Here is a 144,179-nt window from a genome sequence, read left to right on the forward strand (position 1 = left end):
GAAGCAAAGAGAAAGGGGGCTGGGATTCTGATATCCCTAATGCCCAGCTTCTTTAAGTAGACCTCATAGTACAAAGGTCCTACCATCTTCCAACAGCACCACCAACTGATAACTATACTGAATGGGCATTTTGTGGGCATTTCAAATCCCAATCATAAAAATATCCACGTTTTAAATGCTGGTTCTAGATTACAACCTAACAGGTTCTACTTTACTATTTATTATTTACTGGTTCTTGTACTTAAAACATCAAAATACAATTGTTTAAAAACTAAAGATGATTGCCTATGTTCGTTGACATGTGTCTCCTCAAACCTTAAGTTTCAATCTTAAGCTTTATGTACATTTTAGATTTATAACTCTCAATAACCATTTTTATTTCTGTAATCTGTATTTTTCATCACTTTTGTATAGATACTTGCTTTCAGCATTCGCCTTTTTTTAAAAAAAAACCAAAGCTCTTAAGATACAATCCACATGGCATATAATTTCACATTTAAAGTGCATATTTTTTAGTATGTTCAGCCTTGTATAAGCATTCTATAGACATTTTTTTCTGTTTCACCAATATTACAATGTATTCAGTACTGTCCCTTTTTGTTGCTAATAACAAAATGTTCCCTTTTGTAAATATAACATTGTGTGCAAACATCAATTCATAAGACATCTGAGGTTTTTCTTCTTTATGGGTTATTATGAAAAAAGCTATTTACATCACATACAAGTTTTTGTTTCCATTTCTCTTCAGTATCATAATACTCAGTTTGAGCTGTTAGAAGACATGAAATACTAAAGATAAATCATACTTGTATTCTCAATATTTTCTGTAACCAAGAACTACTTAATGTCAACACCAGGCTTTTACCTGTATCCTACATAGAAATCTATCTCATTGATACACAATAATTTGTAGAGATTCTCAGATACTTGATTTTCTTCTTTCCTGTGTATCATGCTCCCTGAAGATAACCAAAGACGTCCAATATCAGTGTATAGTCTATCTCAAAGAGCTCCTCGGAAGCTGGACGCCAGAGGCTCATGCCTGTAATCCTATCTACTCAGGAGGCTGAGATCTTAAGATTGTCTCCCGAGCAGGAAAGACCATAAGACTCTTACTGCCAATTGGCCACCAAAAAGCCAGAAATAGAGCTGTGTGTGGCTCAAGTGGCAGAGCACTAGCTTTGAAGACAAAACCTCAGGGTCAGCTCCCAGGCCAAATTCAAGGATTAGCGCACACACACACACACACACACAAGCAGCTCCAAGAAGTAAAAATTGTGTATTCATGCCATGCAAAATGCTATCCCAAGAACAAGAATAAAATGGCCAAAAAAGGTCATCCAAAATGTGATTCTCACTATCTGTTCTAGAAGCCTAATGAATACTTTAAATTTACAGCCAAGTATTGTCATGGATAATTATATGGTCTTTTATTTCCATTTGGCATGTCAAGAAACCAATGTGTTAAGGACTTCCTGCTGTACCTCTATAAAAATCACTGGACAGGCAGAATATATTTTTACTAGGTTAAGGGAAGGGGCTAATCTGATTTTTGACATAAGAACCAAAAACAACACTGCAAACAAGACAACCTCTTCAAGAAATGGTGCTGGGTAAACTGAATACCCACATACAGAAGACTGAAACTAGACCCATATCTCTCACAATATACAAAAACCAACTCAAAATGGATCAAAGATCTTAAGACCTGAAACTTGGAAATGACTACAGAAAAACGAAGCAAAAACACTGAGAATGCAGGCCTAGGCAGTGATTTTCTAAATTAGATTCCAACTGCTCAGAAATAAGAATAATTAACAAGCAAGACTGTATCAAATTAAAGTTTGTACACAACAGACTACCATCAGGGACAGACAACCCGTGGAATGAGAAAAAATTTGCAAGCTATTTATCAAAGGATTAATATCCAAAATTAACTACCAATAGAATCTAATTAATTACATGGGCAAATAAATTGAACAAAGAGTTCTCAAATGAAGCGTAAATGGCAAACAAACACATAAAGAAATGTTCAACCTCTTTAGCAATGAAGGAAAAACCAAGATGATATTGTAGTATTCTTTCTCCCCAATTAGAAAGGCTTAATATGATCAAGAAAAGAACAAATGCTAATAAGGATGGAAGTGAAGAGGAGCAACTTTTTTTTGTTGGTCGTGGGGCTTGAACTCTGGGCCTTGGCGCTATCCCTCAGCTCTTCAGCTCAAGGCTAGTGTTCTCCCCTTGAGCCACAGCACCATTTCCAGATTTTTCTGTTTATGTGTGTTAAGGAATCAAACCCAGGGCCTCATGCATGAGGCAAGCACTGAGCCACCTTCCTAGCCCCAAGGAAAAACTTTTATGGACAACTGGTGGGAGTACAAATTAGTTCAGCCACTATGGAAAAAAACTAAAATCACCAAAAAACTAAAACTTGAACTACTTTATACAATCTTGCTATATCACCTTTGGGCATATTCCTAAAGGAATGAAAGCCAGCATACATTAGAGACACCTGCACATCTATGCTTATCACAACACAATTCACGATAGCCAAGCTCTGGAATCAGCCAAGGGTGCCTAACAATTGATGAATGGCTAAAAAAAAAAAAAAAATGTGGTATATATACATAACAGTACACTTTTCAGCCAACATGAAGAATGAAATTATATCATTTGCAAGGGAAATTAGTAGAACTGGAGATCACCATGAGCAGGATACCAAGTTAAAGACTACAAATATCATGTGTAGTCATTATCAAAATCTAGACAATAACAATAATGAGAAGGTAAAGTGGGTTCTGTTGGGAGAAGTAATGGGAGAAGGAAGGGAGAGGGTAATGGGGATGAATATGATCAAAGAATAGCTTAATGAAACCCAGAAAAACTGTAAAATAAAAGGGAAGATTTGAGATGGGTAGTAAGTAACAGATGAATTTGATCAAGGTACACTATAATTATGAATGCAAATGATCACAAAGCCCTTTAGTTCAATTAATATATATTAAAATTCAAAATACAGCAGGACTTTATAATGAATAAAATAAAAAAATAAATAAAAGGAGGGAAAGAAGCTGACTGTAAAACTTTGGGACATGATTCTGCAGCATGGATTTGGGAAGAAAGAAAAAAAAGAGGGGGAGGTAAAGGGGTTACCTGACTGTAGAAACTTGGGGCATGTTTTTGTAGCTTGGATTTAGTGACCTAGGTTCATGAGTATATATACTAACACAAAAATAATCATTTGGCTTCTGTTAACTGTATTGCAATAGCTGATGCTTTCTGTCCAGAGTATTAAATGCTGTCAAGTCAATGACTCAACTATAATCACTTGTTAACAAGAAGATGTAAGGGTACTCACTGCCACTGAAAACCTGACACACATCAAAACTGATCTGATCATAACTCCACAAGATAAAATGGTGGTCTTCAATTCTGGCAGAAGACCAGGGAAATAATAAAAAGAACTTAAAAAAAACTACAGAACCTGCAAAACTGCTAAGTCTACCACACTTGAACAATGCAAGAAATACCTAACCTTACTTTTTTTTTTTTTGGTTGTGGGGCTTGAACTCTGGGCCTGGGCACTGTCCCTCACCTCTTCAGCTCAAGGCAAGCACTCTATCACTTGAGCCACAGCACCATTTCTCGTTTTCAGGTGGTTAATTGGAGATAAGAGTCTCATGGACTTTCCTGCCTGGGCCAGCTTTGAACTGTGATCCTCAGATCTCAGCCCCCTGAGTAGCTAGGATTATAGGCATGAACCACTGGCGCCCGGCCATGAGGGGTTTGAACTCAGGACTTCGCACTTGCTGGACAGATGCTCTACCACTTAAGTTATGCCTCCAGCCCTTTATAGGTCTTGCTCTGCCAGGGTCAGCTTGGACTGTGATCTTATTTGTCCTTCCTGCAAAGCTAGGATGACAGTTACGTATTACCTGGTCAATCTTCTCTGGTGAGATGGAATTTTGCAAACTTTTTTACCTGTTCTTTTCAAATTGCAATTTTCCCTCTCTGCTACCAGAGCTGCTAGGATTATAGGCATGAGCTACTGGCACACAGTAGTAACTCTTAATACCAGTTCAACCAGATCCATGTTTACACCAGGATCTAACAACTCACTTAACAAATAACTGCACAATTCCATCTATTCTAACCTAGTTTTGATTACAAATAAATCCAAGTGGTCTGCGGCCAAAGTCTTCACCAGTATAAAAGACTCAAGAGTTCCTTTTAAAATTAGACACAGAGGGGGCTGGGAAGTTGGCTCAGTGGTAGAGCGCTTGCCTTGTATGCCTGAGGCCCTGGGTTCAATTCCTCAGCACCACATAAGCAAAAAAGAAAAAAGCCGGAAGTGGCGTTGTGGCTTAAGTGGTAGGGCATTAGCCTTGAGCTGAAGAGCTGAGGGACAGTGCTCAGGCCCAGAGTTCAGGCCCCACAACCAGACCAAAAAAATAAAATAAAATAAAATAAGACACAGAGGCTCTATCTTTATATGCAAATATAATGGATCCAATATTCTAAACACAGCTGTCTAGCAATAAGTAAATAACATTCATCAGTAATAATCATCTCAATTTTAAATAAATATGCATGAATCTTTAAATATAAAAACTGACAACCAACCTGTCTTAATTGAAATTTGCTAATCTTAAACACTCCTTGAAAATAATTTTCTCATATCTAAAAAATGCATGCCATACTTCTCAAAAGTTCCCAGTTCTGAGACTGTCAGTTTCAAGTTCATTAGTCTAGCAACCTGCTATGAAAATAAATGGCAGATTAAACATGCACTAGCATTTGGCATAGTACTATTACTGTGAATAGACTTATTTTTAAGTAAAATGAATGGTAGCTAGAACAGTAAGTTTGCCTCTGATAGTAGCTAACGTGTATAAGGGAAAAAAATCAATAATAAACATATTTTCAGTTTTCAATGTTTGTAATTTTTTATAAAGATTTTCAGTCACTATGTAGTTTCAATACTTAGACATCATGATTCTTTAGACTTCAGGTTATTAAACAGGGTCATTTATCTTCAAACAATGACAAATTTCAAAATCCATTAAAAATCACTTTATTCAAATTATGTTTTCCAAAAGAGAGGATTCTGTGCTAGTCGTCTTTGAAAGTTTTCATACCTAGAAGAGAAAAACCATGTTTATAAGAAAATTAAAATCACCTTTCAGCTTACCAACTAACTTGTCAAAAATAATTTCACATACCATTTCTAAAAAGCAAAACTAAAAATTTACTAATATCAAAGAGAGAGCAAGCAGTCATTTAAGAGAGCTGTTTTGATTAGATTTTATCAGATGGCATAATCATAAATTTTAGTAACTTTATCTTTGGTAAATTTGAGTGCTAGAAAAGAGTGTAGGCAAAAATAAATAAAACTCTCATTTCATATATGAGTAGATGAGAGTAATTTGCCCAAAGTCACATAACTATAGCGTGACAAAACTCAAGCCTATTACACTCTATGCTCTTGCTATATCAGGGTATCACTTCCCAACAAAACCTCCTTAAAGACCTCCCCACCACTGGAGTATTCAAAGGGAAAGGAAATGCCTTTAAGGGCTGGGAATGTGGTTTAGTGGTAGAGTGAGTGCTTGCCTAGCATGCATGAAGCCCTGGATTAATTTCTCAGTACCAGATAAACAGAAAAAGCCAGAGCTATGGCTCAAGTGGTAGAGTGTTAGCCTTGAGCAAAAGAAGCTCTGGACAGTGCCTAGGCCCTGAGTTCAAGCTCCAGGATTGGCAAAAAATTAAAAAATAAACAAAATTGTGATATCCATGTGTTTAAAAAAAAAGAAAGAAAAGGAGTTTTGAAATTTCAAGACTCACATATAGTGCTGCTAATTCTAATTCAAAATATACAAAAATGTATAATCCTTAATGTTTTCTAAAATAGAGGTAATTATATCTTCTTATTGTTTTACAAATTCATATGGCCATTAAATAACTGAATTAGGGTGCAGATCATGAATGACCTGAACTGTTCAGTACACATCACCAATGCCTTGTAAAATATTAATATACCAAAAAAACAAAAACAAACAAAAATTAACATATATTGATGTCCATAATAAACATAATAAATGTCAAAAAAGGAATACCTTCACAGGCAAAAATCATAGAGAGTTTCTATACTAGTAAGAGAAAACATGTCTTACCATTTCAAAACCACATTTGCTGGAATGAACATTTCAGATGGACTTGGTGTCATCTGGGCCTGGGACACAGCAAATGATGAAGCAAAGTTGTAGAAGTTGTCTAACATCTTCTGTGTGAACTAAAAAGTTGATAATTAATAGGTTAGTGGGTTATACTAAATTCTCAATCCCTATGTTAAATTAATTTAAAGAACTGTTGTTATATTCTTAAGTTAAATATTAAAAGCGATGGGTGGTCATAAAATGACACTTTGAGGGTAGAAATATTTTTCCTTCAATTTTTTTCTTTCATCTTAAAGCTGTATAGACTTCTTCCAGCATAGCTCTCCCCAACCAACATACTTTCTTATAGAAAATACTATTTCTTAAAACAAACAAACAAAAAAGCAGAAAGGCTTAAGTATTAGTATAGAAGATACTGATAACTTCTACTATAAAAAAGAGAAAGTACTATTCTATTAGCTGTTACCTGCCTCTTCTCACTGACCCTACAATTGCCTTTTTTTTTTTTTTAACTAGGATCCTCCAAGTTTCCTTAGTTACAGCCAGAAATAAGCTCTCCCATTTTCCTTCAGAACTAAATGGGTTTCAGCACTACACCCAGGAGTAAGTGAACAACTAAAAGTAGAACTACCTTTTACTCACTCAAAAATAATCTTCCTAGCATCACTTTCTCAAATCTATTCCCCAGCCATGAAGGCTGTTCTATACAAGAGGGACTCTCTTATTAGGGTCTAAAAACTATTTATTTAAGGTATGTGTAATAAATATATATATGTGTGTGTGCATACACATATAAAATGTTTTTGTATATAAATGTGTATGTACATGTAAATATACACACATACATTCTAAAAGATTCTACTATGAAAGGTAGTTGAATTAACTCAGGGCTCCTTAATGGCCAAAAGATTGTTATTAATCAATAGCAACCCTCTACACCAGTTAAAAAACTTGAAAAACATAAACTTCAAACCAGTGCTTAGGGATTTCAGCTGAGCCAAGAGGACTGTAAGTTTGAGCTCAGCATGGGCTACAGAACAAAACCTTACCTAACACACAATAAAAAGGGAGTGGAGGGCTGGGAAGGTGGCTCAGTGGTAGAGCACTTGCCTTGCATGCATGAGGCCCTGGGTTCGATTCCTCAGCACCACATAAGCAAAAAGAAAAAGCTGGAAGTGGCGCTGTGGCTCAAGTGGTAGAGTGCTAGCCTTGAGCTGAAGAGCTGAGGGACTGTGCCCATGCCCAGAGTTCAGGCCCCACAACCAGACCCCCCCCCCCAAAAAAAAGGGAGTGGAGGTTATTAAAGGAAAGGTGATATATATATACACAATAAAAAATAAAGAAGAATGAAATTATGTCATAGGCTAGAAAAATGGATAGAACTACGGATCATGCCGAAATGAAAAAAGCTAAACACAGAAAGACAGTCAGGCACCAATGGCTCATGCCTATAAATCCTAATTACTCAGGAGGCTGAGATCTGAGGATCATGGTTCCAAGCCAGCCCAGGCAGGAAAGTCTATGCAACTCTTAATTCCAATTAAGTACCAGAAAACCAGAAGTGGTGCTATGGCTCAAAGTGGTAGAGCACTAGCCTTGAACAAAAAGAACTTAGGGACAGTGTCCAGGGCACGAGTTTAAGCCCCAGGACCAAAAAAAAAAGGAAAAATAGCACATTTTCTCTAACATAGGTGTGACACAAATACATACATATAAATAACATATATACATACATATGAAAGTCGACAAACGGCAAATTTTCTCTAATATAGGTGTGATACACACATATACAATACATACACATATACATACATATGAAAGTAGAAAGGGAAACTTTTTTTTTTCCTTTTTTGGTTGGTCATGGGGCTTGAACTCTGGGCTTAAGCGCTGTCTTTGCGCTCTTCAGCTCAAGGTGAGCGCTCTACCACTTGAGCCTCAGCACTACTTCTGGTTTTCTAGTGGTTTATTGGAGATAAGAATGGCATGGACTTTCCTGCCCAGGCTGGCTTTGAACCACGATCCTCAGATCTCAGCCTCCTGAGTAGCTAGGATTACAAGTGTGAGCCACAGACACCCAGCAGGGAAACTATTTTTGAAAGTGAAAGGCAGAGGAAAGGGGACCAGAGAAGAGTATTTATGTGTATATTATAAGAATGTAAAAATGTGATAATAAAAACAATATACAATTAAATGCATACACCAAAAAGAAAACTAAAATAAATAAAAGAACATCTTCACATATCATATCCTTTTTTCCACAAATTATGAAAATATGTCCAAACCAGGTTTGGTTACAAACTCATGCCTGTAATCCCAACTACTCAGAAGGTGAAGATTAGGAGGACTATGGATCAAGGCCTGCCTGGGAAGTAAAATGAAGGAAGATGTGCAGGTAGGCATCAATGGGACTAAATTGTTAATGACTTTTTTCTGTTGAAAAAAAATTAGTAATGGCTCAGTGGTAAACCATATGTATAGCAAGCAGAATGGCCTAAATTCAACCACAGCACAAAAAGAAAAAGAAATTAATAGCAAATACGATTTTTTTTTAAAGTCAGTTTCAAGTAGAAAGACATTTTAGACTATCCTCTGCTATAAAGAAAATCTATAAAAAACAGATGTTACTTTAGGGGCTGGAAAGATGGCTCAGTGGTAGAGTGCTTGCCTTGCATGCATGAGGCCCTGGGTTTGATTCCTCATCACCACATAAGCAAACAGAAAAAAGCCAGAAGTGGTGCTATGGCTCAAGTGGTAGAGCACTAGCCTTGAGCTGAAGAGCTGAAGGACAGCACCCAGGCCGAGGTCAGGCCCCATGACCAGACCCCCCAAAAAAACCCCAAAAAACAGATGTTACTTTATTTCTTCTACCTGTTTTTATCTAGTCATGCTTAAAACATGCCTGGCACAGATTAGGTATACAATAAACATCTGCAGAATATGGAGGTTACTTTCTGTACTTCTTGTATTTAAAGTATCTCATAGTAAGTTGTTTAATAAACATATGCATTCTTCATAAAATAGCTCAAAAACTTAAGAAACAGACTTCCCTTTCTGAAAGGATAACACCAGTTTGGGGTATATTGCCCAGGTACTTTTCTAGTGCCATCTGCACGAGATGAGTTCAGGCCCCAGGACTGGCCAAAAAAAGGGAGGGAGCACGATATGCATTGTATTACCTGAGTGAATGAATCAACTGAGGATACAGCAGCATTGCCTACAGGTGTCTGCTGAGCCAGACTGTCCAATAATTCCACTGAAATTCCAATCTGAGCCACAGATGGAGTTCGAACAATATTCATGGCTCCAAAAGGATGTTGGCTTCCTTCTCCTGAAAGAAATTAATATATGCCACATATCTCAAATTTAGCCTGTTTTCATACAAATTTCTCTGTAAATATGTGAAGAATCATCGATCCACACTAAAAACTAGCAAATTTGGGCTGGGAAGGTGGCTCAGTGGTAGAGCGCTTGCCTTGCATGCACGAGGCCCTGGGTTCGATTCCTCAGCACCAAATAAGCAAAAAGAAAAAAGCCAGAAGTGGCGCTGTGGCTCAAGTGGTAGAGCGCTAGCCTTGAGCTGAAGAGCTGAGGGATAGCATCCAGGGCCAGAGTTCAAGCCCCACAACTGGACCCAAAAATAAATAAATAAAAATAAAAACTAGCAAATTTGTCTTTTCAGACAGATGCAAAAAGTTAATTATTTTTTAACATATTAACAAAAAGAGCTAAAAGTTGTCTACCTAGTTAAAAGTGCTAATGGCTCACACCTGTAATTCTAGCTACTCAAGAGGCTGAGATTTGAGGATGGCAGTTCAAAGCCAGCCAGAGCGGGAAAGTCTATGATAATAGTCTTATCTCCAATTAATCAGCAAAAAAGCCAGAAGTGGAAATGTGACTCAAGTAATAGGGACCATCCTTGAGTGATAAACCTAAGGAACAGTGTTCAGGCCCTGAGTTAAATTCCTACTGTCTAAAACAAAAAAAAACACTGTATCAAGAAATAACCGAAAAAATATAGAAGAAAATAATGCTTAGGGGAAAAACAAAAACAAAAGAGGAGGTAACAATGCTCAATAGGAAATGCACTCATTACTCATGTAACTGTAACCCTCTGTACATTTTACAATAAAAACATATATAAAAATAACTCTGGAAGATTTTTTTTTTTTTTGGGTCCAGTCGTGGGCCTGAACTCTGGGCCTGGGCGCTGTCCCTCAGCTCTTCAGCTCAAGCCTAGCGCTCTACCACTTGAGCCACAGTGCCACTTCCAGTTTTTTTCTTTTTGCTTATGTGGTGCTGAGGAATCGAACCCAGGGCCTCATCATGCAAGGCAAGAGCTCTACCACTGAGCCACCTTCCCAGCCCCTGGAAGAGGTGTATTCTTAAAGAATTTTTAGAATTAATATTAACAAGCTCTGATTATCCCCTTATAGGAGGATCTTCAGATTGCCCTTTCCACCAAAAAAAAAAAATTGCATTTCACAAAATGCTGTGGATTTCCCCATTCAATACTTTATGTTCTACATATTCTGTGATCAAACTGACAGTAAGTAAATATCTTAAAACTTAAATAAGTATCTTCAAACTTTTTCCCTTTATACAAAACTGTATCAAGTATACACCTTAGTTGCAAACTCTAGGGCCAGTAAAACCTCTCCTGTGGTTCTGAATTCTTCTTTAGTCCTCTCATTTCAGCCTAAAGGAATTTCTCATGTGTCATAGGGAAAGTCTGCCAGCAACTACTCAGTTTTTGTTTATTTATGTGGGAATGTCTCCATTTCTTCCACATTTTTGCTGAAACAGTTTTGTTGGATATACAAGTTTTGCTTGACAAATTTTAGTCTGACATAACTTTATGTCATCTGATTGCCTCTCAGACTTCATAGACTCCAGTGTGAAATTAGCTATAATGATCCTATAGGTGATGCTTTCAAAAGTCTCTTTTTACCCTTGAACAGTTTAATTATAAATGAGATTAAATTAAAACATTTTTTAATTAAAACATTTAAGATTAAAAATTAAATAACATTTAGGACTTAGCCTAAATGTTATTCTAAGAGTAAATGTAGTAGCAAAGTTTTAAAGACTATTTTTCCAAATAGCTTTCCTCCTTGTAAATCAATAATCTAACAAAATATTAACTCTAGAAATAAATCCTAGGAAGCTTGTTCTTTAATATCAGTATACAAGATAAAGCAGCCATAATTTGCATTTTGTGTCTAATAGGAGCTTTTATAAAGAATGTTCACAAGGGGGACTAAAGTATATGTAGCTCTGTGCTGGAGGGGTTTCCAGCACATCTCTTCTCAAAAAAAGAATGTTCAAAAAATACTTTTTTTTTTTTTGGGGTCCCGTTGTGGGGCTTGAACTCTGGGCCTGGGCACTGTCCCTCAGCTCTTCAGCTGAATGCTAGTGCTCTACCACTTGAACCACAGCACCACTTCTGCTTATTTTTCTATTTGCTTATGTGGTACTGAGGAATCGAACCCAGGGCCTCATGCATGTAAGGCAAGTGCTCTACCACTAAGCCACCTTCCCAGCCTGTTCAGAAAATACTTAACTAGGGCTGGGAGTGGTAGAGTGCTTGCCTTGCATGCATGAGGCCCTAGGTTCCATTCCTAAGCACCACATAAACAGAAAAAGCCTGAAGTGGCACTGTGGCTCAAACGGTAGAGTGCTAGCCTTGAGCTGAAGAGCTGAGGGACAGCGCCCAGGCCGAGAGTTCAGGCCCCACAACCAACACACACACACACAAACATGCACACGTGGGCACACTCTCACACACACACACACACACACACACACACACACACGAAAATACTTAGCTAGAATTTTATTAAGTATATAATACAGTAAACCCAGATAATCTGTATTTTCCTTGTCTTCAAGTTATATAACTGAAATGAGTTATGTCCTCTGAATATAACACTTCATTAACCATCAGGGAATGAATATGTTATACAGCTGACAGATCACATATAAATCAGATCTTCATTAGGTTCTAGCCTACAGTTATGTCTTTTTTTTGGCATATGCGTTGTAATGATGGCTATTTATCTAATACATAATTTTTTAATTAGTCTCAATTTCATATCTTCAAAGATTATTTTAGAATAACTAATCCAGTTAATTTTTTCCACTTCTATATTTATTTCCTTTCAATCACCTTGGTAATTTACACTTATTTTCAGGATCTATCTACTTACAAACCACATCTACTCTAGTTTGGACACAAATATAAGAGATGAAAAAAATACCAGCACCTGTCTCATCTCTTCACTGTATGTCTAAGATGTGGCTACAAAACACCAGGTGAGGAAGTAGCACTGTAGCTCAAGTGGTAGAGTGCTGGCCTTGAGCTGAAGAGCTGAGGGACAGCGCCCAGGCCCAGAGTTCAAGCCCAGACCAACAAAAAGAAAGAAAGAAAGGAAGAAGGAAAGAAAGAAAAAAAGACTGAAAGACAGACAGACAGAAAGAAAGAAAGAAAGAAAGAAAGAAAGAAAGAAAGAAAGAAAGAAAGAAAGAAAGAAAGAAAGAAAGAAAGAAAGAAAGAAAAAGAAAGAAGCCTGGCATCGGTGGCTCAAGCCTGTAATCCTAGCTACCCAGGATGCTGAGATCTGAAGATTGCGGTTCAAAGCCAGCCCAGGCAGGAACGTCCATGAGACTCTTATCTCTAATAAACCACTTGAGCACTATGGCTCAAGTGGTAGAGCACTAGCCTTAAGCTGAAGAGGTAAGGGACAGCACCCAGGCCCAGAGTTCAAGCCCCACAACCAACCAAAAAAATAAATAAATAAAAACCCAAAACACCAGGTGATAATTCCTTCTTAAATTTTTTCTTTTTTTTTGGCCATTCCTGGGACTTGAACACAGGCCTGGGCACTGTCTCTAAGCTTCTTCTGCTCAAGGTTAACACTCTACTACTTGAGTCACAGTGCCACTTCTTTCTGGCTCAAGTGGTAGAGCGCTAGCATTGAGCTGAAGAGCTGAGGGACAGTGCCCAGGCCCAGAGTTCAGACCCCACGACCGGACCCAAAAAAAAAAAAAAAAAAACAAAAAAGATGTATAAAGAGTATAAGCATGTGGGCTGGGAGGATGGCTCAGTGGTAGAGCGCTTGCCTTGCATACCTGAGGCCCTGGGTTCGATTCCTCAGCACCACATAAGCAAAAAGAAAAAAGCCGGAAGTGGCGCTGTGGCTCAAGTGGTAGAGCGCTGGCCTTGAGCTGAAGAGCTGAGGGACAGCACCCAGGCCCAGAGTTCATGCACCACGACCGGACCCAAAAAAAAAAAAAGAGTATAAGCATGATAAAAGAATTAACTAAAGTCTACCACCATCACTACAGAAAGCAAAATTAAAAACACAAATAGCTAGGCATGGTGGCTAACACATATAATTCTAGGCAAAAAATAAGAGGATAGCCAGTTGAGGCCAGCTGAACACAATATTCAGACTAATCTCAACCAATAAAAGGTGATTGCTTGTCATCTAAGGTATGTGGGAAGCATTTAATAGGACTGTAGGGCAAAAGTGAAGACCAAAATGAACCTTAATGAAAGCTGTTGATCAATAGGAGGCTGGAGGGACAGAGAAGAAAAATTGGGTTATTCTGAGCAAAACACAATATATGTACATCTGAAATACCATGTTGGAACCCTTTGGTGCAATTAATACACTCTAGAAAAAAAGATGAATAGAGCTGGGTGCCAGTGGCTCACACTTGTAATCCTAGCTACTCAGGAGACTGAGATCTAAGGACCATAGTTCAAAGCCAGCCCTGGCAGGAAAGTCCAGGAGACTCTTATCTCCACTTAAGCACCAGAAAAACTGAAAATGGAGCTGTGTCTTAAGTGGTAGAGTGCAAGAAGCCTTGAGCAAAAAAGTACAGAGAAAGTGCCAAGGCCCCGAGTTCAAGCTTTAGGACCGGCACACACAAAGATGAATGGGATAAAAAAGTAAAACAGACTTTTGCTGGAGGAGAGGGGATAGGTACCAGCAAGACGTGACTAGACTGAAAAAGGAGCTGAATGAGTAAGAATATAGTCAACATAGTTTATTTTCATACCATAATGAAACCCCCTCTTGAACAACTAATATATGCTAATAAAAGGGGGAAAAGGAAACAAAGGGCTGCGGTTCTGGCTCAACTGCTAAAGCACCTGACCAGCTCAAAGCCCTACATTCAAACTCTAGTCTCACCCTCCCCTGAAAAAGTTCCTATTCTCAAGGACACTATACTCTAACCTGTGCGGTGAAACACACTTAAATGTTCTGACATGCTTTCACTATCTGGATGATTTCCCCTTATAGCACTGCCATAGTATGATTTTATAAAAATGCAGCCATTAATTGTATACCAACTGCATACCTGGCACTATTAGACATTTGGCATATATTATCTCAAACACTTGCAAAAACATTTGTACTATGGGTATTATTCTTAATTTTATCTCAATTCTACTTTGCTCTAAGGCTAACCATCCTGACCAGGAGTATACACAGCCAGATGTGATGGCACATGATTGCAGTACTAGCAAATTCAGAGGCTAAGGCTGGATGATTACTTGAAGCCAGAAGAGTTTTGAGACCAGTCTAGGAAACCTAACAAGACTCAATAGCCAAAACAAAACAAAGCAAAACAGAACAGTACACACTAACAACTGTCACTAAGGGTCAAAACAAGTCTTCTTAAAAAAGTCAAAATTGATTCCAGCTCATATTTAATATATACTGTTTCAATTCTATGGCATTAATGCTTAGCTAATTTTTTTGGGGGGGGGGGGTCTGGTCATGGGGCCTGAACTCTGGGCCTGGGCGCTGTCCCTCAGCTCTTCAGCTCAAGGCCAGCGCTCTACCACTTGAGCCACAGCGCCACTTCCGGCTTTTTTCTTTTTGTTTATGTGGTGCTGAGGAATCGAACCCAGGGCCTCAGGCATGCAAGGGAAGCGCTCTACCACTGAGCCACCTTCCCAGCCCACGCTTAACTAATTTTTATTCATTACTTAGTTCACAGTGAAGCCATTTAAGAAAGCAAGTCAAGAAATGTCAGAACATGGGCACCAGTTGCTCATGCCTGTCATTCTACTCAGGAGGCTGAGATCCAGAGGACTGCAGTTCAAGATCAGCTTGGACAGAAAAGTCTGAAAGTTTCCATGTCCAAAATAACCATTAAAAAGCTAGTGTGACCTGGGCATCGGTGGCTCATGCCTGTAATCCTAGCTACTCAGGAAGCTGAGATCTCAGGATCGCGGTTCAAAGCAAGCTGGGGCTTGCTCCAATTAACCACCAGAAACCCGGAAGTGGTGTCGTGGCTCAAGTGGTAGCGCGCTTGCCTTGAGCTGAAGAGCTCAGGGACAGTACGCAGGCCCAGAGTTAAAGCCCTACGACCCACAAAAAAAAAAGCTGGTGTGGCTCAAATGATAAAGCACCAACCAAGCGATTGAGTGATTGCAAAACCTTGTCAAACTTGTAGTTCTAGCAGGAAAGAAGGAAGGAAGGAAGGAAGGAAGGAAGGAAGGAAGGAAGGAAGGAAGGAAGGAAGGAAGGAAGGAAGGAAGGAAGGAAGGAAGGAAGGAAGGAAGGGGAAATGAAAAAAAAGTAAGAGGTTTTCATTTTAGCTCACTAGCTCTACTTCATGTGAATGGTCCAATAGTTCCTTGAGCTTTGTTCATTTTATCTACTCTCTAATACTATTTTAAAACAAGAACTAGAATTTTGGCAACTGAGCTGGATGAAATGAGATACCGTAAATGTTATATATAAAGCAAAAAGCAATGACATTAAAATATGACAGAACGCTCAAAAAGAAAAGAGCAGAACTATAAAGAATTATGAAGAAGAAACTCAAATGGTAATTTTAACATTTTCTAAAAATAATTCTTTGGTGCTAAGCCTTTTTTTTTTTAATGGTTTTTGTTTTGTTTTGTTTTGTTTTGCAGGTCCTGGGGTTTGAACTCAGGGCCTGGGCACTGTTCCTGAGCCTCTCTGTGCTCAAAGCTAGCACTCTACCACTTGAGCCACAGTGCCACTTCCAGCCACTTTCATGAACTTTTCTGCCCGGGCTGGCTTCAAACCACAATCCTTAAATCTCAGCCTCCTGAGTAGCTAGGATTACAGGCATGAGCCACCAGCATCCAGCTTCAGGGTTATTTTTAATGTCACTACTATCACAGACAAAGAAAAGCTTCAGATTAAGGACTGAAGATATAACAGTTAAAAGCAATGCACGAAATGGAGAGAGTAAGGAAAGGGGTGACATTGTCCAAAAGAAATGTACTCTTTTTCTGGCTTATGTAAGTATAACCCCTCACCTTTATAATAACAACTAAAAATTTTTTAACTAAAAAAAAAAAGCAATGCATGATCCTAATTGGATCCTAGATGGAGAGCAACAGAATGATTACAAAAGGTACTTTGGAGACACCAGGCAAAACAATGCAGACTGTATAGTAAATGCATTTTTTTCCTTTTTCTTGGTCATGGGGGCTTGAACTCGGGGCCTGGGTGCATCCCTGAGCTCTTTTGCTCAAGGTTAGCACTTTACCACACTTCAAGCCACAGATACTCTCCCAATTTTTGAGTAGTTAACTGGAGATAAAAGTCTCACAGGGGGGCTGGGAAGGTGGCTCAGTGGTAGAGTGTTTGCCTTGCATGCATGAGGCCCTGGGTTTGATTCCTCAGCACCACATAAGCAGAAAAAGCTGGAAGTGGCGCTGTGGCTCAAGTGGTAGAGTGCTAGCCTTGAGCTGAAGAGCTCAAGAGTCCAGGCCCAGAGTTCAGGCCCCAGGACTGGCAAAAACAAAACAAAAACAAAAAAACCAACAACCCCCCCCCTAAAAAAAAAAAGTCTCACAGGGGCTTTTCTGCCTGGGCTGACTTCAAACCACAATCCTCAGATTACCTCCTGAGTAGCTAGGATTAAAGGTACGAGCCACCAGTGCCTGGATAGTAAAGGTGGTATTCTATTCAAGCCAGGTTCCAATGGTTCACTCTTACAATCCTATCTACTCAGAAGCTCTGAGAATCTTAATTTGGAGGCAGCCCATGGGCAAACAATTCCATGAGATTCATCTCTAAAAATCATAAATTGGGGTGTGGCTCAAGTGGTAAAGCACCAGCTGTGAGCAAGCTCCAGGCCTTGGGTTCTAAGTTCTAGTGAGAGAGGGAAAACAAAAACAAAAAAAACAAACTAACTCCCACAGCTTTGTATTCTCACTAAAATTTGCTGAATTTGGCCACTATACTGTAGTTATAAAAGAAAGAGATACTGTTGATCCAGAAAACATATGCCTATCTATTTAGGAACCTACAACTTATTGTGAAAAGTTTCACAAGAAATGCAAGTGTAAAAGGGTACAGATCCAGAGAAAGATCCAGCAAAAATTGATAAATGCAGGGAATAAAATGTAAATAATTCCTTGTACTATTCCTATCATTTTCTTGTAATTTAATGTTTCTCAAAGTAAAGCTGTCTTACATTTCTAATATAAAATACCAAAATGAAATCTATTAGAATTGATATTTAATTTCTGTGTATGTGTGTGCCAATCCTGCTTGGGGCTTGAATGCAGAACCTAGACACTGTCCCTGAGCTTTTTTGCTCAAGGCTAGCACTCTACCACAAGAGCTACATTTCTACTTCTGAGGTTTTTATGGTTAACTGGAGACAAGTCTCACAAACTTTCCTGCCAGAGCTGGCTTTGAACTTTGACCCTTGGATCTCAACTTCCAGAGTAGCTAGGATTACCAGCATGAGTAGTTTGTTGTTGGGTTTTTTGTTTTGTTTTTGGTAGTTAATTGGAGATCAGAGTCTCACAGACCTTTCCATTCAGTCTGGCTTTGAACTGCAATCCTCAGATCTCAGCAACATTTAAATATGGCCAAGTGCCTGGTGCCTGGTAATATTTAAAAATTTAAAAATTTGTTCCCATACTAACAGTACCTCACAGTAGAGCCCTGGCCAAAATAATGTAAGTAAAAAGCTCAACTATAAGTACCTAATTTACTGTGAAAGCCTTTTGTCATAAAGTATTCTACAAAACCACTACAATATTCATTCACAGAGACTGCCCTCTTATGCCACATGTTATTTAGGCAACAATTGCTTATTCTTTAAGTATAACCACATATTAAAGTGCTATAACAGTATAAATATTTGTAAAGCTCTATATGTTTTTGTATCTGACCTAATGTCCTTTTCCCAGACCTGCTCTTCCAATCTTGGTCTCTTCTGTTTCCCATTCTCCATATAATTCTCCACTGTAGATGTCACTCGAATTCTCCCTGACTGAGGCATTGAGCCATGTCCTCCTTGTCTGTTGAAACACTTTACAAATAGTTAACCTATAGAGAAAAGGAAGGTTTTGAGTTGAACTTCATGTGTATGGAAGGAAGTGTATGTGCTTGTGGCTTACAAACTCTTCAAATAGTAAATATTCTATACTATCTTTAACAAATGCATATAAATATGCAAATACAGACATAATATAAATATTGTTACTTATTTTGGTAAAAAAACAAAACAAAACTGCTTTCTCCTCCCAAATTCAGAATCATTTAAACTGTAAGAGGTATTATACTCATATTCCTCATAAACCATGAACCAAAACTTCTTAAAATTAACACTACATGTCATTTCATTATCCATAATTACAGATTTTAACAGATGTGTATTACAATTGGAAACCAGTATTCAGTTGGCAGTTTAGCTGGACATTGAAACAATGTTGTTTGTCTTCCTTCCTTTACCTTTCCTTTTCTCCATCACCTTCCTTTCCTTTTTTTTTTTTTTTTGGCACTGCCATAGTTTGAACTCAAGGTCTAGCACTTGCCTATTATATACATACACATACATATGTGTATATACATACATATGTATGTATATGTGTGTATTATATATATATATATTTCCCCCAGTACTAGGATATGCTGTTTTTATTTTTTGCTGGTACTGGGTCCTCTAGCTTTCAAATGGCTTTTTTACTCATAGCTTGCCCTCTCCTACTTGAGCCATACCTACACTTCTGCCATATTGCTGGTTATTTAAAGAATAAGACACTCCGATTGTCTGCCTGGCCTGGTTTTAAACATGACTCTCAGATCTCAGCATTGTGACTAACTAGGATGATAGTGATAAGCCACTGGTAACTGACTCACCAATACCAAGCTTTGAACTCATCCTTGTGTTCTTGTTCAGCTGCCACTTTACCTTTTTGCTAATATTTAGGAAATGGAATTTCTCAAACTTTTCTACCCTTGCAGGCCTTTAACCTTAATCGTTTGGATCTCAGATTGAATAGGTAGGATTACAGGCATGAGATCCTGGCATCCAGAATGATTCTTAAATTTTAACTCTACTAAGGCTGGATACCACTTTTAGATGTCAGGTAAAATGTTTTAAGAACTTTGAAAAATATTGTGGCAATATAAATACAAATAAGTATACTCAAACATATGTGGGAGATATTTATTATTCTAAATAAAATTACCTTTTTTTAAATGAAATGGACAAATATTAGAAAACTAAGATGATGGCTCTAGTCACAGGACTTTATTGGAAAAGATGTAGTCCACTGAGAAAATGCTCAGGACAACCTGAACATGAAATGCTGCTTTGTACTAAGTCAAAACAAAAAATAAATAAATAATCCTCTTGTGCTTGCTATTCAACTCTGAAAGATGTGCAGATTCCAAACTTAGGGGAAAATATGCAGAGTTATCTAAAAGAGAGTTTTTGGCTTCCCGCTATCTGTCTCTTTTGAATGCCTAATAAGAATAGAAATGTTAAAGTTTAGTACAAAAATGGTGAGTATTTGGGGCCTAAAATTGTTGTAATTATGTTCACAATTTCATTAAGTAGACTATGAAGAAAATTTACCAAATTCAGTTTCACAGTTGTCTAATACATGTTTATTTCTATAATATTAATTCATGGAACACTAAAAAGTTAACAATGCATGTTATAATTTCTACAGAACTCAGTACAAAACTAATGCAAAGAGGCGCATAGCTAAAAAACAAAAAGATGAAACAGAAGACAAATAAACTTTGAAAATACTCAATCCAAAAGAATGTGGGGAGGGAAGGGAGATCCCAAGCAAGATTTGTAATAATAGGTTCACTCACAATTGCCTGACATTACTTCAGCTAGTCTCTCTCTCTCTCTGATGTAATAGTTAGCTAGTTTTGTTCAAAACAAACTTAAACCACTTGAAAGATACAGCAAAGAATATATATATATGTATTTTTATAATTAATAATGTTTTCTACTACGAATAGATCTAATATGTATAAATTAAGAATTCTAATACTTGGGGGTTTTTCAGTGCCAGTCCTGAGGCTTGAATTCAGGGCCACGGCATTGTCCCTCAGCTTTCTTGCTCAAGGCTACCACTCTACCACCTGAGCCACAGCTCCATATCCAGGTTAATTGGACGTATGTGTCCCATGGACTTTCGTGGCTTTGCTACCTTCAAACCGTGATCCTCAATCTCAGACTTGGGTAGCTAGTATTACAGGCATGAGCCATTAGTGCCTGGCTAAGAATTACAATACTTTAATCATTCAAAAGGTACCTTTTCCAACAACTTGCCAGCAAAAAAGATCAACTACAACATTTTAACATTGTATCTTCCATGTTGGTATGTCCTAGATACCTAAATATTTTAACTTTCTGTAATAAAGCACTGTGCTTTTACCATCACAAATACTGTTTTTTGCGAAAAAAAAAAAAAAACTTACCTATCCATGCTATAATGAAAATAATGAGAAACTTTTTTTTAAAAGGCAGGAAAAAAGAAAAAGAACTTCTCTTATAAGGGAATAAATCCATTTTCCATACTGGGCTAAGTACTCTTGTATTGAAAACATAACTCACTATGGTGCTATTCCTAAAATTAAAATTTCTGAGTACTGAATGTTCCCAGATTAAGCAGGAAATATCTGAGAGGCTCTTGTTTGGTGATGGAGGTGTGGGGGGGTGAGGGGAAGGAGCATGTTGGCCCAGCCTGCCATATGCCTCTTCAGAGTCAGTCTGCTGCGGACACTGACCTGTTGCTTTCCTAGGTGCCACTTGCTCAGCCCATGGGGTGGGTAGCGTGGCACAGATTCTTCTCTGAATCTTGGGCACTGCTCTGAGCAATGTCACCCTTTACACCAGAAAGCTCGCAGACACTATGAGGAAAAAAATAAAACAAGAAGAAAGTGGAGGAAATACTAGGAGGGAGAGGAAAATGTGGCAGAAAAAGTTCTCCACCATCAAGTTGTAAAAGGCAAAGTAGAATACCTCCTAAGCAGAAGGGTTTGTCAAATGAGGACAATACATGGGAGCCAGAAGGCAACCTGCATTGCCCCTACCTCACTGTTTAGTCTCAGAAAATAGCACAAGAACAGAGAAGTCAGAGGGAGGTAAGTGTAAAGCTGATTATGATTCTGAAGATATATGGAGAGGAAAGCAAATCAAAGAAGACATAAGTCACAAGGCTTTTCTTCGGTTTGGAGCCGGAGCCAATTACAGGAGCTACAGACTCCAGTGGAGAGCTCATGTTCCTGATGAAATGGATGAACTCTGATGACGCTGATCTATCTAGTTCCTGACTAGGAAGCCAATGTCAAGTGCCCACAGGCTGTCAGATCCTTCAGTGAAGAAAGGTTGACGTGGCATTCCTACCCCTCAGAGGATGACAAGAATTAACACTCCGGAGTAGCAGCCTGTCACCTCTGACTGTGGGTTTCAAATGGGGAGGAATGAGTTCTATGTGTCTTGACACAGTAAGGTGGCTTGAGAAGATGTCCTTTGAAGAGCCAGTATTGTTTCTATGTATGACAGCAGCCCAAGTGCTTTAAAGCCGCCCAGCTGTTCACCTGAGGGAAAGTGGGATGAGGGCACAGAATCAGTGGAAAACCAGTAAAAAGTGCAGCAGTCCAGCCCACTGGCTGCATTGAACATTGATGAAAGTGAACAAGGCGAGATAGGGCAGAGACAGGAGGGAGGAAATGGGAGAGAATGAGAGAACAGATGATACATGCAAAAGGAAGGAAATGTACTTATTACCTGAATTATGTAAAGGTAACCACGCTGTATATCATCTCTAAAACAACAAGAAAGTAATTTTAAAAATGAACAAATAAAGCCATCCAGCCCAGTAGAGGGGGAAGGGTTAAGTGTCTGAAGGCAACCCAGTCCTCATTTTGCTAAGAAAGCCAAAGAGCCTCTACAAAGGACAGAACTTACAGAAATGGGTATGTAGGAGAGCAAAAAGATACTGTTGATCTTCAAAAAGCATCTCCGTAACCCACAGCCTTCTTCCCAATAGTGTTAACTGCATTCTTACAGTGTACCATATGTGTAGTTTTTGGCTCTTACTGGTGTATTGAGCTGAAGAGCTGAGGGACAGTGCCCAGGCTCAGAGTTCAGGCCCCACGACTGGACCCAAAAAATAAAAAATAAAATGAATAATAAAAAAATAAAAACTCCCTGACTCAGCTTAATGTTGCCCAGGAAGTTAGGCTAGTTCCTAAATTACCAAAGCTGCCATTCTGGAGATGGCAACACATTGAGGAGTGGGGAGTCTTAATTGGAGAGTACAGGCAGGCAGACCATTCTGTTGCCTTAGAGGTGCTAAATCTTTAAACTGGACAAGAAACTCCTCTTCCCCAGCCCCTCAATTATTTTTTCAATTTGTCCACTTAAGCCACTGGCTTGAATTATGTTGGGAGTGCTGAGGAGTGTAGGAGATAGAAGAGCTTAATGCTCTTGCAATCTGTTTTTTGATCTTTGAACTCTGAGACCATTAGTGTTAGGGTTGAGTCACAACACAAATTTAATTGAATCTCTCCAACAGTTTAATTTTCCCCAAACCTCTGGTCTCAGGAGATTAACCTTTCATACTAGGACAGTGCTTTCCTTAAAAAGTACCAAGAAAAAGAGAGTACAAAATAATAAGCATTAACAGATACTCAAAAATGTCCTTTTTCTTTCTTGTGCTGACCTTGAAATCTCAATCCTCCTACCTCAGCCTTCCAAATGTTGGGATTATAGGCATATACCACCAAATCCGGCTAAAATTGCTCCATGGATTCTTGACATCAAAGATCTACATCTAGATCTACATTGTAAAATCTTTTAGGCATGTGTTAGACATCTGTGAAAATTTTAACTGTGAAATTAATACCACACTGTCAGTTAAGTAAAACTATAGACTTAAAAAAAGGAAATAACTGAGTTCATATCTGTAAGATCTGCCCCAGGCCATGCAGGCCCTGGGCAGACACCTCCTTACCTCTTGGCTAAGTTTCCACCCAGAATCTGTTACCTAGGTAACTGGCACACGTGGAAGCAGTCACCTCCCCCTCTTGCTAGATTACCTCTTGGGCCACCTCTGGTCACACCTCCCATATGACTATAGAAGGGTCCCAGGCCAAGGGTCACATCCAGATCCAATGTGGCCACACCTTTCCCTGAGCAGGTCACACCACTTCTTGACCCCGGCCTAGATAAGTCCTGGCCTAAAGGTGGGTCTCCTTTGGTAAATAAACTTTTTTTCCTGCCTGAACAGCACAATGATTTTCTCTTCATAAGCTGCCTAATGAAACCTACTTAATATACCTTACAATATCATCTTCCCAATCTCCTAGGTATCATAAGAGAACAGGGGACACAGCCAAAGGGAATGCAAAAATAACAAGAAAAAAACTTCAATGTTCCCAAAGCATTGGGGAATATATATCCAAAGCATCCATGAGGGAATCTTCTGTTGGTCTTAAAAGTAAAGGGGATTCCAATATTGGCAAAGCTGTGGCAAAGAGAAGAGGAGATATAGTATGGAATTTAATTGTGTTATCTCTAGAAACAGCCAATGTCTTCTTGTTGACAGGTTGGTGACGGAGATTCCACCATTCACCTTAACCAATGCCTGAGTCTTGAAAACTGGCAAACTTCTACACTTTTAAATAATTGCTTTACAAACAAAACCCTTTTACTGCTGTTAGATAGTCCCATAAGCTTCTCAAGCCCCAAATGAATGGACAGTATCTATTCAAGTCTTTCATCATTTTCCAACTAGTGTTCTGTTGTTGAAGAATTACAAAATATTTCTCTTCACTTATTTTCTTTTTAAGTTCTCATATACTTTAATATCTTTCTTTTGCAAAAGCAGTTTAAGAGTTCCCAAGTGAGTATCTAACACACTGTTTGATGAGTTTTGCAGAAAAATGTATCTATGTATCTATGCCTTCCTTTAACAAACTGTGCTGAGGGGAAAAGGGGCTGGGAAGGTGGCTCAGTGGTAGAGCGCTTGCCTTGCATGCATGAGCTCCTGGGTTCGATTCCTCAGCACCACATAAGCAAAAAAAAAAAAAAGCCGGAAGTGGCGCTGTGGCTCAAGTGGTAGAGCGCCAGCCTTGAGCTGAAGAGCTAAGGGACAAGGCCCAGGCCCAGAGTTCAAGGCCCACGACCAACCAAAAAAAAAAAGAATTTCAATAGATTCCTTACACTAAATATAAACTTTAATCCATGTTGGATTCTAAATATAACTGTAAAATCTACAACTATAAAACTTCTAGTAGAAAAATCTTTGTGACCCTTGAGTTAGGTGAAGACTTCCTAAACAGAACACCAAAAACAGAAACCAGAAAATAAAAACTGAACATTTGGACTTTATCCAAATTAAAAATTTCTTACTGTAAGCATTATGCCCACTTTTGGTCCTCAGCTCCACTCAGACCTGAGCCCCTCCTGCCCTGAAGTTCCCGCCATACAGCTGGTTCCTCCCTTTTTCCACCCAGACCCACTCCAACTCCCATCTACCTCACTTCCTACCCCCAGACCCTGCAGCTACCTAGATAGTGGAGGCTGCCACGTGCTTTCTCTCTGGGGAAAATATGGCTCCTCTAATAAACCTTGTAATAATCTTTCTCCTGTGCCTGCCTGCCTCCATTTGGTCCCCTAGGATGATGTGACAGACCTTTCACTTACCTACACACAATAGAATTTTAGACAGCCATTAGAAAGAATAATATTATCATTTGCAGGAAAATGGATGGACCTAGAATAAATCATGTTAAGTGAGATAAGCCAAGCTCAGAGAGACAAACAGCACGTTTTTCTTCCATATGCAGACGCCAGATCTAAAATAAACCAGGACATGGTAAATTTTACAGGACTCTCAAGCACACACACAGTATGCCTCACATACAGTATGAAAAAGAGGATGATATTCCTAGGGTAGGAACACAAATGCACAATGCCTATGTGCCTCTGATCATATTAATAATATTTATTGAAATGAACTCCAGGAAATGGAAAAAAAGTTTTTCTTTGTTGTTCTTTTTGTTTTCTTTCTTTTTGTCTTGTTTGTTCATTTATCTATTTTTGGAAAGGGTAAGGGGGGCACAGAAATGGAGGGGCAATGGGTGAACAAATGCAGCAGTGGTACTCACTAAATACTACGTTGAAAATTAACTATACAACTTATGGGTGGGAACAGGATGGAAAAACTGGTTGATAGTGAGGGAAGGAGTGTCCAAAAAGAAATGTACACTTTACCTGACTCATTTAACTGTAACTCCTCTGTACCTTTATGATAATAAAAAATTAAAAACTTCTGCCATATAAAATATGCCAAAAGGAGAAAAAAAAGAACCAAAGATAGGAAATAAAGTATTTTCAAATCATTTATTGACTAGAGTCAATATATAGAGAATATATATAGAAGAATATATAGAGAACTCTCAAAATTTAAAAATTATTGTCAAGTGGGTGGCTGCATACTTGTAATCCCAGCACTTTGTAGGCTTAGGCAGGAAGATTTTGAAATCCAGGCTGCCTGAATTGCACTAGCAAGTTCAAGGCCAGTCTAGGCTAAAGTGAAACCCTGTCTGAAAAACTAAATAAATAAATAAATAAATGAGGAAAGGAGGGAGTGAGGGAGGAGAACAAGAAGGGGAAAAGGGAGGGATGGAGAAAGGAAATAACCCATTAAAAAGGAAAAATATTTGAACAAACCAAGAAGACATTCAGAAAGCAAAAAAGTACATTAAAAATGTTCAGGGGCTGGGAAGGTGGCTCAGTGGTAGAGCGCTTGCCTTGCATGAGGCCCTGTGTTCAATTCCTTAGCACCATATAAGCAAAAAGAAAAAAGCCAGAAGTGGCGCTGTGGCTCAAGTGGTAGAGCGCTAGCCTTGAGCTGAAAAGCTGAGGGACAGTGCCCAGGCCCAGAGTTCAGGCCCCATGACCGGACCTCCCCCCCCCCCCCAAAAAAAAAAAAATTCAGTATCATTAGTCACTAGGGAAATATAAATTAAGACCATAATGAGATACTATCACACTAAATGATACTAACATTTGTTTGGTATGCCAAGTACTAACAAGAACACATAGCAAATGAAACTTTATACACTGCTGTTTTAAGTTTAAAACAGAAAAATTATGTTGGAAAAGTTTGGTAGTTTCATAAAACGTATAAAATTACCCAGGCTCTGCTGCCCAAAGCTTACTATCCTAGCTACCTGACAGGTACAAGTTGGGAGATTTTAGTTCAAGGACAACCGAGGGATAAAAATAGGGACTCTATCTTAACTAGTGGCTGGGCACAGTGATGTACATTTGTTGTCCTAAGCTACAGGAGAAGCATAATTGCTGGGTGTAGTGGCATATGCCTGTAGTATGCCAGTGACAAAGGATAGCATAAATAGCATAGCCCAGGTCTACCAAGGCATAAATTGAGACTTTATCTTGAAAATATCCAATCTATGGTGGAATGGCTCAAGTAGTAGAATGCTTGCTTAGCAAACTCAATACCCTGAGTTCAAACTCCAATATCACCAAAAATAAATAAATAAAGTATTCAGCCACCATATAGGAATTTTTATAGAGGCTTTATTTTTAAAGCTAAAATTAGAACTATCCAACTGTTCATTAATAGGTGAATGAACAAACTGTAGTAAATTCATACAATAGAATACTAGCTAACAATATAAGGGAATTGAATTACTGATGCAATCTAAAACAGGGACTATTCTAAAAGTAATTATGATGAATGAAAGCCAGGCAAAAAAGTTAAATACTGTATGATTTTATTTATATAGAACTCTAGAAAATATAAAGTATTTTATGACACAAAATAGGTTAATGTGGCTTAAACTATGGGAGGATCTACAAGACAAGAAACAAGGAGAACTAGGAAACTTTTAGCAGAAGTAGATACATTCCTTGTTGTGAGGAGCCCTGAGATCTGAGATCTCTTGGCTGAGAGATTGGAAGGACAATCTCTTAATAAAACTCCCAGAACACTGGGGGCTGGCTGGGGTCCTGGACAAACCACATGGTCCTGGCATAACACAAAACTCTGGGTCCCTGGGGAGAGACAAAAGCTTTATGCAAGTTGCTGAATTGTTTACTGTTTGCCTCTTCTTCCTAAGATATGGAAGTCACTTATCACTTGTACACAAGAACATGTCACATGTTGGTGCTGTAACTTCAAACTTCAACAATTCTTAACTTTCCCCACAAACTCAATAAAAACACTTGTTAGGACCACGAGCATCTGAAGCTGGCGGATCGGTTCAGATTCCTTGGTGCCCAAACTACAGTTCCACAGCCTGGTCTCCTGTTACTGTGCCTCTCTGGTCCCAGGGGACTGCCACACCTTGTCGATAATAATGATAAAACTTAGCAAGTACTAAGATATATCAAGAGTTATTAAATTGTATGTTAAAAATGTGCAGCGTATTACATGTCAATTATACCCCAGCTCTTAATAACAAATGTTCATTTTTTAGCAGACTTCTAAAAAAGGATAAAAATCTATGAGATACTAGTATCTGTTTAAAATACACACGTGCTCATGCATGTGTGCACAAACTTCACCAGTTTTTCTAAAAAGACTTAATTATCTTTGAAGGATGCTGGAGAATCTTATGTCCAGAGAATTCACTCCTCTTTGAATACTCATTTTTGAAGAGAAATAACTAAGCATTTATTCTGCATTTCCTATCATGCGTACACCTCTGAAGTGGATTAGATACATTGCAGATATTTTTTACAGCTAGTAAATGACAAAATTTTGAACTCCTACTGAATTAATACATTTAATCATTATATATAAATGGCTGCTAATTTCATACACACAAAAGCTAATCTTACATTTGTTTTCTGGTAGAAAAACACAACCAGCTATTCTAGCCCAATCAAAAAACTTTAAAAATCAGTTCAAACAAAATCTGAGCAAACATCTAAATCCTAATTACTGGAAACAGAGAAAAGTAAATACATTAGACCTTTGATTTTTCTAAAATGTATCTGAGAGACTTATTAATCAATTAAATCATGAAGACCTAACATGGATCTGAATTGAAAAGTAAAAATTTACATAAACCTAAAATGTCTGAGCCCATTATAAATCTGAACACTAGTCAATTAAAAATAAAAGAATTATTTGGCTTTACATGTGATAACAGCATCATAGTTATATTTGTTTGGGGGGGGTTTCTGTTGTTGTTTGGTTGGTATTGGGGCTTGAACTCTGGGCCTACGCGCTATCCTTCTGATCTTCAACTCAAGGCTAACGCTCTACCACTTGAGCCACAGAGCCACTTCTGGTTTCTGGTGGTTTATTGGAGATTGGAAATAAGAGTTTCACAGACTTTTAAGCCAGGGCTAGCTTTGAATCTCCATCCTCAGATCTCAGCCTCCTAAATCGCTAGGATTACAGGCATGAGCCACCGACCCCAGCTTGTATTTGTTTTTAAGACTGTCTCTTAAAGACATATACTAATGTATTTACTGATTACATGCTATGATTCAGGAATCTGCTTCCATGGAGAAGTCAGAGAACCTAAATTAAATAACATTATCCATAAGCTGATCAGTTTTGAAACTTGATACTTTAAGCCTTATGCCCACCTTCAGTCCTTAGCTCCACACAGACCTGAGCTCCTCCCTGCCCTTAAGTTCCTCACATACAGCTGGTCCCTCCATCTCTCCACCCAGACCCACCTGAACTACCATCTACCTCACTTCTTTCTCCTGTGTCTGCCTGCCTCTGCGTGGTCCCCTGGTATGGATATGACAGCTCCTTTCAGATACAATATTTCCTTTGGTCTAATTTTAAATAACTTTAATTTTTTATAATAAAAATGATTAATTATCCGTTCAATTTGCTTTGAATTTTCTATACAGATAAAAACTCATAAATTTTTATCAATAGTATGTCTACTCAAGACATACTTTATTCTTTTTTAAATAAGACTACCAAACAGGTATATAACCTCAGTACATTAAAAATTAAACTTCTTAGGGTTGAAGGCCTAGCTCAAGTGGTAGAGGATCAGCCAAGCAAGTATGAGGCTGAGATCAAACCCTAGTTCCTCCAAAAAAATAAAATTAGACCTGTTAAATTCTAGATGAGTCATTCCACATTTTCTCATATACACTCTACCTTGTACCATTCTCAGCACAAGGTAGATAACTATTTTAAACAGTAGTACATCTAGAAAACAATATCCAATAGGTCTCAGATAGGCCTAACTAGTGGTCGTCTCAAAAGCCCCAATTTCCTCCAGGAAATACTTCCCCAAACAACTTAAGAATTAATTGCTTCACAGTATGGAGGTTCCTCAAAAGACTTCACAAAGAACTCCCCTATGACCCAGCAATCCCACTTTTGGGCATTTACCCTAATGTTTACAAAAAAGACCACACTAAAGCTACCAGCACAACTATGTTTATTGCAGCATTATTTACCATAGCTAAGATATGGAACCAACCCAGATGCCCCTCAGTAGATGAATGGATCAAGAAAATGTGGTATATATACACAATGGAATTCTATGCCTCCATCAGAAAGAATGACATTTCCCCATTTGTTAGGAAATGGAAAGGCTTGGAAAAAATTATATTAAGTGAAGTAAGCCAGGCCCAAAGAAACATAGGTCCCATGGTTTCCCTTATTTGCAATATCTAGTACAGGTATGAGTCAAGCGGAAAAAGTCAGATAATGTGATGTTAGGAAAACGAACCCTCAAATATGTATTTTAATGTTTTTTTTTCTTTCATGCATGTGTTTCTAACACATTTATAAGATTATTTCTTTGTTGCTTTGTATATCCCTCCCCCACAGTGTAACCCCCGCTTTCACTATATTTGATGTCAGTATAACATGTGGAGGAGATGGAGACAAACAAGTCGTTTAAGGATTCAGGTGGACCTGTTGCAACAATGAGAAGTACAAAATGTCATGTCAAAACCAGCTTTACAATGTCGGTGTGGGGGGTATGATTGGGTGGGGGGGAGGGGGGAGGCTGGGAAGGGAGGTGAAGGGTAAACAAAGGAGGAGGCTGCAATGCTTGGTAAGAAATGTATGCATTATCCTGCCCATGTAATTGTAACCCCTCTGTACAGTATGTTCTCAAATAAAATAAAATTAAATTAAAAAAAAAAAAGAATTAATTGCTTCACTTTCTATTCTTCCTCAAAAACAATATTCTTCTAATTAGGTATCTATATACTGTCTGATCATTTGGTACCTGTTATTTGGTATGTGACAGGACAGTCATGAAACAACCACAAATGCTTCTTGTTGCTGTCAATGGCCCATGTGCCTGACTAATTTTATATGGCTCAAGAATGATGTTAGGGGGCTGGGAAGGTGGCTCAGTGGTAAAGTGCTTGCCTTGCATGCATGAGGCCCTGGGTTCGATTCCTCAGCACCACATAAGCAAAAAGAAAAAAGCCGGAAGTGGCGCTGTGGCTCAAGTGGTAGAGTGCTAGCCTTGAGCTGAAGAGCTGAGGGACAAGGCCCAGGCCCAGAGTTCAGGCCCCATGACTGGACCACCCTCCCCACCCCCAAAAAAAAGAATGATGTTAGAAACATCCACATAACCTTTGGCAGAAAAAAAGATTTCTCAACCCTGCTTATCTCAGAAGAGAATTTAAATCTTTATCTTTAAATTCCCATAGTTGATTGTTCACACGTTGCCTAAATGCAGTTTCTCCTTTGACTTGATAAATTTCTAAAAGAATATACAATATAGGGCTGGGAATGTGGCTTGGTGGTAGAGTGCTTGCCTAGCATTCTTGAAGTCTTGGGTTCCATTCCTCAGCATCCCATACAGAAAAAGCCAGAAGTGGCACTGTGGCACAAGTGGTATAGTACCAACCTTGAGCAAAAGAAGCTAAGGGACAGTGCCCAGGCCCCAGACCCTAAGTTCAAGCTCAGGACTGGCAATAAATAAATCAATCCTTGGTACCATGGATATTGGATATCTAGTTGTTGAGGATAGAGTTCAGTAACTACATGTCTATATTTATAACACATTGACAGTAGAGCTAAGCAGCCATAACTTGAAATAGCACAAAGTAAACTACACTGCTGTCACAAAATTATCATTGTATACATTAATACTGCCCACCAAAACCTAAATTTTATTTCATGCTATTTATCTAATTCTGTAGATGTTTCAGTCATTTAATGACATGCTACCTTTCAACCATCTAAACTTTTCACTTTAAATCACTCAATTAATTTACTTTTACTTTGTTTGGGGTACCATTTGTTTCTGGGAAGACAAAATTAAGGGCAGAAAACACTCAGTAGATCACAAATGATTTGAACACATCTGACTATAATATGGAAAGACTGAGATCTTCAAGCCAGGCAGTAAGTCCCTCACACCTGTAATCCTAGCTACTCAGGAAGCTGAGATCTGAGGATCGCAGTTCAATGCCAGCCCAGGCAGGAAAGTCTGTGAGACTTTTCTCTTCAACAAACTACCAAATAAACAAGAAGTGAAGCTTCTCAAGTGGTAGAGCTCTAGCCTTGAGCAAAAAGAAGCTCGGAGAGAACACCCAGGACCTGAGTTTAAGCCCCCAAGACCAGAAACAAAAAAAAAAAAAAAAAAAGAATTGAAAGCTTCATCAACGAAGCTACATAATGTAGGAATTTAAAGTTTTGGGGCCTGAAATTTGAGTTTTTCATTATTATATTACTGTGTTTGGTCAAAGCTGTGTGCAATAAATCCATAAATAAGGTAGGCTTTCTGTATTTTACTTAAGAGTTAGTTCTAAGCCCCACAAGCAACAACAAAAAATAAGAGTTTTCTAAGCCCCACAACCAACAACAAAAAAAAAGTTTTCAGATTCAGTGGGAGTGAATGGCAACTGATCTAGTTGCAGTCTCACATTTCTACAAAGTATAAAAGCAAGGAGTATGAGCCTTCAATGTCAACAGAACCAAAACAGAAACATGGGAAGAAATTAAATCTTAAGAGTTCAAGAAGAAAAATATTCTCATCCTGTTTCTTATACAAATTCATCTGGTTTATTCATCTACATTGTAGATATGCATATTTTAACTTATGAGACAATTCCTCTCATTACATAATAAAACACCCACTTACTGAGAAAAATCCAAAGAGAACAGTAAGTCCCTTCAGAGACAAGGGATCCTGCAAATGAGCCAAGGAAGCCTTTCTATATCTATTTTTCAAATGTTTCTGCATCATCATATTCCATGTTACACTACTTATGAAACTTTAATTATGAAATTAATATTATTCTTACCAGATTTAAGACCTGAAATTTTGAAGATGGCACTTGGTTTCCCATTCGTGACAAATCCTAGGAGTTGCCATACTGGCATTCCATTTGAATCAGGATAGGAAAAGTAGACAGATCCTCCCATTCCCTCAGGAAATGGAATTGTTCCCAACATAAAAACCACAACATGGTTGATACTTTCATAATCAGGCAAGTCAAAAACAAATTTATCCTCTGCCACTTGCTGTGCAGCTGTTTGCACCTAGAAAATAAGAAACTTGTCTTAGTTCAACCATTTGATGAGTTCCTATAACCCTTATATCACTCACTATAAACTATGTCACCAGCCTGGTTGATTGTGGTCATTACAGAAAAGATAATGTTAACATTATAGTCCCATTATAAAACTACCATATATGCCAGAAAAGTGTTTCCTTTATTAGAGAATCTAAAAACTCACATTTAGCCTTAAAATGATTACTTAATAAATGCAATCTTGGAGCTGGGAAGGTGGCTCAGTGGTAGAGCACTTACTTGCTTTGCATGCCTGAGGCCCTAAGCCAGAAGTGGCTCTGTGGCTCAAGTGGTAGAGCGTTAGCCTTGAGGTGAAGAGCTGAGGGACAGTACCCAGGCCCAGAGTTCAGGCCCCACGACCGGACCCAAAAATAAATAAATAAATAAACAAATAAATAAATGCGATCTTTTCAAAATGGTTACTCCTTTCAGAAGTACCACAAAAACCTTTTTCTTAAATTAACTACAGCTTAAGAATGTTTAAAAAAAAAGCCGGGCGCTGGTGGCTCACGCCTGTAATCCTAGCTACTCAGGAGGCTGAGATCTGAGGATCGAGGTTCAAAGCCAGCCCGGGCAGGAGAGACTGTGAGACTCCTATCTCCAATAAACCACCAGAAAACCGGAAGTGGCGCTGTAGCTCAAGTGGTAGAGCGCTCGCCTTGAGCTGAAGAGCTGAGGGACAGCACCCAGGCCCAGAGTTCAAGCCCCACGACCGACCAAAAAAAAAAGAATGTTAAAAAATGAAAGTTGTTAAAATTACCACATTACCAAGCTCTTATCCTCCTGTTTGAAAATACAGTATTTGAGCCAGCGCTGGTGGCTCACTGTATTCGTAGCTACTCAGGAGGTTGAGATCTGAGGATCGAGGTTCAAAGCTAGCCTGGACAGGAAAGTCCCTGAGACTCTTATCTCCAATTAAAACCCAGAAAACCGGAAGATGTACTGTGGCACAACATGGTAGAATGCTAGACTTGAGCTGAAAAGCTCAAGGACAACGTCCAGGCCTATAGTTCAAGCGCCATATCATAATGAAAATACAGCATTTGGGATAATTAAAATAGGTAAGCAGACCAGGCACATCTGTATTGCTAGATACTTGTGAGGCTGAGAACAGAGGGATGACAGTTTGAGATCAATGTAGGCAAGAAAAGTCTGTGAGAGCCCCTTCTCAACTATTTGTGTGCAGTGGCTCACAAATGTCATGAGAAGGTAAGACTGAGACTGAGAGCATGCAGGTGGTGGGCCAGCTTGGAGAGATGGAGAAAAGCTGGGTGAGATGACATATGCCTGTGAGCCCATCTAACAATAGAAGACCTAAAATCAACTAACTTTGTTACAGTAGGAAGCAAGATTCTATGCTAAACATAACCAGAAAATAAGAATGGAGGTATAGCTCATCAATATAGCACAAGGTTAGAAAATGTGATACTCTTGATTTCAAAATCCCTAATACCAGTAAAGAATAAAACAGATAAGCAATCTAGAATTAATTAGTTTGCAAGTTCTTGAAGATACCACATTAACAAGTTCAGCTACTCAAAATTTGTAACGCAAAACAATACAATAAATGACTTCTGCAATCACTTGTGGATGACAGAGCCAAAAATTCTGAGTTGGTGGACTCACATTCCCAGCTAGGATGAAAAAGGTTATGCTGTGCCTTCTGGTTTCAGTCCACATGCTTTGAATGAGTGTCTTCTTTAGTCTATTTAATGTCACATTCTACATTTTATACTTCTTTGTGGGTTTCCAATTTAAAACAGCCCAGATTTATAAAGTGTTAGCTAGAATTTCAAACTGTAAAAACACTATAAAATGCTTTATAGAGAAAATACAGTTTTGAGCCAGGCACCTATGGCTCATGCTTGTAATCCTAGCTATTCAGGAGGCTGAGTTCAAAGCCAGCCCAGGCAGGAAAGTCTGTGAGACTCTTATCTTCCAATAAACCACCAGGAAACAGGGAGTGGTGCTGTGGCTCAAGTGGTAGAGCGCTAGCTTTGAGCTAAAGAGCTGAGGGACAGCGCCCAGGCCCAGAGTTCAAGCCCCATGACCAACAAAAACAACAACAAAAACCCTAAGTGTTCCTCAGGCATGAGTTATAAAGAAGTTGAGACAGAAGTTCAATATTGATTAATCAACAATATCTATTATTAAATACATCTTTAAACAGAAAAGCTTAAAGTTATGATGTTCAAAAATTCTACCATGCTCAGACTGAGATCTGAGGATCATGGTTCAAAGCCAGGCTAGGCAGGAAAGTCTATGAGACTCTCCAATTAACTACCAAAAAAAAAGCAGGAATTGGTGCTGTGGCTCAAAGTCTTAGAGCACTAGCCTTGAGGAAAACAAACTCAGGGAAAGCAAGCACTCAGGCTCTGAGTTCAAGCCCAAGACTAGCACCAAAAAAACAAAGAAAAAAAAAAAGACAAGAGGGGAGGGGAGGGGAGGGGAGGGAAGGGGAGGGGAGGGGAGGGGAGGGGAGGGGAGGGGAGAGGAGGGAAGGGAAGGGAAGGGAAGGGAAGGGAAGGGAAGGGAAGGGAAGGGAAGGGAAGGGAAGGGAAGGGAAGGGAAGGGAAGGGAAGGGAAGGGAAGGGAAGGGGGGAGGGAGGGGAGGGAGGGAGGGAGAGAGGGATAGAAATGCAGTCAAGTTTCAAGATGTTCTTAGGTCATTTTGCCCTTCATTATACTACAGAATTTAAGTACAAAAAAAAAAAAAAAAAAGAATTTAAGTACCAAAGACCCACACTCCAACTCCCCCACAAAAAGTCTTTTCTTGGAGAAGCGACTAGATAAATAGAAATGAAATATCTATTTATCAGAAATGAAATTTGGTGTTCACGGCTGGTGAGGCTGCTCAGTTGGTAGAGCACTTGCCTACCACACGTAGGAGGATCTGGGCTCAGTGTTCAATCCCAGGAAGGATTGGGAATCCCCAGGGGAGGGAAAGGGAAGAAGGAAGAGGGAAGAGAGGAGAGAGAGAGAGGAGAAAGAGGAGAGGGGAGAGAGGAGAGAAGGGGGAGATAATCAGCTTGAGTAAATACACACATATATTCATATAGCTTTTTTCTTTAAAAACATGCATTTTTAATATCATCTACTAATTAAACTCATCTGAGTCCCATGCCAGTTCCAAATTGGTCCCTTCATTTTCTCTATCCACAACAGGAGCAATCCAAAATCTCCCTAGCGTTACCAACTACCCTCACCCCTACTGGGGCTTTCTGCCATTCAAAAGACAAACTGAGTTGAACTACAGGTGCTTGCACAGGATACATTACCAAAAGCTAACTTTAAAAAAATTAACAAAAAGGCCCTAATATTTAATAAAGTAGGGACAAAGAAGAAAAGAAAAGAACTCTAAGTGAAAGGAGTCGAGTTTAAAAACATTATCTCTGTAAGGTTTGTTTCTAAAGAAACAAGATCTTTTCCCCCACCCCCAGATTATTCCTTAACAATTTCAGGTGCCGATCTCATTTACAAAATCTATCAAGAGAGTTAACCTCTTCTGCCCAATAAGAAACATTTGGCTCACACCTAAATTTAGGGCATTACAAGCAGCAAACTTTGAAATAAGCTAAGCACGGTTTTTACTACGAACCTTCCTTCCAAAGGAACCCAACAGAGATGCACACTACCCAAGCAACCTCAATCTCGGAGAAAGTTAGCTGCACACAAAAATCCCAGGTTTACTTCTAACTTAGGTTATGAGTTTGGACGAGTACTGACACTTAAGCTCAGGTTTAAATTCCTCAGCTTCAGAATTGGAATAGTGACCATCACTGAAGTCATTTGGCTCAACTGCCAATTGGTCGCTTCACAAAAGGCAGATATAACAAGAGAGACACAGGGTGCGCGGCGCTCAGCCTTACAGGGTGACTACTATTCAAATACGAATAGGGCACCTGGCACCCCGCGTCCACCTCACACACCCGAGTGCACCCCGCGTCCACCTCACACACCCAAGCGTCCACCCCGCCACCTCACACACCCGAGCGTGCACCCCACCACCTCACACACCTGAGTACACCCCGCGTCCACCTCACACCCGAGTGCACCCCGCGTCCACCTCACACACCCAAGCGTACACCCCGCCACCTCACACACCCGAGTGCACCCCGCGTCCACCTCACACACCCAAGCGTCCACCCCGCCACCTCACACACCCGAGTGCACCCCGCGTCCACCTCACACACCCGAGCGTGCACCCCACCACCTCACACACCCAAGCGTACACCCCACCACCACACACCCGAGCGTGCACCCCGCGTCCACCTCACACACCCGAGCGTGCACCCCGCGTCCACCTCACACACCCGAGCGTGCACCCCGAGTCCACCTCACACACCCGAGCGTGCACCCCAGTCCCACTTCACACACCCGAGCGTGCACCCGCGTCCACCTCACACACCCGAGTGCGCCCCGCGTCCACCTCACACACCCAGCACCCCAGTCCCACTTCACACACCCGAGCGTGCACCCCGCGTCCACCTCACACACCCGAGTGCGCCCCGCGTCCACCTCACACACCCGAGCGTGCACCCCAGTCCCACTTCACACACCCGGCATCCCGCTCGGCCCTACAAAGGGTGACTGCTATTCAAATACCAAGAGTAGGGTGCCCGGCATCCCGCGCCCACCTCATACCCCCAAGCTTGCACAACAGACCACGCGCGAGTTCGCCCGCGCCTCGCACCGGCGCCCCGCCCCGAATCCTCCCAGGCCCGTTCCCGAGGCATCCCGCCCCGTCCTCACCAGCCTCCCCGCCACCAGGCAGCCAAACATGGCGGCAGCGGCGGCTCGGCTCAGCCGGCAGAGCCCTGAACAAGAGAATAGGAATCCAGCGGCTACAGTCGTAATGGAGCCCAAGAGCCTTCTAGAATTTGCCAGAGGACGCCGGTCCCACCATTACATAGCGACCGGGACAGAGGCAAGGAACGCCTTCTGCCCCTACGACCTCTGACCCTCCCTTCACTAGCGCGCCCCTCAGGAATGAGCACTTCCGGGCCTTACCCCCGCTTCTTCCTTCTAAGGGGAAAAAGTGAGCCAGGACCAGTAGGAGACTACAAGTCCCATAGTGCACTGCGAAGACTTTCGGGAAGGAAAAGCCCGGCCAATTTGAACGTTGTGATTGGCTAACCAATGTTCTCTGTCCTCTGACAGTCGGAGTACGAAATTTTCTAGTATGGTGCTGGAGAAAGGTGTTTCTAAAGTTCCTGTGATCAGTGGCGTGCTTTTACAATAATCGCCTCACGACATCCTTACAAAACCCCCAGGAGATAAGAATAGTAATCTCCATTTCATAGCTTAGGAAGTTGAGCTTCGGTATGGTCAGCCCCCAATCTTTCTTTACACAACAGTACTTACCGGGTCTGAGTTTCAAGTCCTACCCCAACTAATGGGTACTTTTTGTAATGTCTCACGTGCACTAATTTTTAGCAGGTTTTGGACTTGTTTACAATGCCGTTCTAGCTCTTTCCACTTACTATCCCCAGGAATTTACTGTACAACTATGTGCAACTTATATAACTACTTTGTGCCGCTGTGGACCCCTTTGTAAAGAAAAGGAGGAGGCTGCAATGCTTGATAAGAAATGTACTCATTATCTTGCCAGTGTAATTGTAACCCCTCTTCACAGTATGTTCACAAAAAATTAAAATTAAAATTAAAAAAAGATTAAATGAAAAATAAATAAAAAAATAAAAAAAATTTAAAATAAATGAATAAATAAAAATTAAAAAAAAAGAACAGCAATTGTGCCTATCTCCTACGGTTGCTGAGAGGATTAACACTGAGAATATACGTACTGCCTGGCAGTGGTTAGTTTTATTGTAAAATGTCCGTTTTGTGGGTTTTTTTTTTTTTCCCTATTGCATTTGCAGGAAAGATTAATAGGAAATACAAAACAATAGTCAAGGTAAGCGGCACCAAGTTCTTATTGCTACCAGTACTCATTCTTTCATGACTTCAATTCCCTTTCCTTTGGGGATGGGAGATAGTATGAGGTCTTTACACAACTTGAAATATCTGCACTTGGTTACTAGTCATAAACACATCTGTATTCCCAGCCCAGGTTATTATATATGAAGCATCAGTCCCGGGCCTACCTGGTAAACTGACTACCTATTTTTATCTCAGATGATACTTTGCTATAGCTGAGCCAAAATGAAATGGTACGTAAAGCTCTACCAGTACCTCCAACTCTTTACCTAAGGAGTTCCAGAATAGAAAGATCATTCATTCATAATGACACTCTTTCATAAGTGGCAGTCACATTGCCTGGACTCAGAGCTCATTTCTGCCACTTAGACTAGTTAGCCTAACATTCCTGTGCTTCCTTTGTTTCATCTTGAAAAATGGGATAATTGTATTCACCTAAATAAGGTTGAGTTTTTACATGTGAAGTACTACATAGTGGCCAAATTATAGCTTAGAAAGTGTGTTTACCATTATTTTTCCTAATCGTCCACATCTACTGCATACCCACCTTCTGCCCTGAGCATGTATTTTATTCTCACACTTTTCAAATTTATGTGTTTATGCAACTTGTTTTATCTGTCTATACTATGCTCTTGGTAGTTTCTTACACATCCTCAATTTTCCTCATGAATCTTTCTGTGACTCAACCAATAATTCTTTCCTTCTACGCTAATTTTAGTGGATTAAGCCACTAGCCACTAGCTGGCTAGTTTAAAAATTTCCTAATAAACTACATTTGCTGTTTATTAATTGTGCCAGTCTTTATTATGTGGGACTTGAGCTTTTCTCATTTTACTGGCAAACTAAGTTATAGATTGGACAAAGAATTAGAGGAAGCAGTTTTAGTGCTCCTTTTCCAAACTTGAAATCCAGTCTCCAATCCACCAAACTATATTGTTTCCAAAACTAGGAAAAAAAAAAAAAAGTTCTTTAAGAGGGGCTGGGAATATGGCTTAGTGATAGAGTGCTTGCCAAGCATGCATGAAACCTTGGGTTCAATTCCTCAGTACCACATAAACAGAAAAAGCTGGAGGTGACACTGTAGCTCAAGTGGTAAAGCACTCACCTTGAGCAAAAGAAGCTCAGGGACAGTGCCCAGGCCCTGAGTTCAAGTGCCAGGACTGGCAAAAAAAAAGTCTTTACGAAAAAATATATATCTAATGATGAGAGCTCTTTGAAATAGCAGACATGAGAGAGATTGGATCTCCCATTTGCAGTGCATGTTAACCACTACTAAAAGCCATAATTTTGGTCCTTAAGGATACTTCCAACCTCTAAAACACATGATTCAATGAAACAAGTTCATTTAACTTTGGCCAGAGAATCCAAAATTCTGAATTCGGACTTAAGCTTTCTTATTACTCTAGCAATTATATCACATATTTCATTTTTTGGAGCATTAGGTTTTGCTCTACTTAAGTAATTGAATTGATATTTGAATACAGCAGAAACATTTCACCTCTTCTAGAAATTTCTCCTTTTCCAAAACAAAGAAATAGACATGGAAATTCCATCTTCTTTGAACTAGAATAGAATTGTCACTCCAAATGACAATATATCCATGAAAATTGTTAAAATGGAAAATGATTTAGCACAGCAGAGGAAGATCAAATTTAGATACCAAAAGAGAAAGATCACAGGGCTAGGAAGGTAGCTCAGTGGTAGTGCTTGCTTTGCATGCATGAGGCTCTGGGTTCGATTCCTCAGCACCACGTAAACAGAAAAAGCTGGAAGTGGTGCTATGGCTCAAGTGGTAGTGCACTAGCCTTGAGCTGAAGAGCTGAGGGACAGTGCCCAGGCCCAGAGTTCATGCTCCACAACCGGTAAAAAAAAAAAAAAAAAAAAAAAAGATGGGCTGGGAAGGTGGCTCTGTGGTAGAGCGCTTGCCTTGCATGCATGAGGCCCTGGGTTTGATTCCTCAGCACCACATAAGCAGAAAAACACCAGAAGTGGTGCTGTGGCTCAAGTGGTAGAGCGTTAGCCTTGAGCTGAAGAGCTGAGGGACAGCACCCAAGCCCAGAGTTCAGGCCCCAGGACCAAACCAAAAAAAAAGAGTGAGCGAGAGCGAGAAAGAGAGAGAGAGAGATCACTATCAAAGAAGCTCCAGAAATGGAGACACCAGTGGCCTCAGAAGATAAGTATGAAACTGAAGACAGAAGAGATTGTTAAAATCAGTACAAGTTTTTTGTATCACTCTCATATATACTTTGCTAGGGCTAATTGTTATGAAATCTCTAGGAGAAAAAGTGGACTAGATATGCTATACACTAAGAAAATAGCTGTTATAAAACAATGGTTGTGGGACAAGGCCACCATATATACATTAGGCCTTGAATAAGAGAACCTTGACAAGAGACAAGCACATGGTTTGGTAAGTCAAACTTTACAATGTAGGGGCTGGAAAGGTGGCTCAGTGGTAGAATGCTTGCTTTCGATTTCTCAGCACCACATAAGCAGAAAAAGCTGGAAGTGGGGCTGAGGCTCAAGTGGTAGAGGGCTAGTCTACAGCTGAAGAGCTAAGGGACAGCACCCAGGCCCAGAGTTCAGGCCCCACGACCGACAAAAGAAAAAAAAAAGAAACCACAAAACTTGACAATGTAGGCCTTGTCCACCCAAAGAGTGACTTTTTTTTAACACATCTATGTGGAATATGAGGCTATGCTTTCTCTATGATCCTTTCAAACAGGGATCTCTTTTTTTAATATCAACTATAAAGGATATGGATAACTTTTTTAAACCCAACACTCACTCATAATTAAAAAAAGAATCAACAGAGTCTGGGATGTAGCTCACGGTAGAGCACTTGCATAGCAGGTACAAGGCCCCTGGGTTTCACCACTAGCATTGAAAAGAGAAAAAAAGAAAAAGATGAACTTCCTCAACCCGTTAACAGGAATATATACAAAACCACAGCTATGATCATACTTAGAAAGGCTGTATGTTTTCTTTCTTAAGATCAGGAAGGAAACAAAGATGTCTGCTTAGCCATTTCTAGTCAATGAGACTTCCAACCAAAAAAAAGAAAAACTAGTAATATCAGTGAAGTTGATAAGTGTGAAATCAGAATGCTTCTATACTTAAATAAAAAATGAAATTAAGAAGATAATTCTATGTAAAGATGGCATTGGTTCAGTTTATACTTGCACATGCTAAGCAACTGTGTGCACCTAGCTTATATTCATAGAAATTGACAACCTGCTAAAATTTACAAGTAATTGCAAAGGATTCAGAAAATCCAAAACTATTTTGGGGGAAATTTCAAAACTTCTACAACAGTAAGCAAACCAATATGGTATTGACACAGGGGTAGTAGATATATAGATGAACAGAATAAAAGTGAGAGTCAAACAATATTTTGTAATTATGTAGTTTCCTGTGTTTAAAAAATGAACTTAAAGCCTGGCACAGGTGGCTTCTGCCTGTAATATCAGTAGGATGGTATCTGAGGATTGAGGTTTAAAGTTCAGCCTGGCAGGAAAGTCCATGATACTATCTCCTATTAATTACAGAAAAAAGCCAAAAGTGGCACTGTGGCTCAAGTGGTAGAGTGCTAGCCTTGAGCAAAAGAGCTCAGGGACAGCGCTCAGGCCAAGAACAGAAGAGTTCAAGCCCCAGGAACAGGGGAAAAATTTTAAAACGAATCAAAAATCTTTGTAAAAGACTGGGAATATGGCATAGTGATAGAGTGCTTGCCTAACACACATGAAGCCCTGGGTCTGATTCCTAAGTACCACATAACCGGAAAAAAAAAAAACAGAAAAGGTGCTGTGGCTTAAGTGGTAGAATTCTAGCCTTGAGCAAAAGAAGCTCAGGGACAGTACTCAGGCCCAGGACTGGCAAAAACAAACAAAAAACAAAACTGTAAAAGTTAAAACTATAAATTTCTTTGAAGAACCATGCCCTTGGATTTGGAAAAGGTTGCTACTAGGCAACCCTGTGTTCCAGGAAAGCCCACACCCAGAGTACAAGAGTGCCTCAAACATAGTGTGAAACTAAAAGAGCCAGAGGCTTGGGCCACAGTTCTAGTAGTAGTGTTAAGCATGAGGCCCACTGTTCAATCTTAGTAGTAATGTTAAGCATGAGGCCCAGTGTTCAATCTCTAGTAACATTTATGACTTTATCCAAGCAGAAATTTACCTAATCTATCTCAGGCTAGGGATAAAGTTCATTAATAGAGCACTTGCTTGTAACATGCAAGGCTTTGGAGTCAAATATGTGCATATACACACACATAGATGCCCCCAACATATTCCTGACACTAGTATTAGAACCCAACTTAATGCTCCTAATACCACTCTTAATGGCTTTATTTATGATACTTGAGGAAATTATACTAGAAAAAAACAACCAGAATTACTCAAAGGCAATGAAGAGTCATGGATCTAGGTGGTTGTAGTCAATCACTATAAGTACACTTCAATCACTTCACCCATAGGATGTACTCATACATACTAACAATGTTCCTCCTTTCCTATCAATGAAAAAAGAGAGTCATGTTTTCCAATTATTAGATGAATTGGAACAGATAGACATGGCACTCTAGACACTAACACTGCTAACAGTATTGATTATATAAGTGAAATGTCAGCAAGTGAAACTGAGTCTTCAAATGATTACATATTAGCTCAAATACTGAATGTATTCTTAAGAACTGAGAGAAAAAGATGCTTTTGTCCAGTAGCCATGCAAAAAAGAACTCACAATGTGATATTCTGACTTAAAATTCTGTATCACTATAAAATGCCTGTGGCTCATGTCTATAATCCTACTCAGGAAGATGAGACCTGAGGATGAAGGTTCAAAGCCAGCCCACGCAGGAAGTGAGACACTTATCTCCAATTAACCACAAAAAGCTGTGGTTCTAGTGGTACAGTGCTAGCCTGAGCACAAGAGCTCAGGGAGAGTGCATAGGCCCAGAGTTTAAAGCCTCCCAGACTAACAAAACAAAACAAACACAACACAAAAAGAAACGTGAATCAACTCATTTTGCTTTAAAAAAAAAAAAAAAAGTGGCAGTATTGTCTTGTATGATGCTTGGAAATCAAAACTGACTTCCTATAAAGCTGCACTGCTTAAGCTCCTATGAAAATTTCTTTTTGTCGGTCATGGGGCTTGAACTCTGGGCCTAGGTGCTATCCCTCAGCTCTTCGGCTCAAGGTTAGTGCTCTACCACTTGAGCCACAGCGCCACTCCTGGTTTGCTGGTGGTTCGGCTCAAGGTTAGTGCTCTACCACTTGAGCCACAGCGCCACTCCTGGTTTGCTGGTGGTTTATTGGAGATAAAAGTCTCACAGACTTTCCTGCCTAGACTGGCTTTGAACCACAATCCTAAGATCTCAGCCTCCAAAGTAGCTAGGATTATAGGTGTGAGCCACCAGCGCCCAGCTAGCTGTCCTATGAAAATTTCTAATGGAGAAAGTGAAGGATCCACTGAACCGAGACAGTAAACTGTGATTATGCTTTCCTCTTCGTTAAAGCATTACATTAACAGGAAAATAAACCTTGCTTCAGAGATGCTTGAAAGTGCCTAATGTTGTTCAGGATATTATACAAAAAACATCAGTAAGGGATGACATTGTCCAAAAACGAATGTACTCTTTACCTGACTGTGGCCCTCTGTACATCACCTTTATAATAATATTAAACATACAAAAATAAATCCAAAAAATGTATATAGAAACAAAATTTTGCCGGGCATTGGTAGCTCACGCCTATAAACCTAGCTACTCAGGAGGCTGAGATCTGAAGAGCATGGTTCAAAGCCATCCTGAGCAGGAAAGTCCATGAGACTCTTATCTCCAAAAAACCAACAGAAAACTGGAAGTGGCACTGTGGCTCAAGCGGTAGAACGCTTGCCTTGAGCTGAAGAGTCCAGGGACAGTGCCCAAGCCCAGTTCAAGCCCCACAGCCAACCAAAAAAGAAACAAGAAAAAAAATTTTTTTATTAATCTTGATTCTTTGTATGTGCCAATCCTGAGGCTTGAACTCAGGACCTGGGTACTATCCCTGAGCTTTTTTGTTTTCAAGGCTATAGCTCTTACCACTTCAGCCACAGGTCCACTTCAGGCTTTTTAGTGGTTAACTGGAGACTATCCTGCTCAGACTGTCATCCTTAGCTCTTAGCCTCCTGAGTAGCTAGGATTATAGGCATGAGCCACTGGTACCTGGTAAATTTTATTAACTAAAAAAAAGAAACTGGGCAAAATCTAGTCTTTTGTATTTTCCTGGTTCACCTCATTTTATCTTCTACCTAACTTTATGACTGACTACTCAGGATTTTTTCATTCTGCTTTTTAAAAAATTTTAATTGTGAAAATACCGTACAGAGGGGTTACAATTACATGGGCAAGGTAATGAGTACGTTCATCAAGCATTGTTGCCTCCTCCTTTGTTTCCCCTTCCCTTCCCATCCCCCCCCCTCCAGCAAAGTTGTAAAGTTCGTTTTCCAACATAATGACTTATATATCTCATTGTTGCTGTGGGTCCACCTGTATCCCTATATAAGTGGTTTGCTTTTGCCCTTCCCCTCCACAAATTATACCAACATCAAATACAATGAAAGCAGGGGTTATACCGTGGGGGTTTAACAAAGAAATCATCTTATAAATCTGTTAGAAACAATCGCAATAAAGAAAAAGCATTTGATACTTACCTTGGGATTCATTTCACCTAACATCAACTTATCTGACCTTTTCTGCTGTCTCAGACATACACTAGTTATTGCAAATAAGGGAAACCATGGGACCTGTGTTTCTTTGGGCCTGGCTTACTTCGCTTAATATAATTTTTTCCAAGTCTTTCCATTTCCTAACAAATGGGGCAATGCCATTCTTTTTGATGGAGGTATAGAATTCCACTGTGTATATATACCACATCTTCTTGATCTATTCATCTACTGAGGGGCATCTGGGTTGGTTCCATATCTTAGCTATGGTAAATAGTGCTGCAATAAACATAGTTGTGCTGGTAGCTTTAGTATGGTCTTGTTTGTGACCACTTAGGTATATGCCCAAAAGTGGGATTGCTGGGTCATAGGGGAGATCTATGTGGAGTCTTTTAAGGAATCATTCTGCTTTAAGTAAATGCAATTCACCAAAGTCTAAGACCAAAAAATACTCTCAAGCTGGTAAGATCTACTTATCTAAGTCAATTCTTTTTTTTTTAAAGAAAAGAGGGCAACAACTCACTATACTCACTAGACATACTCTTATCTGATCCTATGTTTAACCTTCTAAGTACTTTCCTTTTTCTAATCACATTTCCACTGTTATGAATGGTTAATGATAAATATAGAAGCAAGACAACAGTATATGTTCTAGCTCTAAAGAATTTTAACTGGGGCTGGGAAGGTGGCTCAGTGGTAGAGCACTTGCCTTGCATGCTCAAGGCCCTGGGTTCAATTCCTCAGCACCACATAAGAAAAAAGCTGGAAGTGGCGCTGTGGCTCAAGTGGTAGAGCGCTAGCCTTGAGCTGAAGAGCTGAGGGACAGTGCCCAGGCCCAGAGTTCAGGCCCCACGACCGGACCCAAAAAAAAAAAAAAGAATTTTAACTGTAAATATGAAACTATGGCAGAAGAAAACTATTAAAGATATGAAACTATTAAGGCATACAATTTCCAATAACCATAAATAAAATTAAAATCCACTTAGAAAGCCAGGTGCTGGTGGCTCATGCCTATAATCCTAGCTACTCACAAGGCTGAGATCTGAGTATAGCAGTTTGTAGCCAACCTGGGAGCAGGAAAATCTGTTAAGACTCTTATCTCCAATTGACCACCAAAGAGCTGGAAGTGAAACTGTGGCTTAAGTGGTAAGAATACTAGCCTTGAGCAAAAAAACCAGGGACAGCAGACCTGAATTCCAGCCCCAGGAACAATGTGAGTATGCATGCAGGTACATGCACGTGTGCACGCATGCGTACACACACACACACACACACACACACACACACACACACACACACACACACACACACACACACACACACACACACACACACACACACACACACACACACACACACACACACACACACACACACACACACACACCCCAGATCTTTTTTTTTTTTTTTTTTGTCGTTCCTGGGACTTGAACTCTGGGCCTGGGCGCTGTCCCTCAGCTCTTCAGCTCAAGGCGAGCGCTCTACCACTTGAGCTACAGCGCCACTTCTGGTTTTCTGGTGGTTTATTGGAGATAGGAGTCTCACGGTCTCTCCTGCCCGGGCTGGCTTTGAACCGCGATCCTCAGATCTCAGCCTCCTGAGTAGCTAGGATTACAGGCGTGAGCCACCAGCGCCCGGCTCACACCAGATCTTATTATATGGCAAATAATATTTTAATTGACTCATATATATTAAAAACATTATTTGACCTCCCTGAGGTAGATATTATTATTACTGTTTCACACATGCAGACATGTTATTTATTTAATCTTGGCAGAGCCAAGATTTAAATTTAATTTAGTTTTAAAGACTATACTCAGTATCTCCTGATTAAATACCTTTCTCCAATTAAGGAAAAAAACAAAACAAAATAGGATGGGCACTGGTGGCTCACACCTGTAATCCTAGCTACTCAGGAGGCTGAGAGCAGAGGATCTTGGTTCAAAGCCAGCAGGGACAGGAAAGTCTGTAAGACTCTTCTCCAATTACCCACCAGAAAACTGGAAGTAGTGTTATGGCTCAAAGTGGTAGAGCATTAGCCTTGAAGAGCTCAAGACAGCACCCAGGCCCAGAGTTCAAGCCCTACAACCAACCAAAAATAAAAATAAAAAAATAGGTAGAGTACAATTTTATTACTTTCAACTTGTTCTCATTCCAATGAAAATATGTAAAATAACACACAGCTATACAAAAATAAATTTTTATTAAAAGCAGTAGAGTCTGAGCAGGAAGACAGTACAAAGAATGTAAACAATGTAAACATCACTACATTCAGCTCAGCCTGATTGAATGCTGAAAACAAGTCTAAATGCTCTATGTGCCCTTACTAACAAGATACATTAATTCTATTTTACACAGACATACTCTATTTTGCTTAGGAAAAAATATTTTATCGAAGTCGATCCCAACGCCAAATACTGGCATCATCACAAACAGCTATAAGAATGCTGCTATCCCTGCTAAAACTGGTTTGTCGAATAGCAGCACCACATTTATGATGAGTCAGTGTTGTACATCTGGGGAAAAAAAAAAAAAAACAAGACAGGAGGTTAAATATAATACATAAATTGTCAGCATTACCTTAAAAGAGAAAAAAAAAGATATTTCAAGTCTCATAAAAAGCACTTAAAATCAGAAGGTCTTCACTAAGTATTTATTCTCAAATTTGATGAAATTTGGGTAATTCATTAATTTCATTAATTTGAAGAGGCATCATAATGTGTACAAAGAAAAATATCAATAAGCAACTCAAAATGATTACATGATTTAAGGAATCAATTGTTTCCTGTATCATTAGTATAAGGTTGAATAAAAAGGGAAAATAGTTTAGAAATAGTTTAGTACTTACTTGGCTTTATGAGGATCTTCTACTTCTAAATCCCAAACATAAAGTTTGCCAACCTGATTGCCCAATGCAAGCATCTGTGTAAACATATTTTTAAAAAGATCAAATTAATAAAACCACCAAGCTCTATGGCAGTCAAGCAATCCTAAGACATCTTCCTTACTTCAGAAAAACCTCGGCTCCAGCCTCTGACTGCGCTCTGGACTATTTCTTTGGATCTTATATTCCTGATTTATAAATAGGAATAAGAGGAATTAATATTTCACAGGTATCTTGAGTAAATAAGGCACTGTGCAATTTTATGGAAGGCTTTACAATTTGTTAGCATGGTAGTCTTTTTTCTACCTTAAATAACAGTAGAAAAGCTGTTGAAGCTCTTCCAAAACTTTGTTACAGAAGTAAATACTCAGTTAATTTGTTATCACAAAATCTTAACAGATTTCTTTTCAATTTTAGGTAACCATTTTGTCTTTGTCTTTTATGCTTTTCTCTAAATTTTTCTAGGAAAAAGCTACACAAAAAGATCAGCACTCTCATCACAAAATATTAAGTCTTAGAACAGATATCATGGACTATATAACCACTGACACCCAACTGCTTGTTGGTTTTACACAAGGTATTGCAGAAGGAGTCTCAGAGCCACAAAGGTAGATTTGCAATATCAACAAGCAAAGTAAGCAATTAAAAAAAAAAAATCACAGATTCTAAGAGGAAAAGAAACATGGACAAAACAGAAAAAGAATTACAAAGGTCTTTCATTAAGTCAAATAATTTCAAAATGTAAAAATATGCTGCTACCTTTTGCCAGAAATCCATAGAAAACCTCATGTACCAAATGTCACACTGGCTGTAATCAAATCGCCCAAGAATAGTCACATTAGACTCACTAGGTTTAATTTTATCTATATCATCTTCCATTTTGCCAGGTTTCCAGCATACAATGGCATTTTCACAAGACTAAAAAGGAAGAATGAAAAAACAAGTATTAGTTGTAGAAATGGATTTAGAAGATTAAAAACTGACAATGTTATCATTTTAAAATAGCTCAAATAATTAATTTAATCCACTGATATATTCTGCATTTATATAGTCAGCATCCATACTTGAGAAGAAATCTGATTATAAACAGAATCACTCAATAAAAAAAGAATTTCACTGTCTGGATATTCATTTTGGAAGTAAGTGTCTCTTCCTACCTCAGCTCTACATAATTAGACACCTAGAAAATTGAGGTGCTCTACAGCAAAGTTAAATTACAGAAACATATTACAGTATTAGAACACACAGCTTCTCATAGCCTAGCCCTTGCTTACTTCATAGTTTTATCTTTCCAGTTTCCTGATCAGTCTCTAGACTCTAGTGCTTCTCTTTACCTTGTTAACTATTACTCCATCTACACAATGTCTACACCACATTGAAGCTCCTCACAGACACCAAAGAACAGTATATGGATCCATTAAAAGGACATAACAGGGGGCTGGGAAGGTGGCTCAGTGGTAGAGCGCTTGCCTTGCATGCCTGAGGCCCGGCATTCGATTTCCCAGCACCACATAAGCAAAAAGAAAAAAGCCAGAAGTGGCGCTATGGCTCAAGTGGTAGAGCACTAGCCTTGAGCTGAAGAGCCTGAGGGACAGCGCCCAGGTCCAGAGTTCAGGCCCCATGACTGGACCCCTCCCCCCCCCCCCCCAAAAAGGACATAACAGGTCTGAGAAGGTGGCTCAGTGGTAGAGTGCTTGTCTTGCATGCATGAGGCCCTGGGTTCGATTCCTCAGCAACACATAAGCAGAGAAAGCCAGAAGTGGAACTGAGGCTCAAGTGGTAGAGTGCTAGCCTTGAGCTGAAGAGCTGAGGGACAGCGCCCAGGCCCAGAGTTCAGGCCCCATGACCAGGGGAAAAAAAAAAAGAAAGGACATAACAAGCAAGTCATGAATAGGGAAAGAGAAAGTATTAAAAGCACTGATTTAACATCAAGAAGGTGACATGGAGATGGGATTAAAATGGCCTATGAAGTTATACTTTCTCTGTCCTCTAACATTGAATCTTTGAAAAAATACAATGAAAAGAAAATTGCAAAATTGAGGGAAATGACTGCTCATGTAACCTTCTAGGACTTTGGTAGAGACAAGGAATGCACTAAACATCTTATAATCAATGGGATACCCCTTGTCCCCAGCTATTTAACCCAACCTCAACACAAACATTAAGAAACTAATGTAGGTGAACTGTGTCCCCGAGAGCTCCAGAGGACAGCCTACAATATAATCTTAGGTGGCAGCCCTGCAGGAGTCACTGACATTAAACAGTTCAACCATTAGGCAACAAGAAGATTAAAGTGAGGACAGCATAATTTTTTCTTGTGCACATTTCTCAGACTTTGAAATTCCAATGCTATATGTTTGTTATACAAGTTCTTAACTACAAAGTAACTTGAGATTATCTAGGTGGTTGTTAGAGATTTAACTGGATCAGTAAATTTAGAGTTATCTCAAGACTCATCTCTGCCCAACATTACTAAACTGGAATTTGGAAGAGGGAGGCAGAAGCAAAAATGTAAAGTATCTCTTCAAGTGTCTCTAACTGATAAATTCTTTTTCTGGTGCTTTGTGTTTTCTAGAAAAGTGTTCTACCAATGAGCTTCAATCACAGCCAAAAGTGTTTAGTAGAGACCTCTCATGGAAACACAAAACACAGAGATATAAGAAAAATTTACTGCTGGGAGCCGGTGGCTCACACCTGTAATCCTAGCTACTGAGGAGGCTAAGATCTGAGGATCAAGGTTCAAAGTCAGCCCGGGAAACTCTTATCTCCAATAAACCACCAGAAAACCAAAGTGGCACTGTAGCTTAAGTGGTAGAGCGCCAGCCTTGAGCTTTAGAGCTGAGGGACAGCACCCAGCCCCACGACTGACAAAAAAAAAAGAAAAAAGAAAAAAAATTTACTAGCACTAATAAAAAACTGCATTTCAAAATTATCTAGACAAATTATCAAATTGTTCAAACCAAATCTGTGTGTGTGTGTGTTTGTGTTTGTGCATGCGCGAGCATGCCTGCATGTATGCTGGTCCTGAAGCTTGAACTCAGGGCCTAAGTGCTGTCCCTGAGCTTTTCTGCTGAAGACTAGTGCTCTAACCACCCACAACTCCACTTCTGGCTTGCTTTCTCTCTTTTCTTTTTCTTTCTTTTTTTTTTAGTAGTTTATTGGAGATAAGAGTTTTATGGATTTTCTTGCCCTGGCTGCTTCTTATAGTTAGAATTATAGGCGTAAGCCACTGGCACATGTCACAAATTATTTTTCTTTTTTCTTTTTGGTCAGTCGTGGGGTTTGAACTCTGGGCTTGGGCGCTGTCCCTGAGAGCGCTCTACTACTTGAGCCACAGTACCACTTCCAGTTTTCTAGTGGTTTTATTGGAGATAAGAGTCTCCCAGGGGCTGGGAAGATGGCTCAGTGGTAGAGCGCTTGCCTTGCATGCATGAGGCCCTTGGTTCGATTCCTCAGCACCACATAAGCAAAAAGAAAAAAGCCAGAAGTGGCACTGTGGCTCAAGTGGTAGAGCGCTAGCCTTGAAATAAAGAGCTGAGGGACAGTGCCCAGGCCCAGAGTTCAGGCCCCACGACTGGACCTCCCTCCCCTCAAAAAAAAGAGTCTCCCAGACTTTCCTGCCCGGGCTGGCTTTGAACCCAGATCCTCAGATCTCAGCCTCTTCAGTAGCTAGGATTACAGGTGTGAGCCACTGGCGCCCAGCATACATTATTTTTTATTTATATCGAAGTCATTAATTCCTGGGTCTCTGTGCCAGATCTAAACTCTCAGGGGATCTCTTATTGTCATGTCCTCCCAATAATTCTAACACAGAACCAGATTTGAGACTACCAGTATGTCAGTCTTGTATTTTATCTACATCCCGAAGTCCTTCCTATAGTCTATGAGCTTTTTATTGCTGCTTCCAAGATGATAGAATGGAGGTATTTTTTCCTACTTACATCACTTAGTGTAACTTAAAGGTCTGATTCTCACATCTAAAGCAAACCTAATTCTCTGAAAAGACAAAGAAGGCACACTAGATAACAATCTTGGAACATGAATCATAGAACATTGAGCAACTTGGGTTTCCCTTTCTTAAAGAATCTCAGATCTAGGGATTCTGAGTCACAAGACCAGCAGAGACCTGGATCTTTTGGGGGGGCAAAGGGGCATAGGCATAGGGGTATGAACTCAAGGACGTGCTAGACAGCATACCACTTGAGCCACACAACACCTTTTGCCTTTTCATTCACTACTATCCCACACTGGATGCTAGAAAAGACAATTCAGAAATACTTGAGTGAAGACAGAAGCTTCAACAAGTCAGGCTCATGCCTGTAATCCTAGCTACTCAAGAGGATCACGGTTCAAAGCCAAGCCAGAGCATGAAAGTGAAAGTCCATGAGACTCTTTATCTCCAATTAACCACCAGAAAACCAGAAGAGGTGCTGTGGCTCCAGTCATCAAACACTCACCTTAAGCTGAAGAGCTCAGGGACAGGGCCCGGCCCACAGTTCAAGCCCCACAACCAACAAAAACAAAACAAAAAAGCTTCAAAACAAGTTTTCTATTTTGAGCCAAAAGTAGCAAACTACTGAGATTAAATGTTCCAACAACAGAAAAAAAATCTAGACTCATCCCTGGTTGAACTTGTACAAGCTCAATAAGGAACTATTCATTAAGTCTTAACTAAGCACCTTCAATTACAAGTCCTCTGGTTTCCCTTACTCTTGTAGCAATGAGGTAACCCTCTTCCTATTTGCTGGCTGGACTCATCCAACCAAACAATAGTAAGGGCACAACCAATTTTCCAGTGTCAGTGGCAACCATTAGTGAGCATTAAAGAGGCATCCTAGCCCTCCAACTGGGATGGCAAGACTGGCCTAATGGAAAGTTTGAATGCTCACCACCATCTCATGTTCCTCTTGCTCAGCTGCAACAGTAAAGAAGCCCTCTACAGAATTAGTTCTAAAGGAAGGGAAAGGAAGACTATAGAGCCTCATAATATCAGAAGTATTCAGGTTTCAATCTAGTATTAGTCATACCAACAATCAGAAAAAAAAAATCTCAATTTTCTAAGATATACCAACACAGAGGTAACATAGATGTCAGAACTCTGAAAAAGAGTTTAAAGTAACTATTGTAAATTGCTTCAGCAATCATAATTACATATAAGCCAAAAGGAAATCTCAACAAAATACATAGAAATTTTATAAATGAAAACTAGTATTAGAACCAAAATTAAAAACTCCATTGGTGGACTCAACAGAAGAGAGAAAACTGAAAATTTTTATTTTTTATTTATTTATTTTTTGATCAGTCGTGGGGCTTGAACTCTGGGCCTGGGTGCTGTCCCCTCAGCTCTTCAGCTCAAGGCAAGCGCTCTACCACTTGAGCTACAGTGCCACTTCTGGTTTTCTGGTGGTTTATTGGAGATAGGTGTCTCATGGTCTTTCCTGCCTGGGCTGGCTTTGAAGCATGATCCTCAGATCTCAGCCTCCTGAGTAGCTAGGATTACAGGCGTGAGCCACATGGGCCCGGCCAAAACTGAAAATTTTTAAAGCAGATCAACAGAAATGATTCAATCTAAACATAAAAGAAAACTTACCTAAAAAGACAAAGTTCTTAAGGACAAAACAAAAGCTCTAATATCTTACTAGAGTCCTAAAATAAAGATAACAGAGCTAAAATGGAATCTGAATGACTGACAAAATGCCAGGTTTGGGGCAAAATATATCTCCAAGTCCTTCTGCTTTTGTCTGTCATGACGGTGCCCTTGCTTGATTCCATTTCTTACCACCCCTTCATACAAGACTTTCAGAATCAAGCTACTACTACACAAGAAACAAAATTATTCCATTCCACAGTGGGTTTGGATAAAAACAGTAACAAACTAAAGTACAAGTAAGATCTAGCAGGAGAAGCTGGAAGAAAAGCAAACTGGACCTGTTAAACTACACAATAGTGCTAGCCTTAAGCAAAAGGGCTCAGGGACAGTGCCCAGGCTCTGAGTTCAAGCTTGAAAAGAAGAAAAAAAAAAAGTACTTACTTTGGCACTGTAAGAAACTACACAAGCTGGGCCAGTGGCTCACACCTGTAATCCTAGCTACTCAGGAGGCTGAGATCTGAGGATTGCAGCTCAAAGCCAGCTGGGGCAAGGAAAATCTGTGAGACTCTTATCCCCAATTAACCACCAGAAAACCAGAAGTGGGGCTGTGGCCTAAGTGGTAGAACATTAGCCTTGAGCTTAAGAGATCAAGAATAGCACCCAGGCCAAGAGTTCAAGTCCCACAACCAACCAACCAACCAACCAACAAAAGTACAAGATGTCGGTACTTTAGCTGTATCACAGTCAATGATTGTCTTAATCTATCAAACAGAAAATGTCATATTTTAAACTGGGATTAAGCTTTTTCTTTTCCTTTGATGAAGATTACTAGATTAGGTCAGAAATAAATATGTAAAACCTTTAAGAGTAATGTTTCCTAAAACAAACCTACTACAGATTACAGGTGAGTGAATTACAAACAAATTGTTTGGAAAATGCCAATAAATTCACATGAAACTCAAATGAAGTCAAATTATACTCAGACCTCAAATTAAAAAGGTATTCATGCTAAAGCTGATGCTAGTGGCTCAGCCTGTAATCCTAGCTACTCAGGAAGATGAGTTCTCACAACTATGATTCAAAGCCAACCCATAAGGAAAGTCTATAAGACTCATTCTCTCCAATTAACCCATCAAATAGCTTGGAAATGGAGCTATGGCTCAAGTGCTGGAGTACTAGCTCAAGGACAGTGCCCTGTCCCTGAGTTCAAGCCCCAAGACACACTGGCACACTGGTGCCCGTACACACACACACACACACACACACACACACACACACACACACACACAGACACACAGAGACACACACAGACATTAATGTTGAATGTGCAAACTAAAAGAAAAAAAAAGAAGAGCGGGGTGCTGGTGGCTCACGCCTGTAATCCTAGCTACTCAGGAGGCTGAGATCTGAGGATCATGGTTCAAAGCCAGCCCGGGCAGGAAAGACCGTAAGACTCCTATCTCCAATAAACCATCAGAAAACCGGAAGTTGCGCTGTAGCTCAGGTGGTAGAGCTCTGGCCTTGAGCTGAAGAGCTGAGGAACAGCGCCCATGCCCAGAGTTCAAGCCCCATGACCAAACCCCACCCCCCTCCCCCCCCCCCCCCCCCACCCCCCGCCCCCTGCAAAAAAAAAGAAGAAAGAAGTAGATCATGCCTGTAATCCTAGCTACTCAGGAGTCTGAGATCTGAGAATCAAGGTTCAAAGCCAGCCCGGGCAGGAAACCTGTCTGTAAGACTCTTATCTCCAGTAAACCACTCGAAAACCGGAAGTGGCGCTGTGGCTCAAGCGGTAGAGCGCTTGCCTTGAGCTGAAGAGTGTAGGGACAACGCTCAAGCCCACAGTTCAAGCCCCATGACCAACCAAACAAAAACAAAAAAATTTTAACTAGAAAGCTGGGAAGGTGGCTCAGTGGTACAGTGCTTGTCTTGCATGCAGGAGGCCCTGGGTTCAATTCCTCAGCACCACATAAGCAGAAAAAGCCGGAAGTGATCCTGTGGCTCAAGTGGTAGAGTGCTTGAATTCAGGGCCTCACATTCTCACTTGGCTTTTTTTTTTTCCTTTGGGGGGGGGGGGGTGTCCATTCGTGGGGCCTGAACTCTGGGCTTGGGCGCTGTCCCTCAGCTCTTTAGCTCAAGGCTAGCGCTCTACCACTTGAGCCACAGCCCCACTTACAGCTTTTTTCTTTTTGCTTATGTGGTGCTGAGGAATCGAACCCAGGGTCTCAGGCATGCAAGGCAAGCACTCTATCACTGAGCCACCTTCCCAGCATCACTTGGCTTTTCTGAACGCAGCTGGTGCTCTACCACTTCAGCCATACCTCCATTTCTAGTTTTTTGCTAGTTAATTGCAGATAAGAGCCTCAAGGATCTGTCTGCTGAGCTGGCTTTGAACCTTGATCCTCAGATCTCAGTCTCCTGAGTAACTAGGATAACAGGCCTGAGTCACCTATGCCGGGCTTGCCATTTCATTTTAAAAAGCTAATAATTGTACCAAAAAACAAAATCTCTGATCAGTATCACACACCTCATGAATCAGTCATAAATATACTTAAAAAAAAAAATTAGCAACTTGAATCCCGAAACAAAAGAACTACAAGTCAGGTGCTGGTGGCTCATGCCCATAATCCTAGCTACTCAGGAGGCTAAGATCTGAGGATCAAGGTTCAAAGCCAGCTTGAGCACGAAAGTAAGAAAGTCCGTGACACTCTTTTTTTGGTCCGGTCGTAGGGCCTGAACTCTGGGCCTGGGCGCTGTCCCTCAGCTCTTCAGCTCAAGGCTAGCGCTCTACCACTTGAGCCACAGTGCCACTTCTGGCTTTTTTCTTTTTTCTTATGTGGTGTTGAGGAATTGAACCCAGGGCCTCAGGCATGCAAGGCAAGCGCTCTACCACTGAGCCACCTTCCCAGTCCCATGTCCGTGACACTCTTATCCCCAATAAACCACCCAGAAAACCGAAAGTGGTACTGTGGCTCAAGTGGCACAGCACTAACCTTGAGCTGAAGAGCTGCGGGACAGTGCCCAGGCCCAGAGTTCAAGCCCCATGCCCAACAACAACAAAAAGAACTACATTCAGTACAGTGAAGTTAGGTTTATTCCAAGGATAAAAGACTGGGCCAATGTTCAAAAACTGAACAATATACTCCACTATGTTAACAGGTCAAACAAGAAAAATAATGATTATATTAACCAAAGAAAAAGAAATAGTTCAAAATTTTCAGAAGAGAATACAATTTTCAACTTAAGAGAGATTATTGCTGGGTCCTTGTCACTTATACCTGTAATCCTACTACATAGGAAGCTGAGATCTGAGGATCACAGTTCAAAGCAAGTCTGGACAGGTAAGTATGTAAGGTTCTTATCTCCAATTAACAAAGTAAAGCTTGGCTTTACATAGTAGAACACTAACCTTGAGCACAAAAGCTCAGGGAATGAGTCCAGGCCCTGAGTTCAAGCTTCAGGATGGGCACAAAAAAGATCAAGAAAATGAGAGAATATCTATAAATAGCACAGCTAATATACATAATTATGAAAGACTGAATGAGTAAAAATATCTGCTTTAACACATATGCAATACAGAACGAACAATATGCCCATGCAATAATGGAAGAAAAAGAAGAAGGCACAACGATCAGGAAGTATAATGGTTTGGTGCATACTTATAATCCCAGCACTTGGATTGGCAGGAAGATTTCAAATTCAAGGCTAGCCTGGGCTAAATAGTGTGATCCAGGTTTTTTGTTTTTGTTTTGTTTTTTTTGGGGGGGGGGGAGGTTGGTCAGAGGCGTGAACTCTGGGCCTGGGCGTTATCCCTCAGCTCTTCAGCTCAAGGATAGTGCTCTACCACTTGAGCCACAGCAACACTTCCTGCCTTTTCTGCTTATATGGTGCTGAAGAATTGAACCCAGGGCCTCGTGCATGCAAGGCATGCATGAGCCACCTTCCCAGCCCCGACTTTCTAAGTACTAGGAACATGTGGAGACTAATAAGCAGACCCTTGTGGAAACAGAGGTCATAAAGAGCTGCCTGTTACAATCCAGTGAACAATGCTCTTTAATTGAGTGTAAGAATTTTAAGCAGCTCTCTTCATTGTGGTTGGAATGAATGACACTGAGAATAAAATGGCTATTTATGATTTCATCCACAAATTTGTGGAAGTTTTAGGTGAGTATTTCAGCCAAGTGAGTGAACTTGATATAATGTTTAATCTGGAAAGCACACATCATTTTGGAAGAGATGGTGCTAAATGGCTGCACTGTGGAAACCAATCAGGCAAGAATCTATGCCCCTCCACCAATCCTTGATAAGCTATCAGAAAGCTGAATGGAAGGAAGGGTCTGCCAGACAGCATTCAACTTATAGGAAATGTGACCTCCATGGAATCCACTTCAACATATGTAGCCTAAAAGAATCTGGAAGACTATACATGGCAAAATGGAGTAACCCTTCAAGTATTATACCTATTGCTTTCCACAGTTCCTAAATGGAAAACAAAAATGCATTTTAAAGTATGAGCAAAGAAATAGTCTTAACTAAGAGCCAAATTTTATTTTGTACTTGTAAGCATATTTTTCCCTCACCTAAGTTTTATTGAAAATCTAAAGAATCTTTTTGGCCACTGCTTCTTCTTGCAAATTAAATTCAGAAATAACAGGACAGTGATGGCAGTTATCAGACAATAAAAATATTTAAATTTACTGAAATATGCACGATATTTTGAGTTAAAAAAAAATCCAAACCAAGAAGTATAATGGATTGGATCTGAAATGTTCCCCATAGGCCATGCACTGAAGGCTTGGTCATCTTCTAGGGACTTCTGGGAATGAAAACAAAGGAAGTGGGGCTTAGATGGAAGAGGTGGTCATTGGAGGCCATCCTTTGAGGATATATTGGATCTGCTTCTGTTTCTCAGCTTCAGGATCACCATGAAGCAAGCAGCTCTACTCCATCCTTCCCTCCCTTCTGCTTCATTACAAGTTCCAACTGACAGGGCCAAGCAGCCATGACTGAAACTTCTGTAACTGAGCGAAATATAAATTCTTCTTTATAAGATGTTTACTTCAAGTATTTTATCACAGAGATAAAAAGCTAATTAACACAGAAGGGAAAAAAATAAAACTGTCTCTATTAGCAGATGACAAAGAAAATCCCCATTAATCGGGGCTGGGAAGGTGGCTCAGTGGTAGAGCGCTTGCCTTGCATGCCTGAGGCCCTGGGTTCGATTCCTCAGCACCACATAAGCAAAAGGAAAAAAAGCCGGAAGTGACGCTGTGGCTCAAGTGGTAGAGTGCTAGTCTTGAGCTGAAGAGCTGAGGGACAGTGCTCAGGCCTGGAGTTCAGGCCCCACCACCAGACCCACCCCCCCCAAAAAAAAAGAAAATCCCAATTAAAACACACACAAAAGGAAAACAAAAAATCCACTATGGTTTCAGGAATCAAAGATATCAACATGCAAACAGTTGTATTTCTCTATAGTAGCTGTGAGCACAAAAAAAAAAAAATGGGAATTTAAACCATAACACAAGCTTGGGCGCAAGTGGCTCATGCCTTAAATCCTAACTACTCAGGAGGTTGAGATCTGAGGATTGTGGTTCAAAGCCAGCTTGGGTAGGAAACTCTGTGAGACTCTTATCTCCAATAAACCACCACACAACCAGAAAAGTCGCTGTGGCTCAAGTGGCAGAACACTTGCCTTGAGCTGAAGAGCTCAGGGACAGCGTCCAGGCCCAGAGTTAAAGCCCCATGACTGACCAAAAAAAAAACAAAAATAAAAAAACAACACAATTTATAACAGCTGAAACAGAATTCTTAAGATGTAATTCTAACATAGCATAAGCAAGGCCTGTATCCTTATAGCTATAAAATGTTGATAAAGGGCTGGGAATGTGGCTTAGTGGTAGAGTGTTCACCTAGCATGTATGAAACCCCCGGGTTCCATTCCTCAGTACCACATACACAGAAAAACCCAGAAGTGGCGCGTGGCTCAAGCGGTAGAGTGCTATCCTTGAGCAAAAGAAACTCAGGGACAGTGCCCAGACCCTGAGTTCAAGCCCCAGGATTGGCAATAAATAAATAAATAATAGAAGATCTAAATAAATGGAGAGAGATTTCATGTTCTGGATTAGAAGGAAGACAGCATAAAGGTATTATCTACAAAATTATATATAGATGAAACATAATTCTAATCAAAATCCTCTTCCTTCAAAGAAAATCCCAGCAAGACATTATTTTTAATGTATACAATACTGTTCTAAAATCTACATGGAAAGACATAAGAACCAGAATTTCTTTGAAAAACAATTTTGATGACAATTTCTTAGATACAACAGAAGCACTATTCATAAATTCACTTTTTAAATCAGTAATTGGATTTTATAAAAACTAAAAATAACTTCTACAAAAGACTCAATTAATGGTTGCACCCTGAGCCTACTCAGTCTCCCTGCCCTTCCGACCCAGGTGTGAGGAAAAGTCACTTGCATCCTGGGTTAAAGACACACCAATGCTACAGCTACTTGAATCCCCTGGAACTCAAGTTCATACAAAAGCAAATCCTTAGGGGTACCTGATGGCATCAAAGTACTTTGCCTGTGTGTAAAGAATCTCCCATTGCCTCAATTTGAGCAGGGTAGGAAACGTGCCATATTAAGGCTTTTTTCAGACCTCACCATGGTACCCTATCTTCCTGGGGAGCACTCACAAATAAAAAGAATGTCATCACATCTGGCCTGGAGCAGCCACCACAGCAGGAGCAGGCTTGGGGGCTGCCAGTATCGCTGTCTCAAGTCTATTAGCAGCACCTCTGGACCCAGATAGATCAAGATTTCTCAAACGTCCAACAGTTAGGCCATAACCTCAGAGATCCAATAGATTCACTGGTGACATCCTCCAAAACAAGAGGGGCTTAGACTTGCTCACTGTAACCCAGGGAGGCCTCTGTGCCTTCCTGAGGGAAGAGTGATGTTTCTATGTCAGTAAGTCTAGAGTGGTAAGGGAGTCTGTGGAACAACAATGCAACAGTATGACTCCAGAAGCTTACCATAGGGAAGAATCATAATGGTGGGGTCCTTCCAGATCTGACTCTCATGGATATCTCCTTTCCTTGGACCCTTACTGGTCATAGTCCTAGCCCTAGCCTTTGGATCCTTGTTGCTAAATATGGTTACTAAGTTTATTAGCTCACAACTAGAGGCCATCAAACTGTAAATGTTTCTGACTCAATACAGGCCAATAAATCTTACACAAGACTGATGCTCATTCCTGCTAGAATAGACATCAAAAGGGGGGAATATCAAGGAGCTTGATTAAGCACAAAAACTGGAAATGAAATAGGACTTCCTGCATGCCTATTTGACTGCTGACCTGACATTAGCCTACCTAACTGCTGGGCTTCTGCATCCCCTCCCAACCTAAACCTAAATGCTACTACAGCCTAATTTAACCTCACTTATTAGCAACCAATACAGCCCTCATAGCCCAATCTCTCCATGTAACTCTATGAAGACCTTTAATCTTAAGACTAGGGGCTCAAGACTTAGGAGTAAGAGTTCCTCCGGGTCCACTGACATAATAGATTTGAGTTACTTCCACCTCAAAAAAAAAAAAAGAGGGGCTGGGAAGGTGGCTCAGTGGTAGAGTGCTTGCCTTGCATGCATGAGGCCCTGAGTTAGATACTTCAGCACCACATAAGAAAAAAGAAAAAAGCCGGAAGTGGCGCTGTGGCTCAAATGGTAGAGCGCTAGCTTTGAGCTGAAGAGCTGAGGGACAGCTCCCAGGCCCAGAGTTCAGGCCCCATGACCGGACCCAAAAAATAAATAAAAAAAAAAAGATCCAGGCTGGGATTGTGGCTCAGTGGTAGAGTGCTTGCCTAGCATGCATGAAGCCCTGGGTTTGATTCCTCAGTACCACATACACAGAAAAAGCTGGAAGTGGTGCTGTGGCTCAAGTGGTAGAGTGCTAGCTTCAAGCAAAAGAAGCTCAGGGACAATGTTCAGGCTCTGAGTTCAAGTCTCAGGACTGGCAAAAAAAAAAAAAAAAGACCCAATTAAGAAGGTAAAAGACAAACTACAGATTTTAAGAAAATACTGGCAAAATATATTTCTGATATAAGAAAAATATATCTAGAATGCCCTAAGAACTCTCAAAACCTAACAGTGAGAATAAAACAGAAAGCCAATCCAATTAGAAAATGAAAAAAAAAAAAGTGGGGCTGGGAAGGTGGCTCAGTGGTAGAGCGCTTGCCTTGCATGCATGAGGCCCTGGGTTCGATTCCTCAGCACCACATAAGCAAAAAGAAAAAAGCCGGAAGTGGCGCTGTGGCTCAAGTGGTAGAGCGCTAGCCTTGAGCTGAAGAGCTGAGGGACAGTGCCTAGGCCCAGAGTTCAGGCCCCACGACCAGACCCAAAAAAAAAAAAAAAAAAGAAAATGAAAAAAAGATGTGAAAGGGTACTACCAAAAAAAAATATGGTAAATAAGCACATAAAAATCAGGCTCCACACCACTAGCCACCAGAAAATGAAAATTAAGACCATGATGTGGTACCACTATCACCTATCAGAACAGCTAAAATAAACAATAATGACAATACCAAATGTTGGCAGATTCAGAGACAAAATATCTCTCATACATTGTTGGTGAGAATGTAAAATGGCACAACCACTCTGTAAAATGGTTTGGCAGTTTCTTTAAAACTAAATGAACTTGGGGCTGGGAAGGTGGCTCAGTAGTAGAGTGTTTACCTTGCATGCATGAGGCCCTGGGATTCCTCAGTACCACAAAAAGCTCGAAGTGGCGCTGTGGCTTCAGTGGTAGAGCGCTAGCCTTGAGCTGAAGGGCTGAGGGACAGCACCCAGGCCCAGAGTTCAAGCCCCCCGCCCAACAAAAAACAAAACAAAACAAAACAAAAAAACTAAATAAGCTTAACTATTACCTAACAATTTCTCTTTTAGGCAGATATCCCAGAGAAATGAAAAGTTAACACAGAATCCTGTCCACAACAGTTCATTAGATTTCTAATAGCCTAGAACAGAAAACAACCAAAACAAACTATAATAGATGGTGAAATTAACTGTGATGGGACATCCACATGATGGAATGTACTTAAACAATTAAAATGGAGTGCTACGGACACAGGCAACAACATGGGTAGAACTCTAGGACATTGTACTGAATAAGAAAATACAATTTCAAAAATCTCCAATTGTGACATTCTTGAATCAACAAGGTAAGCTGACAATGAACTATACACACATTGTGTCATTGTCAATTTCCTGGATTACTTATCATGTGAGAGTTATAAAAAAGATACAACCATTGGAAAAATTAAGTAGTGATCATAACAGACCTTTCTATACTATCTTTGAAACTTCCTGTGGTCTATTTCAAAACCAAAAGTTTAAGGATAAAAACCACACACCACCACCAACAGTAAAAACAATTCCCATAAGGATAAGAAGAAAAAAAATAGGCTGTGTTCAAGAGAATGTGAAATACTCTGAAATCCACATCAAGAAATGAGAGCAATTTCTCTGAAGTTGAAAAATCTTAAACTTTTCAATTATATCACCAATAATTTCTGTGAATTACCAGCTTAAAAAAATGTTCTTAGCTGGGCGCCAGTGGCTCACACCTGTAATCCTAGCTATTCAGGAGGCTGAGATCTGAGGATCGAGGTTCAAAGCCAGCCTGGGCAGGAAGTCTGTGAGATTCTTACCTCCAATTAACCACCATAAAACCGGAAATGGTGCTGTGGCTCAAGTTTTAGAGTGCTCGCCTTGAGCTGAAGAAGTCAGGGACAGCGCCCAGGCCCAGAGTTCAAGCCCCACGGTGGACAAAAAGAAAGTTCTTTTGGGGCTGGGAATGTGACTTAGTGCTAGAGTGCTCACCTAGCATGCATGAAGCCCTAAGTTTGATTCCTCAGTATCACATAAACAGAAAAAGCCAGAAATAGTGCTGTGGCTTAAGTGCTAGAGTGCTAACCTTGAGCAAAAGACAGGACCTCCACAGAGAAATCGTGGAGGTCCAAGTATCTTATTTGAATAACAGGATTTGCATGTAACCTACACATTCCCTCCTATACACCTACCTTTAATCATCTCTAGATTATTTAGATTATCTAATACAATATTAATACTATATAGTTGTCATATTGTTTATAGAGACTATAGAAAAAAAAGTCTGTACATGTTCAGTACAAATGCAATTGTTCCCCAAACTTTTTTGTTTTTGGTCACAGGGCTTGAACTCAGGGCCTGGGCTCTGTCCCTGAGCTCTTTTGCTCAAGTGCTCTACTGCTTTGAGCCACAGTGCCATTTCCAGCTTTCTGGTGGTTAATTGGAGATAAGAGTCTCACATACTTTCCTGCCCAGTTTGGCTTTGAACCTCTCAGATCTCAGCCTCCTGAGTAGCTAGTATTATAGATGTGAGCCACCTATACCCAGCCTCCCCCTGAGTGATCAGTGATTGGTTGAATACAAGGGTATGGAACCCATGGATACGGAGAGCTAAATGTGTTTTATATCCAACATGTTAAGAGTACACTGAGCAAATCTCCGAGTCTGTTAACTCCAGTCATTCACTTAGTTATCAACACACAATCAACACATATACACACACAATACAGCTTAACTGCAATTTTTCCGTACCTTGGAAAGAATCAAATCTCCTAACCATCGCACACAATCAACATAATTCCTATGTATGTCTCTGGTAGAAAAGTCAGGAAAGTGGATTTTCTGGGAAATAAATGGCCTGAAGGAAGAATGGAAATGTTAAAAATTAAAAGTATAAAAAGTATAGTAAGGTATACTTTTTTGCCTTTATTAATTTTTTTGGTGATGCTAAGAACCAAACCCAAGACCTCAAGCATGTTAGTAAACAATCTTTCACTGAACTACATCCTCTGTATTCCTAGATAACTTAATATTTTAATTTGAGAACTAAAGTGTCTTTTTTATTTTTCTTTCATTATTGTCCATTATTGGCTTCAGCTTCCTGCCTTTTAGTATCTATTGCTCAAAAACAATCACTTCAATTCTGGCTTGCTTAGCCAATTATAAAAAGAACTGATTTCAGGGGTTAAAATCCTCATTAAAATATACTTGCCTGCCTAATCAATACTCTATAAATATTTCAAGATAGAACAATGAAACATTTCAAAATCTACTATAAGAGTACTGCCTTAAGCAATAATTTCTGAAAATGATTATCACGTATATTTGACATAAAAACTTTTCCAAGTAATTTCTTCATTTAGGGAAAGAAAATGTGGCTCCATATTTTGCTGAAAGAAATTTGTGAGAAGACAAAGATAAAGCTTCTAATAAGCTGTCAGTAAATTAATAGCACACTTAACATTTCAAATGTATTGACTAATCATTTTGTTTTTGCAAGTTAGGTATTAAACCCAGGTCCTCCGATCTTGTTAGGTAAGCATAATGCCACTGAGCCACACCCTCAGCCCATGAGTTTTCTCTCTGTCCTCCCCTCCCATGGCCCACTTTTTAAAATTTAGGTACTGAAGCTTGAACTCACAACTTTGTACTCTTGCTTGGCTTTTACAGTTAGGGCTGGCACTCTACCACTTGAGCCAGAGCTCTACTTCCAGCCCAGGACTATGTATTTATTTTTAAACTAAGAGTTGAAATTAGGGAGTTTTGATTGATAGGTAGGAACCTTGCCACATGAGCCACATCCCCAGCTACATTTTGAATTGTTTGTGTTTGAAGTAGAGTCTAGTTACAACCCTACTGGCCTGTACTGGCCTGGGCAATTCTACTTGTGCTTCACTGTGTCACTGGGAATGAGAAGTGTGAATTGCTGTCCATACCTAGCCACTGCACTTCCCACAGAGCTAGGGTAACAGCACCACCATGCCCAGCCATGACATGATGTCTCATGCTCAAGCTGGGAATCGCAATCCCTTTGTTCTTTGCTTCCCAAGAAGCTAGGAGAACAGACTTGAGCTATGACTAAATTTTTATGCTGAAGTAGCTGCAAAAGTGTGATATGCCATGAATTATCTTACCCACTTCACAAGTCCTCTTTTCCTTTTTGCTTTTATTTTTAAAAGGCATGCGAGACTGCATCATCTCAAACAATTGTTCTCAAATTCCTAGATCTTTCATTTGTTAAAACATCAAAACATAATGAACAATGTGACATAGTTTTTTGTTTGTTTGCAATACTAGCAATTGACCCTAGGGCTAACACATGTTAGCAAGCAATCTACCAACTTAAGCCACATCTCCAGGCCTTTTTGTTGATATTTTTTGAGAAAGGATCTTGGTAAGTGTCCAAGCTGGCCTCCAACTCACAACCCTTCTGCCTCTGCTTCTTAGAGAGCTGGGATACAGATATATTCTACCTGGCCTAAATGATTAACTATTATAATCACTGTTTTTTAGTGAAGTACATATAACAATGTTATAGTGAAATTCTTCTCCAGAAGATTAGTATAAATCCATGTCATTTTCTGTAAAATGTGAAATTTGTATTTAATTCAGAGATCTGAAGAATGATTAACACACAAACTTGCATTCTTGTTTGTGTTTCCTAGTCCTTGGCAGCTTGAAAGTAGAAATGTGATAGTTGTACTGATTTCTAAGGCTACAGAGGTTTGTTGAGTACACAAGAATTTACTGACAATGAGTAGAAATTTGAAAATAATCTGAGTGAAAAAACAGCAAACAAACTATCTCTTTGTTTAAAAAATTATAAATTTAGCTTATGTAGATATGATGTTTACAGTTGTGCTTAGGACAGCCAGATTAAGATTCTAAAAGTACCATTACTAGAGCTAGATGCTGGTAGCTCATGCATGTGATCCTAGCTATTCAAGAGGATGAGATCTGAGGATCACAGTCAAAGCCAGCCCAGACCGAAGTCCATGAGATGCCTGTCTCTAGTTAACCATCAAAAACTGTAGGTGGAGCCATGGCTCAAGTGGCCAACTGCCAGCCTTCAGCAGAAAAAAAAAAAAAAAAAAAAGAAAGAAAGCTAAAGAAAAGAAAGCTAAGTGTCTAGGCCCTGAGTTCAAACCCCAGTTCAGGCACACAATAAATACATAAATACATAAAACAAATAAAGGGACTGTTACTATGTTAACAATTGAAGTATTTGAAAAAAGAATTGGGACATTTCAAAAACATAAGGAAACTGCAAGGTTTCCTAGTTTATTGTATCATGGAATATGAACACTTAATTTGAATTTTTCTTTATTTAATGAAGGGAATATTATTTAGACGAAAATATTGTGGTACAGAAGTCATGGTTTGCTACCTTAAGATAAAATTCATCAATTTGTCTTTTACCTTCTCTAGTCTACAGTAAGTTTGACTTAAAGATTTTTATACTTATAACTTAAAAGAGCTTCTAAAATCAATGTTAGAGAAAAAGTAAAACATATCTATTCAGTAGCAACACAAAACATATTAACTGTTACCTGTTAGTTTTATTTGGGTTATAATCATAAGATTCTTTAATGGCATTCATCATTCTCTTTGAGTTGATCCTCCAAAGTTTAAGAGAGTGATCCATACCACAGGACATTATTTTTTCTCCCAAGAGATCATAATCCTATGTGTAAAATGAAAGAAATTTTAAATTAAGTATATTACAGTCACAAATTATATTCATCCAATTTTTACCTGATATACCATACAATGAAAACAAAGTCACAGAGTTTATTAGCTCAAGGATTTAAAGTTTAATTTTCTTTTTTTTCTTTCTTTCTTTTTTTTGGGGGGTTCCGGTCATGGGGCCTGAACTCTGGGCCTGGGTGCTGTCCCTCAGCTCTTCAGCTCAAGGCTAGCACTCTATCACTTGAGCCACAGCACCACTTCTGGCTTTTTTCTTTTTTTGCTTATGTGATGCTGATGAATCGAACCCAGGGCCTCATGCATGCAAAGGCAAGTGCTCTACCACTGAGCCACCTTCCCAGCCCAAGTTTAATTTTCTTAATCATGAAACTGTGAGTTTTTATAATACAGAAGACAGTAGAGTAAATCACATGACTTTAGTTTATCTTTTCAAGTATATTTAAATATAATCAAATTTAACTTAAAACTAAATACTGAATTAAATATTGAACATATTTATCAAATGCTTTAGTAACAATTATTCTATGACAATAAAAGCTGAACAATTTTATTACATTTCTCCAGCAGTTGCAATCAAGAAATGTAACTGACATTGGTATATGAAACTATGAGTCCATAAACTGCTCAAATTTTACTTTTTCTTTTAAGTTGAAATATTTCAGTTACATTGGTTTTACAGCTCACTTTTTAAAGGACTAAAGGAAAACATCTATAACATGAAATAACAGAGTTTAACTTTGACTTTACTATTATTTTATTTTTTTGCCAGTTTTGGGGGGCTTGATCTCTGGGCCTGGGCACTGTCCCTGAGCTTCTGCTCAAGGCTAGCACTCCACCTTGAGCCACAGCATCTTTTCCGGCTTTTTTCTGTGTATGTGGTATTGAGGAATTGAACTCAGTGCATGCAAGGCAAGCACTGTAACTCTAAGCCACATTCCCAGCCCTACTTCACTATTTTTAATAGGCATTGAACAGATCGATCATTTATAGCAACTTAATGCTGTCTAAATTTAGCACAAGGTACACAGTGAGTTAGTCAAAATCTCACGGATGTTACTTTCCAGTACTGAACATCTATAATTGCAAAGATATATGCTCTCTCCTGTTTTCATTAAGGGAAGCAGCAAGAAAAATGTCTATTGAAGAAAGGTTATTTTTTTTTTTTTTTTGTCGGTCGTGGGGCTTGAACTCTGGGCCTGGGCACTGTCCCTCAGCTCTTCAGCTCAAGGCGAGCGCTCTACCACTTGAGCTACAGGGCCACTTCCGGTTTTCTGGTGGTTTATTGAAGATAGGAGTCTCACGGTCTCTCCTGCCCGGGCTGGCTTTGAACCGCGATCCTCAGATCTCAGCCTCCTGAGTAGCTAGGATTACAGGTGTGAGCCACCAGCACCCGGCGGTTATTTTTTTTAAATCAACCAATCCAATCTCCAACTCCACTGTTAAAAGAGCTGTAGACTAGAATGTTTATGGAATTTACAAGCCTAGTTTCTTCTAATTACATCCCTATCAACAACCTAGAATTAGCAACTCTAATTTAGACTTTTTAAATGTAAATGTAGAACATTACTATCACTTTTAGAAAATCCATATTGACAGGTGGTCTAAAGTAGCTATAATTTTCCCAAAGGCACAAAAACTATAGTAACAGCAATACTGTAGTACCTCCCTTAAAATACTACAAGCTCCAAAATATATGGTGGTCCTTTAAATAATTTCACAAAAACAAGTGAAGAAAATCCCATGAATTAACATGGAATATAATCTAAAATAATGTTAACAACATGAAAGGAGGGTGACACTGTCCAAAAAGAAATGTACTCTATGTAACTGTAACCCCTCTGTACATCACCTTTAACATAAATTAAAAAGCATGAAAATAGGCCACCAAGTACACTTACATGAATTATAATAGTTCAATTATAATAGATCAATGTATCAGTGTGAAGATGGTATTTTAAACACAATCAACTACTAGTCATGTATAAAACTATGCCAGAGATTATCTAAAGCTCAGTGTGAGCACATTAAAATTCTTCCTGAAAGGTTATTTCAGCTTCAATAATGATTTTTGGGGGTTGGGAAGGTGTCTCAGTGGTAGAGCGCTTGCCTTGCATTCATGAGGTCCTGGGTTCAATTCCTCAGCACCACATAAGCAGAAAAAAGTCAGAAGTGGTGCTGTGGCTCAAGTGGTAGAACACTAGCCTTGAGTTGAAGAGCTACAGGACAGCACCCAGGTCCCAAAGTTCAGCCCCCAGGACTGACCAAAAAAAAAAAAAAAAAACTGAAAATGTTTTTGTGTATGTGTGATATTGAGGTTGAACTCAGGGACTTACATTTTTGTTAGGCGGGTATTCTACCACTTTTGCTTTAGTTACTTTTCATATTGGTTTTCAGTTTAGACCTGGATATATCTTTATAGATCCTATTTATAACTCCTACAGAGCTAGGAAGGGAGACACATGCTACTTTGCTCAGTTATTGGATAGGATAGGGTCTTACTAACTTTTTGCCCAGATTGGCATGATCCATGGCCAACTGGATCTCTGCCTCTTAAATAACTAGGATTACAGATGAAGTCACTACACCCACTAAAAATGTTTCTTAAAGACTAATTTGGAGCCAGGTGCTGGTGACTCATGCCTATAATCCTAGCTACTCAGGAAGTTGAGATCTGAGGATTGAGGTTCAAAGCCAGCCCGGGCAGGAAAGTCAGTGAGACTCTGATCTCCAATAAACCACTAGAAAACCGGAAGTGGCGCTGTGGCTCAAGCAGTAGAGCGCTTGCCTTGAGCTGAAGAGTGCAGAGACAGCGCCCAAGCCCAGGGTTCAAGCCCCACGACAGACCAAAAAAAAAAAAAAAAGACAGAGAGAGAGAGAGACTAATTTGTTATTTTTTCTTTTAATAAATGAGAACTTAACTTGGTGATTTTAAACTAAAAGAAAAAAGAAACAAGCTGTGCATGGTAGTGCATATCTGTAATTATAGCAATTAGGAGACTGAGACAGGAAAATCAAGAATTTTAGGACCAAAAAAATAAATAAAAGGAACAAGTCCACTGTATTCTTCCATCAGTCCAGGTACTGGATGATACAAGTTCAGGTAATTTTTATAAAAACAAAGGTTTTACTTGCTCGCTCCTTTACCTGTAAGATTAAAATCTTTTTTTTTGGGGGGGGGGGGAGGGGGAGAAGGTCCAGTCGTGGGGCCTGAACTCTGGGCCTGGGCGCTGTCCCTCAGCTCTTCAGCTCAAGGCTAGCGCTCTACCACTTGAGCCTCAGCGCCACTTCCGGCTTTTTTCTTTTTGCTTATGTGGTGCTGAGGAATTGAACCCAGGGCCTCATGCATGCAAGGCAAGCGCTCTACCACTGAGCCACCTTCCCAACTCGATTAAAATCTTTTATGTGAAATAAATGATATGACTGCCTGCCAGGCTGCAGAAACAAAACATATTCTTCCAATAAGAACACAGTTCAATGGGGAATGTTCACAGCTGTGTAAACTTGAAGGTCAGCTTTCAACTTACAGCACTTAGAACTTCATCTCTGTGCCCTTCTACACCTCCAAATATTGCCACCAGAGTGTCCGTCTGGATATTCCATAATCGTAAAGCATGATCTAGTATAAACATATAAAAAAAATCAAAATGAACTTTTATCACTCATTTATGGTGAACTTTCTACATCTCCTTAAAGAAGTAAAAACTTGGAGTATGGCTCAAGTGGTAGAGTACCTGTCTAGCAAGCATGAGGCCCTTAATTCAAAGCCTGGTACTACTGAAAAACAAAAATGTAAAAACTTATGCCAGTGCCAGTGGCTCATACCTGTAATTTTAGTGACTCAGAAAGCTGAGATCTGAGGATTACAGTTCAAAGCCAGCCTAGCAGAAAAAGTCCATGAGACTCTTATCTCCAATTGACCAGAAAAAGTTAGAATTGGAGCTGTGATTCAAGTGGTGAAACACCAACCTTGAGCACAAAAAGCATAGGGACAGCACCCAGGTCCAGAGTCCCTAGGACCACCAAAAAAAAAGTAAAACCTTAAGCTTAGCTTTGTTATGCACAATGAAGATTATGGATGGGATCCACATTACATAGCAATAAAAATTTATATCAAATGTAAAATTTACTAAGTAAATTATATGATCTTAAAATATTTTATTTAAATAATATATTGATTTGATGAAGATAGTTCAGAGATAAGAAAAGTACTTTAAAAACTTGACATAAATCATTTTTATTATACCATAAAACATACTACCTAATCCCTTTACCACATTCACATAACAATGTGAGGGGGGAAGAGGCAGATTTGTAAGCTTTCTACACAAAGCCAAAAATGACTGAAAACCACATACAATGTTATAGTATAATAAGTCCTTCTTTAAAAATTTATAGAGCTGTAATTTCAATCATCTTTGTTTTTTGCAATACGAAGTAATCAAATCCAGAGGCTTGTACATACTAGACAAACACTCCACCAACATAAGCTCAACCCCAGTCTCTTAAATATTATTAAAGAATGTATAAAAAAGGAAATATAACAATGTTGATACATGAAGCCATAATACAGTGTAACTGTATAAACAGTAGAAATTAACATTGCTATAAAAATGATTTCTTAGCAGGGTGCTGGTGGCTCACGTCTGTAATCCTAGCTACTCAGAAGGCTGAGATCTGAGGATCGCGGTTCAAAGCTGGCTAGGCAGCAAAGTTCATGAGATTTTTACCTCCAACTAACCACCAGAAAACCGGAAGTGGTGCTGTGGCTCAAGCAGTAGAGCCCTCATCTTGAGCTGAAGAGCTCAGGGACAGCGCTCAGGACCAGAGTTCAAGACCACAACCAAAAAAAAAAGAAAGAAAGAAAGAAAAAAAAAAAAGATTTCTTGTTTCCAATCATGTATAAATTTTTGTGTGTAGGTATGTTCTTCTTGGGTATAAACACACACTTTCTTTCCCTGAGAATAAGTATCTCTTCAACAGTATAGGAAAAGCCATTTCTCCTGTTGTTGCCCTTTAACTTTCTTTTCTTTTGGTACCAAGTTTAAACTCCAGACAAGTCTCAGCTTATTTGTGAGGCTGGCTCTTATCACTTAAGCCACACCTCCAGCCCTGCTTTCTGATGGTTATTTTGGAGATACGGAATGTCACAAACTTTTGCCACAATCTCCTGAGTAGCTAGGATTACATGTGTGAATTACTGACAAGGTATCATTTGCAACAAAACTGCTATACATTAAAAAAAAAAAAAAAAAAGCCTGATTTTTGAAACTGTTCTTGATGCCACAATTGGAGACTAGGGTTAAAAGTTAAAAGTTGTACTATTTGGGACTGGTCAGGTGCTTGCCTCGCACACGTGAGGCCCTGGGTTCAATTCCTTGGCACTACATACACAGAAAAAGCCAGAAGTGGTGCTGTGCTCAAGTGGTAGAGTGTTCGCCTTGAGCTGAAGAGCTGAGGGACAGCGCCCAGCCCCAGAGTTCAAGCCCTTGATCAAAAAAAAAAAAAAAAGGTTGTACTATTTGGATTGGAGGGGTAGCTCAGTTGGTAGAGCACTAGCCAATGGGCCAAAGCATCAGGTACTAAGTTTGGGTCCCCATCTCCCACCTAGACCAAAAAAAAAGAAAAAAGAAAAAAGAAAAAAAACAACCCTCAGAGCTCAGCCTCATAAATAGTTAGAATTAGAGGTACAAGCCACTGACATCCAGTACAATATAAATTTTCATATACTATATTTCTTTTTAACAAGTAAAATAGCTTGTGAAATTATCTTAACGTTTCAAAATGTCATAACTGATGGCATATCATTTAAAACAGACAAAATGATATAACTATTCACATGAGGGTAAAATTCTAGATAGTTCTACTATCATAGTTCTACTATGATACAGTAAGGTAAGAAAGGTCACCCATACCTAGGTCTCAGTTGCAATTATCTGTATAGACAAATATAACTGAATATTTCCTGGTTCCGTTCTCAAGCACTTGGTTTGTGAGATGCTAATGAAGCCTAAGATTTTTCTATTAAAATTTACTGTTACTGTCAGGTGCCAGTGGCTCATATTTGTAAACTTAGCTACTCAGGTAGGTAGCTGAGATGTGAGGATTGCAGTTCAAAGCCAGCCTGGGCAGTAAAGTCCATATTAAGCACCAAAGGAAAGCTGGAAACGGAGCTGTGGCTCAAATGGTAGAGTGCTAGCCTTGAACTAAAAGCTCAGGGACAAAACCAGGCCATAAGTTCTAGCTCCAGGACCAGCAAAAAGAATAAAATAAAAATAAAAATTTACTGTTAGTTTTTTCTCCCTTTAGAACAGTCTCTTAAAAACAATTATAACCAGCCGGGCGCTGGTGGCTCACGCCTGTAATCCTAGCTACTCAGGAGGCTGAGATCTGAGGATCGCGGTTCAAAGCCAGCCCGGACAAGAGAGACCGTGAGACTCCTATCTCCAATAAACCACCAGAAAACCGGAAGTGGTGCTGTAGCTCAAGTGGTAGAGCACTCGCCTTGAGCTGAAGAGCTGAGGGACAGCGCCCAGGCCCAGAGTTCAAGCCCCACGACCGACAAAAAAAAAAACCAATTATAACCAAATCAACAGGACTAAGAAAACATTTGTTTCTCTTACCTTTACTTACTGACAGGAGAAGATTTGGATCTCTTGGGTGGAATTTCAGCTCATTGATAGCATTTCCATGGCCAACATAGTGCTACAATAAATTTTAAACATTTCAAGTTTCATATCTCAAAATCAATAAATTCTCTTTCATAAATCTAAAAGCAGACAGGTAATTTCACTTAAAATAGCAGTCCTTAATCTTAGCTCCATATTAAACCCACCCAACCAATGAAAATAAAATAAATAAATGAATGAATTAAAGTGCCACTTGCTGATATCCTGATTAAATTGGATTAGTAGAAACTCAAATGAGAGTAGTACTTAACAACAAGGTACAAATACTATCGGTTTCCCACTTATTTCTTAGTTTACAATGCCCAAATGTCACCAAGATCTCAAAGGCAATAAAACAAGTTATAAATCAAGTCACAAATCTTAGTCATTGATTTTATTTAACCCAAAGACTCACCTTAATACATTGCATTGTTATGGGATTAATTATCCTTATTATTCCTCTAGATCCAGCTACAGCCAGCAGAGGATGGCTTGTATTGCTATCATAGGTCCATGCACAAGTGTAAAAGTTTTCATCAGCCTAATAATATCACTGTTAAGAGACATAATTTGTTTTTGAAAATAGATGTCTCTGAATAATTACTCAAGTTTGTGACAGTTCTCATTTTTCTTTTTTTTTTTTTTTTTGAGGGGGAAATACGGTCGTGGGGCCTGAACTCTGGGCCTGGGTGCTGTCCCTCAGCTCTTCAGCTCAAGGCTAGCGCTCTACCACTTGAGCCACGGCGCCACTTCCGGCTTTTTTTCTTTTTGCGTATGTAGTGCTAAGGAATCGAACCCAGGGCCTCATGCAAGCAAGACAAGCACTCTACCACTGAGCCACCTTCCCAGTCCCTCATTTTTCTTTATACAACCTAACTTATAAAACAGCAATTTTGGCTCTAAGATCCATACCAAATGATAAAAAAAAAATCAGTCCCTCTACTCAGCAATATCTACAATTTAGCTGTTTGTACAAATACTCAATTCTGTTGAGTGGGCATGTTGTTTCTGGCACCTGAGGTTTCTTCTCTGCTAATGCTCTACCCTGAGATTGTTAATCTATAAACAAAGATTCCATTTTTCTACCCTTTTCTACACAACTTCCCAAAATGGCAACAGTTCATTTTTCTTTTCTTTTCTTTTTTGGTGGGTCTTCAACTCTGGGCCTGAGCACTCTCCCTGAGCTCTTCAGCTCAAGACAAGCCCTCTACCACTTGAGCCACAGTGCTACTTCCAGTTTTCTGGTGGTTAACTAGAGATAAGAGTCTCATGGACTTTCCTGCCTGGGCTGGCTTTGAACTGCGATCCTGAGATCTCAGCCTCCTGAGTAGCTAGGATTACAGGTGTGAGCCACCAGCGCACAGCAACAGTTCATTTCTTTTCATATGATCTACAGAAAATGACAAGTTCGGGCTCAGTGGTAGAGTGCTTGCCTTGCATGCATGAGGCCCTGGGTTCGATTCCTTAGCACCACATAAGCAGAAAAAGCTGGAAGTGGTGCTGTGGCTCAAGGGTAGAGTGCTAGCCTTGAGCTGAAGAGCTGAGTGGATAGCACCCAGGCCGAGTTCAGGCCCTACAACCAACCAAAAAAAAAAAAAAAAAAAAGGAAAAAGAAAGGAAATGACAAGTTCTTGCCCTGTCATGGTTGTTAAGTTTTTCAGATGGATCTGGAAGAAACAACCTATCAGTTCACTTTTATTGCTATGTCTAACTCTGGCTTTACTTCTTTCTAACTCATTCCCTGCCCCTCCCCTCAATATTTTACTTCTTAAATTGTCCATTTTCTTTTCTATCTAGGTTTTGTTGATCAAAACTCTTGGGACAACAGCCAGTCATTGCTTCTGATCAACCAAGGCTCATTATTAAACTACAATGACAATTTAAAAAAACTACTGAAATTATGTATTTCTCAACAAGGTTAAAGAAGCAGCTTCTAACATTTCCTATCAAATGCTCTGTTCTTCAAAACCCACCCATCACATCCACCCCACAATACTTTTTTGGTTATTAATCTATTTTATTTTTATTACAAGGTAATGTACAGAGGGATTATAATTACTCAAGTCTGGTAATGAGTATATTTTCTTATTGTACAATATCTTCTGTTCCCTCACTCTCACAGTCCCTCCCTCCTGTCTCCACTCACGAGCTGTATAGTTCACTTTCATCAGTGTCCAGTGAGTTCCACTGCTGCACTTTTTTTCCCCTTGAGTTCTGTACCCTGCCTCCAGAACTTCTGAAGATATACACTTGAATATACCATACAAAAGGAAACGAGACAGAATCTTCAAAAAATAAAAAAAAAAATAAAGAAAAAAGAAGAGAGAAGTCTCTTGTTTCCATATTTTGGAGTTCATTTTGATATGTATATTATTTTATATAAACATGATGAGGTACTTAGGCACCTTTGTATTTCTCTCCTGAGAATATCCTCTTTTGGTGTCACGTGTGTATGCATATCTGGATTCCTGTATAATTTATCATAGTCCAGTGTATTTTAGATTTAATTTCTACATATCAGAGAGAACATGTGATGTTTCTCTCTCTGAGCCTGGCTTACCTCACTTAACATGATTTGTTCTACTTCCATTCATTTCCCTATAAATGTCATTGCTTTATTCTAATGGCTGTATAAAATTCCATTGTGTATAGATAGGTACCACAATTTTTGGATCTACTCATCTACCCACAATAGACTTCTAAAGATCAGGAAACCTAGACACCAGAATTATCTTGGGTGATACTGGAAATGAGGAATTACATTGGCTACGGTTAAGAAGCAAAGGCAATTTTAAGGAATTAATTTAGAAAAGTTTTAGCAGACTTATTGAATTAAATATTTTGGATCAAACATTAAAAACCATGAAAAGGATACATCAGCATCCACATAAGATTGCAATAACCGGATTTCTCCTTGTGAGTGACATTCATATAAGGTAACCTAATTAAAACAAAATTAAATATTATCTCAAGTATAGAAACACTCCTTGACTTTTAAACATCCTAATCACAATTACATCTTAAAGATACATCAGAGAATACTGCTTTAAAATAGCACCCTTAAACTTACTAAAACTATTAAAAACTCTAACACATTTTATGTAATATCAGAAAATATTAAACATTCAAATAAGTTTTTGTTTGTTTTTACCAGTCCTAGGACTTGAATTTGGGGCTTGAGGCGCTATCCCTTAGCTTTTTTTGCTCAAAGCTAGCACTCTAGCTAGCCACAGCTCAAGTTGGCTTACATCATTTTTTTTTTTTTTTTTTTTTTGCTGGGGAGTGGAGGGTAGAGGGGGGAGCAGGGAGGTTTGCAGTCCTGGGGCTTGTGAACTCAGGGCCTAGGCACTGTCCCTGAGCTTTGCTCAAGACTAGCACTCTACCACTTGAGCCATTTCCAGCTTTTTCTGTGTATGTGGTACTGAGGTATTGAACCCAGGACTTCATTAACGCTAGGCAAACACTCTACCACTGAGCCACATTCCCGCTTACATCTATTTTTAAAAGTGATAAATTGTACCAGGCACCAGAGGCTCACACCTGTAATCCTAACTACTCAAAAGGATGAGATCTAAAGATCACAGCCCCAGCAAGAAATTCCCTAAAGCTCTTAACTCCAATTTACCACTAAAAAGTACTAGCCTAGAGCAAAAAAACTAAGGGAGAGTTCCCAGGCCCTGAGTTCAAGCCCAGGACCTGTGCACACACAGAAACCAAAGTGAAAACCCCAAAGTAATTATGCTCTATTCTTCTTCAACAACAACAAAAAAGGTCTTTGGAATCATAAAAAAGACAAATATTTAACAAGATAAATATATTTACCTTGATAGAAGCATTACACAATATTGTTATGTGTTAAAACAGTACCTTATACTCATATACCCAATATGTATCTTTATTATGTATCAGTTTTTAAAGTTTTGAGTAGCTATAGATCATTAGTAACATAAAAAATTCACTTGACAAGTTGCCCAATAATGAATTGGTATTTTTTTTCTGATACATTTAATCAAATATTAACTTTCATGTGTATGGTAGGCATTTTCTTTCATGTGTCACACATTCTAAAATCAAAGATAAAAAGAGTTGGGCACCAGTGGTTCACATCTGTAATCCTAGCCACTCAAATCTGAATATAGCAGTTCAATGTCAGCTGAGATTTTTTTTTTTGGGGGGGGGGATGTCTGTCATGGGGCCTGAACTCTGGGCCTGGGCACTGGTCCCTCTTCAGCTTAAAGCTAGCTTTCTACCACTTAAGCCACAGCACCACTTCCAGCTTTTTCTGCTTATGCAGTGCTGAGGAATCAAACCCAGGGCCTCATACATGCAAGGCAAGCACTCTACCACTGAGCCACCTTCCCAGCCCCAAATCTGAGACTCTTAACCCCACTTAAACCAACAAAAAGCCAGAAATGGAAGAGGTATGATTCAGTGGTAAAGTGCTAACCTTAAGAGACAAAAATTCAAGAACTCAAGGCACTGAGTTCAGGTCTCAGTACTGGTATTAAAAAAAAAAAAAATACACAACACACACACACACACACACACACACACACACACACACACACACTAAGTTTTATGACACAATTCAGCACAACTCAGGGATTTATTACATACAACCCTGACCAAGTTCGATCAAAGTAATAACATATACCAAAAGAATTTTTTTTTTTTTTGGCTGGTCATGGGGCCTGAACTCTAGGCCTGGGTGCTGTCACTCAGCTCTTCAGCTCAAGGCTAGCACTCTACCACTTGAGCCACAGCGCCACTTCCAGCTTTTTCTACTTATATGGTGCTGAGCAAATGAACCCAGAGCCTCATGCATGCAAGGCAAGCATTCTACCACTGAGCCACCTTCCCAGCCTACCAAAAGAAAATTTAAGAACAAGAATTTAAAATTTTATGTACACATTATACAGCTCAAGTCATGAAAAAAAGCTTGTCATCCCATGCTATATCATCAGTTGTGTTTAATTAGTAGTGTTATCTTCTGAGTCCTTCCCTGACCTTAATTTTGTGAAAATATGCCTCCCACAAAACAAAGGGTGTACTAAACCAAGGTAAAAGTTATAGTAATTCTCCCAAGCCACAGTTAATTATTGGGCTACATTGCCAACAACAAAAAAAGTAACTTCAATTTTTCCTTAACTACATTACTTTTCCTCTGAATTGACACCTTCAAAGAATTTGGGAACTAAGCAAACTGTAAATCATACAGCCTAGTTAGGCTAATCACCAAGAAAAGTTATCCCATTTTACCTATTTCAATGGTAACTTTCAAATATTTAGAATTTCAACAACTTTGTCAAACAGGAAAAGCACCAGTCTTTTGTTATTGAAACTTGCCTTGTGAAGGTTAAAATGTGTTTGTGACTTTAACTAAGTATCATTGTTCCACAATACTATGAAATATGTAAAATTTATGTAATCACCTGATCTCAATTTTAAATAACAAAGAAAAGAAAAGTGAGAGAAGGAATGGATTAGGAGTGATGGGTGACAATGTTATCAGACACCTTGTATTCATATACTGTTTTGTAGAATGGGAACTTCCTTGTACAACTACTTAAAGATAATAAAAATTAAAAAATGTTAAAAAAAAAAAGAGTACCCAAAAAAAACAAATGACCAAAAGCTAATTTTTACTTTTTAGAAAACATACAGCAAAGATTCAACCCCAAAAGGTTATATGATCTTGATATTCAAAAACAAATCAAAACAAAAAAAACAGATTATATTAGATGCTGATATTAGGAAAATACTCAACTGGTTAATTTTGATTGAGAATAGAATTCCAACATTATAGAAAACAAGTAGTACACATTCAAAAATCATGGTCTTTTATTTTTCTAAGAATTCCAACATAATTACTAAAGAAGCATAAATTTTTATTTTAGTCAATAACCATAGAATGTGTCTCAGGTTCACCTCTCGTTCCTCAATTAATCTTAAGGGAAAGGAAGTGACTTGTATTTGTCTGCAAATACAATCATATCCAATTATCCACAGCTATTTAAATCAATTTCCTCTACAAATTCCTTTTTTGTGCATTCCTTAATCTATTTTTATGCTATTGCTATGGAAAATAAAATGGATTTATAATGGATAATAAAAATGTTAGTTAATAATAAGGCTTAATGGATAATAAATATGTTAGTTAATAATAGACTTAAGAGAACCATTTTCCCCTAAGGTACTAAACCTTTAATAGAAAACTCTTGAAGACTCCCTAGAAAGCATTAGAAAGTCACCCCATTCACTCATTCAGAAGTGAATAAAATGAATGTCTTAGCAACCCACTGTTCAGCCCTTGTTTGACTAAAAAATTAAATAATGGTTTATGTTAAAACTTGCTAGCCTGATTCTTTTCACCACTTCTCTCCATTTCAAATACAGTTGGCTTCTTTAAAAGCAAACTCAAATGTCTACTAAAAATAACTGAAACACTCATTTTTATTATTAATGTTGGTATTACTTTCATGAGTCAGGATCTCACTTATCTGCCGGTCTAACCTTGAACTACCACATAGCCTAGCCTTTAATTCAGAATTCTCCAGCCACAGCTTCTGTAAGGGCTGAGCTTACAGGGTGTTTGGTATCATACCCTGTATTGTTATTTAAATCCAATGGATTCATGCTTCCATTTACACAGCCATTCATTATTTTTCTAAGCCACAGACATATTCTATGTAAATAATAATTAAAATCAGTTAAAGAACTAAAAGGTCTATTTGCTTACCCATTCAAAGTACTTATGAAGAAAAACATAAAACCTAAATGTAGTCTTCAACCATGATTATGTTTAACCTGACAATTTCTTTAAAACTTCATTCTTACATAAAATCATGTTGTTAAAGTTATATTTGCTTCAAAGTTTTCCCATTTCAATGCAATATTAATTACAGATTAAATAATCAAGCCAAAAATGCCAAATAAGACTCCTTAAAACTCACTCTATTGCTTCCTACAGTTGCAAACACTAATGGATCGCCTTCTTTACTGTGCCAGTTAAACTGAACTCCAAACAATGGCTGGTTATGATCTTCCTATAAAACAATAAAAAAATAAGAAAATGTTAATGGATCTTAGAAACCAAAAGAAAATGATAGTAAACTAATTTTAAACAATCAGTTATTTTGTATATTATACTATACTGACTGTTTTTAGGCCTTGAACTCCCTGGTTTTAAACAGTAAAATTAAGGTTATCAACTAAAACAGTTTTCACATCTTAAAACATTGTGTATGATAAAGTTTTCTTACAAGCACGTATCAGGATAGATTGTCTATGAGAACACTTTAATTCTGCCTTGTAGCTATCTTCCTCCTTCCTTGTAGCTTGCTTGCTTGCTTCCCTCCTTCCCTTCCTCCTTCCTGTACTGGTACAAAGGGCTTTTACTTCAACATGTCAGTTTATGAATACAATGCATATTACTCCATCATTTTCCCCATTTCTCCCAACCCCACTCAGCTTAAATCCAACTATTTCCTTTTTTTCCCCCCACCTGTCATAGGACTTGAACTGAGAGCCTGGGCACCGTCTCAGCTTCTTTGCCTCAAACTAGTATTCTGCCACTTGAGCCACAGTTCCACTTTAGGTTTTTTTGTTTTGTTTTTTTTGGGTCCGGTCGTGGGGCCTGAACTCTGGGCCTGGGTGCTGTCCCTCAGCTCTTCAGCTCAAGGCTAACGCTCTACCACTTGAGCCACAGCGCCACTTCCGGCTTTTTTCTGTTTGCTTATGTGGTGCTGAGGAATTGAACCCAGGGTCTCAGGCATACAAAGCAAGCGCTCTACCACTGAGCCACCTTCCCAGCCCCGGTTTTTTTTTTTTTTCTGTTTATGTGGTACTAAGGAATCACCCGGGGCTTCATGCATGCTAAGCAAGCATTCTACCACTAAGCCACTTTCCAGCCCAGACCTAGCCATTTTCTTAAACTCAACCATCTTATTCTAAGTCACAATACACTGAATAATTTTGACAGATGCATTTCTTAGGCCATGAGGGCATAATTTGTGAAATAAGAAGCTAACAAATGGCTTTAAAGGTGAAATATAATTTCTTTGTCAGTAATTTTTCTTTTTTGATGGCACTGGATATTGAACCCAGGTCAGAGTACACACTGAGCAAATACTCTACCACTTGACCTGTGCCACCCTAGCCCTAGTTACCGACGTATTTTCTTTACATTCACTAAATTTAATTAGGCTTAAATTTTCAAGTGAAGTATATCCACTTCATCCATACCACTGCTTTCTATTAAGCCTATAAATATAATTTTAAAATAATCATGAGTAATCAATCTTTTAAGCAATCTTCAAATAATCTTGATGTTAAGTCATTCAAAAAAATACCCTCTTAAAAAAATGTTATAGGGCTGGGAAGGTGGCTCAGTGGTAGAGTGCTTGCCTTGCATGCATGAGGCCCTGGGTTCGATTCCTCAGCACCACATAAGCAAAAAGAAAAAAGCCGGAAGTGGCACACTGTGACTCAAGTGGTAGAGCGCTAGCCTTGAGCTGAAGAGCTGAGGGACAGCGCCCAGGCCCAGAGTTCAGGCCCCATGACTGGACCCAAAAAAAAAAAAATGTTATAGTGGACAATACCACTTGAACAAAAGGGTTTTAGAGGAGAATGGACCATTCCTTTGCAGATATTCAAGGAGGGAGAGCTAATGTAAGGACATTATGTAAGAAGACCACTTTTTTTTTTTTTTTGGCAATATTGACCCTCAGCCTTATGAATGTTTTTTTTTTTGGTCCGGTCGTGGGGCCTGAACTCTGGGCCTGGGCTCTGTCCCTCAGCTCTTCAGCTCAAGGCTAGCGCTCTATCACTTGAGCCACAGCACCACTTCCGGCTTTTTTCTTTTTGCTTATGTGGTGCTGAGGAATCGAACCCAGGGCCTTGAGCATGCAAGGCAAGCGCTCTACCACTGAGCCACCTTCTCAGCCCCTGAATGTTCATTTTAAAGGCATTGCTTTCCCTTCTAAAATTCAACAGCTTCCATTTCATCATTTAAAAAGATTAAAGCTTTAGACTTTTGAAATATTTAAATGGCAATTACTATTTCTCAGAATGGTACCCAAAATAGTAAATGATAACATGAAACTATTATGGATTCCTTTTCAATATGCTAAGATGAACTTCCCTCCTTTTTTTAGTATACAATTTAACATGTCAAACACACTTAATTTTTTTTTTTTTGTTTTGTTTTTTGTTTTTGTTTTTTTTTGGGTCCAGTCGTGGGGCCTGAACTCTGGGCCTGAGCACTGTCCCTCAGCTCTTCCCACTTGAGCCACAGCACCACTTCTGGCTTTTTTTCTTTTTGCTTATGTGGTACTGAGTAATCAAGTACAGGGCCTCAGGCATGCAAGGCAAGAGCTCTACCACTGAGCCACTTTCCCAGCCCCTTAATTTTTGTTATAGGCAGGAAAATGGCTTACAGCCACAACTTCTTTCGTTTTCCCAAGACTTTACCTACACATGTATTTACATATTCAGAAAAGGTAAGCCGGGCATCAGTGGCTCTCAGGAGGCTGAGATCTGAGGATCATGGTTCAAAGCCAGCCCAGGCAGGAAAGTCCATGAGACTCCTATCTCAATTAACCAGAAGTGTTGCTACAGCTCAAGTGGTGGAGCATTTGCCTTGAGCTGAAGAGCTGAGGGATAGCGGCCCAGGCCCAGAGTTCAAGCCTCATGACTGACCAAAAATAAAAATAAAAAAGTATAGACATATATGAGACAATGTAATACATACTTTTCCTGAGGAAAAAATAACTCCAAATTTTAAAAGGGCAAAGTAGACATATAAAAAAAGAAAACATCCCCAGGCGTCGGTGGCTCATGTCTGTAATCCTAGCTACTCAGGAGTCTGAGATCTGAGGATCTCGGTTCAAAGCCAGCCCGGAAACTCCATGAGACTCTTATCTCCAATAAACCACCAGAAAACCCGAAGTGGTGCTGTGGCTCAAGTGGTAGAGCGCTCACCTTGAGCTGAAGAGTGCAGGGACAGCGCCCAAGCCCAAAGTTCAAGCCCCATGACCAGAAAAACAAAACAAAACAAAACATCTACAATGCACATCAAATAGTCTTTTGTTGTAAATAAAAATGCTAAGGTTTTTTTTTTTTTGGTCCGGTCATGGGGCCTGAACTCTGGGCCTGGGCGCTGTCCCTCAGCTCTTCAGCTCAAGGCTAGCGCTCACCACTTGAGCCACAGCGCCACTTCCAGCTTTTTTCTTTTCACTTATATGGTGGTAAGGAATTGAACCCAGGGCCTCAGGCATGCAAGGCAAGCACTCTACCACTGAACCACCTTCCCAGCCCCAAGGTCGTAATTTAAATACCTCTAACCCTTGTTTTCCCCAACTATTAAACAGTTAAAAGTTTTAAAGTGCCATACTTTTTTATATAAGGAACAACCAGTTTTTTTAAAGACTGTACAAAGACATGTGTTTACAGTCAGCTTTTCTAATAACTGCCAAAAGTGGCTCATGTCAAGTTTTACCAGAATATAAAGAATAAACTAACATTCCCCAACTCTTGTATTTGAATCAATAAAATAAAACTAGCTTACTCTATTTTATACATTTAAATTAAAATGACAACAAAAACAAAACCTAAGCAACTAAACATGGGATAGGCTATGTTTTTTTTTTTTTTTTGTCAGTTCTGCAGCTTTAACTCAGGGCTTGGGTGCTGTCGCTGAGCCTCTTTGTTCTCAAGGCTAACACTCTATCACTTGAGCCACAGTGCCACTTCCAGTTTTTGAGTAGTTAGTTGAAGAACACAGTATTGTGGGGACTTTTCTTCACAGGCAGGCTTTGAACCACTATCCTCAGATCTCAGCTGCCTGAGTAGCTAAGATTACAGGCATGAGCCACCAGTGCTTGGCAAAACAATATGAATCTTAAATTATTTTTTAAAAAGTTCAAAACACTAAGTAAAATACTGTAAACCTGGGGCTGGGAAGGTGGCACAGTAGTAGAGCACTTGCCTTGCATGCATGAGGCCCTGGGTTCGATTCCTCAGCACCACAAAAGCAAAAAAAAAAAAAAAAAAGCTGGAAGTGGCACTGTGGCTCAAGTGGTAGAACGCTAGCCTTGAGCTGAAGAGCTGAGTGAGAGCACCCAGGCCCAGAGTTCAGGCCCCACGACTGGACCCCCCCCCCCCCAAAAAAAAAAAAAGAAAGAAAAACTGTAAACCCAAGAGAACCTCAGGATAAAGCATATCATCCCAGAGAAAGAATTATGAAACCCAGCACTGAGCCCACAGTTTCTTTCCTTACCTTGAGACTGTTCACACATTTGAAAGAATATTTGCATTTCTTCGACTTCCATTTTCCCTTTCCCCAACTTTTTCTTCCAGGTGCATTTGGTGTATTTGTAGGTGTATCAGGGCGTTCAGTGTTTGTACCACTTTCTATACTTACAGCATCATCCTGTAAGAGTAAATGAGGAAAAATATGTAACATGGTCTTTGCATAGTAAGACAGCTATTGCCAGCTACTCTAATGCACTGACCCATCATTTAGACTTCACCACTCTCCTCAGAAAGAATTATTAAATTAGAAAATGTTACTGAGAGAGTTGAATTGCTCTTCTGGTAAGCCCTGCAGGATTCAACTCCCAAACTGTGACTAATAAATCTGATTAATCCATACGTCATTTTGATTTGTTTACTGATGCTGAATTTGGGACACAAAGGTTGTAGAAAGGTGATCCCTTTGTTGGGCACCAGTGGCTCATGCCTGTGTAATCCTAGCTACTTAGGAGGCAGAGATCTGAAGATCTCGGTTCAAAGCCAGCCCGGGCAGGAAAGTCCTTGAGACTCCTATCTTCAATAAACCACCAGAAAACCAGAAGTGGCGCTTTGGCTCAAGTGGTAGAGCACCAGCCTTGAGCTGAAGAGCTGAGGGATAGCATGCAGGGCCCAAGTGATCACCTTTTTTTTTGTTGTGTGGGCCTTGGGCTTGAACTCTGGGCCTGCACTGTCCCTCAGCTCTTCAGCTCAAGGCGAGCGCTCTACCACTTGAGCTACAGCGCCACTTCCGGTTTTCTGGTGGTTTATTGGAGATAGGAGTCTCACGGTCTTTTCTGCCCGGCCTGGCTTTGAACCGCGATCCTCAGATCTCAGCCTCCTGAGTAGCTAGGATTACAGGCGTGAGCCACCAGCGCCCGGCTACCAAATCCTATTTAAAATGTAGTTTTGTGGGTTTTTTTTTGTCTGTCCTGGGGCTTAAACTCTGGGCCTGGGCGATATCACTCAGCTCTTCAGCTCAAGGCGTGCACTCTACCACTTGAGTTACGCCACTCCGGTTTTCTGGTGGTTTATTGGAGATAGGAGTCTCATGGTCTTTCCTGCCCAGGCTGGCTTTGAACAATCCTCAGATCTCAGCCTCCTGAGTAGCTAGGATTACAGGCGTGAGACACTAGCGCTTGGCTTTAAGATGTAGTTTTAAAAGTCTTGTTAAAATTAGTAGCCAGTGAGGAAATGTTCATCATCCCTGGTGGTGAAGGAAATGCAAATAAAGACAACCCTGAGATACCACCTTACCCCAGTCAGAATGTCCCACATCCACAAATCAGCCAACGACAAATGCTGGAGGGGATGTGGAGAAAGAGGAACCCTATTACACTGCTGGTGGGAATGTACACTTATACAACCACTTTGGAAAGCAGTCTGGAGGGTCCTTAGAAAGCTAAAGATTGACCTCCCTTACGACCCAGTCATACCACTTCTAGGCATCTACCCTGACCAACAGGAACCAATATACAAGGACACGTGCACCTCCATGTTTATTGCAGCACTGTTCACAATAGCTAGGATATGGAAACAACCCACATGCCCCACCACAGATGAATGGATCCAAAAATTGTGGTATCTATACACAATGGAATATTATGCAGCCATTAGAAATAACAAAATAATGGCATTTGCAGGGAAATGGATGGAAGGAATCATGTTGAGCGAGGTAAGCCAAGAGCAAAGAGGCAAAAGATACATGGTCTCCCTGATAAGTAGATGCTAAATCCAAAATGTTGGGTGATACGACAAAACTAACAAGACTTAAGAAACAAAGAACTCCCACTCATCTGGTCGAACCACTACTAAATATCCCCATGCTGCTGGTCACATGTATGGTGTATAACATGTGAACCCTGTTACATGTTATAGACTGTGATAGACAATTTGCTCCAGGAAAGTTAGAATGAACTTGTGACTTTAAATGAGCATCATTATTCCACAAGACTGTGAAATTTGGGAAATTATGTAATCACTTAATCACAATAAAAAAAAAAAGAACCTTGGGGAAGGTAGGGAGGGAAGGGATGGTAGGAGGGAAGGGATGGTAGGGGGAAAACAATGGAGGGGGTAACAATGTTCAAGAGGAAGTGTACTCATTACTTCACTCATGTATCTGTAACCCTCTGTATAGTATCTTTACAATAAAAAAAAAAATTGAAGTGTCAAAAGGTATATTAAAAACATTAATTCACTTTAAAACAGTATGATATAGAATTCTAGAGGGTTTTTACAAATGGCACCAAAATGAAATGAATTTTTTAAAAAACTACACTAACCTGGAACATATTTATTTTCTAGCATTAAAAAAAGAGGAATGAAGTAGACAGGTACAAAATAAATGAACAACTAACATTTGAACTGTAGCTTAATACAAACATACGGAAAAAGGAAGTGTAAGATTTTTTTACTTAGATTCCTATGTTGTGATCAGGTGTGGTGCAGTGAAAGACTAAGAATGGAAACTTGGAGGGCTAGGTAGGAAAATCTGTCTTAAAAGAAAAAAAAAAAAGAGGAAAAAAAGAAAGTGGCTGGGTGTCGGTGGCTCACACTTATAATTCTAGCTACTCAGGAGGCTGAGATCTGAGGATCATGGTTCAAAGCCAGCCCGAAACTCCGAGAGACTCTTATCTCCAAATCACTCAGAAAACCAGAAGTGGCCCTGTGGCTCAATTGGTAGAGCACTCACCTTGAGCTGAAGAGCTGAGGGATAGTGCCCAAGCCCAGAGTTCAAGCCCCATGACCAACAGGAAAAAAAAAAAAAGTGGAAGGGCAGCTTTGTCTCCTGTTTCTCCACAACTATCAGTTGTAATTACATAGTTAAAATCAGTATAGAAACCAGTCAACCAAGGAAAAACTATACACACCCTTCCAAGTAATCAAATCCTTTTTCACTATCTATATAAACCATCTTACAACTCTTTAAATATGCTTCTCTTTTGCTTGGTGGGAAAAAGATCTCCATCACTTATAATTCTCTGGATAAAATTTTAATGTTTGGATTTTTCTGATAAACCAGTTATAACATTTGCCTAGTTTCTTTACAAGAATAAAATAACATTTTTCACAGGGTTCTCTTACCTTTTCTGAAAAATTACGTTTCAATAGTAAACAAGTGAAAAAATAGGTATCAGCTTCTTTATATTCTAGCTAAACATTAGGTGCCAATCAAGACTGCCCAAAATATTGTCTGTAAGAGCACGCTGCCATTTTTGCCTGACCATTAAACTATCACCTTCAAAGGCAAATCAAGATAGAACCAAATAGAAATACAGTACCATCAAAATGCTTTCAATTTATCCTTAGAAGTTTGTTGAATGGCAGGTATGCTATACAGTACCCAGAATAATCTATTCAACAGACGTACTATCTTTACTTGCCCAACAAGGAAACAGATTGAAGGAGAGTAATTTGTCTCAATCTTCCCACACATTACTAAGGCAAAAGACAAACCTCCAGATTGAGCCCTATAATCTTTCTAACCACAACCATTAGTACTCTTTTAGAAGCTAATGACAGTCACACAAACTAAAAAAGTTTTGATTTAATATGCAAAAAGGTTATGCTCTTCAAATCTTTTAAGTTATAACTGCTTAGGCAACCTTTAACTCCAGCTCAAAAACAGATTCTTCCCTCACCAGTTTTTTGCCTTTTATCCTTATCTGCTCTCTCAAGAATAGAATCACTACATTGGTTGTTTTTCATTGTTCTTTGATTCTCTTCCCTAACCTATGTTAGATCTGGTATTCTTGGATTCAGAGGGTCTCTCAAATCAAGAAGGGGAAAAATGCAACTTAATTTCCAACACTTTCAAAGGATATTTAGTACGTTATTCTATTTTAATGCAAATAGGATGTTACTTTAATAGTGACTGTGACTAAAGAAAATCAGCAGTGTGGGCTTGTGCGTGTGTGAACCGAGTGTGGAAATCAGCGGGCCCTGGCCAGAGACACAGACTTGTCTCTCTGTCCCAGCTTTGCCGTGGTCAACTTAAAATAAAAAGTCCACTGTGGGGGAAAAAAAAAATCAGGTATTTTTACAGCATATTGAGTGAATATTCTTTATCCAAAATGCTTTGGGACCCTCAAGTGTTTCAAATTTGAGTTTTATTGTTTTTGTTCTTTGTTGGTTGTGGGGCTTGAACTCTGGGACTGGGTGCTGTCCCTCAGCTCTTTAGTTCAAGGGTAGCACTCTACCACTTGAGCCACAGCATCACTTCAGCTTTTTCTGCTTATGTGGTGCTAAGGAATCGAACTCAGGGCCCCATGCATGCAAGGTAAGCACTCTACCACTGAGCCACCTTCCCAGCCCTGTTTTTTTGTTTTGTTTTTGTTTTTTTTGCTATTCCTGGGGCTTGGACTCAAGGCCTGGGCGATGTCCCTAAGCTTCTTTTGCTCAAGCTAGCACAGCACAACTCCTGGCTTTTCTGTTTCTGTGGTACTGAGGAATAGAACCCAGGGCTCATGCATGCTAGGCAAGCAATCTACCACTAAGCCATATTCCCAGCCCTGTTGTTTTCTTTTTAAGTTGTAGAATTTAGTATGTACTTAGTTGAGCCTCCCTAGTTAAAAAGTGAAATTTGTAGGGGCTGGGAAGGTGACTCAGTGGTAGAGTGCTTGCCTTGTATGCATAAGGCCCTGGGTTCGATTCCTCAGCACCACATAAGCAAAAAGAAAAAAGCCAAAAGTGGCGCTGTGTCTCAAGTGGTAAAGCGCTATCCTTGAGCTGAAGAGCTGAGGGACAGCGCCCAGGCCCAGAGTTCAGGCCCCACGACTGGACTCAAAAAAAAAAAAAGTGAAATTTATAATGATCTAAAGTTATAAACATTTTGAATGACAACATGCACTCAATGCCACAGATCTTGAAAATCAACCTGTCACAAAATAATTCTCTGCTAGACATTGATCCTTATTGTGCTAACAAATAAATATATCTCATCTATTACTACTTCTAAACACTTTTATTGAATGAAGACTATCCAGAACCTCCTGTATGCTAGGCATGTACTCTATACCACCATCCTCAATTAAAAAAACATTTTCAAAACTAGTTTACAATTTTGTATTTTTTTAACTTTACACTCTATTTTGTATATTTAAAGATGTTATTCCCAAAGATTCCAAAGGACTCATTTTATGTCCAAGGCACACTCATCAAAAGTTTTGTGGGGGGGGGGGGGAGTGTGGGGGTGAATACCTTTAGGTGTTACAGAACACATTCTTCTTGAGGAAGTACAAAATGAGGAGGAGGAGGAGGAGGAGGAGGAGGAGGAGGAGGAGGAGGAGGAGGAGGAGGAGGAGGAGGAGGAGGAGGAGGAGGAGGAGGAGGAGGAGGAGGAGGAGGAGGAGGAGGAGGAGGAGGAGGAGGAGGAGGAGGAGGAGGAGGAGGAGGAGGAGGAGGAGGAGGAGGAGGAGGAGGAGGAGGAGGAGGAGGAGGAGGAGGAGGAGGAGGAGGAGGAGGAGGAGGAGGAGGAGGAGGAGGAGGAGGAGGAGGAGGAGGAGGAGGAGGAGGAGGAGGAGGAGGAGGAGGAGGAGGAGGAGGAGGAGGAGGAGGAGGAGGAGGAGGAGGAGGAGGAGGAGGAGGAGGAGGAGGAGGAGGAGGAGGAGGAGGAGGAGGAGGAGGAGGAGGAGGAGGAGGAGGAGGAGGAGGAGGAGGAGGAGGAGGAGGAGGAGGAGGAGGAGGAGGAGGAGGAGGAGGAGGAGGAGGAGGAGGAGGAGGAGGAGGAGGAGGAGGAGGAGGAGGAGGAGGAGGAGGAGGAGAGGAGGAGGAGGAGGAGGAGGAGGAGGAGGAGGAGGAGGAGGAGGAGGAGGAGGAGGAGGAGGAGGAGGAGGAGGAGGAGGAGGAGGAGGAGGAGGAGGAGGAGGAGGAGGAGGAGGAGGAGGAGGAGGAGGAGGAGGAGGAGGAGGAGGAGGAGGAGGAGGAGGAGGAGGAGGAGGAGGAGGAGGAGGAGGAGGAGGAGGAGGAGGAGGAGGAGGAGGAGGAGGAGGAGGAGGAGGAGGAGGAGGAGGAGGAGGAGGAGGAGGAGGAGGAGGAGGAGGAGGAGGAGGAGGAGGAGGAGGAGGAGGAGGAGGAGGAGGAGGAGGAGGAGGAGGAGGAGGAGGAGGAGGAGGAGGAGGAGGAGGAGGAGGAGGAGGAGGAGGAGGAGGAGGAGGAGGAGGAGGAGGAGGAGGAGGAGGAGGAGGAGGAGGGGGGGAGGAGGAGGAGGAGGGGGGGAGGAGGAGGGGGGGGAGGGGAGGGGGGGGGAGGAGGAGGAGGAGGGGGGGAGGAGGAGGGGGGGGGGAGGGGAGGGGGGGGGGAGGGGAGGGGGGGGGAGGAGGAGGAGGAGGAGGAGGAGGAGGAGGAGGAGGAGGAGGAGGAGGAGGAGGAGGAGGAGGAGGAGGAGGAGGAGGAGGAGGAGGAGCAGCAGCAGCAGCAGCAGCAACAGCAGCAGCAGCAGCAGCAGCTGTAGCAGCAGAGAAACAGCAAGAGCATGAAGAAGAAGCAGCAGCAGCAACAGCAGCTTGCACTTTATTTTGTCCCCTGAAAATACTCCTCATTATAAAATAAATGGGCATTTTCATTCTATTTTGGCTGTTCATTAAGTATGTGGAAGGGAAGTCGGGTGCCAGTGGCTCATGCTTGTTATCTTAGCTATTCAAGAGGCTGAATCCGAGGATTACGGTTTGAAGACAAGTCAAGGCAGAAAAATCTGAGGCTCTTCTCCAATTAACTACCAGAAAGCCAAAAGTGGAGCTGTAGCTCAAGTAGTAGGACGCTGGCCTTGATCGAAAAGCTAAAGGATAGAAGCCTGGGCGGGCCTTGAGTTCAAGCCCCAGTACTGGCTTAAATAAAATGAAGGGCAAGAAATGTAACTCTACACTAGGTGTGGAGTTCGCACTGTAATTAACATTTGGTACAGTAATTTGGTCCAGGAACATTTCTATAGTAATTCTGCGGGTAGATATTCTTTGTGCAATTACCTCACTTAAGCCTAACAATCCATTAACACTGTCCATACTACTTACTGACGTGTCTTTTTTTTTTTTTACTCAAAGGAGAAAACATCCCCTCTCCAAGTCAGAATCGATCTTCGAAGTTCTGCTCCTACCAGAAAGGGAAGATGCTCAGAACACGCCAGTCAGGATCATGCCTAAAACCTCCCCTTTAACAAAGTCACCGAAACCTCGAAGTCGAAGATCGAGACTTTCCGTCACGAGGAGTCCATGGGGATCGAAAGGTGACACAGCCCCTGAACGCCTCCAAAAGTCCCTAACAGTACCTCTCTCACCAACTTTACCTGGAGAAAAACATCCCTAACGTGAGCATGCCTTTTAAACCACTAGATCAGACCTCCAACCTCCCCCCCGCCCCGACCCCCAAAGGCCCGAGCACCCATCCCCACCGCATGCAGACAGGACCGCGGGGCCCTCTGCGACCCCGGCAGCCACTTAATCCACTCCTCCTCCAAGTTCCAGCTCCCCGCAGCCCAGCGCGGAGCCCCGCCGCGGGAGCCCCGCCGGGAGAGCCCCGCCGGGCTCGCGCGCCGCCCGCCCGCGTTTCCCGCACGGGTGACACCTCGCCTCCCCCACGGCGCCCGCCGCCCGCCCCCGTGCCTAGTTTTAAAAGAACTCCAAACTTTCTCCTCTGGGGCCCCGAGACCAGTTGGAACGATTCTCACATTCTCGTCTCCAGAGAGGTCGGGATTGCTGTTCTCGTCGCTGCTCAGCTTCTGCTTCTTGGCCGCTGGCATGTCTGTTCCCGCCGGCGCTGTCGACACTTCCCTCTCGGACATATTCCTCCGCCTCCCTCCAGGTTCCTGCCGCCTCGGGCGGGGCCTCCGCCACACCGCCGTCAAGCAAGCCCGGCCGGAGCCTGCCGCAAAGCTACCGCTGCCGCCGCCAGCTCCGCCGCCCCCCCCCACTGTCGCAAATCGCGCCCAGCCGCCGGGGCGGCCGTGCGTGCGACCCCGCCACACTGCTGAAAAAGCGGCGCGCGCGCGCGCGCGCCCTACTGCGCGGCTTCCTGGCTTCCCTCTCCCGACGCCCGTCCCGCGGCGTTTCCCGCCGCCCTCCCGGCGGTTCGGACGCAGGGGTAGGGTCCGCGGAACGGAGAGGGCAGTATTTTCGTATGGCACCCTCTTCCCCACCACCGCCTCAAAAAAGACGAGGCGGAACTCAAAGGGGAGCTCCCTCACCCCTTCTTCCTTCCAAAGACGTTTCGGCCGCAATTGGCTCAATCCTTCGCTCTCCGACCCGCTGCGAGGGAGCGAAAGTCTGTGGAATGGCCTAGACCACTGCCTGCCCAGGGGAGGGGGACACGCGCTGGAAGCCGCCTCCTGCCCTAGCCCTCCGGGCCAGCCGTCCTTAACGGTCAGCTTGAAAGACAACTTAGTCCAGTTACTCACGGAGCCGTTCGCCACCTCGTTTTCTCTAGAAGACAGAAAATCCCCGACTCCGGACGGCTGGCCATCCGCCACCCCCCGTCCGGCGAATGGGAGCGCTCTGCCGGGAGCTGCGCCTGCGCCGAGCGTGCTCTCGCGCTGGGTTCTCGGGAGTCGCCTCCTCCGGCCCCTCCTCTCCGCGGATTCTAGCTCGCCGTTCCAGGTAGTCTCGTGCCGGGTTCCGACGGGCTCCGAGCCCGTGGGTCAATCCTGGGATGCGCGGAGAATTCTTGCCGGATGTTTTATCTCGCGAAGCTTTATTGCAATGAATGGTTACTCTCACCCTGTTGGCTGGTGCCGATGTGAATTAAGGTTTACGTAGAAATAACTTTAAAAAAAATGGCATGTTTTCGGGACCAATGATGTACAGCCGCGGTGCTCGTTTTAATTGTGAAAAGGTTTTTGAGGCCTTGGAAAATTTCCAAGGCCTATACATCATTGGTGAGCTCCAACTGTGTGTAAGACGATGGGCGATATGTGCAATAGATACAATAAATTTTTAGGAAAAGGCAACGAAATTGTAATACTTGACATCCCCCACCTCTCATCCCCCAAAATGTGTCTTACTACGATCTGGACTGTTCAAATACACGTGTGTGTCTTCTGTGTCTGTGTGTGTGCTGGGACTTGAACGCAGGCCCCGGGCACTGTTCCTGAGCTTTTTTTGCTCAAGGTTGGTGCTCTACTACTTGAACCACAGCTCAACTTCAGCGTTTGGGTGGTAAATTGGAGTTTCAGGGATTTTTTGGCCAGGCTGACTTCGATCCCTGGGATCTTGCCTCCCAAGTAGCTAGGATTGCAGGCATGAGCAGCTGGTCCCCTGCTATGTGGCAAATACACTTGTGAGTCTTGTGGGTATAAGGGATGAGTTAATAAGCCCTGTAACAACAAAAACAAAAAGCAATAAGCCCTGTAACAGTGAAGAGCAGGGAAAGGAAAATGATAGCCCAACACCCCTTTTAGGATATATACTTGTGACTACTTCTCTTTCTGTCCCTCAGTGGCCTCATCAGTGGAATGAGGAGGCAAGGAGACCTGACACTTTTTTGTTTGTTTGTTTGTTTTATTATTTAAGTGGTTGTACAAAGAAGTTCCCATTCTACAAAACAGTATATGAATACAGGGTGTCCGGCAACATTGTCACCCATCACTCCTAACCCATCCCTTCTCTCACTTTTTTTTAAAATTGAGATTAGGTAATTACGTAAATTTCACTTATTTCACAGTACTGTGGAATAGTGATACTTAAAGTCACAAACACATTTTAACTTTCACAAGGCACATTGTCATTATCATGGTCTAATACAGTTTGTGAATTCTATGAGCTTTGACAATACAAATTATTTTTTCCACAACAAGTGATGTTTATATTTCTTTCCTTATGCTTACTGTAGGCTGTTCCTTGAGTACTCACTTAATAGCATTACATATTTTCTTTTAGATTTCATTTCCTTTTCCCCAAAGATTACCTGACCCCAAAGATTACCTGTGACGAGTGTTGTATCCATAACATACCAAGATTTTCATTATCTGCAGATTACCAAGGCATTCTTTCAGAGATAAGGAGATAACTTTTTTAAAAGGTAGTTGTTCAAAAGAGTGAACTCTTGATTGAAAATAAAGAAGATAATAAAATGAAGAAGGATTTTATAATGAAAACAAACAAGTTAATCTGTTAATGTAGTTGTTGAACAGTTCTAGAGTTCCAGGCAATACTATCCACTATCAGTTGATGCAAGAGAAATGAGACAGGTATAGGTGGAATCTACTACCAAGAACGTTAGATGTGCTTTAATATGAAATTTCCATGGTCTGAAACACTTGTAGGGAAGGAGTTTATGAAATAAAGCTTTACAAGGAAAGGATAATCAACAAAAAAACATTTCAAATTCAAAGTAGGGCAAGCAGAAACCAGTGAGAGCGTGGGGGTCAACATTTAGTCATAAAATTAGAACAAACATTGAATAAAAGACATATGAGAAGAAAATGCCTTTCTGTATTCATGCTTTCAGTAACAAAGCAAAAATATTATTAGGATTTTATTAAGACTTAGATTATTGATTTTTTCTTATGAATCAGGACGAATAGTGTAAATTCATATTCATTATTACTGCTATTTAAACTTATTCTGGGAAGTGGTGCTGTGGCTCAAGCAGTAGAGCGCTTGCCTTGAGCTGAAGAGCGCAGGGACAGCGCCCAAACCCAGAGTTCAAGCCCCACGACCGACCAAAAAAAAAAATAAAAATGTAAACTTATTCTGATGCTTGTTAAAATGGCATAGAGATTTCATTTAAGACTGTTTTGATATCAAAAGTATTGAAACAGATTTTTGTCAACACTGAATAGTTGGGGAAAAAAAGTGGCTATTCGTAGTCAAAGAGTAGAATTGAGAGAGATCCATAGTTGGAAAATTAAAAAAGAGTAGATATCACAAGGAGGGGGATTCTTGCTAAACAGACCTAACAGGATCCTTGCTGAAAGTAGGCCAAGTGATCAGCTACCAAAGGTTAAGAGGTTCTTTCTAAACTGACTTAGCAGAATTCTTGCTACACCTGAATTAGGCAAGCTGAAATCAGGGCCCAAAGACCCCTAAGAAGAGGGCTTAGAGACTCTTGACTGAAGTTTCATCAAGGAAAGAATCTTCACTAATTAAAATATTTTTTTAATTACAGGTATTGTACTTAGAATATGACTTTTCTGTTATTCATTTAATTTGTAAATAGTTTATTATTAATTTAGTTTTACTAATTTATAGTCTTCAGCCAGGTACTGAGGCTCATGCCTGTAATCCTACCAATTTTAGGAGGCTAAGATCTGAGGTCCCAGCTCAAAGCCAGTCCCATGCAGGAAAATCTGTGAGTCTTTTATCTCCAGTTAGCCAGCAAAAAGATGGAAGTGGATAACTGGGTACTGGTGGCTCACGCCTGTAATTCTAGCTACTCAGGAGGCTGTGATCTGATCACAGTTCAAAACCAGCCTGGGCAGGAAAGTCCATGAGACTCTAATCTCCAATTAACTACCAGAAAACTGAAAGCTGTAGTGTGACTCAAGTGGTAGAGTGCTCACCTTGAGCTGAAGAGGCTCAGGGACAGAACACAGGCCTAGAGTTAAAGCCCCATGACAGACCAAAAAAAAAGCTGCAAATGTAGCTGTGGCTCAAGTGATAGTGAGCCAGCTTTGAGCTGTGACTGTGTCTAGGTCCTGAGTTTAACCCCCACAACTGGCGTGCTCGCACGCACGCGCACACACACACACACACATCCTGTTTCTCAACACTGAATTTGACAATGAGGATTTCAGTAACCATCACAGTTGGAAAAGTATTACTACATATATTTTACAAATGAGCAAACAAACTTCGTTAGGGTAATTTGTTTATACAGAGATATTCAGTTCTTTGAGTAGTAGCACTAGAGATTATGGAAAGCAAAAGTCCGTTTGCTTCATTATAAAGGGCAAGGCCTCTCTGGATTCACATAATTGTACTAACAAAAATTTGGTAATTAGGGGCTGGGAAGGTGGCTCAGTGATGGAGTGCCTGGCTTGCATGCATGAGGCCCTGGGTTCGATTCCTCAGCACCACATAAGCAAAAAGAAAAAAAGCCGGAAGTGGTGCTGTGGCTCAAGTGGTAGAGCGCTAGCCTTGAGCTGAAGAGCTGAGGGACAGCGCCCAGGCCCAGAGTTCAGACCCCACAACTGGACCCCCCCCAAAATATATATATTTTTTATATATGTGTATATATATATATATATGTGTATATATATATATATATACACATATATATATATATATATTTACTGAGGACCCACTACAATCCATGCATTGTTTCAGGTGCTAGGAAACTCAGTAACAGAACCCAAACAGGCATACAGCTTATTGTCTAGTTAGAGAAACAAACAACCAAATAGATAGAGAATTACAACTACAATAAGTGGTATGAAAACAAGTAAATGGGAAGGCTGCTGCCAGTCCATATGGTATCTTTATGCTATTTTTTAAAAGTCTCTCCCATAGGCAGAAACAGCCCAGAGTAGCCATAACTTGGCAAACCTGTGTTTTTTTTGATGAGTTAGAAAAAGATGCCCTCGGCTAGGCATCTAGCAGGTGGCTCACACCTGTAGCCCTAATTACTCAGGAGGCTGAGATCTGAGGATCATAGTTCAAAGCCAGACTGAGCAGGAAAGGCCATGAGACTCTTATCGCCAATAAAGTACTAGAAAACCGGAAATGGCGCTGTGGCTCAAGCAGTAGAGCAGTGGCCTTGAGCTGAAGAGCACAAGGACAGTGCCCAAGCCCAGAGTTCAAGCCCCACAACCGACCAAAAAAAAAGAAAAAGAAAAAGATGCCCTCTTGCAAGTTGATACAGCTTTGCTTCACATGCAAGGCTGGGTAGGTGGAATGTACACTTGCTTCAGCCCCACCCATCACCTCAGTGGGGGGGAACTTTGCTTAGATAAACAGCTTACACAAGCACACATAATAAAAGTCCATGGACATATATAGTAAAGTGAGAGAAAGGTTTCCATAGAAACAGAAGAACAAATGAAACTACTACAAAAAGGATGAGAGTTAACCAGATGAAGGAGCAGAAGGAAAAACATTCCAGAGAGTGGCAAAATCATGTGCAAAAGGCCCTGGGGCAGACTGGTACTATTATTGGTAAAATGAACAGTCAATTCTTGTGAAGGACTGAAAAAGTGACAGGAATGGTAACAGATAAGGGTAAGAAATGAGGTAAGAAGTCGGATCTTGTGAAGTTTGCTATGTTAAAGTGTATCTCCTGAAGCCAGGTGCCAGTAGCTAACATTTATAATCCTAGCAACTCAGGAGGCTGAGATGGAAGAATCATGGTTGAAAGACAACCTGGGAAGACAAATCTATGAGATTTCTGTCTTTAGTTAACCTGCAAAAAGCCAAAAGTGGAGATGTGGTTCAAGTGGTAGAGCATTAGCTGTTAGCAAAGCAACTCAGCAAGAGTTCTAGGCACCTCAGTTCAAGCTCTCTACTGGGACCAATGAATAAAAGCAAGGCTGGCTGGGCACTGGTAGCTCACACCTGTAATCCTAGCTACTTAGGAGGCTGAGATCTGAGGATCACAGTTCAAAGCCAGCACAGGAAGGAAAGTCTGTGAGACTCTTATCTCCAGTAAACCACCAGAAAACCAGAAGTGGTGCTGTGGCTCAAGTGGTAGAGTGCTCACCCTGAGCTGAAGAGCTGAGGGACAGCGCCCAAGCCCAGAGACTGACCAAAAAAAAAAAAAGGAAGGCTGTATAATGGATTCTATCCTATACAGAGGATTCCTCCATACCAAACTGATCAGTTACCCTTGGTTTAACATTTTCCTTGTGCCCAGTACTATGCAAAGTATTTTTCTTGCAGAATGTCATTTCCTCTTCTCAATCGGTCTGTGAAGCTGGTAGTGAATAATCCACCTTTTAGGGATAAGGGAACTGTATCTCAGAGAGGTAAAGGGGCTAGATAAAAGGGGTTAGAATTCAACCCCAGATCTGGTTGGTCCACGTGCTGGTTCTTTTAAACATGAACACTAGAGAAAAGCATTTTTATAAATAAAACAAGTGCTAAAAATTCTACTGAGTAAAGAGAAATATTTTAACACAAAATTCGGTACTATGACAAGATAGGATGGAAAGTAATTGCTTTTTAACTAGGTGGAAATATGAGGTGGTTTCTGGAAGAGGTGGAAATTAGCTTGGAGAATAAATTTTTTGCTCAGGTTCCACTAATAGAATCTAGGAGATGGAGGCAATCTAGTTGCTGCAAATGCTTTATTCAAACACTAGAAGAGTGCATTGTTGTGGATAAAGTAAGTGGTAGACAAAGAGGAGTTTCCACTTCGCAGGTGAGAGGGTGAAACTGGATGCAGAGAGATGAGCTTTAAAGCTATTCCAGTACTACAGAGCCAAAATAAGATGGTGCCCTGGAAAATGGAAAGCAAGACATTAATCTCCAAGGTTATTTGAGAAATAACACCAACCAACAGCAACCAGTAACTCATGGAACAGGAGGGAGATGGGTGTAGCATGGTTCAGGATTATACTTTGGCTGAGTTCTGGATGAGGAGAATAGAAGTAAGTGGAATTTCTGACTTTAGTGTTGAAAAGATAGAAACAATGTGATTTTACTTCTTTTTTATTTTGTCCAAGACCAAGACTCAAATTCAGTATCTGACAATTGCTTTTGCTCCTTGGCTGGAGCTCTAGGACCTGAGCCACACCTCCAACTGTGATTTTACTTCTTAAATAGACTTAAATAGCAAAAGCAAATGACAATGGTCTCACTAATTTAAGAACACTTTAGCTCCAACAGTGGAGATAATTTGAATGGTTTATTCTTTCAAAGAAGTTTTCATAAACATTAGGTGAAATAATATGTATGGCAGAGCTTAAAACACTTTTTATTACAGAAGAAATTGTTGCAAAATTAATTATAATTTGTGAAACAAACGTTTTCTCATTCATAATTACCAGTCTTGATTTTAGGACTGGTAAGATTTTTTTTTTTTTTGGGTCCGGTCGTGGGGACTGAACTCTGGGTCTGGGTACTGTCCCTCAGCTCTTCAGTTCAAGGCTAGTGCTCTACCACTTGAGCCACAGCACCACTTCCGGCTTTTTTCTTTTTGCTTATGTGGTGCTGAGGAATCGAACCCAGGGCCTCAGGCATGCCCAGCAAGCGCTCTACCACTGAGCCAACTTCCCAGCCCCAGGACTGGTAAGATTTTATCCACAATTTCCCCCTCATACAATAAAGAGGAAAAAGATGATGCAAATATATATACATATACATATATATACATGTATATGTGTATATATATGTGACATCTTCGAGATTTTCAATGTCTTTTTTTTTTTTTTTTCCCAGTTCTAGGGCTTGAACTCAGGGCCTGGGCACTGTCCCTGAGCTTCTTTTGCTCAAGGCTAGCACTCTACCACTTGAGCCACTGTGCTACTTCCAGCTTTTTCTGTTATGTGGTACTGAGGAATGGAACCCAGAGCTTCATGCATGCTAGGCAAGCACTCTACCTACCACTAAGCCACATTCCCAGCCCCTTCAATGTCTTTTTCTGTGTTGCTTTGTGCCAGTTCTCAGGAATGAACTCAGGGTGCTGTCCCTGATTTTGCTTGCTAAAGGCTGGAGCTCTACCACTTGATCCATAGCTTCACTTTTGGTTTTCTTTTGATGCTTCAGAGTTAACGGTCTCTGAGACTTTACTGCCAAGCTAGCTTCAAACCTTCAAACTGTGATCCTCTGATCTCACTTAGCCTCTTGAGTGTAAGGTCCGCTCCTGGATGGCCAGCAGACTCCACCCTGCTCGCAGCAAAGTCTCCAACTGGGACACCTGGAAGAGGTCACATCTGCATCCACTGAGGTCACATCTGAATTTGATGTGGCCACACCTTTCTCTGCCTGTACCTTAGATAAGGCCTAGCCCAGGCCCAGATCTCTCTCTCTGTTCTTTTCTAGCTCTCCCTGCTCTCTCTGCTCTTGGCTCTCTCTCTGCTCTCTCTCTCTTCTCTTTTCTAGCTCTCTCTCTGCTCTTTTCTAGCTCTCTCTCTGCTCTTTTCTAGTTCTCAGCTTTTTCCTTCTCTTCTCTTTCCCAGCTCCCTTCTCTTTTCTAGCTCTCTCTCTGCTCTTTTCTAGCTCTTTTCTCTCTCTTTCCTCACTCTTTCCCAGCTCTCTCTCTCTTTCCCAGCCACGTGGAGTGCCAACCTTGCCTGGTCCCAGCAGGTCTACTGAATAAACCTACCCCTTACCTGACTACCACATGCGTGGTGCTGTTCTTACTCGGCTACCTCTTTTTATTTTTTATTTTATTTTATTTTATTTTTTTTTGTCGGTCGTGGGGCTTGAACTCTGGGCCTGGGCGCTGTCCCTCAGCTCTTCAGCTCAAGGCAAGCGCTCTACCACTTGAGCTACAGCACCACTTCCAGTTTTCTGGTGGTTTATTGGAGATAGGAGTCTCACGGTCTCTCCTGCCTGGGCTGGCTTTGAACCTTGATCCTCAGATCTCAGCCTCCTGAGTAGCTAAGATTACAGGCGTGAGCCACCAGCGCCTGGCCTCGGCTACCTCTTTTTGAAAACCTAACATTGAGTAGCTAGGATTACAGGCAGGAGCCCCTGAGCTCAGTGTGTGTCTGTGCCTGTGCCTGTGTCTGTGTCTGTATCTGTGTCTGTGTTTTTCATGTAAATAAGGGTGCTGGTGGCTTGCACCTGTAATCCTAGCTACTCAGGAGGCTGAGATCTGATCATCGTGGTTCAAAGCCAGCCCGGGCAAGAAAGTCCTTGAGACTCTTAACCTTCTATTAACCACTATAAAACCAGAAGTAGCACTGTGGCTCAAGTGGTAGAGCGCTAGCCTTGAACTGAAGAGCTCAGGGACGGCCCAGGCCCAGAGTTCAAGCCCCACGACCAACCCAGGGAGAGTAGGGGGAATTTGGTATAGCTACATTTATTCTCAAACTAATTCTTTAATTTTTGTTTGTTTGTTTTGTTTTGTGGGTTTTTTTGGTTGGTCGTGGAGCTTGAACTCTGGGTCTGAGTGCTGTCCCTGTGCTCTTCAGCTCAAGGAAAGCGCTCTACCTCTTGAGCCACAGTGCCACGTCTGGCTTTTTCTGCTTATGTGGTGCTAAGGAATCAAACCCAGGGCCTCATGCATGCAAAGCAAACACTCTACCATTGAGCCACCTTCCCAGCCCCTCGTTTTACTGTTGTAGCTTCTTTTTCTTTTCTTTTCCTTTTCCTTTTTCCTTTCTACTTTTTATTTCTTTTTCTTTATTTCCTTTTCTCTTCCTTTTCTTGGAGTTCCTGCTTCCCTTCCCTCTCTTTTCTTTCTTCTCTTTCATTTTGACTTCTCCTTCTTTCCTTCCTCTCTTTTTCCCCCCATTTTTATTTTTCTTGCAGTGCTGGGGATTAATCCTAGGATAACCAGAGCATTTAGCAGTGAGGTAGAGACTGTCACTGAGCTACATCTCCTTTCTGCCTCCTCCCCCTCTGCTTCTTTGAATTAAAAAAGAAGTTATTTTGATTTAAAAACAATTTAAATCATTTATTTTAAACAGTCCAAATATCATTTATTGTCTGAAAGAATGCCCCTGAGCCTAATTTTTATTTTAAGCATTAAGTACATTGTTGTTTAAAGGCAGTCTTGTTTGGTGCTTGGTACATATTGTGTGTTTAATTCTCTGAAGACTACACTTACTACCACATAATAAGTGTCATTATTTTAGAATTTAGAATATTACAGACAAGTGCATGATTCTGAAATAAGTCTTTAGGAATTAAAGCCAGGTAAACAGGAGGTTTGCTGTTGTATTTTAATGTTTGTCATCTTTACCTTGTGTCAAAGTTTATTAAATTGCTCTAAGAAGTTCACTATTAGTTAAAATCTGTTAATTAATCTAACAAGTTCACCACTAAATGATGTCAGTTCCCAAATACTTCTGAGACCTACTGTTTAACTTAGAACTTTGAAGTTAGGCCATTAGAAGTGCAAAACTGTTTTCAATTTCTTTGTGAAAATTTGGTTTTCCTTGTTCCCAATGTCCATATTGGCTTATTATTATATGATGTGTCAGGAGATTTAGTCTGGTGGATTAGATAGAGCTGTTTGTGTTGGAGTTAAGTATTTGTGTTGAAAAGGTAATTGCATAGATTAAATTACACAGACTTTGCAAAACAACAGGAGGCATTCAAAGGGGGGAAAAAACCCTCCCTATAACAAGTTGCATTTGGATTCATTGACTTTCAGAATAATCAACCATCAGTACAAACAACCAAAGCAAGAAAAGAAGTGACCTTAGATAGTTCATGCAAAAAAGTCACTTGAAAATATGTGTATAGTTAATAATATGCCTGAGAGAGAACTTTGTATAGGGTTAAAACAGAAGAAAGTTTCAAATGAAGATGTGGTAAATAAAAATGCATATGCTTTCAACAGAGGGTAGGGAGCTAAACTAGAAATTGTACATTTTAAATTTATTTTAAATTTATTCCAATATATTTTCTCTTTCTTTTTTTTTTTTTGGGGGGGGGGGTGGGGGTCCGGTCGTGGGGCCTGAACTCTGGGCCTGGGCGCTGTCCCTCAGCTCTTCAGCTCAAGGTTAGCACTCTACCATTTGAGCCACAGTGCCACTTCCAACTTTTTTCTTTTTGCTTATGTGGTGCTGAGGAATCGAACCCAGGGCCTCGGGCATGCAAGGCAAGCGCTCTACCACTGAGACACCTTCCCAGCCCCTCCAACATACATTTCTACTTTGCGTCTTTCACTTGAGGGAACAAAGGTGACTTCTGGTTCTTAGAACAAAGATGACATGCTAGAGCTAGCTCAAGCAGTCAGAAGGTGCAGTGACAAATAGCTGAGTAGAAATTTGATGAGCCAGTGTAAATGAATCAGAAACAAATGCAAAAGAAAATTTAAATGCTTAGTAAAATGCTGAGGGACAAGATAACAATCCTCATACTTAGTATACTACATTTCACTATTTGGAGTGTTTACTAAATGAAATCATGGCTATCCACATTCAGAGGATGAATGGTGAAGAAAATTTCCAGTAACTTCCTTTTCCTTCCCACGTTTTCTAAATCTTATGCCCAGGGGTAAAGATAGGTATTAGAGTTCTCTAGAGAAAACAACTAATTGGCTGGGACTGTGATAGAGGGGGTGCGATTAATTGGAATAATGTGTAAACATGGAGATATAACAATCCTCTCCTTCTTCCATGAAATACAAGCTAATAAAAAATGTTTTTTTCTGCCGAGCGCTGGTGGCCCACGCCTGTAATCCTAGCTACTCAGGAGGCTGAGATCTGAGGATATCGGTTCAAAGCCAACCTGGGCAAGAAAGACCATGAGGCTCCTATCTCCAATAAACCACTAGAAAACTGGAAGTGGCGCTGTGGCTCAAGTGGTAGAGCGCTTGCCTTGAGCTGAAGAGCTGAGGGACAGTGCCCAGGCCCAGAGTTCAAGCCCCATGACCAAAAAAAAAAAAAAGTTTTTTCTGGAAGAAAAAAGAAAGAAAAATTACTAATAGGACCCATATATTTATAGAGAGATTTTCTTTAAGACATTGGCTTCATATATATTTCCAAACTATAAGTTAACTAAGAGTTCTGCAAGCTGGGCAGTGGCACACACTGGCAATCAAAGCTCTTGGGAAACTGGAAAGACTGAGTTCAAGGCCAGCCTGGGCCACAAGGGAAGGGCAGTTATGTATGTATGTATGTATATATGTATGTTCTATGTATGCATGTACTTATATGTGTATACAATAAATAAATGCTTTGTACTAAAGTGAAAAAAAAAGACATTGGCTTAGGCAATTGTAAAAGTTCAAATTCTGCAGTTTTAGCTTGAAGGCTGAGTATTCTCACTTCCCTCCTTATGTGTTTGTGTGCATGCATGCATGAACTAGTTTTAGGGTTTGAATTTAGGGACTTTAGCTCAACTTGCTTGTGGGCTTGGAATTCTACCATTTAAGCCATACCTTCAACCTGATTCTCATAGAGTTTTCTGCCTGGGTGGCTTCAAACTATGATCTCAACTTCCTGAGTAACTATAATTACAGGCATATTTCTATACCCCATCCTGAGTGTCCTTTTGCTTATGAGGTCAGTCTTACTCTATTAGAATTATGATTGAACGATATAGAAATCTGATTGGAAAACAGACAGGGCCTGTTTTATTCAGTGTTCCTTAATTTAAATGTTAATCTGATTCAGATACACTCCCAGAAATATCTAGAATAATGTTTGACCAGATAGCTCAGCATTGTGACCCAGTCTTGTAGATTCATAACATTAGCTATCACAGATACCTAAGTCATTGACATTAGCTGTTTGTTTAATATGATACTTAAGAATACTAAAACAAGCCAGCTGAAAGGGAAAAATACAGTTCACCGACGAACTGCTAGAGCTACAAAGACCACTGAGACTCTCTATGGAATTTTGTCTGAAGGGATATTATATTAGCAGTTGGAACAGATAGCTTATGGATGTGGAGATTGTCCTGAGAATTCTTGGACAGCTAACATCTCTGGTGTTAATCCAAGCTAATCACTCTCCAGCATTGTGACAGCACAAAACCATCCTACAGTTTTCCAAACTCCCTGGGGAAGCATTCTTCATTAAGAATAGCCTTTGACACTCTTTTAAATGGGGGAAACATTTAGTCTTAGATCTGTATATATGTAAAATATTATTCCCTTGTTTCCTGATTTAGCAGTGTAATTATTTGTACCAGACTATTTTTCTTTTTTTAATAAGTTTTTTATTGTGAAAATACTGTACAGAGGGGTTACAATCACATGAGCAAGGTAATGAGTACATTTCTTTTATTTTTTTTTTTATTTATTTTTGGGTCCAGTCATGGGGCCTGAACTCTGGGCCTGGGCACTGTCCCTCAGCTCTTCAGCTCAAGGCTAGCGCTCTACCACTTGAGCAACAGCGCCAATTCCAGCTTTTTTCTTTTTGCTTATGGGGTGCTGAGGAATCAAACCCGAGCCTCAAGTGTGCAAGGCAAGTACTCTACCACTGAGCCACCTTCCCAGCCCAATGAGTACATTTCTTACCAAGTATTTTTGCCTCCTCCTTTGTTTTTCCCCTACCATCCCTTCCCTCCCACCTCTACAACTATATTCTCCCCCACCCCCCTTGCCCCCGCCTAAATTGTAAAGTTCGTTTTTTCGACATAGCATCTTGTACATCTCATTGTTGCAAGGGTCCACCTGTATCCCTATTTAAACAATTTGTTTTTTCCCTTCCCCTCCACACATTATGCCAACATCAAATACAGTGAAAACAGGGGTTATACCGTGGGGGAAGGACATACAAAGCAACAAAGAAATGATCTTACAAATTTGTTAGAAACAATCGTAAGAAAAAAAGCATTTGAGTCCTTGTCTTGGGGTTCATTTTGCCTAACATCAACTTATCTGACCATTTCTGCTGTCTCAGATATATACTAGTTATTGCAAATAAGGGAAACCATAGGACCTATGTTTCTTTGGGCCTGGCTTACTTCACTTCATATACTTTTTTCCAAGTCTTTCCATTTCCTAACAAATGGGGCAATGTCATTCTTTCTGATGGAGGCATAGAATTCCATTGTGTATATATACCACATTTTCCTGATCCATTCATCTACTGAGGGGCATCTGGGTTGGTTCTATATCTTAGCTATGGTAAATAATGATGCAGTAAACATAGTTGTGCTGGTAGCTTTAGTATGGTCTTGTTTGTGATCATTCAGGTAAATGCCCAGTATTTTTCATTTAAAGAGTGAATTTGTAAGCCGGATGCTGGTGGCTCACACCTGCAATCATAGCTACTCAGCAGGCTGAGATCTGAAGATAACGGTTCAAAGCCAGCCCAGGCAGGAAGATCCATGAGACTCTTACTCCTATTAACTACTAGAAAACTGGAAGTAGTGTGGCTCAAGTGGTAGAGCGCTCTCCTTGAGCTGAAGAGCTGAGGGACAGCACCCAGGCCCAGGGTTCAGGCCCCATGACTGACAATAAAAAAAAAGAATTAATACATAATTATATCATCTAAGGTAAGGTTTAAATTGAAACTGTGGCAGGCATGATGGCACATGCTTGTAATCCCAACTATGCAATGGACAGAGACCAAGAAGAGATGGTGGTTCAAAGCTAACCTGGGAAGCTCTATGTTTAGTCTTTTGAGGAACCTCTATACTGCTTTCCAGAGTGGTTGAACAAGTTTACATTTCCACCAACAATGTAGTACTGTTCCCTTTTGGCCACATCCTTGCCAGAATCTGATATTACTAGTTTTCTTGAAAATAGCCATTCTAACTGGGTGAGGTAGAATCTCAATATTGTTTTGATAGTCAGAGATGTTGAACATTTCTTCAAGTGTCTATTGGCCATTCTTACTTCTTTTGAGAAGTCTCTCTTTAAGGCTTTAGCCTATTTATTAATTGGGTTGTTGTTTCTTTGAGGATTTATCTTTGGGGAAGGTAATTTTTTTGAGTTCTAAGTATATTTTAGATATGAAGACTTTGTCTTCATAGCTAGTAAAAATGCATAACTAAGCTGGGCATCAGTGGCTCACGCCTGTAATTGTAGCTATTCAGGAGTCTGAGATCTGAGGATTGTGGTTCAAAGCCAACCTGGGCAGGAAAGTCCGTGAGACTCTCATCTCCAATAAGCCATTAGAAAACCAGAAGTGGTGCTGTGGCTCAAGTGGTAGAGCACTAGCTTGGAGCTGAAGAGCTGAGGGACAGCACCCATGCCCAGAGTTCAAGCCCCATGACCAACAAAATAAATGCATAACTAGTGAAAAATCCTCTCTCATTCTATGAGCTTTCTATTTATCTTGCTAACTATGTTCTTTGCCATGCAGAAACTATACAGTTTTAATGCAATCCCATTTTTCCAGTCTTTCTTTAATTTGTTGTGATTCTGGATCTTTACTTTGGAAGTTTCGACCTGTGCCTAGGAGCCGTCATGTTTTCCCTACTCCTTTCTGTAATATTTTCATGGTAGCTGGCCTTACGTTGAGTTTTTTTTTATCCATTTAGAATTGATTCTGGTGAGATATAAGGATCTAGCTTTGGTTTTCTGCATGTATATAGCCAGGTCTGCCAGCAACATTTGTTGCAGAGGCTGTCTTTCTTCCATCCTGTGTTTTGGGCTCCAGAGCTTCCCTATGACCCAGCAATTCCATTCCTGAGCATTTTGTCCAATAGACTACAAACAAGGCCACACTAAAGCTACCAGCACCAAAAAACAAAACAAAACAAACAAACAAACAAAAAAAGCCAGGCGCTGGTGGCTCACGCATGTAATCCTAGCTACTCAGGAGGCTGAGATCTGAGGATTGCAGTTCAAAGCCAGCCCAGGCAGGAAAGTCCGTGCGACTCTTGTCTCCAATAAACCACTAGAAAACCAGAAGTGGTGCTGTGGCTCCAGTGGTAGAGTGCTTGCCTTGAGCTGAAGAGCTGAGGGACAGCGCCCATGCCAGAGTTCAAGCCCCAGGGCCAACCAAAAACAAAACAAAACAAACCTACCAGCACAGCCTTGTTCATTGCAGCATGGTTTGCCATACCCAAGATATGGAATCAACCCAGATGCTCCTCAGCAGACTGAATGGATCAGGAAAATGTGATATACAAAATGGAATTCTAAGGCTGGGAAGGTGGCTCAGTGGTAGAGCACTTGTCTTGCATGCCTGAGGCCCTGGGTTCTATTCCTCAGCACCATAAGAAAAAAGCCGGAAGTGGCGCTGTGGCTCAAGTGGTAGAGTGCTAGCCTTGAGCTGAAGAGCTGAGGGACAGCGCCCAGGCCCAGAGTTCAGGCCCCATGACCGGACCAAAAAAAAATGAAATTCTATGCTTCCATCAGAAAGAATGATACTGTATGATTCATAAAGAAATGGAAAGACTTGGAAAAATTATAAGCAAAATAATCCAGATCCAAATAAACATAGCTTGCATGGCTTCCTTCATTTCCTATAACAAGAAAGTTCCTATAAATCTACAAGTAAACATAATTGATAGGAAAAGACAAAAAAATACACTTGGACGTGATAAATTATATAGGACTGTAGACATTCATACAGTGAGACCAAAGGAGGAGGGTATTCTTAGAAGATCACAAAGGTTCAATAGCTATGAGCATATGCTCATATAAATGATGCTTATCAAAATGAACTCTTAAGAAATGGAAACAAGAGGCTTTATATTATTTTGCTTCTTTTTGTTGTTGTTTTTTTGTCTCCTTTGTCACTGTTTTTGTTTTCTGTACTTTTTGTGTTGTATGTAAGCTTATCTGTTTCGGGGGAGGGCAAGAGAGAGCACAGAAATGGTGGAACAAAGAGTGAACAAATGCAGCGGTGATACGCATTAGATACTACATTGAAAATGAACCATACAACTTGGGGGGGAAGACGGGTTGGGAGGGAAAAACTGGGAGAAAACAAAGGAAAAGGTGACACTGTTCAAAAAGAAATGTGCTCATTACCTGACTTAATGTTAACTGTAACCCCACTGTACATCACCTTTACAGTAACAATAAAATGAAGACATTGAAAAGCAATTTTAAAAAAGCTAACCTAGGCACAAAAAAATACCAGTAAAACCTAAGCAAAAAATAAGAGTATGGTTCAAATAGTAGAGCACCTGCCTAGCAAATATGTCACTGTGAGTTCCAACTTCAGTATCACACAAAAAAAGGTGAACTTTGAATGTCATAAAACATATAAAATAGGGCTGGGAAGGTGGCTCAGTGGTAGAGCGCTTGCCTTGCATGCTCGAGGCCCTGGTTCAATTCCTCAGCACCACATAAGCAAAAAAAAAAAAGAAAAGAGCCGGAAGTGGCGCTCTGGCTCAAGTGGTAGAGCGCTAGCCTTGAGCTGAAGAGCTGAGGGACAGCGCCCAGGCCCAGATTTCAGGCCCCACGACCGGACCCAAAAAAAAAACAAACATAAAATACAAAAAACAGCCAGGGATTTGGTTAGCATGTATGCAGATTTTGGTATTAAATTAAAAGCATAAATAGAGTAATTTCTAAGAAGTCTTAGTTAAGGAAGGATTAATCCAAAACAAAAAATATGAACAAATTGGATGCCATTGTCCACACTGAAGGACAGTCTTTCATGGATGGCAACGAGCTCTGTTCTGGCTAACCAAAATTCACACTTAAGACTGGAGCTTCAGGGCTGGGAAGTTGGCTCAGTGGTAGAGTGCTTGCCTTGCATGCCTGAGGCCCTGGGTTCGATTCCTCAGCACCACATAAGCAAAAAGAAAAAAGTCGGAAGTGGCACTGTGGCTCAAGCGGTAGAGCGCTAGCCTTGAGCTGAAGAACTGAGGGACAGCGCCCAGGCCCAGAGTTCAGGCCCCACGACTGGACCCCCCCAAAAAAAAAAAAAAAAAAGACTGGAGCTTCAGGCACTGATGGCTCATGCCTGTAATCCTAGCTACTCAGGAGGCTGAGATTTAAGAATCATGGTTCAAAGCCAGCCTGGGTAGGAAAGTCTGTGAAACTCTTATCTCCACTAAGCCATCAGAAAACCAGAAGTGGCACTGTGGCTCAAGTGGGAGAGTGCTAACCTTGAGCGAAGAGTGCAGGGACAGCGCCCAGGCCCAGAGTTCAAGCCACACGACCAAAAAAATAAAAAGACTGGAGCCTCAATGTTCCTATTGTAGGAACATTCATTCATGCAGGTCATCATTCCAGATTCACTGGAATTGCTATCTCCTCCACTAATCAATGGGTTTTAATAGGTCAACACGTAAACTAGTGTCTGTCTACCTTTGTACTCTTAGTTTTTTAGCTAAGTACCTAGCATGTAAATAGAAGTTCAGTAAATATTAGTAGGATAGTGAATTACAAGGAGTCAGTATAAAGAAAACAAACTTCTGCTGGGTGTGGTAGGACACACCTATAATACCAGCACTCATTAGGCTGAGGCAAGAGGATTACAAGTTTGAGGCCAGCCTAGGCCACATAAATGAGTCCTGGGCTTCATAGCAAGATACTGTTCCAAACAAAACAAAACTTCCCCAAAGAACAAAAAACAAACCAGCAAACCACAGAAAAATTGTCTTGACAGAAAAATATGTATAGGTGAGAAAAAAGTAAAATTTTTTCCTTACCTATCAAAGGATAATGGCTATTTTATAACAAAAGACAACTAAACAAAAGAAAAGTACCACATATATTTAAATATAAATTTTATGTGACAAGGGACCCATCAGAAATGAAGACCCAAAGGTCCAGAGAAATCTTACTTCTGTGGACTGTCAGGCAGCTACCTAATTTGAAGACAAAGGGTAGGATCTCATGGTGATAAGCTGGCAGACTTACCAAAGCCTATTTTTGCAGATTCTTCTTGGCCTCCAGGTGTAGGACAGGATCCTTCTGGAATGAGGATTTCATGACTTACAGGGAAGTATGTCAGAGAATTCTTTCATAGTCCACTTGTAAGAAGAAATGTGGTGAAGCAATGGTACTCAACAGACACTTACGTTGGAAATGAACTCTAAAACTTATGTGCAGAGATGGGGGAGAAACACTGGGAGAGAACAAAGGAAGGGATGAAATTGTCCAAAAAGAAATGTATTCTTTACTGGACCTATGAAATGGTAACCCCTCTGTACATCACCTTTACAATAACAATAAAAAGAGAGAAAAAGAAGAGACATGGGAGATCAGAGTAACCTTCTTGCTTCTTCTATGCTTTTCTCAATTCTTTCAGTTTAAAGTATTTTTCAAGAGCAAATATCTTGAAAGTTGAGCCCAAACAATCAATTTGTTACCGGTTTTTTATTTAAACAAAGAAAAATTCTCTTGCTTCCATTTCCTGGAATTCATTTTGGTATAAGTATTATATCAAGATGTACATAATGGTATCTCTGTTGAGTGTTCTAACTGAAAAGTCCCACCCCCAAGTCAGAGATATTTTCCCCTTATGCGTTTTTTTGTTTGTTTATGTTTTAGTGCCTGTACTGGGGTTTGAGCTAAGGGCCTCATTCATGCTTTTGCTCAACATTTTTGCTTGAGGCTAGTGCTCTTCTAGTGCTCTACCACTTGAGCCACACCTTCACTTCCAACTTTTTAACTGGTTAATTAGAGATAAGAGACTCACAGATTTGTCTGCTTGGGCTGGCTTCAAACTGCAATCCTCGGGCTGGGAAGGTGGCTCAGTGGTAGAGTGCTTGCCTTGCATGCATGAGGCCCTGGGTTTGATTCCTCAGCACCACATAAGCAGAAAAAGCTGGAAGTGACACTGTGCTAGCCGTGAGCTGAAGAGCTAAGGGACAGTACTCAGGCCCAGAGTTCAGGCCCCACAACTGACAAAAAAAAACAAACAACTGCAATCCTCAGATCTCAGCCTTCTCAGATACTTAAGATTACAGGCATGAGCCCCCAGTGCCTAGTTTTATCTGTTTTTTTTTTTTTTTTTGTCTCCTCACAAACTACACCTATATGATGCTCCATGAAAACAAGTGTACAAAACATGTGCTTCATAATTTCCTCCACTCTATGTTCTGATGTTTCCATTGCCTGAAATGTCTTCAATCCTCTTCTTAGAATTTCTAAGTATCCTTCTGCCATGAAGCCTTTGGCATCTTTTTTTTTTTTTTTGGGTCCGGTCATGGGGCCTGAACTCTGGGCCTGGGCGCTGTCCCTCAGCTCTTCAGCTCAAGGCTAGCGCTCTACCACTTGAGCCACAGCGCCACTTCCAGCTCTTTTCTTTTTGCTTATGTGGTGCTGAGGAATCGAACCCAGGGCCTCATGCATGCAAGGCAAGTGCTCTACCACTGAGCCACCTTCCCATCCCCCTTTGGCATCTTCTCAACCAGGGCTACTGTGCTTCTTCTCAACCTCCCAAGATATTCATTATTTGTATCTTTCATTTATTACAATACTTCAATAGCTTTCATGTGTTGTTACTTACTCTGTATAAACTGATATGCTAAGTGTTTAACATGCATTATCACTTTTAGTTGTCATTAAAATTTAAGTATGAATTATTGTTCTCTAACAGATAAGAAAATTGAAACACAGATTAAATAATGCATCTAAGAGTCCACAATTACCAGATTCGGATTACTTTGTGTGTGTGTGTATGTGTATGTGTGTATGTATGTTTGTGTGTGTGTGTGTATTAGTACTAGGGGGTTTGAATTCTACCACCTGAACCATGCCTCCAACCCTCAGTTGGTCTAATTCGTCTTCATTATAGTTAAGTCTTTCAGTTCTTGTGATAACAAACTACAGAAGCTTGCATCTTTTAAATTCTCTAAAGAAGTTAATATTAATGGGATGGTAAGCAGAAAAATAATATTCATCTCACTTATTCAGAAATCATTTGTTGAGTTTGAAATCACTGTAGGGGGTCAATAAATTGGAATTTATGGTACAGCTGAATTAAAGCTGAGAACTTGAAGTACAAGTATTTTATGTTGATTCATGAACATGACATATGGCACAGTTGGCATTGAAATGCTTGTTTGGTACTTTCTCACTGTCACCTGAAGCCACTGGTCTTGCTTCTTCCATTTTGGAGAACCTACCCTGAAATTCTGACAACTCTTCCAGGATCTGGCCCATTAAAGATAATAGATCCTTTAGTCATCAAATGGTAATGGAGCACCACTAAGAATATGAAATGGTATAACTCTACCAGAGTGAAATGTAACATTAAGTCAGGCACTGGTGATTTGTGCCTCTAATCCTAGCTACAGTGAGGCTGAGACCTGAGGGTTGACATTTGGAGCCAGGCAGAGAGACAAATCTAAGTGATGTCTATTTCCAATTAATCAGTAAAAAGCTGGAACTGGAGTTGTAGTTCAGATGGTAGAGTACTACCCTTGAGCAAAAACCAAATACAAGTGTGAAGCCCTAAATTTAATCCCCAGTACCAGCACAAAAAAAAACAAAGAAACAAAACAGAAATGTGGCATCAAACCTTTAGTGATTTGACTTCCTTCCCTCTTCCCTGTCCTAAGGAAATAATCAGACACTACTAGCAAGCACATGCAAGTATATGAGTATATATGGAAAACTTAGAAACCACTTAAATGGATAAAGCTAGCAAATAACAGCTATCTTATGTGTAATACAATACAGCCAATAAAATGATAGTATAGGAAAACAAAGGGAAATGTTCATGATGCTTACAAAACTATAACATGTTATTTTTTTAAATATGTGTATTGAACAAGACTAAGAAAATAAAAAAATTAACAATCATGGTTATCACTGAGCAGTAGAAATGTAGGAGAGTTTTCTCCTTTGTGCTTTTCTTGTATTTTCCCGTTTATCCAAAATATACATGTGTTACTTTCATCATTTGAAATAAATGACATTTTTAAGAAGACTGAAAGAAATGGTCTGGCTTACACTATTTTGGAGCTCTCTTTGACAAAGTGGTTCACCAAATTCCCCCCCCCCCCCCGTGTCCCCCCCTCCCCGGTTGGTACGGAAGGCTATTTTAGCAGTGCCAACTGTGCCAACTCAAAACATTACTTAGAGTACTTGAATCCAAAGACAAAGAATTGCTTTCCATCCCATCTGCTGCACTCACAGGAGCCACAAGAGTCCTCAAAGACATTTTTATAGTTGTTTAAGGGGTTTACTTCTAGTATTGCTAGGCTCTTACAAATAATCTCTCCAAATACAACAAGCAGTCATATGCTAATAAGATCATTGATAGTCTTGAGTAAAATCTTAGTGTTTTTGAGAAAGGTAGGAAAGACAGAGTCAATCTGGAAACCAAACAGCAAAAACTGATTAGAATATACATTGAGCCAGGTGCTGGTGGTTCACACTTATAATCAATCCTAGCTAAACCAGAGGCTGAGAGTGAGGCATGTGGTTCCAGGCTAATCTGGGTAAAAAGTTCATGAGGCTCCATTTCAACAGAAGAAGCTGGTCTGGATATAGAAGCATAAAATAAGAAAGTAGTAGTCTAGCAAGGGCAAAGAGCTGAGTTCTAATTCTAGAACTGAAAAAAAATAGTAAGGCCAACTGAAATCACCTTTATAAGTTGAAGCTTCAAGCTTAGTAACCACATAAGCAAAAAGACTTTGAAATAATCTTGTTCAAACCTGCTTTTGAAATCTACCCAATTGCAACATACTTGTATCATTTCTCTTTTATGATATAGACATTGCAGGAACACTAACCTCTATTGACAAGTGGTATGTTGAAACTTGATAACGAAGATCTGTTCTTTTACAGTATAAATGTTACCATTTCTAAGGCCCATAATTATTATTTTGTTAATTATTTCTGTAAGAAGGGTCCAGTCTCCAACATTCACTCAAGTCAGCCTGATAAAAGTTACATCATTCACATAGCTGTGTACATATACATATATTAAAGAACATTGTGTGCTGAGAATGTGGCTTAGTGGTAGAGTGCTTGCCTTGCATGTATGAAGCCTTGGGTTCAATTCCTCACATAAACAGAAAAAGGCAGAAGGGGTGCTGTGGCTCAAGTGCAAAAGAAGCTCAGGAATAGTACCCAGGCCCTGAGTTCAAGCCGCAGGACTGGCAAAAAAAAAAAAAAAATTGTGTTAGGTACAATGAAAGCCCACAGTTCTCTGATGTTGACAGTAGAGGGAAAGATACTATTTACTTTCTGCTGTTTTTATTATGAAAGTCTTGAACACACATCCCTATGTAGTTAATATTTCTTTGCCTCTGAATGCTAAAGGAGGGTGTATTAGTCCAGTTGGCATTGATGTGATAAAATACATCAGGGTAGTTTATAAAAACAGCTATGGTCTTACTACTCCCAGTGGTAAAGTGCTGCCTACTATGTATGAGGCCCTGGGTTTGGTCCCTAGCACTAAAGGTATGTAAGTAAATGGGAACAGAAGTGTATCTGGATTACACTGAGGAGACTGGGAAGTGCCAGAGCAGGGCACCAGTATTTGGTTAACATCTGGTCAGGGCCTTCTTGCTTCATTCTAACACAGTGGGCAAGACAGAGCAGGTATGTGTCAGCTCAGGTCTGTGTTCTTATAAAGCCATCATCACCATCATAGAGGTCCCAGGCTTCCATCATCTAATCCTAATTCCTTAAACTCTGACAATGGAAAATCAGCTGCTGTTATAGCTGCTTACCCCTGTAGATAGGGTACACTCCAGTTTACTTTAGTCCTGGCTCTGCCAGCTTTACTCAGGGTAGGAATTTGATATCCCCTGCCAAACTTAAGGAGCAACACCATGTTTAAGACTACAATGACCCTACCTGACCAGCCAACTCTTTCTATCGTGTCTACACATTTAACTCTGGAGCAGAGTTTGGGTTTCTGACTCTTTGTAAGTTCAAAGTTTCTAAATAGAAAATCTATAATGAATTCCTTGTTTACTAAGTACCTGGTGGTCTCCTTTTGCTTCAAATATCCTCCTCTGGGCTGAGGATGTGGTTCAATGGTAGTGTTCTTGCCAACATCTGTGAGGGCCTGGATTTGATCCCCACCACCATCAAAAAGCTAAAAAGCCAAAACCAACCAACCAGACATAAAACCTGTCTCACCTTTTTCATTGAGCTCATCTTTCAAAAGATTTCCTTGGGGGCTGGGAAGGTGGCTCAGTGGTAGAGCGCTTGCCTTGCATGCCTGAGGCCCTGGGTTCGATTCCTCAGTACCACATAAGCAAAAAGAAAAAAGCCAGAAGTGGCGCCGTGGCTCAAGTGGTAGAGCGCTTAGCCTTGAGCTGAAGAGCTGAGGGATAGCGCCCAGGCCCAGAGTTCACACTCCACGACTGACCAAAAAAAAAAGACCTTGTCCAAATACTGGGGTCCTACTCTGAGACTTCTCAGCCTCTTCAACCATAAGTCAAATAAGCTTATATTCTTACGGTCATAGGCTCATTGGCACTGGATGTATATTCCTAATTAGAAGTATCCTTCAGTCAGTGGTTCTGCCACCAGCCTTAGTCATCTGATATTCACAGTTAGCATCTTGGGTCATTCCCCAATTTCCACAGCTTGTCACTAGCCATTTTCTCTTCTGTCATTTTGCCAGTGAGCCAGGCAGAGATGTGTTAAACACAGTCGACCCCAGGCCAACTTAGTTCAGCTACACATGGGTTCTAGTACCTTATGTCCATGTGCTTCTGATCCTGGCAGATACATCTTTGCTTTTGTTGACTGTATAATACTTGTTATCATTCCTCATCTCTGTCTAGGCTGATAACATCGCCATACAGGTATCCTGAATTGAGTTCTCTATGACATAGCTAGCAGGAGGTCAGGGTGCAGATAGCAGAGCAAATATGATTTGGGGTGTTTTGAGGGTCTTTGTTTTCTGTTTTTTGCTCTGTTTATTTTTATGCTGGTACTGGGATTTGAGCTCAGGGCCTGAGCACTGTTGCTTAGCTTTTTATGCTCAAGACTGCCTCTCTATCACATGAGCCATGCCTCTACTTCCAGCTTTTTGGACTTTCCTCTCTGGGCTGGCTTTGAACCATGATCCTCCAATCTTAGTTCTGAGTAGCTAGGATTGTAGTCATGAGCTGTGGACATTAAGCTTTGTTTTTGCTCTTTTTTTTTTTTTTTGGTCGGTCGTGGGGCTTGAACTCTAGGCCTGGGTGCTGTCCCTCAGCTCTTCAGCTCAAGGGGAGCGCCCTACCACTTGAGCTACAGCGCCACTTCCTGTTTTTGCTCTCTGATAGTCAATTCAGTTTGTGTTCAGGAATTCCCCTAGTTTGTACTGCCACCTTCTTCTGTCTTTACATGATGGAGAGAAGGAGCTTATATGTTTTCTACTAGCCTGTCATGAACAATTCTGAGCAGCAGCATGTAAATTGACAAGGTTTGACTTATTCTCTTAAATTCTTTTTTTTTTTGTCAGTTGTGGGGCTTGAACTATGGGCCTGTGCACTATCCCTCAGCTCTTGAGCTCAAGGCAAGTGCTCTACCACTTGAGCCACAGCGCCACTTCCAGTTTTGTGGTGATTTATTGGAGATAAGAGTCTCAAGGACTTTCCTGCCTGGTCTGGCTTTGAACCATGATCCTCAGATCTCAGCCTCCGAAGTTAGCTAGGATTATAGGCATGAGCCACCGACACCTGGCTATTCTCTTAAATTCTTTTTTTTTTTTTGTCCAGTTGTGAGGCCTGAACTCTGGGCCTGAGCACTGTCCCTCAGCTCTTCAGCTCAAGGCTAGTGCCCTACCACTTGAGCCACAGCGCCACTTCCGGCTTTTTTCTTTTTTTTTTGCTTATGTGGTGCTGAGGAATCGAACCCAGGGCCTCAGGCATGCAAGGCAAGCGCTCTACCACTGAGCCAACTTCCCAGCCCCTCTCTTAAATTCTTAAATTTTGGAAAAAAAATGTCTTGAAATGTTAGATGTTGGAAAATAGAAGAAAAGAAAGTTTAGATTTAAACTAAGTCTTATGAAGAAGGAATAATTGTTCAAAGTCCTTCTTAGGAAGAAGCTCAACATCAGAATATTTAATTCAGCTATACATTCTCAGGAGTATCTGTACCATCTAATTACCAATAAATGACTCAGAGTAAGATGATATTAGGGCTACATGAAGTGAGAAGTGAGGCTTGTAATTACCAAGTGAAGACATGCTGATATAATAGATTTGCTGACTTAAAAAGTTAGTTGGAGATAAATTGCAATGAAATGCAAGTGCAACCTAATAATTTGTCACTACCTTTGAAATCTTGATTAACAACATTGTCAGCAGCGTCATTACACTGTACATATTCTACTCATCACCTGCACATATACCCTTAAATTTATGCCATTAAATTCACTGCCACTTGGTAGTATCATAGGCAGATATTTGGTTTTTGTCCAGGTTCCTGGCATAGATTCCTATAATCCTTTGGAATTTCCTAAGCGATTGCAAAGACTGGAGCATCATTTGTTCTAGTGAAGGGCTTTGATTAGAGGCTTAGAATTTTAGCCCCTCCCCAGCCTCCAGGGAGGGAAAAAGGGCTGGAGATTGAATTCTTTTACCATTGGTCAAACATTTAATCCATCATGCCAAAGTAATGGAGCCTTCATAAAATCATAAAAATAGGTTTCAGGTTGGTGAACCCAAGGTTCAGGTGCCACGGAGACCGAAGTTTCTACACTGGGAGGCCTTCTGGACTTCACCTTACGTACCCACACAGCTGGCTGTTCATTCATATCTCTTACAATAAACTGGCAAACATCAGTGCCTGCCTGAGTTTCTGAGCAATTTTTGTAAGTTACAAGCATGTGAAAGCATGGTTAATGAGGAGTACTAATAGCCCAGAACTGGCAAATGGTTTTTCAAGTAGAGGCAATCATGTAAAACTGAGCTTGTTAACTCGTGAGATTGGATGCTAATTCCTGATAAAGTGAGAATTATGTTAACTTGTTGGACACTTGCATAGTGTTGGAGAAAATGCTACAATTGTTTTCACCTGGAAAATCTTGAAATAATTTCCTTTGAAATTCTTGATAAATGAGTTGTTTCTTTATATTCTTTATATATTAATCTGCAAGTTCCATTGGTTCTAGAAATTTTAATTTCCTAGGAATCTCATTTTTTCTGACATAGTTTAACCTCCTCCACCTTTTTTTTTTTTTTTTTTTGGTTGTGGGGCCTGAACTCTGGGCCTGGGCACTGTCCCTTAGCTCTTCAGCTCAAGGTTAGTGCTCTACCACTTGAGCCACAATACCACTTCAGGCTTTTTCTGCTTATGTGGTGCTGAGGAATCAAACCCAGGGCCTCATGCATGCAAAGCAAGCACTCTACCACTGAGCTACCTTCCCAGCCCCTTTTCCCATTTTTTTTTATTAGTTTCCAGCTGCTTTCTCTTTTCTTGCTTAGCATCTCAACAATCTTTGAAAAGTGATTTTCATGTCTTCTCAGGCCAAAATGTGGCTGAGAATTTGCTTAAACATGGCTCTTTTTCAGTTCTTCATTTGACTCAAAAAGTAGTTGGTGGTTGGGAATATGGCTTAGTGGTAGAGCTAGCATGCATGAAACCCTGAGTTCAGTTCCTGAGTATCACATAAACAGAAAAGACTGGAAATGGTGCTATGGGTCAAGTGGTAGAGTGTCCCTGAGCAAAAGAAGCTCAGAGACAGAGTTCAAGCCCTAGGATTGGCAAAAAAAAAAAAAAAAAAAAAAAAAAAAAGCTTTAGGTTTATAGAAAAAATGTATCCAGCTGGGCACTGGTGGCTCATACCTGTAATCCTACCTACTCAGGAGGCTGAGCTCTGAGGATCAGGGTTCAAAACTAGCCGAGGCAGTAAAGTCTGTGAGACTCTTATCTCCAATTAACAACCAGAAAACTGGAAGTGGCGCTGTGGCTCAAGTGGTAGAGTGCTCTCCTTGAGCTGAAGAGCCCAGGACAGCGCCCATGCCCAGAGTTCAAGCCTCATGACCAACAAGAAAGAAAGAAAGAAAGAAAGAAAGAGAGAGAAATGTATTCAAAAGTACAGAGAATTCTATATACCATCTTGCCTCCAATTTACAGTCTACCTAATTTTCCCTATTATTAACATTTTGCATTATTGTGATGTCTATAATAAGCAGAATATTAATGCATTTTTATTAACTTAAGTTTATGTTTATATAAGCACAAAACAGTGAACTATCAGAACCTTTGAGACATTCATATGTATAATGTCAGCTGTCATCATAGAATGAAACTATTCTGGGCTCAACATCTTCATCTTTCCTTTCTCCCTGACACTAGCAACACCCAGTCTTCTATAATCTTCATAGTTTGCTTTTTCATGAGTATCTTACAGTTGGAATCATACATATGTAGCATTTTTAGATGAACACCTTTCACTTAGTAGAATACATTAAGATTTATCTGTGTCTTTTAATAGCTTTATTTTTATTGATAAATAACATGCCATTGTCTCAATATTCCATAGTTTAATTATCCAGTCAGCTTCTGAAATACAATGTGGTTGTTCTAAGTTTTGTCAGTTATAAATGCAGTGATTATACAAAATTGTCTTTATCAGCCAGGTGTTGATGTCTCACAGCTGTAATAATCAGCTACTTGGAAGACTGAAATCTGAGGATCAAATTCAAAGCCAGATTGGATAGGAAATTCCATGGGACTCTTATTTCCAGTTAACCACCAAAAACTTGGAAGTGGAGCTGTAGCTCAAGTGGCAGAGCTCTAGCCTAGAGCAAAAAAGCAGAGACAGTGCCAGGCCCTGAGTTCAAGCCTTAGGACTGGTGTGTGTGTGTGTGTGTGTGTGTGTGTGTGTGTGTGTGTATGTGTGTATGTGTGTGTGTGTGTGTGCACGTGTGCTCCCTCGCTTGCGCGTGCACACACACACACACACAAATTCATGTTCAGGTTTTTTAATAGATGTAAGCTTTCAGCTCATTTTAAGTAAATACCAAGGAGTGTGATATTGAATCACATAGTCAAATTATTTAGCTTTGTGCAATTTGCTTTATAATTTTAATTAAACATTTAAGGTTATTTTTACTTCATCACAATCTCTTCATAGAACTTTTCTTTGGATTCACAGAAAATGAAATCTGGATAACTTTCATAGATTGACAAAAAATCTGGAGAACTAAAGTTAATGAAGCCTTTACCTTTTTCTCTTCTGTTCTTACTTCTTAAGAAAGTTTGTAAGGTAATATAAACTTTACAGCTGAAAACTAAGGCAATTGGTCACTAAGAATAGCAATGTAGTTCTAGATTGGAATATAAAGTCCTACATCCTGGAAATCCTTTAGTCCTAAACAAAAGAGAAGAGTCTCAGATCACTTTCTTTTGGGTAATTGCATTGACTCTACCTATGGGGTATGATTCTTCTACTGCCCTAGGGGTAATTTAAGGAAGATTTATCTAGTTAGGGTACACAGGACTAGAATGGAGAGAACATATTCTACAGACTGGGAAACCCATCTGCTCATAAGAAGGACCTGAACCAAATTAGAAATAGAAAGGAAGGGCTGGGAAGGTGGCTCAGTGGTTAGAGCGCTTGCCTTGCATGCCTGAGGCCCTGGGTTTGATTCCTCAGCACCACATAAGCAAAAACAAAAAAGCCGGAAGTGGTGCTGTGGCTCAAGTGGTAGAGTGCTAGCCTTGAGCTGAAGAGCTGAGGGACAGCGCCCAGGCCCAGAGTTCAGGCCTCATGACCGGACCCAAAAAAAAAAAAAGAAGGATCCAAAGTAATGTTAAAAGTAATATAATAGCTTTTTCCTATTGGGTAACCAGCATTTTGAATTTCATTAAACACAATTTATCCTATTTATAATTACCTTGTTTTTATTTCTCTAAATCATCCCACTTTGTTAAAAATTGTTATTAGGTAGGTTGGGTGCTGGTGGCTCATGCCTATAATCCTAGTTACTTAGGAAGCTGAGATCTGAGGATCATGGTTGAAAGTCTGTCCAGACAGGAAAGTCCCTGAAACTTTTATCTCCAATTATTCACCAGATAACTGGAAATTGAGCTGTGGCTCAAAGTGGTAGAGTACTAGCCTTAAGCAAAAGATTTCAGGGACAGCAACCAGGCCTTGAACTTAGCCTCACAACCACCATCACCAACAACAAAAATTGTTATAGACTTTCTCCCTGCTGGGTGTTTGGGATCTAACCCAGGGCCTGTATATGCTAGACTAATGTTCTAATATTCAACTACTCCCTAGTCCTTTATCACTAGTCCTAAGCCAGGCACAGAAAGACAAAAAAAAAAAATGTACATTTTAACTTATTTGTGGAAACTAAAAATACTGTTCACATAAAAAAGAGTAGAACAAGGGTCACTAGTTGCCACAAAAAGGTATAACTATTTTGCCATTTTAAATTTGTTTTAAAAACAGTATTTCCAGGGCTGGGAAGGTGGCTCAGTGGTAGAGCGCTTGCCTTGCATGCCTGAGGCCCTGGGTTTAATTCCTCAGCACCACATAAGCAAAAAAGAAAAAAGCCGGAAGTGGTGTTGTGGCTCAAGTGGTAGAACGCTAGCCTTGAGCTGAAGAGCTGAGGGACAGCACCTAGGCCTAGAGTTCAGGCCCCACGACCGGACCCCCCCCCAAAAAAAAATAAAAATAAAAACAGTATTTCCAGCTGGGCGCTGGTAGCTCATGCCTGTAATCCTAGCTACTCATGAGGCTGAGATTTTAGGATGGAGGTTCAAAGCCAGCCCAGGCAGGAAAGTCCCTGAGACTTTTATCTCCAAAACTGGAATTGGTTTGAGACTCAAGTGTTAGAGCACTTGCCTTAGCTGAAGAGCTGAGGGACAGCCCCCAGGCCGAGGTCAAGCCCCACAACCAACAAAACCCCCCAAAAAAACAAAAAACAATGTTTCCACTTTAAATATAATATACCTCTTTTTTCTCTTTACATCCTAAATTGATCTATCCTAGACAATGCCATGTGGATTATTCTTCAACCACCTGCACTCCTATTTCCACTACTACCCAACACTGAGTATTCTTTGTCATTATCTGACTTAAACTACGTAAACTAGGTAAACTACTCAAGTCCTCCCTCAGGACTTTGACATCACCCACAATAGCCCAACCTGTCAGTCAATGATAAGCTGCTCCGAGCATCTTACTTTCTCCTTCTTTTTTTCTTGTTATCTCAAGAACCTTCCTTTTCTTTACAATCCTTCAGCTTCCTGGTTTCAAGACTCCTTCAACATCACCTAAAGATACTCTCTAATGCTCGAAACTAGTGGTTACAGCTTTTCTGAAGGTCTGAAGGAATTTAAAATTTTAGCCTTTCAGCATCTTGGTAAACTAGCTAAGATCCAGGGTTTCTCAACATTTTGAAGGGTGGGGATGGGATGGGGGTTTAGTCCAGCGGAAGGGCGCAAGGCCCTGGGTTCGGTCCTCAGCCCTGGAAAAAACAAAAAAACAAACAAAAAAACATAAAAACATTTTCTTTTTTTGGCGGGTCGTGGGGCTTGAACTCTGGGCCTGGGTGCTGTCCCTCAGCTCTTCAGCTCAATGCCAGCGCTCTACCACTTGAGCCACAGCGCCACTTCCAGCTTTTTCTGCTTATGTGGTGCTGAGGAATCAAACCCAGGGCCTCATGCATGCAAGGCCAGCACTCTACCACTGAGCCACCATCCCAGCCCCATAAAAACATTTTGAAGGGTATCAGTATGAACATTGTTGTTGTATGAAGCTTCAGAAGTATTGGTTATTTCAGAAAAGAGCAGGTTGAGAAAGTATAAAGCATACTACTTTTTGCAATATTTTATTTTCCATTAGTTCTTAAAAGTAAAAGAAAAAGAATGTTCCCAAATCCTAAAAGTAAGGAATGTTTGGGAAAAGTCATAAACTGCTGTCAGAAAACAAAACAAAACAAAACCCAAAAGGCTTCCTTGGGGCTGGTGGTAGAGTATTTGGCTAGCAAGCATAAAGCCCTTAGGGGCAGAGGGGGGTGGGGGCAGAGGGGGGTGGGGGCAGAAGGGGGGGGAGGGCGAGGAAGGGGCTGGTAAGTCTATTCCTCAGCACCACATAAACAGAAAAGGCCAGAAATGGCGCTGTGGCTCAAATGGTAAAGCAAAAAAAGCTCAAGAACAGTGCTCAGGTCCTGAGTTCAAGCCCCAGGACTGGCAAAAAAAGAAAGAAAGAAAGAAAAGAAAGAAAGAAAGAAAGGAAAGAGAGAGAAAGAGAGAGAAAGAGAGAAAGGAAGAAAGAGAAAGAAAGAAGGAAAGAAAGAAAAAGAAAGAAAGAAAGAGAAAGAAGGAAGGAAGGGAGAGAGAGAAAGAAAAAAAGCTCCCTTTTCCAGAAGTAGGGTAAAGGAAGGGAGAGCAGTCCATTATGCTTAGTTTCCTCTGATTATAATAACAAATTACAACAAACCGGAAGCCTTTAGACAACAGAAATTCATTCTCTACAGTGAAACTGGCTGGAAGTCCAAAATCAGTATCACTGGGCTGAAATCAAGTTGTGGGTAGGGATACTAAATCTCAGGAGGTCTAAGGAAAGAATCTGCTCTTTGCCTCTTCCTGCATCCAGTGGCCGGCAGCATTCCTGGATGTGTGACTGCATCATCCAACCTTCAAATCTCTCCTAGTCCATCTTAATCACCTTTTCTCAGTGTGTCAAATCTCTCTCTGCAGCTCTCCTGTGGGATACTTGGGATCCACATCATTCAGGATGAGAGCCCCAACTCAAAATCTTTCAACTTGATCCCATCTGCAAAGATCTTTCCTCTTCCCCCAAATAAAGAAACATCTGCAGATTCCAGGGAACCTTTGGGTGGCCATTTTCCAGCATACTTTAACTGTTGTGACTGAGTAGGGGTGGAGGTTCCATGGATTAATATTAGGGAGGGGTGGGGCTGGGGAGGTGGCTCAGTGGTAGAGGGCTTGCCTTGCATGCATGAGGCCCTGGGTTTGATTCCTCAGCACCACAAAAGCAAAAAGAAAAAAAAAGCCAGAAGTGGCGCTGTGGCTCAAGTGGTAGAGCTCCAGCCTTGAGCTGAATAGCTGAGGGACAGAGCCCAGGTCCAGAGTTCAGGCCCCACGACCGGACCCAAAAACAAAACAAAACAATATTAGGGAGGGGTGAGGGAGACTCTTCTAAGGCCATCGATCCTAAAATTGGTTCCATGTCTGGGAAGAAAACATGACCATAAGGGTCCTACATAAATAAACGACTACACCGAAAGAATTGAGTGAGCTCAGATTTTAGTCTTGCTGTTGTTAAGAATTTCAGTGTTGCCGGGCGCTGGTGGCTCACGTTTGTAATCCTACCTACTCAGGAGGCTGAGATCTGAGGATCGCAGTTCAAAGCCAGCCTGGGCAGGAGAGACTGTGAGATTCTTATCTCCAATAAACCACCAGAAAACCAGAAGTGGCGCAGTAGTTCAAGTGGTAGAGCCCTCGCCTTGAGCTGAAGAGCTGAGGGACAGCCGCCAGGCCTAGAGTTCAGGCCCCACGACCCACCAAAAAAAAAAAAAATAGGCTGTGGGTTTCAAATTTTTCCTGGGGGAGACAGAGGCTCCAAAGAAGGATTCCCGATCTCATTGTCAGCCTACCAGAGCAAGGTGAAGGGTATTCCAAAGAAAGGGGTTTTGGTGACCTAGGGAATTTTCAGCTTTCACAGTCTATCTGCTGATTTTATGCCAGTTACTGATTATATTCTGCCAGTTGGGCTCTTTAATAACTTTAAGTGGTTTAGCAAGAGGTGGGGCCAGACCTGGCTGTCTCTTCATATTCTGGGGAATGTGAAAAGGGGAGTAAGCTGAAAAGCATGGTAGGTGACAAATAGGTGACTAGAAGACCTATGGAAAACATAGGCCAAATATAACTGCTTATTTGTACCACCTTCTGAAGGCCAACTCTGTCACTGGGGGATTACAGAAACAGCCCCCTAAGAGGACAGAACATTTGGAGGGTTTGAGTGAGATGAGTGTGGTATGTTGGGTGTGGGTGGGGACAGTTACTTCAGCCACCTTTACCCACCCAAAGCAACCAGAGTGGAAGATCAAGCTCTTAGTTGAGAGATTTTCAGAGATGACTGAGTTAGAATTTCCCAGTCACACCACAAGAGAAGCCCCAAGAAAAAGGAGAGGGGCAAACATTATGGGTGATACTGAAGTTTTCACCTAGCTCTCCCCACTATGCTGGGCATTTCCTCTAGAGAGAGGCTCTGTGGGCTGTGCTCTAGCTCTCCTTAAAGGGACTCAACTATGTTCTAATTAAGATGAAAAGTTCAATGACTAAGTCAAGTGGACTGGGGTTGTACTAGAGAAGTTACGAGGCTCATGTTGAGATGTTCCAACCATGAAGTAGGGAGATACAAAGCTGAAAGTCTCTGCGAGGGGAGGGAAGGAAGAACATGTAAGATCTAGAGCTTTAGGACAGTTTAGAAACTTGATCTAGTAGTTAATGCCAGAATAGGAGAAGAAAGAACTGCTCCTTTGCCAGTTCTTTCTCCTCTTACCTGCTTACATTTGCACCCCTAACTTACAGTGGAAGCTTTGCAAAATTTAAAGCAATAATAATAATAATAATAGGACTACTACTAATGAAATCAATAACAATAAATGATAAATGATAGTCACTATATGTAGATCATAAAATATTACAATACATAAATCAATAAATGATTGGACCTACATGTAGTTTTTTTTCCTTAAGTAAGCACTTTACATATATATCCATCTCACTTAAATCTCATAACAATGTGGTAATTTATGTTTTATTGTTTGTATTTTATTAATGAGAAAATTAAGGCTCAGGGAAATCAATATTCAATAACTTACCAGATTCTGGGCATGGTGGCTCATACCTGTAATTCTAGATACTCAGGAGTTTGGGACTGGGAGGCCAGCCTAGTTGGAGGCCAGCCCAGGTAAAGTAATAGAAGACTATTACTGGTGCTGGAGACTTACACCTAAAGCCCTCACTACTAAGGTGTCAGAGACCTGGAGGATCATAGTTCATCCCAGAACAAAATTTAACCCGAATTACCCAAGAACCCAACAAACCTACATTTCACTTCATGCTTGGTTTCATCATGAACTTTATTTCCATTGGTGGTTTACACTTAATCCCCAGCCTCTCTTTTTTCCCCAGAATTAGGGTGAGTGGGACTGAAAGTTCTTTTTTTTTGGGGGGGGGGTCTGGTCATGGGGCCTGAATTCTGGGCCTGGGTGCTGTCCCTAAGCTCCTCAGCTCAAGGCTAGCGCTCTACCACTTGAGCCACAGTGTGCCACTTCCGGCTTTTTTCTTTTTGCTTATGTGGTGCTGAGGAATCCAACCCAGGGCCTCATGCATGCAAGGCAAGCGCTCTACCACTGAGCCACCTTCCCAGCCCTGGGACTGAAAATTCTAAGCTTCTAATTAAACTTTGGTCTTTCTGGCTACTAATCCCCATCTTGAAAGCTATCTAGGGGCCCTCAGCCACCAGTCATCTAATTAACATACAAAAGATATTCTTATGTAATCCCAGCAATTTGAGCACTGCTTCAATTTATGAAACATGTTCAGCCATGTTTCATCAATGCATATTTGATGCTTATACTGTGAATAAAGAAGGAGGTAGGGTTCTGTAGTTTCTAGGAGCTTTTATGGGTCTTATTTTGCTAGTATTGTGGTTGACCTTAAGGTGTGGGCACTGTCCCTTAGCGTTTCCCTTCAAGGCTGGACTTGAACCACAGCTCCACTTCTGGCTTTTTGGTGGTTAGTCAGAAATGAGAATCTCAAAATTTTCCTGTTGAGGCTGGCTTTGAATAACGATCCTCAGATCTCAACCTCCTGAGAAGCTTGGATTAGAGACATGAGCCACTAGTGCCCAGCTGTTCTTAGGAATTTGATCTTTACCTAAAGCTTGTATTTCTTTCTTTTTTTTTTTTTTTGTCAGTTGTGGGGCTTGAACTCTGGGCCTGGGCGCTGTCCCTGTGCTCTTCAGCTCAAGGCGAGCGCCCTACCACTTGAGCCACAGCACCACTTCTGGTTTTCTAGTGGTTTATTGGAGATAAGAGTCTCATGGACTTTCCTGCCCGGACTGACTTTGAACCGTGATCCTCAGATCTCAGCCTCCTGAGTAGCTAGGATTACAGTCGTGAGCCACCGGCGCCCAGCCTAAAGCTTGTATTTCTTCCCTCACTTTTTATATTACATGGACTTGTCTCATGATGGCACCATTGTGACATGTGTACAGGCTAGTCACTCTGCTCAACTGTTATTTGCTTATAGCCTTCTCTCGTGATGGTCCCAAAGTTCACCTATTTCCTCTATAACTTTAGAACAAATAGCAAAATGATGAAGTTTCTCTACAGGAAATTATAACTTTTGGTTTACCACCCACTTGAGCTATAATTGGCAACTCATAGACAGATACATGCAAGATTTATGAGCAAATGTGCATTGTTTAACTCTGTGTTTTACAAATATCTTGGCTGTTGTTTTTGAACTACTGTTCTTATAGAAACTTCTACCGGATTATTGCCAAAGTACATGTTATTTTGTTCGTATATTCTTATTGAATTTTTTTCTTTTAGTGTCTCTTGTTTTATTCCTTAACATATATGATTTAAATGCATATAACTGAGATACTTTAAGAAGAATTATTTTGTATCTTAATAGCCAGTAAATAACATGGTTTTAGTTGATATTTATTAAAAGAAAAAACAAAGAAGAACGTGTTCTTGTGGGTTGGCACGTAATTGGTTTTCTTGTGGTGCTATACTCACATAACATATGCCTAGACTAAACAAAAGCATTCCTGTGCTTAACAATTAGCAGCAAGTCCAAATCTTTCACTAAATATTTACTGAGGACTTACTCCAAATCAGATACATGTTGGGGAGAACTCACAAGACTAAACCAGATACTATGTGACTAGAGTAAGTACAAGCCCTGTAACTCTCTCTTAGAAACCTTTGGAGAACCTTGGGTCCAAACTAGCTTTGAATACAGCCTCCTCCAGGCAGTCACAATACTGAAGAAGCCCTGAAGTGGGAATGGAGTCTTCATGTGCCTCTGACCCTCTTTTCACTCAAGACTGGTGTTTTACCACTTGAGACACACCTCTACTTCTGGCTTACTGCTTGTTAATTGGAGATAAAAATCTCATGGGCTTTGCAGCAGGGTGGCTTTGAACTACAATCCTCAGATCTCAGTGAAAGGATCCTTTATGTCCATCCCAGGGGACCACCCAGAGGCAAACAGGCACAGGAGAAAGATTATTATAAAGTTTATTAGAGGGGCCGTATTTCCCAGGAGAGGGAGCACATGGCATTCATCTTTATTCAGGTAGCAGGAGGATCTGGGGGCAGGAAGTGGTTAGGTTTGTAATCAGGTGGGTCTGGGGGGAGAGAGGGAGTGAGTACCAGATGTATGTCTGGAACTCTAGGGCTGGGAGGAACTCAGGTCTGGGTGGAGCTGAGGACCAAAAGTGAGCATAATGCTAACACTCAAGCTCCTAACTAAAATCATAGGAGTGGAACGCTGCCTATTTTGCCCTCTTTGCTCTGTCCTAGTGTTTTTGCTTGTCTTTACTGTTAATTATTCCTGGTTTTCCACTCAGATTCAAATCAATTCTAGCTTTGCCTCTGGGCTCTCTTTTGCAGATAAACCGTCTCAACTTCATTGCATACCTGTCCCAGGGGAAATCTTACTCTATCCATACTCAGACTTGGCTTCTAGAACTAAATAAACTCAGAGTGCCATCCCAGAAATCACTTGGCTGGGAGAGGAATTTGGCAATGCTCCACAGATTTAAAGCAAATATAGGGAGCTGGGAAGGTGTTCTCAGTGGTAGAATGCGTGCCTTGCATGCATGAGGCCCTGGGTTCGATTCCTCAGCACCACATAAACAGAAAAAGCCAGAAGTGGGCACTGTGCTCAAGTGGTAGACCGCTAACCTTGAGCTGAAGAGCTGAGGGACAGCGCCCAAGCCTAGAGTTCAGGCCCCCATGACTGAAGGGAACAATAAAAAATAAAGCAAATATATATATTTAAGGTGTTGGTTCTAGGGCTCAAACTCAAAGCTTGGGTGCTATCCCTTGCTTATTTTGCTCAAGGTTGGCATTCTACCACTTGAGCTACACCTCCACTTCTGGCTTTTTCTTTATTTCTTTGGTGGTTAACTTGAAATAAAAATGTCATAGACTTTATTGCTCAGGCTAAGCTTTGAACTGCAAGTCTCAGGGTCCTCCTGAGTAGGATCACATAGCTATTCAAAAAGCTGAGATCTGAAGACTGTGGTTCAAAGCTAGCCTAGGCAGAATAGCACACTAGATTCTGAAAGCCCCCATTCCAGAAGACTATGTGGACACAGTCACATACAGGAAAAGCAGTTTATGGCCAGTTGAGGAGTACAAGGCCACCTCTTCCATGGGAGAGGGAGAAATGGTGCCTCTCCCTATTCGATGGCGTCCTTATAACATCAGGGCTAGATGTGGGAGGTCCTCTGCATGCACAGCGAGATCTTTGTAGAGAAATGCACAAAAGGACTGGGGAGAGTTCTCTTTTCTTTGTGATCAGTTGGCTCTTGTTCCCTCGTTCATGTTTTGTGCTAGCATATCATGAAGGCAGAACTTTATACAGTAAAACTGTGTGCCTCAGAGCTAGGAAGCTAAAGAGAAAGAAAGGGGGGCTGGGAAGGTGGCTCAGTGGTAGAGCGCTTGCCTTGCATGCATGAGGCCCTGGGTTCGATTCCTCAGCACCACATAAGCAAAAAGAAAAAAGCCAGCACTTGGCACTGTGGCTCAAGTGCAAGTGGTAGAGCGCTAGCCTTGAGCTGAAGAGCTGAGGGACAGTGCCCAGGCCCAGAGTTCAAGCCCCACGACTGGACCCCCCCCAAAAAAAAAGAGAGAAAGAAAGGGTCTGGGGATCTCAAAATTCCCCTCAAGGCATGTTCCCTAGCACCTGAAAAACTCCCTCTAGACTCCACTTCCTCTCAATACTGCTACCTTAGGGACTAAGCCTTTAACAGGTGAGAGTTTGGGGGAGATTTTAGATTCTAACTACAGCCTCTTCTTATAACTCTAGTTTCTCTTGTCATCGCTCAATTTATATGTTACAGTCCTATTGAATGCAGTTTCTGGACCAAATAACTTTATTTCCTATTTTAGTATCTCTGCATATAGCATACTTTCTTTTCATAGAAGCCACATTTTACCCCCAGCCTTCCTCTTAACATCAAAGCTAGTTTCAGAGGTTCCATCTTCCAAGAAGTCCCAGTCTTCCCCTCTAAGCTACACCACTTACCGTATAGTACCAATTGCATTATTTATCTGTCTCCTACTTATTCTGAGATTTGGAAAGATGTTACTGTCAATCACCTGACTGTGCATCAGCAAAGGATTCCATGATATGAGGTTGCTTCCTCGTCATTTCCTGAACCGCCTTGGTCACACCTCCCTTAAGACAGTGAGAGGTTCCCCAGGTTCCCCACTACCACATCTGCTCTGGTTCTGCCTCCTTCCTCTCCCTATATAATCCAGCTCAACACCAGTCCCCCTTTCTTTTTTTCTCATCTTCCTTCCCTTCTGTGTCCTCATGCCTCTATCTCTTGTAGACCCGCAGTTTGCTGTCCCTCCAATAAACTCTTTTTTTGCCTGAACCATGTGGCAGTTTCCTTTCCAGCAAAACTTACATGTTTTATTTTGCTTGTTTGCTTGGTTTTTTTTTTTTTTTTTTTTTAAGAAAAGTGTGCTTGAGGGCTGGGAAGGTGGCTCGGTAGAGCACTTGCCTTGTATGCATGAGGCCCTGGATTCGATTCCTCAGCACCACATAAGCAAAAAAGAAAAAAGCCGGAAGTGGCTCTGTGGCTCAAGTGGTAGAGCGCTAGCCTTGAGTTGAAGAGCTGAGGGACAGCGCCCAGGCCCAGAGTTCAGGCCCCACGACCGGACCCTCTCCCCCCCCCCAAAAAAAAATCACTAGTTCAAGCATTAGTTCCAGTACAAAAAAAAAATTAACTGTGTACACATAAAGAAATGTCACAAAAAAATCCACCCCCTTCCATATGCTAAGACTTGAAGGGGGTGAGGTCAGGAATTGGATGAGGGTTAAATGCACATGAAAGCTGTCCAAACTTGTGTTTAGTAGGGTTGAACTACTTAGGTTTAGTAGGATGGGATTTAGAGTGGTACAAAACTGAGCAGCCTTCCCAGATGGGGAAGCTACCGAGCAGAGGCTCTGTAGTGTGGGAAGCTTAGGCCCTCTCATTTGATTTGCCCTTCTATTTACTCCTAAAGGAGGTAACCATGTGTTCGTAAAACTTCTACCCAATTCTTAACTCATGATAGGCACTCATTAAGTTACTATTGAGTAAATCAGTTCATAAATGAATGAATAAGCTAATGTACTGTTGAGTTTGTCCACGTAAAGCCTTTTAGAAAGTAGATGTAGTATAAATTATAAACAAACATTAGAAACTACAATATAATACAGGATGTGAGAAGTAGAAAGGTCATCAGTAGAAAAAAATAGCATTTTTCCTATTTATAGTTATATATTTTTTTGGACATGAGGAAAATAACAAGTGACAACTGTAAAATCAAGATCTAGATCTATTAGAATGTTACTAAAATCAACAATCCATTCAATCAAAAGCAAGACCAGTTGGTGGATCAAAAACTGCTGAACATTATTACATGCAGACTATGTAGAAAGATGTTATGATTTAGTAAGGGAGTATAAATAAAAAAGGACTCAGAGCTGGGGGTATAGTTCAAATGGTAGAGCACTTACATTGCAAATGCAAGACACTGGGTTCAATTCTAAGTACTGTACAAATAACAAAAATTCTGAACAGTGCAGACTGATAATCATATTAGAGATTCCATGAAATTGTGATAGAAAAAGATTATTAGAATTAACCCAGTCAACAATTTACGGATGAGTGAAAACTGAAAACTCAGAGCATCCAGCTAATTAATGTGAGAAAAACAGTGGATTGAGTAGTATCAATTTCTTTACTACTGGTCATTTTGCATTGTAATACCCTGCAACTCTGAATGAAAAGGAAGTGAGAAAGCAGAAGGAAGTACACAGAACCCAGAGAAGAGAAATTTATTCTTGCTGAAGAGGGAAAAACTGGGACTATAGTGAGGAAAGAAAGGAGTAAAGATTGTTTGGATTATGGGTGTAGCATTTTTTTCTTTTAAAACTTCTCAGGTTTGAGGACAGGGAAAGAAAGAAAATAAAGGAGCCTATTAAGAAACCAAAGAAAGGGCTGGGAAGGTGGTTCAGTGGTAGAGCGCTTGCCTTGCATATATGAGGCCCTGAGTTTGATTCCTCACCACCACATAGTCAGAAAAAGCCTGAAGTGGTGCTGTGGCTCAAGTGGTAGAGCACTAGCCTTGAGCTGAAGAGCTGAGGGACAGCAACCAGACCCAGAGTTCAGGCCCCATGACTGACAAAAAAAAAAAGGAAGAAAGAAACCAAGGCAATCTTAGCATTTAAATAAGAAGAAAAAAGTGAAGCAGAAACAATTTGTTCTTGTGAGAATTCTTTTGTGGGAGGGGGTGATACTAGGGCTTGAACCTATCAGGGCCTCATTCTCTGCTTGGTTTTGTTTTGTTTTCTCGATGCTTTGTTTTGTTTTGTTTTCTCAATGCTCTATCGTTGAACCACACCTCCTCTTTCAACATTTGGCTGGTTAATTGGAGATAGGAATCTCTCAGACTTTTCTGCCTGGACTGGCTTCCAACCAGGATTCTCAGATCTCAGCCTAGGATTATGGGCGTAAGCAACCTGCACCCAGAATTGTGCTGCAGTACTGCTGTTTATAAATTTTTTTTTTATTTTTTTCATTTTTTTTTAAATTAAATTTAATTTTTTTTGTGAACATACTGAACAGAGGGGTTACAATTACATGGGCAGGATAATGCGTACATTTCTTATCAAGCATTGCAGCCTCCTCCTTTTTTTACCCTTCACATCCCCTCCCTACCTCCCCCCTAGCCCCCCACCACCCAATCCTCCCCCCTCCCCGCTGTTTATAAAATCTTGATGCTGGGGATATTTTAGTGATGATACACATTATAAAAAGATAGACGAGGCTTGGTTTTAGATAAATGTCTTCGGGCATCATTAAAACTTCTCACAAATTAGGAGATTGAACTTCCACTTCTTTGGAAGATTGCTGTGGCTATTTGGCTAGCTTTAGTCAATAAAATGAGAGTGGAGGGCTGGAAATGTAGCTCAGTGGTTGAGTTTTATAGTATGCTTGTTGGCATGCAGGAAGCCTTAGGATGGGTCCCCCAGCATGCCTCACCTACACCAAAAAATGTTAGTAGCTGTGAAAGACATATGGAGTAAAGAAAAGGACTTTTCAGCTGCTGTGATCTGAGGTACAAGTTAAACTAACTTTATTAATACAATTGTCCAGAAAAGAAAGATTGCTAACATTTGTGCAAGAGAAAAGGAGTAGGAGAGAAAGATTTGTGAGACAGGGTCAAAGGAGATAAACTTGCTTAAACTAATGAAATATAAAGTAAAAATAGAATAGTTGTGAATTATGAAAAGATTTATGTATGAAAGATTAAAGCCTAGACATGTGACATATCTAGTCACATTTGTTGCTGTCTGAAAAACTATGCTCCACACAAAAGATGCCCAGTAAAACTGTTCTGACAGTTCATTCTACAAATTAAAATAAGCAATTCCCCAGAAAACCAAACTTCCCCCTCACACATACCAAAACAAAACAAAAAACAAAAACCAACCCAGAACCTCAAGCCAAAAAAACAAACAACAAACAACCAAACCCTTCCTCTTTCTGCTAAAATCTCTACTCAGATCTTGGTAGGTCAATTTAGATTGTTTCCTCTTCCTAGTCTTAACTATTTAATACCCCCTTCAAAATTCCTCCAAGATTTTACTTGCTCATCTCTCTCTCTCTCCCTCCCTCCCTCCCTCCCTCCCTCTCTCTCTCCCCCCTTCTCCTCCTCCTCCTCCACCTCCTCCTCTTCCTCCTCCTCCTCCTCCTTTCCCTCCCTGCCCCTGCTCCGTGCACATGCACTGATTTGAACTCATGGCCTTGCTCTTTCTAGGAAGGCGCTCTATACTACTTTTCTTTTTCTATGAGTAGAGGAGACAGAGCGAGACTGCACCCCACCCTTTCTGTGTTGGTTATTTTGAAAATAGGTCTCGCTTTATATTTGAGCCAACCTGTACTGCGGTCTTTCCCATATCATTGAGATAACAGGCATAGCATGCAACCATGCCTAGTCATTGTGCTTTTCCCAACCCCTCTAGCTGGATGACAGGCATGTACCACCTTGTCCAGACATTGGTTGAGATGAATTCTCAGATTCCCCCCACTCGTACCCTGGCCTTGAACTACAAAATTCCCCAATATCTCCTCCCAAGTAGCTAGGATTACAGGCTTAAGCCACCATGCCTGGTATTAATACCGCTCTTCCTCACATCTCAGCTACCCTAGTATAACCTCCTCTCTAACATATTGTCTCCCTTATCATCTTTCCTACTCAATGCGCACAGACTAATCTTTCCTCTTCAAGGACCCTTAGCTTCATGTCCAAAAAGACTCCCCAAATGGTGCCTGTCTGGCCCTCTCCTATGACTCAACGGCTGTTGTGTTCAGTCTGGAGTCTTTATGGTGCTTTACTCTACTCTGCTCCCTACATCTTCCTCTGCCAGTGTGTTCATTCACCTCCAGCTCCACAGAGTTCTCATGCTCATCTTCCACTCAAAACTCCTACGTATCTTTGAGTCTCATCTTAGATTTTTTTAGTTTCCTCTAGAAGATTTATTCAACAGATCAAAGAGGTCTCTTGCTGCCTCCACTCCTGTAACACTTCATAACATGGTTCAAAACCCTAGAACAACCCTTCCATTTTATAGTTGAGTTTGGGGGGCTGGGAAGATGGCTCAGTGGTATAGCATGCTTGCCTTGTATGCATGAGGCCCTGGGTTCGATTCCTCAGCACCACATAACCAAAAAGAAAAAAAGCAGGAAGTGGCCCTGTGGCTCTAGTGGCAGAGCGCTAGCCTTGAGCTGAAGAACCGAGGGACAGCGCCCAGGCCCAGAGTTCAGGCCCCACGACCGGACCCAAAAAAAAAAAAACCAAAAAAACAAAAATATAGTTGAGTTTGGGAGACTAAACCAGTCCTGTTATTGTAAGGTAAATCATTCCAGAAGCCACATTTTAAAATATAGAATATTGAAGTCTTTATTATACAATAATTAACAGACTGCAGGCCACCAGTTGTTACAAAGGCCTGCAGCACGCAAATACACATAACACAGCTAGGAAACATGTTAAAGAGGAAAGAAATAACAAAATACCAACAAGTCAATTCAACTCCAGTAGAGAGCTGAATTGGGACTCCATGATGATAGGACACAGGACACAAACACGGAGACAAATGTAGCATGGAGTTCTCTGGGTAGCCTGGTCTGGGCTTAAATAAGTCTGCACAGAGGCAGATCCTCAGGAAATTCCCAGTCCCAGTCAGTAGACTGACAGATTCAGTAACCTATCAGCCAAGTGCCTGCCCCTTCCTCCAGGGGTTCGGGCATGCCCATTACCTGGAAGGCAGGTGACTGGGGGGTGGGGGGTGGGGGGGGGAGGGGAGGGAGGGTGTTCCTTCCCCCAGCATGAAGATAAGATGGAGGACCCTACCATCCACCATGTGCCCAATATGGTGCTGGCCAGACCTGACCTCCTAACTTCAGTGGGGCTTGAACTCTGGGCCTGGGAGCTGTTCCTCACCTCTTCAGTTCGAGGAGAGTACTCTACCACTTGAGCCACAGCACCACTTCTGGCTTTTTCTGTTTATGTGGTGCTGAGGAATCGAACCCAAGGCTTCATACATGCGAGGCAAGTACTCTAACACTGAGCCACCTTCCCAGCCCTATTGAGTCGTTTTGATTAAATTGTAAGCACAGAATAATGACTCAGTGCAGAGTCCATATTAGGTGACAAGCCCTCAAATTTGGGTATCCAAGGCTGAAGGGCAGAGTAAGGTATATGGAATGCAGATTTCTATGAGGCCTATAATTTTGTTATTCTTGGTGTGTGTGTGTATGACTATACTGGGCACGAACTCAAGATCTTTCCCTCTTGCTTAGCTTTTTCACTCAAAGTAGGCACTCTACCACTGGAGCCACACCCCACTTCTGGCTTTTTGCTGATTAATTGGAGATAAGATAAGCCTGGATTGGCTTTATATTGCAATCTTCAGATCTCAGCCTCCTGGGGAGCTAGGATTTACAGGTATGGGCCACCAGCAGCACCTAGCTTCATGAATATATTCATTTGCCCCATATCTTCTTCAAACGGAGCTCTACAAGCAGAGCTTTCTAATAATATCTAATAATCCCAAATGTGTCACTGGGACGCTCGGTGTCCAGCTTTTATACAACTATGACCTGCAGGGGAAGGAAGCTCACCCTGACTCCCTAAGGCTGTAGACATTCTGGTGACTTCAGGGGCTGCAGCACAAAGAGAAAAAGGAAGGGTGGGACTTCCCTTGTTACTGTAATCCAACGTAGATTTCTGGGAAGCCTACAATAATGCCAATTTTAGGGAAAAGCTTATCACTTTTGAAATAAATAAAACTATGAACTAAGAACTTGGGCCCCTAAAGAGATGTCCTTTACCAAGAGGAAGTAGAAAGAGAAAAGAAGTGGCTAGAGCAAAGGAAACAAAAGAAAATTTGGCATGGTAGGGTAGATTTTGTTAAGGCGACACTTTTATTTAGGGAGAAGGTAGACAAATAGAATATTTTTGGACTGGTGTTGAAGGAAGATGAGAATGGGACAAGTGCTTTAAGGAAACGTTCTGGGAACAGAATTGCATGCATCCTTCTAAGAGTTATTTTTATATATTAACCTACTCTGTCTCCTGTGCACTAGGGATATAGAAATGAACACTTGAGTTCCTTGATCTCAAAGAATGATCAGTACAGTTGAAGCCACTTACAAATGGACAGGCAATCTTAAGGATGGGCTGTTGAATTCTGTGGGTGAGTTGCTCATAGAGGAGATTTAAGAAAGCAGGAGGCTCAAAAATCACATGCAGGAAGTCAGGGAGTATTTACAATGTTAATTATGGATTTTTTTTTGGTTGGGTACTTTGCCAAGTGCTTTATGTAGATTATACCATCTGATCTTCACAACAATGAAAACTGAGACTTAGTGAACTAACTTGCCCAAGATCACACGTCAGTGGTGGGGTAAAGCTCTTCCAGGAGAAAATGTGGACTAAGTTAACAAACAAAAACAAAACCTCTCCACACAGAACAGCAGAATTGAAATATAGAAAAGTAAAGAGGAGAAACAAGGGAGGATATGCTCTCACTTGTATAGCCAATAAGTAAGAGCTGATTGCAAGAGAGGCATCTGACATTGTTCAGTTACTGAGTGTTCAGTGTACGAGGGAAATAGAAAAAGTGGATGCTTAACATGAGAGGCATGGGTTAGATCACAATGAGCAGCCATGTCCTGCAAGTTAGAATTTTATTCTGAAATTGTTGAGAGATAAAGTTATAATTCTTAATAATAACGTTGTTACTGTGCTAGGTTGAATAATGGTACTGTAAAAATGTTCAAGTCCTAATTTTTTCTTGGGGGGGGGAGGGAGGGTCCGGTCGTGGGCTTGAACTCTGGGCCTGGGCACTGTCCCTCAGCTCTTCAGCTTAAGGCTAGCAGCCACAGCGCCACTTCCGGCTTTTTTCCTTTTTTGCTTATGTGGTGCTGGGAAATTGAACCCAGGGCCTCAGGGCCTCAGGCATGCAAGGCAAGCATTCTACCACTGAGCCACCTTCCCAGACCATCAAGTCCTAATTTTTGGACTGGTGGCTGCTACCCTACATAACAAAAGGGACTTTACAGTTAGGTGGATTTTGAGGTGAGGTGGTTATCTGGGATTATGTAGATCGAATCAATTAAATCACAAAGGTCCTTTTGAGAAGAAAGCAAGAGGAAGCTGTACACTGGTTGCTCACATCCATAAGCCCAGCTACTCAGGAAGCTGGGACCTGAGGATCACAGTTCAAAGCCAGTCCAGGCAGGAAAGTGCATGAGACTCTTATCTCTAATTAACCACCAAAAAGCCTGAAGTGAAAGTGTGAAAGTGGTAGAGCCAGCCTTGAGTGAAAAAGCTCAGGGACAACAACCCTGCCCTGAGTTCAAGCCCTAGTACAGGTACAAAAAGAAAAAGAGAGGGAGCAAGTTGGTCCTACTTATAGAAGAAATGTGCCAAAGGAAGCAGACGTGAGAGAGAAGGTGAAAAGGGAGAGAGAAAAAGACAGACAGACAGACACAGACAAAACAGTATACAGTGATGTTGATTTTGGAGATACCAAAGAGTCATGAGCCATAGAATGTAGGCAGTCTCTATGAATGGGAAAAATGAAGGCTATAGATCTTTCTTTAGAACCTGGAAGAGGACCACAGACCTGCTGCATTTTTTTTTTTTTTTTGGTCCGGTTGTGGGGCCTGAACTCTGGGCCTGAGCACTGTTCCTCAGCTCTTCAGCTCAAGGCTAGTGCCCTACCACTTAAGCCACAGTGCCACTTCCGGCTTTTTTCTTTTTGCTTATGTGGTGCTGAGGAATCAAACCCAGGGCCTCAGGCATGCAAGGCAAGCGCTCTACCATTGAGCCAACTTCCCAGCACCCGACCTGCTGCATTTTAATATTAATATTCTCTTTAGACTTTTTACCTCTAGAGCTACAAGTTGAGTTAAGCCACAGCTATATCCACAATTATATGTCACAGTAATTTTAATATTCTGATTGCTCATCTACTGTAATGAGCAGAAATAATATTTATGACTTCCTATAGAGTTACCAAAGTTACATTCTGCAAAGCTACTGAGTTACTAACAGTTACACAAAAATTTATTCCAGGCCCATACTTTTCCTACTACTTTCATTTTCTCTTAGACTTGTATTTTAAAAGATCATTCTTCAGAATATGTGTTGTGAGAGGGTAAACCTAAAGACAGTAATAAATTGCAGCAATGTAATAAGCAACTTTTAGAAAGACTATCCATCTGGGGCTGGGAAGGTGGCTCAGTGGTAGAGCGCTTGCCTTGCATACATGAGGCCCTGGGTTTGATTCCTCAGCACCACATAAGCAAAAAAAGAAAAAAAAAGCCGAAAGTGGCGCTGTGACTCAAGTGGTAGAGCACTATCCTTGAGCTGAAGAGCTGAGGGACAGCGCCCAGGCCCAGAGTTCAGGCCCCACGACCGGACCCAAAAAAAAAAAGAAAGACTATCCATCTATCCTTTGATAGGGAGTTTCGTTCTCTGGGACTGTGCCTCCATTAGTAATTCAGTTTCCCCACTCTTTCTCCATTGTGTGTGTACCAGACTATGACTTGAACTCAAGGCCTCATTTTTGAACTTACCTTCTCACAGCTGGTGCTGTACCACTTTAGCCACGCCTAGCCCTGCTTTTCACTGCTTATTTTGAAATTGAATTTTTCTGCTTGGACTAGCTTCAAACTGCAATGATTCAGATCTGTCCTCCCGAGCAGCTAGGATTATAGACATGAGCCACTGCCACTGGTCCCACACTTTCTTAATCTGTGTTGGTCCCCAGACTTTCCCAGAAATTTCATATTCTAAACCAAGAGCCTGAACATTGTTAGGACCAAGTCACATCCATAATAGACTCCTAAGAGGAGTTTCAAGAAAATCTTCTGGCTGCTGAGGCCTGTGGAACTGCTTTGAAGATTGTCTTTCCACACTAAATATACATTTATTTTGTTCACGTAGTCATTCAATACATTTTTTTCATCTCTAAAGTGGTAGAGATTCAATCAATAGAATTGAATATGTAATTATGCCATGGTTATTGGGCAAAATGAAAACAAGAATCAAACAAGTATAGAAAGTTTAGGAGGAAAATATGTACCTTTAGAAATATGTAGTACAGGGAAGCAACGGTTTGGAGTGATCCCCCATTTGTGGCTTGAGTGGACCATGTGGCTAGTACCACAATGGCAAGGCATATGGGAAAGATTTTGAGGGTGAAACACTGGATTTGAGGTATATGGAGAAATTCAAATGGAAATATAAAATATGAAGTTAGATAAGTGTATATGAAATTCAGGAGGTAACTATTTGGGACCTTCTAGCATTTTCACAGCCATTATTGCCATGAGAATGAATTAGATTTGCCTGTTAATAGAAAGGAGAAGAATCCAAAAGTAAGACCGTGGGAAATACTGATATTTAAGGCAGGTAAAGGAAGGGAAACTCTCACAGGGGATTGAGAAGGAATGATCTGAGAGAAGCAGAACCAGAGAAGGTATCAAATGAAGGAAGAGTTTGGAACAGGGTATGTTTAGATCAGTTCAGCATCTATGCCAGTAGGCTGTTCATGTACATATAAGATTACAACCACCCTTGGGCTGGGAAGGTGGCTCAGTGGTAGAGCGCTTGCCTTGCATGCCTGAGGCCCTGGGTTCGATTCCTCAGCACCACATAAGAAAAAAGCTGGAAGTTGTGCCGTGGCTCACGTGGTAGAGCGTTAGCCTTAAGCTGAAGAGCTGAGGGACAGCGCCCAGGCCCACAGTTCAGGCCCCACGACTGGACCCCCCCCCCCAAAAAAAAAAAAAGATTACAACCACCCTACCAAAAGGAGTTCAGCCTATGTTCCCCTCAACCCAGGGAATTCTTTTTGACAAAAGGTATAGAAATCAAAAGCAGTAGTTTCTCTGAAGAAGAAATAAGAATGGCCAAGAGACACATGAAGAAATGCTCAACCTCCCTAGCCATAAAAGAAATGCAAATCAAAACAACATTGAGATACCACCTCACCCCAGTTAGAATGGCTAGAATCAAGAACTCTAATTAAATGACAGATGCTGGAGGGGATGTGGACAGAAGGAACCTTACTGCATTGTTGGTGGGAGTGTAAACTTGTTCAACCACTTTGGAAAGCAGTATGGAGGTTCCTCAAAAGACTACACATAGAGCTCCTCTATGACCCAGAAATCCCACTTTTGGGCATTTACCCAAATGATCACAAACAAGACCATACTAAAGCTACCAGCACAACTATGTTTATTGCAGCATTTATAGCTAAGATATGGAACCAACCCAGATGCCCCTCAGTAGATGAATGGATCAAGAAAATGTGGTATATATACACAATGGAAATCTATGCCTCCATCAGAAAGAATGACATTGCGCCATTTGTTAGGAAATGGAAAGACTTGGAAAAAAGTATATGAAGTGAAGTAAGCCAGGCCCAAAGAAACATAGGTTCCATGGTTTCCCTTATTTGCAATAACTAGTATATGTCTGAGACAAGCAGAAAAGGTCAGATAAGTTGATGTTAGGTGATAAGTATTCAAATGTTTTTTCCTTCTTGCGATTGTTTCTAACCCATTTATGATTTCTTGCGATTGTTTCTAACACATTTATGATTTCTTTGTTGCTTTGTATGTCCCTCCCCCATGGTATAACCTCTGCTTTCACTGTATTTGATGTTGGTATAATTTGTGGAGAGGAAGGGAAAAAACAAATTGTTTAAATAGGGATACAGGTGGACCCATTGCAACAATGAGATGTACAAGTCATTATGTCAAAAAATGAACTTTACAACTTTGGCCGGGGGTGGGGGGTAAGGGGATGGGTGGGAGATGGGAAGGGATGGAAAGGGGAAACAAAGGAGGAGGCAACAATGCTTGATAAGAAATGTACTCATGGGCTGGGAAGTTGGCTCAGTGGTAGAGCGCTTGCCTTGCATGCCTGAGGCCCTGGGTTCGATTCCTCAGCACCACATAAGCAAAAAGAAAAAAGCCGGGGGACTGGGAAGGTGGCTCAGTGGTAGAGCGCTTGCCTTGCATGCTCGAGGCCCTGGGTTCGATTCCTCGGCACCACATAAGCAGAAAGAAAAAAGCCGGAAGTGGCGCTGTGGCTCAAGTGGTAGAGCGCTAGCCTTGAGCTGAAGAGCTGAGGGACAGCGCCCAGGCCCAGAGTTCAGGCCCCACGACCGGACCCAAAAAAAAAAAAAAAAAAAAAAAAGAAATGTATTCATTACCTTGCTCATGTAACTGTAACCTCTCTGTACAGTATTTTCACAATAAAAAAAATCAAAAGCAGCAACAAAAGAGGAAAAAAAATACCCAAGAAGCAAAATAACATAAAACCTCATTTCAATTTCTCAGAGTTCATTTTGATAAACATCATTGTATATGATCACATGCCC

The 144,179-nt window shown here is 40.7% G+C and overlaps 2 protein-coding genes across 5 annotated transcripts; both read right to left on the minus strand.

Moving 5' to 3' along the window:
• Positions 1–5,058: 5,058 nt before the first annotated feature.
• Hikeshi (heat shock protein nuclear import factor hikeshi) lies at positions 5,059–37,973 on the minus strand. 4 transcript variants are annotated; one of them, XM_042688186.1, is made up of 5 exons: positions 37,755–37,973; positions 32,733–32,970; positions 9,353–9,504; positions 6,174–6,292; positions 5,059–5,138 (listed from the first exon to the last, which is right to left on the minus strand). In XM_042688186.1, exons 1-5 carry the CDS (start codon positions 37,782–37,784, stop codon positions 5,084–5,086), a joined length of 594 nt encoding a protein of 197 aa, XP_042544120.1. In that variant the 5' UTR covers positions 37,785–37,973; the 3' UTR covers positions 5,059–5,083. The 4 variants fall into 4 exon arrangements, with proteins under 4 accessions (XP_042544120.1, XP_042544127.1, XP_042544134.1 ...); XM_042688193.1 differs by having other exon boundaries at positions 37,906–37,933; XM_042688200.1 differs by lacking the exon at positions 37,755–37,973 and adding an exon at positions 18,361–18,517 and having other exon boundaries at positions 32,733–32,811.
• Positions 37,974–47,827: 9,854 nt separating this feature from the next.
• Eed (embryonic ectoderm development) lies at positions 47,828–93,986 on the minus strand. The gene is made up of 12 exons (XM_042689187.1): positions 93,328–93,986; positions 85,654–85,806; positions 81,329–81,421; positions 77,251–77,316; positions 74,791–74,916; positions 74,331–74,412; positions 71,235–71,326; positions 67,554–67,687; positions 64,756–64,861; positions 49,285–49,443; positions 48,490–48,563; positions 47,828–48,157 (listed from the first exon to the last, which is right to left on the minus strand). The coding sequence occupies exons 1-12, from the start codon at positions 93,439–93,441 to the stop codon at positions 48,031–48,033; spliced, it is 1,326 nt and encodes a 441-aa protein (XP_042545121.1). The 5' UTR covers positions 93,442–93,986; the 3' UTR covers positions 47,828–48,030.
• Between the last annotated feature and the right edge of the window lie 50,193 nt (positions 93,987–144,179).

The sequence above is a fragment of the Dipodomys spectabilis genome, unplaced genomic scaffold (genome assembly GCF_019054845.1).
Source record: "Dipodomys spectabilis isolate Male_0828 unplaced genomic scaffold, ASM1905484v1 ptg000003l, whole genome shotgun sequence".
Lineage (NCBI taxonomy): Eukaryota > Metazoa > Chordata > Mammalia > Rodentia > Heteromyidae > Dipodomys > Dipodomys spectabilis.

Excerpts from the sequence above, each read along its gene's own strand:
- Hikeshi (XM_042688186.1), bottom strand. The coding sequence starts at position 37,784 with ATGTTTGGCTGCCTGGTGGCGGGGAGGCTG. Across the intron at positions 6,293-9,352 it reads CAGTTGATTCATTCACTCAG|TTCACACAGAAGATGTTAGA; the intron begins GTAATACAATGC and ends TCAACTTTTTAG. Across the intron at positions 5,139-6,173 it reads GCAAATGTGGTTTTGAAATG|GTATGAAAACTTTCAAAGAC; the intron begins GTAAGACATGTT and ends TTTCTCTTCTAG.
- Eed (XM_042689187.1), bottom strand. The coding sequence starts at position 93,441 with ATGTCCGAGAGGGAAGTGTCGACAGCGCCGGCGGGAACAGACATGCCA. Across the intron at positions 85,807-93,327 it reads ACCTCTCTGGAGACGAGAAT|GATGATGCTGTAAGTATAGA; the intron begins GTGAGAATCGTT and ends TTACTCTTACAG. Across the intron at positions 67,688-71,234 it reads GAGATGAAGTTCTAAGTGCT|GATTATGATCTCTTGGGAGA; the intron begins GTAAGTTGAAAG and ends TTTTACACATAG.